The 105867-nt window shown below is 48.5% G+C and overlaps 8 protein-coding genes, 2 long non-coding RNA genes and 1 other non-coding gene across 13 annotated transcripts; 9 read left to right on the top strand and 2 right to left on the bottom strand.

The window, feature by feature from the left end:
* Positions 1–432: 432 nt before the first annotated feature.
* IMMT (inner membrane mitochondrial protein) lies at positions 433–14794 on the top strand. Of its 3 annotated transcripts, none has more exons than XM_064653486.1 (12): positions 433–573; positions 3205–3282; positions 4333–4434; positions 4981–5117; positions 6092–6195; positions 8057–8192; positions 8765–8894; positions 10495–10509; positions 11527–11750; positions 13048–13179; positions 13379–13508; positions 13837–14794. In XM_064653486.1, the coding sequence occupies exons 1-12, from the start codon at positions 495–497 to the stop codon at positions 14460–14462; spliced, it is 1893 nt and encodes a 630-aa protein (XP_064509556.1). In that variant the 5' UTR covers positions 433–494; the 3' UTR covers positions 14463–14794. The 3 variants fall into 3 exon arrangements, with proteins under 3 accessions (XP_064509556.1, XP_064509555.1, XP_064509557.1); XM_064653485.1 differs by having other exon boundaries at positions 3202–3282; XM_064653487.1 differs by lacking the exon at positions 3205–3282.
* A 10026-nt stretch (positions 14795–24820) lies between these two features.
* On the bottom strand, positions 24821–24962 carry LOC135413908 (small nucleolar RNA SNORD94). The gene has a single exon (XR_010430477.1). It is a non-coding gene; the product is annotated as a small nucleolar RNA SNORD94 (small nucleolar RNA).
* Positions 24963–29758: 4796 nt separating this feature from the next.
* Positions 29759–31836, bottom strand: LOC135413585 (uncharacterized). The gene is made up of 3 exons (XR_010430304.1): positions 31655–31836; positions 30463–30512; positions 29759–29795 (listed from the first exon to the last, which is right to left on the bottom strand). It is a non-coding gene; the product is annotated as an uncharacterized LOC135413585 (long non-coding RNA).
* A 147-nt stretch (positions 31837–31983) lies between these two features.
* Positions 31984–64364, top strand: POLR1A (RNA polymerase I subunit A). The gene is made up of 34 exons (XM_064653484.1): positions 31984–32282; positions 32941–33145; positions 34786–34935; positions 35026–35133; positions 36072–36157; positions 36267–36376; positions 37949–38035; positions 38676–38778; positions 39219–39378; positions 40575–40748; positions 40943–41065; positions 41658–41885; positions 43821–44075; positions 44419–44610; positions 45337–45480; positions 45940–46123; positions 47314–47396; positions 47499–47657; positions 47973–48071; positions 48958–49110; positions 49301–49383; positions 50030–50195; positions 50707–50928; positions 52161–52375; positions 53015–53182; positions 53856–53991; positions 54965–55122; positions 56085–56199; positions 56807–56923; positions 57626–57907; positions 58509–58709; positions 59455–59572; positions 60751–60915; positions 63358–64364. Exons 1-34 carry the CDS (start codon positions 31999–32001, stop codon positions 63456–63458), a joined length of 5334 nt encoding a protein of 1777 aa, XP_064509554.1. The 5' UTR covers positions 31984–31998; the 3' UTR covers positions 63459–64364.
* A 10810-nt stretch (positions 64365–75174) lies between these two features.
* On the top strand, positions 75175–76830 carry LOC135413891 (inositol 1,4,5-trisphosphate receptor-interacting protein-like 1). The gene is made up of 2 exons (XM_064654012.1): positions 75175–76559; positions 76616–76830. Exon 1 carries the CDS (start codon positions 75180–75182, stop codon positions 76515–76517), a length of 1338 nt encoding a protein of 445 aa, XP_064510082.1. The 5' UTR covers positions 75175–75179; the 3' UTR covers positions 76518–76559; positions 76616–76830.
* Positions 76831–77573: 743 nt separating this feature from the next.
* On the top strand, positions 77574–79215 carry LOC135413890 (inositol 1,4,5-trisphosphate receptor-interacting protein-like 1). Its single transcript, XM_064654011.1, has 2 exons — positions 77574–78944; positions 79001–79215. Exon 1 carries the CDS (start codon positions 77736–77738, stop codon positions 78900–78902), a length of 1167 nt encoding a protein of 388 aa, XP_064510081.1. The 5' UTR covers positions 77574–77735; the 3' UTR covers positions 78903–78944; positions 79001–79215.
* Positions 79216–82283: 3068 nt separating this feature from the next.
* On the top strand, positions 82284–83939 carry LOC135413889 (inositol 1,4,5-trisphosphate receptor-interacting protein-like 1). Its single transcript, XM_064654010.1, has 2 exons — positions 82284–83668; positions 83725–83939. The coding sequence occupies exon 1, from the start codon at positions 82289–82291 to the stop codon at positions 83624–83626; it is 1338 nt and encodes a 445-aa protein (XP_064510080.1). The 5' UTR covers positions 82284–82288; the 3' UTR covers positions 83627–83668; positions 83725–83939.
* Positions 83940–84668: 729 nt separating this feature from the next.
* Positions 84669–86324, top strand: LOC135413888 (inositol 1,4,5-trisphosphate receptor-interacting protein-like 1). Its single transcript, XM_064654009.1, has 2 exons — positions 84669–86053; positions 86110–86324. Exon 1 carries the CDS (start codon positions 84674–84676, stop codon positions 86009–86011), a length of 1338 nt encoding a protein of 445 aa, XP_064510079.1. The 5' UTR covers positions 84669–84673; the 3' UTR covers positions 86012–86053; positions 86110–86324.
* Positions 86325–87067: 743 nt separating this feature from the next.
* Positions 87068–88690, top strand: LOC135413887 (inositol 1,4,5-trisphosphate receptor-interacting protein-like 1). Its single transcript, XM_064654008.1, has 2 exons — positions 87068–88438; positions 88495–88690. The coding sequence occupies exon 1, from the start codon at positions 87230–87232 to the stop codon at positions 88394–88396; it is 1167 nt and encodes a 388-aa protein (XP_064510078.1). The 5' UTR covers positions 87068–87229; the 3' UTR covers positions 88397–88438; positions 88495–88690.
* Positions 88691–89716: 1026 nt separating this feature from the next.
* Positions 89717–91075, top strand: LOC135413886 (inositol 1,4,5-trisphosphate receptor-interacting protein-like 1). The gene is made up of 2 exons (XM_064654007.1): positions 89717–90823; positions 90880–91075. Exon 1 carries the CDS (start codon positions 89846–89848, stop codon positions 90779–90781), a length of 936 nt encoding a protein of 311 aa, XP_064510077.1. The 5' UTR covers positions 89717–89845; the 3' UTR covers positions 90782–90823; positions 90880–91075.
* A 4225-nt stretch (positions 91076–95300) lies between these two features.
* Positions 95301–95868, top strand: LOC135413885 (uncharacterized). Its single transcript, XR_010430465.1, has 2 exons — positions 95301–95597; positions 95654–95868. It is a non-coding gene; the product is annotated as an uncharacterized LOC135413885 (long non-coding RNA).
* The last annotated feature ends 9999 nt before the right edge of the window (positions 95869–105867 follow it).

Here is a 105867-nt window from a genome sequence, read left to right as displayed (position 1 = left end):
AAAATTCACCCCCACCTGTTCATTTTTCTGGTTTTTAGAGAGAGTGTCAGCTCTTAGGTTTCAAATTCTGATTAATTTTGGTGTGTGCTAAGAATTTAAAAAATTTAAGAATCTTTCAGATTTCTGAAATTAAGAAGGTTTAAGAATTCCGAACTGAGGTGCTACTTTGTGCTGCATAAGTGGTGCTTGTGCGTTTTCCCAAATCATCTCGTGATTGTGGTCTGTGAGTTGTGAAACTGTTATTTTTATTTACAGTAAAATAACGTAGTAAAATCCCAACTGAATAGCTGCTCTGCTTACACCCAGAAATAAACTGAGGAGAGACAGAGCCAGGTGATGGGGTGGAATTTAACTATTTTACTAGAGGTTTAATGTAGTTAGTGATGTTGCTAGATTAGAAAGCTCTTATTAGTTTGGAAAATTGATGATATTTCTCTTTTTTATTTTTCAAGATACAGCAAGGTCCACTGAAGATCTCATCTGTAGCAGAAGTAATGAAAGAGTCTAAACAGCCTGCTCCCAAATCCCCAGTAAGCAAACCAGAAGCTGCTGCTCCTTCAGAGGAAAAAGAAGGTAAATTTACAGAATGTCATGTACAGAGAAGCAAATGACCTAATGATCTCCTGTATCATACATGCTAGAGTAGATTAAAATAGTCCTTTGAATGGTCGAAGATAAACATTATTATTTCTTAGAATTAATGTTATTTTCTCTTCCAGCCATAAAATTTGTCTAAAATAGCTTTAGCTCTTTTTTTCCTTATTTTTTTTAGGAAATGTATTTACTATATAGAATATTTGAAATCTAAGATAAACACTGATTAACCTGCATAGTTTAGATATGAGACTCAGCAGGAGGAGAACTTTGGCTGCTGGACTCTGAGGCTATTTGCCCTCTCTTCTTGCAAGCACAAGAAACTTAATTTTGGATAACTGCTGAGCTGCTGTAGAGCCAGATCAGGTGGAAGTGGTTTAGAGAGGAGCAGTTGCCATGTCTTTTTACGTTTACCTCTCATGGCTGTGTGTTTTTGTAACTAATATCTTGTTGCTGTTTGTCCAGGAAATCCTCTTTTTCTGGAAATAACAACATCAGTGTCCAATTAATATGTTTCTACAGAGGAAAAAAATTAAGTCTTACAACCCTGATTCTATGTTACAGAACATATGGTAGAATCACAGAATGGTGTGGGTTGGAAGGGAACCTTAGAGATCATCCAGTTCCATGGGCAGGGACACCTTCTACTAGACCAGGTTGCTCAAAGCTCCATCCGGCCTGGCCTTGAACACTTCCAGGGCAGAATCCTCTCCCTGCTGGGAGTGCAGCCAAGCACATGGGGGGTGTCTGGGCTGCAAATGCACATTGCTGGGTCATGTTGAGCTTCTTGTCCACCAACACCCCCAAGTCCTTCTCCCCAGGGCTGCTCTCAATCCATTCTCCACCCAGCCTGGATTTGTGCTCGGGATTGCCCTGATCCAGGTGCAGGACCTTGCACTTGGCCTTGTGGAACTTCCATGAGGTTCACACGTGCCCACCCCTCAAGCTGGGTCCCTGTGGATGCCATTCCTTTTCTCCAGCATATTGACCACATCACACAGCACAGTGTCATCCCCAGAGTTGCTGAGGGTGCATCAATCCCACTGTCCATGTCACTGACACGGATGCCAAACAGCACCAGTCCCAACACCGACCCCTGAGGGACACCACCCTTCATTGGTGTCCACTTGGACATTGAGCCACTGACCACAACTCTGAGAGCAGCCATCCAGGCAATTCCTTATCCACCAAGTGATCCATCCATCAAGTCTGTCTCTCTCCAGTTTGGAGACAAGGATGTTGTTCAGGCCAGTGTCACAAGCTTTGCACCAGTCCAGGTAGATGGTGGCAGTTGCTCTTCCTCATCCACCAGCACTGCAACCCTGTCTTAGAAGGTCACCAGATTTGTCAGGCACAGTTTGCCCCTGGTGAAGCCATCAGTCTGTCATCAGTCACTTCCTTATTTTCCATCTACCATAGCATGGTTTCCAAGAGGATCTGCCCTATGATCTTGCCAGGCACAGAGATGGGACTGATGGACCTGTAGTTCCCTGGGTCTTCCTTACTTATGTTTTTAAAAATGGGAGCCAGTGGGAACTTCACTAGGCTGCCATGACTTCTCAAATGATGGGTAGTGGCTTAGCCAGTTCCCTCAGGACCCACAGAGGAATCTTATCAGGAGCCATGGACTTGTGCACCTTCAGGTTCCTTAAGTGGTCTCAGGTGGTGTGACTGGAGCACTTGACAGTGAACACTGAGGCAAAAAAGTTATTGAGTACTCAGCCTTCTCCATATCTCAGATAATTAAATCTCCTGTTTCCTTCTGGAGAGGGCTTACATCTTCCCTGAGTTTGGAGGAGGTGATCCTTGAATATCAGCCAGCTTCCTTGGCCTCCTCTTCCATCTGGGGCTTTATCCTCTGGTACTCTACCAAGCAGATCCCTGAAGAACCCAGGGTCTGCTCTCCTGAAGTCCAGGGCACTGAGCTTACTGTGCACCCTCCTCACTGTCCCGAGGATCTGGAACTCCACCATTTCATGGTCCCTGCAGCCAAGGCTGCTCTTGAGCTTCACATTCCCCACCAGCCCCTCCCAGCTGGTGAGAGCAAGGTCCAGCATAGCACCTCTCCTCATTGGCTCCCCTATGACTTGGAGAAGGAAGTTGTCACCAATGCATTCCAGGAACCTGGATTGTTTATATCCTGCTGTGTTGCCCCTCCAGTAGATATCAGTGGTTGAAATTCCTCATGAGGACCAGAGCTTGTGAACATGGAGCTGCTTCTGTTTATCTATGGAGAGCCCCTTCCACAGGGCCTTCCTGCTCGGGTGGCCTGTGGCAGACCCCCACTGTAGTGTCCTCTGTAATCCTGACCCTTAAGCGCTCAGCCAGCTCCTCATCCATCCCCAGGCAGAGCTCCACAAACTCCCGTCTGGTCACTGACATAGAGGGTGATCCCCCTCCTCATCTTCCCTGCCTGTCCTTCCTAAAGAGCCTCATCCTTCCATTCCATCACTGGAGTCATGGGAGCCATCCCATCATGTCCCGTGGCAGCTTTGGTGTAAAGCCCTCTTCACCAGCATGGCAGGCCCTGGACCTCTCCCTGTGTGACAGATGGACCCATGAGCCCCTCCTGTACTAACTGGTTTGTTCTGTAACTGTATTTGACAGCAGGCAAGGCTGCAGCACAGATCATCTCTGCAACAGGTGTGGCCATGTCGGTGCCAGCTCCGGGGATACAGACTGAAGAAGGTGAAAAAGATCACATGAATGCAATGAAGGAAACCCACATCCAAATTTCAAGTGCACAAATTCTTGCTTCTGTGTTGGTATTTGTCAGTGTTTAAAGGTGTGAGTCTCTGTGGCTTTTGCAGAAGAAAACTTCCTTCATCACAGATTTTTAATGTAGTAAGAAGCTAAGATTGATGCCTGGGGCAGGTGTAGGTGTGAGCACCAGAGGGAATGCTGCCTTTATGCTGAACTGAACTTGTCCAGTCCAGTTTGCCTCTGCTCTTGGGGGCTCTCTGATTGCTGTTCAGAAAAGTGTCTCTGCCCGGGGCCAGGTGAAGAAACAGCATTTATTGTTAAACTCAGCAAGAGACACTGGCTTCCAGATGATGGTCTCTTTCAGATGAGATTACATGATACCGATTTCTTCCTGTATGAACACATTTCATAAAAAGTAGGCCAAGGGTAAGTAAGTACATGCTGCAGAGTAGCATCAGTGTTGCTCAGAGGTGACCTGGTGGGTTTTGCAATGTGGGCTCCCTCCTCAGTTTAGATGCAACTTGCTGTTGGTCTTGAGAGCATTAGTTAAGCCAGTGCCTCGCTCTTAGAGGCATTTTAAGGAGCCATAGGCAAAGGAATAGAGGATAGGTGTGATTCACCATTGTGAGTCATCACAGCCCTCTTATTAATCCTTTGTTGTTTTGGTTGGGCTCTCTAAGCGTGCCAAAGGGGAACTGAAAAAAAAAAAGAATGGAGATTGACTTAAAATTTAAACTTGGCTCCATAAGTGTTTCTCACTTCTTGCTTTGCCTTTTGCTTCTGAATCTTGTGTAATTTTGTGACTAGACAACATAAAATCTCCAGGTGCATGTGAGGTGTCCATCTTTGATTTTCAGATGTGAGGCTGATCTTTTTAATTAAAGATTCTTGAGGTAGTTTCAGAAGTCAGATCTACGAAGCAACACTGACTATAAAAATCAGTTTTGATAAGAAAGTTATTTCCCTGCAAGTAATCTGTATAATAATTTGGACTAAACAGTTTAAACAGTTTAACTCCTTTTTACTTCTGACTAGGCAAAGAACATGAAGGTTCCCACGCTATAAAGGAACGGTCACCAGAAGAAGTTGCGGCCCGTCTTGCCCAGCAAGACAAAGAGGAGCAAGAGAAGATAAAAGGTGAGTCCTTACTGTCAGTGTCCCTGTCTGTATTCTGTGTGACAGAAGAACTGTGGGACTGCATTGGCTTTAGAGTTCCAAGCTGCTTCCACACCCCTTCATTGTTGTCCCCTGTTGAGGGGGCAGAGTGAGTGGTGTTGGAAGCTTCTTCCACCCACTCAGGAGTAACTGAGAGTTGAAGAATAATAGAAAATCTGAGGTTGGAATGGACCAACCAGTTGAATGGTTCAAGGAAGATAGGAAAATTTACTTGTTTTCTCTTAAGAACCATTATAAGAAGTGAACATGGGATATACCTGCAGCCCCCTGCAAAATCATGGGAAAGGTCTCCCACTGAGTAGAGTATTGCTTTTAGTGCAGACTTGCACCTTAATGCTCCTGCTCTAAATGAGGAGCATGTTTTGTGACCTGCACTGCTGTGCAGTTCCAAACTGACCAGCTCTTCTGGGTCATAGAGAACAATGTAAAGAGATGCAGTAACATGTCATTCTACTAATTATAAAGTTATTTTCTTTATTGTCTAATTGACTTTATTATTTTTTCCAGCCCTTGCAGCAACTCTAGAAGGAGCCCTAAACACAACTGCCCGTGTAACCCTTCAGGCTATCACTGCCCAGGAGTCAGCTGTGCAAGCAGTGAATGCTCATTCCCAGATCCTGAAGGAGGCCATGGATAATTCTGAGGTAAACGGGACAAATGGGGACAATTTTTTCTTTTTTATTGTCTTCAGCAAACTTTAATCTCACAATTAAACTTGGAAGCTTTTCTTGTAAGGTCCTTCCATTTATCACAGTTTTAACTAATCTTTCCTCTTGTGAAATGTGGTGTAGTCAAATAATACAGTGGTTTTGACTGTTATTGATTTTTTTCGTGAACTCCTTTATTTCGTTTTTGTAGGAAGAAAAGTTCAAGTTAATACATTAATAGTTTTCACCTTATATTTTAATTTATTGTATTTTAATTCCCAAGACCATTTTTTTTACCTAGTTAAGGGTATCACACTGTCCACCCCAGTAATTCCATTGAACTTATTCCCTTTGCCGAAATCTTCCTGCTTGATTGTTCATTGATTGTCTGGAAATGGGATGGGGATGTACAAGTGATACCTTTTGTGGTCCTGGTGTGCTCACACTGGGGTTTGTCTGGAACTACTGCTGCTCATTCAGTTCTGGAGCAGAGGATATAATTCAGTTGTTAATCAATTAGGGACATGTGGGCAACTAACCAAGCACCCAAGACTTAATCTAGTAGTTAGTAAAATAACTGTCTTAAGAGTTTGCTTTTAATTATTAATTATTAAGCTTGCTTGAAAAATAAAGCGACTTCAACGTATTATGGTACTTTAATACATGTGGAGATTTCCCCCTAGAATTGTTGTGCACCATATAGTGATCCTCATGTGAGCTCTTCTGCATGGACAAAGGTTCTGTGGCTTGGGAAAAAAACCCATTAAGAATCAAACAAGACCAAAACAAAACATGGGAAGAGAAGCATGATTTGTAAAGCTTCCAGCTGTGCTGTTGAAAAACACGAGAACGTTGCTCAGTTTGAGTGAATTGTTCAGCAACACATGAATCTCTGCAGGCTATCATTTTTTCGGTATCTCTGACTTAGTGGTTGTAACGACTCTAATGAGGAATCTGTGCTTCCTTCTTAGGAGGCTGGGGAGAAAAAATCCTCCCAGTGGCGCACGCTGGAGGACGCGCTGAAGGACCGGAGGAGAGCGGTGGATGAAGCTGCTGACGCCCTGCTGAAAGCCAAGTGAGTTGCTTAGTTTAAGTCTTGGAGTAATAAGTCAGTATTGCTCATGTGAGGGCTGGCAGACACCAGAGGAGTTTCTACAAAGCAGGGAGTCACCTATGTTCGTACTGAACTGACGGGTTTGTGCCAAACCAAAAAATAGTTTTATATGCTAGTGAGTATTTTAATTTGATGTGTGTAAATCTTGGGTGCCTGTGCATGTGGTCCTCACTGTACCAAAGAGTCTGAAACAGTCCTGCTCTTCTTTTAAAGAACTTGTTTATCTTCTTAGTACTTCCACATAGTTTTGGTAAGTTCAAGTTAGATTAAAAAAAACAATCCGCAGTCCTTTTAGTATTATATTGGATCATTTTGTCAATATGAAACCTATTGTAAGAGAAGGCTCTGGGGAGACCTTCGAGCACCTTCCAGCACCAAACAGGGCTACAAGAGAGCTGGAGAGGGACTTTGGACAAGCACATGGAGTGATAGGACAAGGGGAACAGCTTCAAACTGACAGAGGGCAGGGTTAGCTGGGATATTGGGAAGAAATTCTTTACTGTGAGGGTGATGAGAGAAGGTTGCCCAGAGAAGCTGTGGCAGCCCCATCCCTGGAAGTGTTGAAGGCCAGGTTGGATGGTGCTTGCAGCAACCTGGGATAGTGGAAGATGTCCCTGCCCCTGGCAGGGATTTGGAACTGGGTGATCTTTAAGGTCTCTTCCAACCCAAACCCTTCTGTAATGACTCCACAACTGCACTCCCTGTGTATTGAGTCAGTAACATCACCAGCTTCTTTGGGTTGTAACGAAAAATTAAACCTTCCAGCATCCCTTGGCAGTTCCATTTGCCCACAGAATTGCTTTTAAGGTTAGATTTTTACTAAATACCTGTCAAAGAAAAACTTAAATTCTGAGAGGGAGCTCATCCTGTGCCCAGTCTCTGTATGAACCACGCTGATGTACATTGAGGGTGCAGGGTCATTGCAGCAGAAAAAAGTTGACAGACAGTATCTCCAAGATGCCCTTGTAATGAGGTTAGAAATAAATCTGGAAACCCTTTGATGCTTCTGAGGCTGAGAGGGTAACATCATCCTTGAAGTTGCATGGTTGCTATTACATTATAAACTTCTCTTATCTTTGAAGTTGCTGTGCTGACTAAAATTAGTGGGAGGTGTAACTGAGGTTCCCCTTTGTAAAACAAAGCTAATGCAAACCCCACATGCACTTTTCATTCTCTATTGCTCTACTAGATACCTTTGCTTTTATTTATTTTCTTAATTTATTTATTTTCTTAATGTATTTATTTTAAAGCCTGTTCCTTATTCCAGTGAGATTACTGGAAACCTCCATTGGTTTTAATGGATTTGGAAAAGGAGCGCTTTTTCCTTTATATCCAGTTGTGCTGGAGAAAAGCAGTTCTTTCCTAATTACAAAAACCCATAATATGTCTTTGCAGAGCCCTATAAATTTTCTCCCATCCTCATTAATCTCCACCAGTCACCATGTCCAAAACACTTCTGCAAGCGTAAGCCATCTATATTAAAAATGTTTCTTTGCTGGAAATGTCTGCTGTCTGATTCTAACTTAGTTTTACTAATCCTAACTCCTTTCAGTGAACTTTCATCTTCTCTCCAGATAAATCTTAAATACTAATTGCAGTATAAATAATTCTCATTTTACATGGAATAGCCACAGTGGCATCTTTAGGTTTCGGGACGTGGAAAAAAAAAATCTTTAATCACAGCATCTTAGAGCTGATAGATGGGAAGCAGCAGTAGAGTTACCCAGTAGTTCTTCCTATAAATACCAACAGCATAAAGTAAATTTTCTTTGGGGTGATAAGCCCTGCATGTGTTACATTCAGCAGCTGCTTCTCTTTCCAGAGAGGAGTTAGAGACAATGAAAGGTGTCATCGAGAAGGCCAAGAAGTCTCAGCTCGCAGGAGCCAAACCTCACATTGTTGCTGCAGAAGAAAATCTCCATCATATGATCGTTGACTTGGACAATGTGGTGAAAAAGGTAAAATTTCCTCACAGTGTTTGTAATTGCCATTAGTGTAGGGAATCCTTGGCAGCTTGCAACAGAGCCCCCATTCCCAAATCCTCTGTAGGAGGTGAAATATTTATAAAGTGTAAAGCAGTCCTTTTGTAGCTGCACTCAGTCTCTGAGCTGGTTGTATTGCCAGTGATCAGACACCTCTCTTTGTGAGAACTTGAACTCTGTCCTAAAAAAGCCTCCAGGTGGCTTGATTGGTGTCAGTCCTTTCTGGTGGAGACTTATAATTCTTTCAATTTGATTCCAAGAGGAATTTAACATGAGGTTAGGGAGGAGTTGGAAAAATGTATGCTAATGACTTGGGGGGGTAAATCACTTTGCAGTTCAAAAGACTGGGGAAGAAACATAAAGGTGGAATTTATCTCCCTTTGCAGGACGGCACAGGGTGGGTTTTTGTGCTCCCCCAAGTGAGTTTGCTTCTGTTGGGCTGGAGGGTAACAATATCTACCACTAACCCAGGGCCTGTTTTTAAATTATGTGTGTCTTCAATTTCAGTACTTGCCTTGAAAAATAAACTGGTGTCATTTTTGTTACAGGTTCAGGCAGCACAATCTGAGGCCAAGATAGTAGCTCAGTACCATGAGCTGGTGGCTAAAGCCAGAGAGGAGTTCCAGAGGGAGCTTGACAGCATCACCCCCGACGTGAAGCCAGGCTGGAAGGGCATGAGTAAGTCTCCCACTGTGGGGTTACATCCTGCTTGTCGCACTTTGTTTGTAGTGCTTCTGTAACTACGGCCACCCAATGTCCAGCATGCCAATTTCCACATTGGTTGGTTGGTTTGAAGTGGAAATTAGTTCAGAATTGAAGTCACAAAGAGGATTAGTTCTGGGAATTGCCTGTGCTGTATTGAAAGTGTCATAAACTGTAGCTCTTGTATGATAAATACCATATGGTTTTATGAACATCTCTTCCCTCCCCTGGTACTCCAGGAAGGGAGCCAGGTCACTGCAGATTTGAGTCAAATCTGTTACTGATCAAGTCTGGCTGACTCTGTGATTATTTTCTGAATTAAACTGACACTGTGACTTACCTGTAACAACAGCCAGTGCTGCATAAAGCAGTGAACAGGCATCTTCACAGTCAGCTCACCCACAGGAATCCCTCTGCCCACAGGTTCCCTTACTCACCTTAACTGCTTTGATTTTAAAGACAGAGTTGCAGAAGGTGGAGTGTGTGTGTTCACCATTACTGTGGATGAGCTACTGCAAGAACTCATGTGTGGTATATCCTTGAAGAAATTACTGCCTGTGGTATTTAAAAACTAATTCCCTGAAAAAAACCAAAAGAAAACAAACCCCTTCTCAGATACTTCCAATCAGGGTTTAACCTAAATGCACTAAGTAATCTCAGACTTTTCTGACCTCAGGGTTGAGAGGCAGCTGTCATGGCTTTATTTATGAGTTACAGGGATTTTAATAGAAGTGATAATTGCCATTTGAAAAAAAAATGTGGTGTTAATATTGCCTAAATGTTTTTTTCTTGAAGTATGCAATGAAGAATTAAACACTCTTTCTTAATGCTACTTTATGCCTTAGAAAAGTGGACCTTAGTCCCCAGTTCATTTTCCTGGCTAAATGAACACACCAGGTCTCTGGAATGGTCAGTTTTCTTTTAAAAAACAGCCAACCACACACCCAGTATATGTGGGGAAAACATTTTAAATTAACAAATCTTTTGTGGAGTTTGCTTTTGGGATGTTAGTTTTGAAGAAAACAACTTATTTAGACACCCTGGAGGTGGAGCTGCCTTTCCTTGCAAAGGATAAAAGGAGAACATCTTGGGTTCTGTGATCACTGCCCTTCTGTGGGAGGAAAGGGAAGCTCCTGGTGGCTTCCATGTGCTCCATTTCTTACTGGTGTGACCTACTGATGCACATGGGACTGACTCGTTGGGGTCCCTGGCTCTCACTGCCACTTGGGAATTTGTTTCTGTACGATCTGCTTCTGTTTGTAAGAACCTAGAAACATCAGACTGAAGTTTCCAGTGTCCTGTAGTACTTTCCTACTTCAGACTTGTGTCCTTGCTTTGGCTGAACTTAAAACATCCATCTGTGGGTTTCTGAGGGTGATTTTAGTGGTTGGGTTATCTTGGGCTACATCAGAGACTTTTATAGTTGACATCCTGTTCTTCCTGAATTCCTGAAGTCTTGGGCTCATGTTTAAGTCACTGTAGATAAGCTCTTAGTTTTCTGTTTTACTTTTGCATGACTGCCTTGCTGTAGTGAACGTGCATTAACTTTTCCAACCTCTCTCCTTTTCTGTTGCAGAGATAACTGACTTAGGTGAGTTACTGTCACTTGTTCTCTGAATGCCATCTCTTTGTCCTGTTCATGTTTGTGTGGTGCATGACTCTAAATTACAGGCAGTATCAACAAAGGGCTGAAACGTGGCATTCCTAGAACATTTCTGCACATTTGGCACAATTAAACCACAAACTCTGTTCTGTTTTAAGTGTTAAGTCCAACAGCTGAGCTTAGTGCTGCTGGTCACTTGCCCACTGGACACAAGCACTGCTGCTCCCAGTCCTCCCTGTGCCAGTCCTTTTCCCAGCACCCAGCACCAGGATAACTGAAGCGCTGTGGAATTTCACTTGCTTTAGACCCTGCAGGAATGCTTTTCCAAGTAGTCCTGGTTTTCCATACAGGCAATTTAGCTGGCAGCCAGTGCAAAATGAGCCTCAGCATTTCAGGTCACCAAATGCTGCAAGCATATCTTGAGTCCTCCTGTCCGAGCAGGAAAAGAGTAAATACCTAGCAGATACAATGTGGCTCTGATTCCTCCTGCTCCTTGAGCAGCCAAACCTGAAAGGTACAAACTCAGGGGTAAGAAATCTGAGGAGATAATTGAGCCTGTCTCACACTGCCTGCAGTGTTTTCAGGCACCCATTTCTATGAGCTTGTACCCGCTGGAGGTGTCAGTGCTCGGGGTTTTACATCCCCTGCTGCTCTCTCTGCTGGCACAGGGGAAAATACATGGTGGTGTAAAGACCAAGAAATGAACAGAGTTGTCGTCAGTCCCCTCTAATCGAGTTTGACACATATATGGGAGTGTAAATAGCTGGGAATAATTTGGAAGAAAGTGAAGTAATTCCTCTCCCAGAATGAAAGCACTCGCCTGTAGGTGTGGTTCAGAAAGTGGTCTCGGGTGGGCATTGGCACCGGGCAAGGGCTTGAAGTGCTCAGAAAGTTTTCCTAGAACAAGCTCACTGGTCACAACCCCAGGGAGCCTCAGAGCACTCGGGTGGGAGGCGGGTGAGCCCCGTGGCAGCAGATTCCCTGACTCCCTGTGTTTCCCTTCAGCTGGGCAGTTGTCCCCGGACGACCTGAACTCCCTCATCGCACACGCCCACCGGCGCATCGACCAGCTGAACAGGGAGCTGGCGGAGCAGCGCGTGAGGGAGCAGCAGCACATCGAGACAGCCCTGGAGAAGCAGAAACTTGAAGACAAAAAAGCATTTGAGGCAGCTGTGGCCAAAGCGCTGGAGCGTCACAAAAGCGAGATCGAGCTAGAACAGGAGAAGAAGGTAAAGTGGCCTGACACACCTGGTTGAATCTCTGGCTCAGAAAGGAGGTAGAAAAGGGAGGGGAAGCGCACAGAGGAGCAGCTGGGGTGTTCTGAGTGGTGGGAGACTTCAGTTGGGTGACCCCCAGGTCATGGAGAGGAGGCGTTGAGCAAGGAAACTTCTGCAAAGTTAGAATGGTAAAATCACACAGTGAAACAGGGAATGACTGTCGTGTTACTTTGCTGTTGGAGACAGGATCACTGGGTCAGAATAAATCACAGAATGGTTTGGGTTGGGAGGGACCTTAAGAATCATCTTGTTCCAACCCCCTGCCATGGGCAGGGGCACCTTCCACTAGACCAGGTTGCTCAAAGTGCCATCCAGACCTGGTCTTTAACACTCCCAGGGATGGGGCATCCACAGCTTCTCTGGGCAGGCTGTGCCAGGGCCTCACCACCCTCACAGTAAAGAACTTCAGTGTTACATCTGACCCAGTATGGCCACCATGGGGCTGTCAGTCCCTCCATCCTGCCTCCAGGAGGTATCTCCGTGTTCTTCCACTCTTTATTTGATTTCTTTCCAAAGGACCATGGAACCTCAGAATTTTAATACTGCTTTGAATGTGAGACAATTGCAACTTAAAAATGTAGGAATTTGGGCATTGGAGGTTTTATCTTTTGAGATCCCATGCTGCAGGCTGACACTTTTGCCAAATACTCCTGTTTTTGAAAATGGGGTTAAACGCTGGCCCTTACTTGAAAAATTTGCACTCACATGAGGGAAACTAAGGATTTCACCTGTAGCCTGTCATTGTAAAGACTGCAATACTTTACAGATTAGAGAAAAGAGCTCTACTGATTTAGAGCTCTTTTAGAAGTTGCTTGAACTGTCATCTCTGTATTTAATGGAAGGTTGGAAATGAAACAATCCTTAAAAAAAAGCCAAAAACCAACAGAAAAAACTATTCAACTGCTCCTAGACCACCTCTCTTCTGCAGTCTCAAGTGGCTGTGTAGGGAAAAGGTAATGTGTTTTGTTTGAAAGCTTGTTTATAAACACCCAAGTGTTTCATTGGACAAGTTACTGTATTTTTTACATACTGTTGTGATAGCTGCACTAAGGGCCTCCTGTGAAGCTATTCCTTAACAGCTTTACAGAAAAGCTCAGCTATAAAACTGGACCTCAACAGCTTTTTAGGATGAAACATGGGCTTTGTCAATGCCACTGCTGTAAATGTACCCTCAGCAATCCCTGGTGTGTGGTGCAGTCACAGTGTGGGACAAGCAGGGCTGTCCTAACAACATGTCATGTGTGTCCAGATCGAGGAGGTGCGGGAGGTGATGGAGAGCGAGATGCGGACCCAGCTCCGGCGCCAGGCTGCTGCCCACACCGACCACCTCCGGGACGTGCTGAAGATCCAGGAGCAGGATCTGAAGGTGGAATTTGAGCAGGTAAGGGAGAAGAGTCCACAGAGGAATTAAAGGGATAAGTGCAGTAACTGTTAAATTCAGGTTTCTCACTGGTATATTGTATCTTCTACGTGTTGTCCCTAGCAAGAACAACAGATTTAAAGAAACATGTCTTAAAAGTAAGGTAAATATAATTAACCATCTGTTTCTGGTCTGATACATGTATCTCCCTCTGTTTCAGAACCTAACGGAGAAGCTCAGTGAGCAGGAGATGCAGTTCAGACGCCTTACTCAGGAACAGCTCGACAACTTCACCTTGGACATAAACACTGCCTATGCCAGGCTGAAGGGAATTGAGCAAGCAGTTGAGAGTGAGCACTGAAATCCCATTTGTTTAAGGACTTGATCCCCAAAGGCCCATTACCCAAACCTGGGTGTCTAAACCCAGGCATGTAGCTCAGGGGCCCAGGTTTGCCACACTGCTGAGCACCCAGCAAAAACCAGATGAGTGAATCTAAAGGGGTTCTCCCAAAACCTGTTGTTTTGTTCTGGTTCTGAATTGTGGGGCAGACTTGCTTTAGAGGAGGTGCTGAGGGGGTGGTTGCTTTGGAAAGCAGAGTGTGGAGAGGAATAGCTTTTGCTGCTTGTGCTCAAAACCACGTGCCCCAACTGAGAGTCCCTTCTTGGCTCACCTTGCAGGTCACGCAGTAGCAGAGGAGGCGGCCAGGAAGGCCCACCAGCTGTGGCTCTCCGTGGAAGCGCTCAAATACTGCATGAGAACAGCCACGGGGGACAGTCCCACGGAGCCCCTGGGCAGTGCAGTGAAGGCCATCCAAGCCAGCTGCTCCGACAACGCCTTCACAGAAGCCTTAACAGCGGCGCTCCCCAAGGAGTCCCTGACGCGGGGGGTGTACAGCGAGGAGGCCCTCAGAGCACGGTTCCACACAGTCCAAAAACTGGCAAAGCGAGTGGCCATGATCGATGAGACGAGGAACAGCCTCTATCAGTACTTCCTGTCCTACCTGCAGTCGCTGCTGCTGTTCCACCCCCAGCAGCAGAAGCCGCCGGCCGAGCTCAGCCCCGACGACCTCGACACGTTTAAGTTACTGTCTTACGCCTCCTATTGCATCGAACACGGAGACCTGGAGCTGGCAGCCAAGTTTGTCAACCAGCTGAGAGGGGAGTCCAGGAGGGTGGCAACCGACTGGCTGAACGAGGCACGGATGACCCTGGAAACCAAACAGATTGTGGATATCTTGACAGCTTATGCCAGTGCTGTGGGGTTGGGAACAACTCAAGTGCAGAGTCAAGAGCCAGGATTGTAGCTTTGGAGGCAGCTCAGCAATTCTGTGCAGGAAAGAAATCCCATGAGCTCCCGAGGGTTCAGGCCGAGCTGTTGGCAGGGGCTGGAAGTGTTAAATCAAAGCACGGGTACCGTCTTGTTTCCTTGCACTGTATTTAACTTCACCATCTGTTGTATTTTTATTGGGTTTGAGTTGTCATGACAACCAACTTCAGGAAGCTTCCCTACAATTTGTGTAAGAATTAATGTTTCCCCATCTTACCAAGTGGGCTTGTGATCCAACCAAAATAATGTTTGTAACCTGCCATTAATCATTTGCCACTCTGTCAGCTGAATAAAACAAGACTTCAACCACTTGCTTCTGCTGTTTAGTCTCCTGTTTAAACATAAACTACAGCTGGAGCAGTACAAGCTCAGCCTTTTTCCATGACCAGAAGAGTTAAAACTTCGGTTTACTCCTTTCAAGGAGCAAGAATTCACTGATGTGATTCATCAATTTGTACAGCTTTAACAAAAAAAAAAATTTAAAAAAAAAATCCATGTTTGAGGACAGGATCCATAGACAGAAGCTGGAGTCAGAGCACATACTGTGGTGAATTTCTACCCTGGAATGTTTCCTGTCAGACCTGCTGTGATGTAGTTTTAGAACACCAGCTATTTCTACCAGGAAGCCAGACTTGGTTCAACCATGAGAGCTCAGATAAAAGCCAAGCTCCTTCCTTCCTTCCTTCTCTTACTTTTCTCCTAATTCTTACCATCATTGAAGAGAGATTGATCAACTCAGAACTTGCTGAAATGAGGAACTGGGGCTTTGTCTACTTGTTCCCAGTTTTAAATTGTTGGTAGGATAAAGCACAAAGCATTATCACCACCCTTGGAAGCCCTTTCTCTTGACTCTACACCTGCAGCATCATCCCCATCAAGGTTTTATATTTCACAAACAGAATCAAATGTTAAATACTTTTCACCAGAATATGGTGTAATTCTCTGAGGAGCTTTATTCACAATAATTACCTTAAAGAAACCCTTCAAGCTGAGCAGCACAATGCTGTGAGGGCCAGTTAATGGCACAGCACTGCCATATTTCTTCCCAGTCACCTTCGTGGCTTTAGTTCTCTGTTCTGCATGACTTCACTTTCTCACAGAGCAGCAGCAACATTTTGTAATCACCAGTTTTGCTCAAGGGATTATCAGAACACGGCCAGCTTTAATGTCAGCCATTTATTAGACAGAGGCTCCAGCTGTACAAACTGTAGTTTAACATTACAGTCCAAAGCCTGTCCCAAAACACCGAAATGATGAGGAATAACACCACACGTGATGAGTATTGCATTAACTGCAGTGTTCACATACAGAGTAAACTCAGTATTTAAGTAGTTCATTTAAGTTAGATGGAAATGCATTAAATCTGGTGCAGGGTCAAGTCATAAGAGGCCCAGAGGAAGTCTTGCAAATGCTGAGCAGCCTCCAGGATGCACAGCACCCCTGCTCCTGCAGCCCCTGGTACCTCAGTGATGCTGTTCACACAGGCAGGAGCCAGCCCATGCAGGTGTGCTGTGGAGGAAACTCTGGGTGCAGCCCACGCTGTGTCCCAAGTGACCACAAAGATTAAACAGGACAGTTCCTCGCTTGCTCCAACAAGGACAATGTGTCTTTCCAAGCAGGTCCCATATCAGAACACTCCCAGTGCTCAGCAGTGCTGCAGCACCTTCCAGAAGCCATTCCTTCAGGAATTCCACTCTTCACAGAAGCCTCCTGGCGTCACAGCAGTGGTTGCTCCCAGTTTTCCCAAGGAAGGCAAGAGGGACAGCTACTCACGGTCACTGTCACTGTCGCTGCTGTCACTGTCACTGCTGTCACTGTCCCACTTGATGCTCTCCAAAGTCTTCCTGTGATGTAAAACATTCAGTAAACAGTTGTAAACAGTTGTGACTTTTGCTTGAAAAGAGAAATCCAAAACACAGGGCAAACACCCTCCAAGGAGAACATGATGGGCTGTCTGATGCCTATTGTCCTAGAAGGACAGGTCCACCCAGCGTTTGGTGGAAGCACATCCACATCCTTTTGGAAGAGCAGACTACTTCAGTTACCTCCAAAGTTCTGGGCCAGCTGCTGGGCTTCTCTTTATTTATTCCCTTGGACCAGAACAGGCTCCAAACTGTGGTCCCTCAAGGCTCAGCCCATCATCTGAGCTTGGCTGCAGCAGCTCAGCACTGAGCAGTGGTGCCTGGCCAGAGGTGACCATGACCCTCAGAACCTGGGGGCCAGTGCAGGGCCTCCCTGTACCAACCCCCTGCCTTTACTAGGCTGCAGCAGGGTCTCTGACGTGGATAGACCCAGCTAGGAAAAGATTCTGGGAAAGAAAGGTAATAGCAAGTCTGAGCAGTGGACAAGGCTAACTCCCCATGATGGAAAGTTCCCTTCCCTCCTAAATGGGTGGATACAGCATGGAATCAAAAACTGAGGAGCCGTTTCAGTCCCCTCAACACACCAGCACATCATCCTGAAGGCAGTTCTCTGCTCCCTTGTCACAGAAATCTTTCCACAGGAATCACCCCCCAGCACGCTGTCTCTACTGTACCCCTTCAGCAGTAACATGAAGTGCTCCAACTTACTTCTGTGCTTCAGAGAGTTCAAACTCCTCCTCTGTTCTGCTTTTGAGCCTTTGGGACAAAGGCAGGCCGAGGGAAGCCGCCAGCTTTACCAGCTTAATGGCCTCATCTGGGCAATTGGTTTGTTTAGCACAGCTCAGGAACTCATCCATCACCTTGTCACTGCAAAAGCAAAGGCACAGGTGACTGTTCATGTGAGGTGGCCATTAATTTACAGCCTGTGCTTTAGACAGGAGAGGAGGTGACATTTTCAGATCACTCAACCAGCCCAATACTGCTCCTGCCTGGAATTTCACCTCAGCCTTCACCCTGTACCAATGTGATGAGTTTGGGAACTCCTGTCTTAGCAGAACAGGGCAGGCACTGAGTGACACCAGGTGTTTGGCCCTTGGTACCACACACGCTTGTGGTGTTTACTTGGGCAAGCTCCAATTTTATACTTTTATGTTAAAAAACCCTCCCATGGACCACTATGGTCAGTTATTACTGGGGGTTGGACTACCTGACCTTTAAAGGTCCCTTCCAACCCAAACTGTTCCATGATTCTCCAACAGAAATGCAGGATCTCAGCCAAATGGGACACTCAGTACCTGAAGAACCCAAAGGTACATACGTGGGAATCCTATTGGCTTGCTGGAAATGCTCCATCATGTTCCTATTCAAAAGAAAATTAAATAATAATTAAAAAAACCCACATAACACAGGAACAGACAGGTATTAAATCTCTTGGATGAGCCTCCATTTAAACACAAGTATTCCCCACAGATCTGAAAGGAGCCCATGCCATATTCTTGCAGGTGCAATCTGTATCAGCTAACTTCATTGATTATTTTAACACAGAATATCTAAAACTAGTGCAGAATACATAGAAAATGTAGCTTTTAAAGGAAACTTTAAAATATTACATATTTTTAGAAGGGTACTTGCCACTTCTTTGTTTTAAATGAATCAGTGTGAAGGGAACATCTGTATTTAACAAAAATAGCTCAAACCTTAAATTGGAGGCTGGGTATTTTTACCTCCATTCCAAGTTCAGAGCATGTAGGACAGTAAATTCTAGGTACTGGAGAGCTCTAAAAAACAGTCTCTTTAGAGTTTAATTAGGGTTAATTCTAATTAAACTAATTAATCACTTTAGCAGTTTGAAATCCAGACAGTTCTAAAAAATCAGAGAATGGGAAGCTGTGGGCAATCAGCAGCACTCAGGGAGGTGATAATCAAACCCCACCTTTCCATAAGCAGCTGTATGAAGCTCTACACCAGCTACTACATTAACTTCTAAACCATTTCTGAGAGAGACAACTGAACCTGGTGCCAAGAATGAACAACACCATTAAAAAAACCCCCATCACATTCCCAGCAGGATTTATGCCCTCCCTTTGCCTGCACTAGTATTCCAAGGCAGACTTTAGCTTTTCATTTTTGTGATCAAGCCTTGAGTCACAGTGTCAGCAGGCCAAGAGATCACACAGCCCACACCTACCAAGCATCCTGGGTCCTCCCAGCCCTGGAGAACAGCACCACCACATTGCCCAGAGCGCTGCCTGTCCATTCCAACGGGAGCTGCTCCCTCCCAGCAGGCTCATGGGCAGCTTTGATGTCTTCAGCACACTTGGCAAACACCAGTTGAATCTGGGGAAATATTGTGCTGTTAATCCCAAAACCTCTAGAATTAATGTAACCATTTCAGTGCAATTTCTCCTACAGGTTTGCTCTGTATGTGATTTAAATTTGGGAATTAGCAGAAGTGAGAACAATCTTCCACTTCTGTCAGGGCAACTGTCCATACTAGGCAAGATCCAAGGTGGCTTTACAGGGACAGCTGGTACTTAGAGGATCCTGCAGTACACATCTGCCTACCTTTAACACTCTGAAGCTTGAGAAGCCAGTTACTGCAATGAAATCCTTGGCAAAAATCCCTGAATTCTGCCAAGTGCTTCCCCGAAGATTTGGCTGGCTGGGATGGATTACTTTCCAAACCTTGTTAAGGAAGTGATCCTCCTCTGTGTTAATTTGAGGTTTATAGGTAGAGTTAAATTTCTTCACAGTAGCTTCTATGGGGCTGTGTTTTGGATTTAGGATGAAAAGTATGTTGGTAACACAGGGTTATTACACTTGAGCTTTGCAGGAGCCTGGCTTTTCTGAGGATGGTTGAACACCTCCCTGCAGGGGGAAGTGGGGAATGAGCTCCTTGAGTTTTTGTACTTTTACAGTCCCAGTTCCTTCTACCATCCATCCCACTGGAGGAGGAGTGAGCTGTGTGGTGCTCAGCTGTTCACAGGGGTTAAACCACATCAGCTTCCTTACCTCATCTGGGTGCTGGTCCCTGCTCATCAAAGACAAGAACTCTTCCAACAGCTCTTGTTTCCTGGTAAACCCCAACTGTTTCACATCTGTTTACAGAAAGGCAGTAGTTGGTAGGATTAAGATTTGACCTGATCTGCAGAGGGTCCAGGTGATTAGATACCCCAGGCCAAGGGTTGCTATATAATTTTGTCCTTTACTACTTGTAAAATTTCACTGCATTGATTTTGCTTATAGAAATCCTGTGCTGTTCTGATTACAGATTCTGTGCTATGTTAATCAAAAAATCTTGTTAAGAAAATAAGGCTTTAATTGTAACTACAAATTAGTGCTGTCATCATTCCACCAAGGATCCCTAAAAGAACCATCTGTCCCCTCAGTGTTGGTGACAGTTGGATATTTTCTGTGTGCTAAACCTGTATCTGCTTTACTGTCTCCTCTTTTTAAGGGGCAAAAACCAGGAAAATAATTTTAGACAAGATAAACCTGGGCTGCTGGTTGAAGTACTACTCTCTGTAAGCACTCAGTTTCCCAGGACACTGACACTGCACTGACACAGCCATGATTTCTAGGATAGTCTGTGGTATTGGTTCTGCCTTTAATACAACAGCCTCACCACTGCACTCAGGAATAACATCCCTCATTCCAGTGCACCTTATCATGGCTACTCTGAGCAATGGGAAGTTCCCAAACCCACTCCCACTTTGCACTGCTCCTGACATTTGTCAAACAAACTGTCCATGTGGCCATCACTAACCTTCCCAGACCGAAGGGATCAATTCCAGCTGGTTGGCTGCATCCAGTGCTTGAAGGAGGTCCAATATATTTTTAGGAGTTGGATAGAAGAGCTGATGAAGGAAGAGAATAATTTCAGTCACCTGTAACTGCTCCATTTCTCCAGACTAAAGCTCTGAAGCTCATTCAGCCCAGCACGCACTTACCGAAGGCGACATTTCCTTGTACCACTTCAACACAACCTCAATTTGTTCCATCATGCACAACAAAGAAAAGAACTTTGACCTAGAGGAGAGACAGAATGTCCTAATTCAGTAATGGTTAGACAAACACCAACAAATGATGGTGTGCTGATCAGACTTGTATTGCAGACCAGGGAAGTTTCACTGTGTGATTTCAACACTCCATACAATCAGAAAAGCAGCAGCGATTTTAATGAGAGGACTTAATGCTGACACTACATAACTGGCAGAACTAATCAGAAGTTAGACCATTGCATTTTAAGATCTTAAAAAAAAAAAGCCATCTCCCTGCCTGATGCCAGGTTTGAGTTATGTGAGTCTGTCTCAAATACAACCTCTGGTTAAGAAGCACTTTAAGAACTGAACTAAATTAACCTTGTTACTTGTCAAGTTCACAACACAAGCCTGGGTCCTTGATCCACTGCATTGACTAGGAAAATGTCCCCACACTAAGAAATTATGTTATTTTGGTGTTACCTCCTAAGCTGCCATCCTAACTGCACAAAAGGACTGTAGAAAATACAACTGGTTGGTCTAACTGCTGGATGGGTATTGAGATAAACTGATGCTCCAAGACAAGTTTGAAAAACGAAAATAAATCCTAAGGAATCACTGTTCTTAAGAGGGACCCAATTCCCAAGCTGCACATGCAATAACCACCTGGTGTTCCATGTTCAAATCCTAGTTTGTACTCAAGCTGGCAATACAAGATGCTGAACATAAGCTGCACTTCACTCACCAGTAGCCATTTAACCGGTCCACATCCAAGAATTTCCAGTTGTCTCCCTTTGCCATTGTCTCATTTAACTGATAGGCAAGCTTGATATCCTTAAGATCACAGCACTGCAACAAACCAGTTGGATTTTAAAGATAAAAATATACCACGCCATACATCCCTCTGAGACTCACTTTCACTAAGGTACACACATTCATCACAGGCATGCAAGTTACCAATTTGGAAGGGATCAGGTCGAGAACTGCAGAATTGTGGGGGAAAGTTACAAGAAATGATGAAAACAGATGAAAATGGGAGATACTGAGAGCTCAGCCTTGTATGACAGGGTGGAAAAACTCACAGGCAATTCTTAAACAGCTGGAGAGCTCTAAGGAATTCTGCAGGGAAGAGGCACTTACCACTTGCATGGCAGTGGAAAAAAAGTTGGCTGAAAAGGAGAAAACAGTCTGTTAGCTTTAAACTTCCAAGGAGACATAGAGCAACTCATTAACCCATCCCCCCCAGAGGACAGACATGTTCAATTAGAAAGCTCAATTTGTAACTCAGTTTGGCATTGTAGCAGAAACTTTCTAGGCAGAAACTTTGGTGGGGCAGGAGTTGGGTGGCTTTTATATCCTTCTGGCAACAGTTTAGAGCAGAGAAAGAAACAGTGTAACACACATAGCAGAGAGAAGCAAACAAAGGTGTACAACATTCTGCCTATTTCCATGATTCTTTCATAAGACCAAAAAAAAAAAAAGCTGGTAGAATTACCTAATACCCCTTCTACAGACCCATGCTTCAGTTTTCCATGAAGTTTTATTTCCTGACATTTTCTGAAAAGGATTAGGAAGAACTAGAATAGGAAAACTCACACCACACTACAACAAAAACCTGCCATTCACCAGATGTGTATCATGAAGCTGCTACCTGATGTTCCTCCTTAAACTAATCTTGTAGATAGCCTTGGGGTTTTTTTAATTCTATGGAGCTCAAATGCTCATTCACATGGCTTACACTCCTACTTCCCCACAGAAGCTAGTGCACCAATGCACAGCACGATGTCTGGCACTGGAATTTGTCCTTCTTTGTCTCTAAAGGATATCAGAAGGGACTGAGAAGCAAGGTGCATGCATTTTTCCTAACTGAGTAAAGCTACCTGAAATTCATAGGTATCTTTTCACCCAAGCTTACCCAGTGCAGATTGTCAGATATATGGAAGACCTTACCATCATCAGGGTCCTGGGGAGTGAAGCTTCTCTTTTCAACCTCATCTAACACCTCAGAGATGATGCCTGATTGGGGAAGATCAACTGTGGGACAAAGAGACAAAGCAACACATCTCAGTTGTGCCAATCACTTCCTTAGTGAAGAGCATCAGCCTGCAAATACAACATGGAAATGGAAACAAGTAACATGATTGAAAACAAGTGTCATGATTCCCTTGGTGTTCCACACCAGCTGCAGCTTTGTGTGCTCTCAGATTTGCCCTACTATTGCCAGATTTCCAGAGCTGAATAGGGCAGATTCAGAAAGAGAAAAGTGCTTTCTAGCAAGGAATTAAATAGGCCTGGAAGTTTGTCTGTTAGAAGGCTGCACTGGGAAAAGCAAAGCATTTAATGAACAAACAAAACAATTTAAAAGAGGAAAAAACAAAAAACCCCACAACCAAACCCAGAGAGACTCCAGAGCAGTTCCTTCACGTTTCTTAAAACACAAGGACTGCAGTTACACTACTGTGCCTATTCTCTTCCTATAGCCAAAATTCTGTGGGCATGGAGTCTTGAACAGTTGGGCTCCTGCTTTTCTAACACAGCGATTTTTCACTACAGCTCCAGTGCACAGAACTGTTGCAGAAAGAGAATCCCGGTGCAATTTCATCCCTGTGCGTGGCACAGTCCATGAAATCACACACACTGGGGTCAGATCCAGCCCCCACCAAGACTGGGTAGCATTTGCTCCCTGTATGAGCTCATCATCCTCTGTAGCTTTTTTTTTTCCATCCAAGCAGAATCAGGCTGCACAGGTAACACTAAGACCACACACGTAGGAGCTTGTCTTTTAATCCATAAATCAATCACCCATGACATTTGGAAAGCATTTAAAGCAGATGCTGAGCAAGACACATCCATGGACAAGCCGATATCGCACGTACCGCCTCTGTAAAATATCGAGAGGAGATGATCATACGTCGCGAGGCTGGGCTCTGAAAAGCAAAAACACTGAAGTTATTTCATCATTCCTGGCTGAGCTTTGTGCCTGACTCTTAATTCAGTCTCTTCCCTCACAGTCAGGTGTGCATAAATTTACTCAAGTATCTCTCCCCGTCCACCCTAATGCTGGAGCAGACCTCATGTACACCCAACTGGGAGAGATGGTATCTAAGTGGATCACCAGCTAGAACATCCCATTTCTATGGGGGGAGCAGCCAGGCTTCCCTGCTCTAAATTAAAACAAAAAGTACTTCTTTAGCTACTTCCCCTTCTGCTCATGAATGTGTCTTTAGCCTACCAAGAAGCACATTACTGGGGCCCAGTACACTCCACAGGACATCAAATCAGTTGTGCAGATATTTCCTTGGTTTTTGCAGCATTTATTTGAAATCAAAAAACATTATTTAGATCAGAAGTTTTTTCTGTATAGATGCAGATATATAGACCTGAACTGGCTTGGGTGGCTTGTGAAGTACATCTTCCCTCCAACCAGGAATCCCTGTGTTGTGTGCTACTTAACTATTCTATCCTGCAGTTGGCACTGGAATATAATAACCATTGAATATAATAAATATTCTAGTTCTCTTACCTATATCAAGTGCTTCCATTTCTTTCAATACCATTAAACACATATTTCTGCCCACACCACCACATCTTCTCAGAGTCTTCAGTAAAGCATTAAAAGTTAGCAGATTTGGTTGCACTTCCTGTTGGGCCATGTGAGTCAGGAATTCCTTAAAAAAAAATACCCAAATCCTTAGTGCTTCACATGTTACAGGCTGCAGTTCAGCTTTCAGACAGGTTATACATATTTCCTCAACCTAGTCCTTCTCATCCCCTTCAGGTGACCAACTTTGCTTTAACTGATCATTTATTGAGGGAGTACTGTCTGATTTTTAGTTACTTTGACCAAAATCCAAGGCTACAACATTACAGAGGATCAGATCTTGGAGAATTGTGTCTAGAACATCAAGAAAATTTTTATAGTTACATACTACTTCTCCTTACTGATCTTATGTCATTAAAACTGGAGCCCCATATGTTATCCCTCAAAATTCCATTTCCATCACAACACCATGAATTACAATCCAAAGAGCTTTCATCTGAAATTGTTGATTTTATCTCCCAGTATAATTTCCTCAGTTACTTTCTGTCCAAGCAGTTCTTGGATCAGGTATGTTCTCAGAAGGCAAACCACTCTGCAAGGGCAAGGCTGGATTTCGTACATTTGCCACTCCTCCATAGTTGGCTTTTATATTTAAACTAGAGAACTTCCTTTGCAGAAGAAATTAGTATTTTGGGACAAAGCTCTTGCTTTTCTAGCAACTGCAAAATTTTAATGGTAAAGCAGACCCAGATCCTACACTCTTGCCCCTTCCCCACCTCTTTGCTCTACCCTCCTTACCTTGGCTAATTCCCATCTTTCTATGAACCTCTCCTTTAGATATGGGACTGCCTTGATCAGTGCATTGAAGGTGTGCACATCAGCTGGAAAAATGTAAGATAATCCACTTTAACTGACAATTTATTAAGTCTACAAGAAAACAGCTTGTTCCAACATGGCTCAGCTTTTGGCAAAGTCTCATGCAGACCTGTTTGCAGTGAGCCAGCCACACGCCAGCTGCACTGAAACCACCAGTCTGCACTCAGCTCCCATGATCCAGCTGAGGTCCGTACCCCTGCGCCAATCATCACTGCCATGGGACAAACACTCATGGACCCAACACGGGGTTCTGGTACTTAGGAGATCACAAAGAACCAGGAGACACTCACCCTTGTGCCTTTCATTCAGCATGTCTATGTACATGTCATAAGCTTTAGAAGCAGCCCCATGCTGAAAAAGACAATAAAAATAAAGAACCTCTATGACTGAGATTTCACAAGCTGAAAAAAATCCCTCAGCACTGAAGAATAACTTTACCTTCACCATCCCACGGATCATTGTGCAATAGGAGTGTGCATTCCTCTCTGGCATTATCTTAAATATCCTCTCAGCATGGTTGTTCTCCCTAGAATCAAGGAATAAGCCGAATGTTGAAGAATGAAATAAAGGATAACTTTATGAAAAGGATTCAACATGTAGAGCAAAACAAGGGGCTGTACCCCCAGTGGCTGACAGTCAAATACCAAATTACTTGTGATACTTTGAGCTGTTCTACAATCACCAGATTTCCGTCAACACTTTAACACAGATGTATTTAACAAGTAACACCTGTGAGTATGGCCTGCTGAAGACCTGACTTCTGTTTTAGTAACAACGATGCATGTGCACAACCCACTGAATATGGGAATATTGGCAACATTTTCTATACCTCCATCTAGGGCCAGATGACTGTGAACCTCTTTGGAATTGTCTCTTTGGAGCCTTCTGCTCTGAAGCATTCACCTGGAGAGATTTTTGTAGAAATAAGTTTCTCAGAGCTCAAAATTGTGATTAAACATCAAATGACTAGATTTGGCAACAACACAGAAGTTCACCAGCAATTTATATTACCAAAGGTGTTTTTTAATAGGTTACATAAAAATAACTTCTATTATATTTTCTATTAGAATGTTCAGGAAACAGTAACTAGATTAAGAACATTTTTGTTATTAAACGTACTAACACGATAAATTACATGTATTTGTGGAGTTGGTGGGAATCATTAGACTATAGCAAATACTCTGTAGAATCCTTTCTTCCCAGGGACAGCACATCTACTACTGTCCCCTGCAACCTAATACTCTGATGTCACACAAGGAGCCCTCAACTTCATTAAAATCCAGTCAACATGGTTCAGACTGGAAGAAAATTACCTAGGTGATCTACACTAGAGTTACTAGAGGTCTTCTTTGCAGGCAACTGTAAAAACAAGGCTGTCAGGGAGAAGCCGTTATTTAAACACAGCTCAGCAGAACTAAGCCAAGACAGGGTTTCATCTACTTAGTTCAGCTTTACATCAACCACTGTTGTTACTAGGTCAGACACTGGCTTTTTATAACACTTATCTTCTGGGAATGCTGACTGCATCTGACCCCCCTCAAACCATCTATCAGGCAAGTTGTCAAAGTACAAAAAACTTGACATCATCTTGATACGCTCCCACTGCGTATGAAACAAATTATTAGAGATCAACAGGTTTTTCATACCTCTGGTTCTTCCAAATCCTCTTTTGCTTCTTCCTCCTTTTCAGAAGTAGATTCTGCATCTCCATAGAAGGATAACAAATCTAAAAGGCTGTTTGTGGTCTCCAGAGATACAGGGGTACCTTTAGAAAACAAGGATTTACAACAGTCACAGAGAAAGTAAAAAGCACATTCTGCAGCCATATCACAAAAATGTGGGCACCCAGTTACACCACTTTGCTCTCTTTCAACACAAGGACATTCTCTAGCAAGTCCGTAAACACTGGGTGTGACAACAGTATTGTCATGAACCCACTCATCACAGGAGACAATTTTAACACTGACTTAAGAGTATTTGTTTTTCTGCTGAGGCCACTGAAAGGGTAGAGTTTTCCTGATCAGGTGGGAGGGGGAAGTGGCAGCTGGTAGCCAGAACTGTGAGGCAGCACAAGACCAAAACAACATCTGAAATTTCTAGTGCTTTACATAACTTCTCCTGGGATACACTCTGCATTTCACTTTCTATGAAACAGATTTAAAACCAACACAGGAAAAGGATTTCATCTGCTTCCTGTTCAAGAAATCAGTTGTTCTCCCTATCACCAAAGTGACACACAAGAGAAGCAGTGGCTAAGATTGGATTATTCTCCAATAACTCTAGAGAACCATTTTACCAGACCAGAGTCGGTTGTGAAAGACAGAAACACAGTCACAAAACTGTCCCCACAGCCTGTGACAGCTACTAAAATATTTTTGGCACAATTTAAGCAGAGCTCTACTGCAGAATCCGGCAGGTGACCACATACCTGCTTGTACAAGCTGATCGAACATGTCCACAGACTCTTTCACTCTTCTGAGGCGGATACGCTCCTTCAGAGCTTCCTCACTCACTCCTTCAATCTGAGGTGTAAGAGTCTCAGGCATCAAGCACTGAAAGCAAAGAGTGAAAGTTAGTCATGAGCTCAAACCTTGCCTGAACTATCACCTAAACACTAACCAAATATCCTTAGTCTTCACCCAATACACTGTTTGCAGCCTAACAACAGCAGTCCTTTTGCTGATGAAGGATCACACACATCCTCATCCCTCACTTTTGTGCCATCTAAACAACTTTGCTCTTCTTACTTTTGTCTCAAGAACCTGATATGATATTGAACTCCCAAGGAAAAATGTTCACTTCATAATAGAAACACGGTGCTGCTTTCATAGCAGTCTGCAAACCAGTTTACAAAATCATCCTTTTATGTTAGCTTTGGACCAGTCTGACACCTGAATTCACTGACAAAGCACAAATACAATGAAAATTAAAAGCAAAAAGCTTACTGGTACATTGGGCTCTGCAAAAGTCTTGTCAAAATACTGAGGGAAGTTCTTAATGATGTATTTTGCAGCATTTCTCCCGGACTCCTTTGACAACGAATACAGACGCTGCAGAGAAATTAGAGAGAATGACATTAATAAATACAAATTACAAGGCCAAGAGTGAGGAGAAACATTTTATGTAACTCTGAACATTCTGATGGGATCAAATTAAACTCATGCTTTGTTTTCAACTTATTAAAATCACAGGCACGAGACAGCATTCAAGGTAAACATTCTGGTATTTATGTCAGTATGTCTGTTCCTTAAATGTCACTGTACTTCTTTGTTGCTTAGTCAAGAGACACAGTTCTATATCACACATCTCAAATCCTGTACTACTACCTCAAGCTCAAAAGCATCTCTCATTTTAGAGAGAATATTCTAAAGAAAAAATCTGACACTTCCATTTTCTTTTGTAATCAAACCCAGGCTCCAATTAGATAAGAGTCTTCATAGCATAGACAAAGGTGAGGGGGAAAGTTATCAACGATCTGAAAGGAAATACTTACAGAATTGGCTGCATTTCTTGGTATAAGGAAAGGGTCATCTTGGAATATATAATGAGCAGCAGTGGGGTCCTGTAGGAAGAAGAACCCAGGACTGAAAGACTTCCAGTTATGTTCACAGGCCTCATGGAATTTAGGGCACAATAAATACTTCCACCATAACCACCACCTGATGCACATCTTACAGAAGTTCCCTGTATTCAAAAAGGCCTAATCTGTTTGGAAATAGTTTTAAAGCATTTCCATTTTACACACGCATGCAGGCTAACACGGTGACAGCAAAACTATAACATGGCAAGCATCAAGTGCTCTGCAAATCAAGTAGGACCCCAACTGTAACAGCCTTGGGAAGCTGAGAAGACCTGCAGGTTTTGATTGAATTCCCAGAAGTCAAGATAGACAAGATTAAAGAATGGCATCACAGCATTTCCAGCTGTTGCCCAGCAAGAGCAGACACTCACTGCACTTTGCAAGGCTTGCTTTCTGGACTGAGATTGGGAAGAGACATTCTGGATTGGGAGGCTGAACTAGTAAAGGAACTTGCTCCTGATGTTAACAAAAGTCTTATTAAAGTACTGCAGCCTGGTAACTTTCACTGGTAACTGCAGCCCTCAGCATGAGAATGAGGCTTTAAGGACACAGGAAAACATGTGGAGCAAAAGTGAAAATCCCATAAAAACCAGATGTAAAAGTCCCTTCTATCATTTATGGCCAGAGTAGAAATTAAGAGCCTCCTCAGCACAAGGCTATTGCATGATATGGACAATCTGAACCTACTTCCATGACCAACAGTACTACTCACCCTGTTCACAGTGGAAGCCAAGGTCTGGAGCACCGCCAGCTTATCCCTAAACACAGAGGAGCTTTGGTTAATACTCAGCTGCAGACTTTGAATGCTATGGGTTACACTGTATGGAGAACGAGCACAGGACTGTCCTGACCCATAACAATTTTCAGTTCTAGGAAATAATGCTTTTGCTGCCCTTAGAAAATAACACTTTTTGCAAAGGGAGGAAAAATTCAACTGCAAAAATGGTCTCAGTTCTGGAACCACCCCAGGAAAAAGAAAAGATTTTGAGGAAAATCAGAAGAGCATCTGTGTTTCCTGCTACGACTCCTGCCCTTGTAATACATTATCAAAAAAAAACATAGGGAAGAGACACACAAAGAATTCCCAGAATGCTCCTCTCAAGAGCCCTCTCCAAGATACGTCTTTGCAAGAAAAATAAAACAACACAAAACTGTAGATCCTTAAGACTTTGGTTCTTTTAAGCAAACAAGGAAAGGCCAATGGAAGTGTTTAGGTGAGGAAGGGAGCACACACAGGCTGCACAGAGAGTAAGAGTCAAGAATATTCCTAGAGTTCCCAGTCAGTCAGCAGGAAAACCACTGGTGGGTCTTGGCATCGAGGAACACAGGAACCTGAGTTTTTGTTTTTTAAATTTGGTGGACAGACTACACTTAGCTGTCTAACAATGATTTGCTTCCAAGTCAAGAGATATTCCAAAAGTAAAGACTCACCATGTTTTCCTTCGGGGAAGCACAATTTCTTCTTGAGTTACTATGAGAAACAATATTAAAATGCTCATTAGAAACAAACAGATGCCCAAGGGAAATCCTGACCTCATTGCTGTGGGTGTCAATCTCTTCTCCCAAGTAACAAGTGATAGGACAAGAGGAAATGGCCTCAAGTTGGACATGGGGAAGTTTACGTTGGATATCAGAAAAAATTTCTTCACTGAAAGGCTTGCCAGGCACTGGAACAGGCTGCCCAGGGCAGTGGTGGAGTCAGCAACCCCAGAGGGATTTAAAAGATGTGTACATGTGGCACCTGAGGACATGGTTTAGTGGTGGCCTCGGCAGTGCTGGGTTAAACATTGGGCTCAACGATCTTTTAGGTCTTTTCCAACCTAAATAATTCTATGAGAATCAATGTTTTGAGCTGATCCACCTGGAAACCTCAGTCTCGTATAGGCCACAATTTATTGCAATGGTAGTAGCAAAGGCTGGCAGGCAGCTTAAGGGTCTTGTGTTCATGCTCTTGGAGCAGAGAGCTGCCTGGTGATGAGGTGAGGAACCAAAGTACTCAAATCACAGTGAAGACAGGGAGAAAGGAAATCCAAGCAGAGGAAGGAGGGCATTCCCATCCTCTTTATTTGCTGACACACTGTGTTGTTTTGGAGATTAAAAAAAACATATGCAAGGAACTAGCAACGAAGACATCTCACCTTCTGAATTGTCCACAGCCTTCTCAAGAGCTGTGCTGCTCGAAGAGCACCTACAAAATAATCAGAGTTTTGAATTTATGGCAACCACAATAATAGGACAAAAGCAGATTAATCGAATTCTGTACAATGAGTGCACCTCAGAAAGAAAATCCTGAACGTCAATCAGGAAAGACACTTTGTGTTTCAGAGGTAGGATCTAACTGAAAGCTGATTCAAAGTATTTTTTAAAAAATACTTTAGACCTGGGTACTACTTACACAAGCAGAAGGCCCTGAGTTGTGATACATAGTAATCAGCCCTGTTTAGCTCTACAGAGCTGCGTAACCACACAAACCCCAACTGCATGAGGCACATTAATATAAACTCAGTTCTGTCTATCACAAAGCACTGCTCTGAGTCTTTCTTACAACTGTTCACATTTGAGTGCTTTTAACATAAACTAAGGCTTTTATTAAAATACTTTTACTCTTTTTCCTCATGAAGCAACCCAACACCAAAGCCTTGGTGCAACTCTGGCACTCAGTGCCTGCACTCTGACCTTGGCTCAGAGAGGTGCTGTTAAAGTGCATTCACAGTTCTGTGCTGCACAGTGGCATAATTCCAGCTGCTCCTGGAAGTCCCATAAACTGACTAAGTGTGATTTTGCACCCCAGATGTGAGTTATATTTCGCCTACAGAACACCCAGTGGAGTGAGGCCTTTTCATTTAAGGCACGCCCTAAAAAAACCTCCCAATTTCACAGAATCATAGGATGTTAAGGGTTGGAATGGATCTTAAAGCTCATCCAGTTCCAACCTCTATGCCATGGGCAGGGACACCTTCCACAGACCAGGCTGCTTTCTGCCCTTGGACACTTTCAGGGATGGGGCATCCACAGCTTCTCTGTGGAACCTGTTCCAGTGCCTCACCGCTCTCACAGCAAAGAATTTCTTCCCAATATCTAATCTCAATTTCCCCTCTTTAAATTTATACCCATTACTCCTTGTCCTATCACTACAGTCCCCGACAAAGAGTGCCCTCTACAGCTTCTCCAGGTACTGGAAGGTTGCTACGAGGTCTCCAGTCAACATTCTTTTCTCCAGGCTGAACAGTCCAAATTTCCTCAGCCTGTCTCCGTAGGGGACCTGTTCACCTGCTTTTTCGCAAGACTCAGCTCTAGGAAACGCTTAACAGCTAAAACTCTCTGCCAGACCGGCTCTGAGCCGTCTAAAGGTAGGGAAGAGTCCCAGGAAAGGCGACTGAAGGCAGGGAAGAGCCCCAGGGAAGGCGCTCCCCTCACGCCGCCCCAGCCATGCCGGCCCCAGGCGCCACAGCGCATGCGGACTGCGAACGCCGGCAGTGCGCCTGCGCAGCCTTTCCCGCCTCACTCCCCACACCCCCATCACCCCCCGCCTCTCGATTCCTCCCCGATGCCGATGCCGTCGCCGCCGCCCGGCGGACCCTCACCGATAGCTCTCCCGCCCGCCCGGGAGGCGGCCCCGCCGGCTCAGCCACAGGGCCCGCTGCCAGCAGCCCGCCCCGACCCGCCGCGCCGCCATGCTGCCCTCCGCGCGCTGCCCTCTGGGAGCGGGGCGGCACCACCCCCGCGCCGGGGGGTGTGGGCGGTACCGCCACTGCACGGCAGTGGTGCCGCCCGGCCCCGCCTCCCCCGCGGCTCGGAGCGCGTGGTGCTGCCAGTGGCGCGGCACCCCCGGCGGGAGAGCGGGACGAGGTGTCGGCCGGGGAAAGAGTCGCTGGTTCGCCATGAAGCCGCCCAAAGTGGTGCCGTGGCGGCGGCTGGTTGGGATGTCCTTCGAGATGTACACGGCCGAGGAGATCAGGTGAGGCGCCATGTGTGAGCGTCCCCCGCCGTGCGGATTTGCTGAGGACTAGAAGTCCCAGCGTGCCCCGCGGCGGGGCGCCGTTGAGCCGCTGCGGGCTTTGGCGCGGGGCTTGCTGGGACATGTGGTCCGACTGAGCCGTGGCCCACACCGGCCCCCGGGGTGGAGGCAGCTGAGTTTTGTACAAACTCTCCCGCAGCTCGAGGGGACACACACAGACAAAATTACGTGACTCTTTAATAGAATGGCTAAAGATGTGAAAGAAATATTTGTTGCAGTGTGAATGATTGTACTCAGACGATGGAATCAGTGATACAGAAATTCCCCTTGCATGCACACCTCAAAAAGATGTTTTCATCAACGAAAAAAATCATACAGCTGCTAAGTGCGGGACTTCTTGATATTACGCGACTTCTTAATAGAACGGCTAAAGATTTAAAAGAAATATTTGCTGCGGTATGAGTTAAGTGTGCCCAGACGATGGAATCAGTGATGCAGAAGCTCCCCGTGTACAAAGTGCCCTCAAAAAGATGTTTTCATGAATTAAAAAAAAAAAAAATCACGCAGATACTAAATGCTCATGCTAGCTGTACCATTAAAGGACACATCATGTGGCCGTTTGCTGCTGATGATTTTTACTCTTTGCTTTCAACTTCAGGAAACTGAGTGTCAAACCCATAACGAACCCTCAGTACCTGGATAACTTGGGGAATCCGGCTGCCAATGGACTGTACGACTTGGCTCTGGGACCTCCGGACTCCAAGGAAGTGTGTGCAACTTGCATGCAGAACTTCAGCAACTGCCCTGGTCATTTTGGCCACATAGAGCTGCCTCTGACTGTCTACAACCCCCTGTTCTTCGATGTACGTACGATTAATTGTTGTCTTGCTGCTGCCCAAGCTGTCACAGAGTTGTAGTCCTTGGGAATAGCAAAGGTGCCAAGATCTGTTTTCTCTCCCAAGTGTAAGAACAGCAAATGTAGTAGAAAAGGTTTGTTTTGTCATAGTAGTTAAATACAAATAGACTTTTTGGAAAATACACACTTTGGTGTAACTATTATTTTACTCAGTATTGAGTGAGGGGGAATGTTAATCACTCACTGCAGGGTCTCATGCCTTAATTAAATGGATGACACAGTAAAAATTACCATTTACTTAAAACTATTACACATGAGCTTCTTTTAGCTTAGGTTCTCCAAGTGCTTCCTGGGCATTCAGGGCTCGTTTTTGCTCCAGATAGCTGTGCTGTACATTCTGCCCAGTAGGTCCTCTTAATTCAGATGACTTATTGTAGAAAACTGGATCAATGTGGATAGTACTCAACAACCTATCCAGTAATAATCTGTGACACAATGGTGTGCCAAGTAAAGGAAAGAAAACAGCGTTGTAAGTTTGGTGGCAGCAGATAGTTGAAAAATACTGAGCTGTGTAGAAATCCATCAGTATTTTTAATTTAAAATAAAGGCTGTCAAGAAGATATTTCTTATAGTTTTACAGGTGTTGGATTTGCATGGTGTGTGGGATGCCTGTTGTAGAGCAGAGGTTTGACTTGGTGTGCATCTGTGGGGACAGGTGTTAGAAGCTTGTTTTGAAAGCTACAGGGAATGATCAAGCTGCACTTTCTCACGAGTGCTTCATGTAGGTGCTTTTCCGAAAGGTCATCTCTTAAATATAAAAGGAATCCTGGGTTGTAAGGGTTGCCTTATTTTGGTCTTCTGAAAGTTAGATGCCTAATCTGATTGTGCTTTTTAGCTCCTTCTGGAGTCTGAGGAGTGGGGCTATTTGCAGAGGGATATTCATCCAGTCTGTAACAAACCTGAGCTGGGATGAATTTCCTGAGGTTCTGATCTCACCATTTACTGCCTTCTGCACAGGGCATTAACTGAGAGTTAAAAACCACACTTTGAAGTTAGATTAGGTGCATCCCACTTCTAGTCTTGTTCCAGCTTGTGAGTAAAATACTTGTATTTGACCAAGGATTTGACCCGCAGCAGTAATTCCAAGCCTTGAGGCCACTGGGGCTCTGTGCAGAGCTATGTTAAATAATAAAAACCACGGATAATTCCCCAGATCTTGAGGAGAATGTGATTGTGTGAAGAATCTTGAAGGACACTGATGGTACTTGTGACCAGAATGTTTCATTTTACTCGTGTGGGGTTTCGGGCACCACGTCGTCCTTTTTGGGATGAGCTGTGAGGAGCTGTAGTCTCTGTGCTGTGTAAGAGCAGCCTTGGTCCCAGACCTGCTGTAGAAATGACAAGTGTTTCATGTATCTGTTATGTAGATGGCCTAAAAGTAGTTTATCTACAGATCATGCTTTGCATATCAGTTTATGTGGTTGAAAGATTTTTTTTTTCCTCAGTCCAATTCTTTATGATTAACAATTAGTCTAATTTCTCAATTATAGTAGCACTATCTTTAATTCCAAACAAATCTATCAGTTTGCTTACTGTGCTAGTTGGTAAATCTACCATGATAACCTTTTGTTCCCCTTTTCTTTCCAGAAATTATACCTTCTGATCCGAGGTTCTTGTTTGAACTGTCACATGCTGACATGTACTCGAGCCGTGGTTCACTTACTGCTGAGTCAGCTGAAGGTGCTGGAGAAGGGGTTTCTTCATGCTGTCTATGATCTTGAAGTCGTTCTGAACAGGGCAAGTACTGTGTATTGCTCCATCCCTCTTGGAGTTCTTAGTCCCATAACTATAAAGCTGTGCCCATTTCTGTTATTCTGTTCCTTTTAGTTTTTAGAGCAATGTGCAGATGCAACAGGTTCAGAAATCGAAGAGGAGCTTAATCGCCACGTTCAGGAAATATTACAGAGCTCTCAAACAAGAGATCAGTGTTCAAATGTAAGTACAATCAGTGCTTCTTCTGAGCTCTCGGGGTTTGTGCTCTTAAAATAGTAATGTGCAGAAGAGAGCCTGTCTTTGACTGTGTAGGTGCTGGATATTGTCCTGGAGTTCTGAACAGTGTTACATTTAGATGGCTTTTTGAGTGAAATGTCTGGAATTAAACATTAAAAAAAAGATTTTATTTCCTGTTAGCATAACTGCTAGGTTTGTGGAAAACAGTATTTTTTTTTTTGTAGGGAAATATGTTGATGGTGTAAATACCACATAAAAGTCTGATACTGCTGTCAGTACATTACTTACACTTTTGATACTTCTCTGTATGATGCTCCAGCTATTTTGAGCTGCAGAACATATTTTGAGAACTCATGCATCCAGCAAACTTGCAGAATTGCTTACAGTGAAATTTTTAGAAAGACTTTAGAATTTAGAAAGAATCTAGAATTCTAATTTCCATTTAAATGTAGTTTAATGTACGTTGTTAGTAAAGGCAAATATGAATGAAGAATATATTTAAAGTTTTAAGATCTTTGAGCAGATTTGTTTATAAGCCAAGTTTAATTCCTAATCACTTGTTCCAAATCTAAGCTTAAGCACTTGGTAGATCACACATTCATGAACAGTCAAAAGAAGTGATTTTTATTGTTCTTCTACCTTCTTAAGTCATCATTAGAGAAAAGCTTTGAATTATAGCTATGAAATAAATTTAAAAAGGAGGGTGGTGAGCACTGAGGGGTGTATATTTCCAGCAAATATGAGATGATGATGAACGTAAGGCATGAATTAAATCAGTACAAGGGTGTGTGTGCATTGATACTAATAACATCCCTGTTGATAGTAAATGTTAACAGTACAATTTTTAATGAATACTTTTATTACTTTTATTTAATTTTACTATTTTCATTATTTTATGTTGGTTTTTTTTTTTTCTTTATCAGGTCAAAAATGTATGTGGCTGTCGAAATAATCTGATAGCACAGTTCTGGAAAGCACATATGGGTTCAAAGAAATGCCCAAACTGCAAGTAAGTTTAACTACATGAGGAAGTAAATAGCTAGTGTGAAGTTAAATATTGTACTTCTATTAACTTTTGTCTGCCTTTCCTGTTTGATTTTTTTTTTTTTACCTTTAAGATCCAGGAGATCACTGGTGAGAAAGGAGCATAACAGCAAGCTGACAGTAACCTATCCTTCTACAGTGTACCATAAGTCAGGAGAGGGAGGCATTCTGGATGAACCAGCAGGTAAAATATTTGTCTCCTACTTAAACGTGTTTGCACTTTTTTTCCTGCATTAAAGGGGAACAGGTTCCTAGCAGTGACTATGCACTTGTGACTCATTTATAAAAAACGTAAATAAAGGAGTAAGCTCAGAGTTTGGGGAGTACCTTATTCCATTAAATTTCTCTTGACAAGTCTTCTGTGCTTTGCACCTGCAAGTGTCTGTGTGTCAGGAAAAGAAGTACAAAAGCATAAGCTGTGTCAGCTTTAGGGTGGTTTTGGGGCACCTCATTTTTGGAAGGTAGATGATTTTCTGCTAGATTTTTGAAACAGAGAAACTAGATAAAAAATCACCTAGGAGGAAGATGACCAATCTTACTTCAGAAAGAAAATCAGACAATACTAACCCTTATGAAAGAATATCCTCTTAAAGAGGAAAAGACAGAAAAGAAAGTAGGTGACACTTTTTGGGTTTAATTATTTAGTGTTGAATCAATTTAAACTTACTTTTTTCCTCTTGTATCCTTGATCGTTTACACAATGAGATAGAATTGAAGCAGATTTTTGTGCGTTATTCAGCCCTCAGAAAAGGTCTACATAGAGAGTTTATTTTGTTTGCTACTCTGTGATTTAAATACTAGATTAAATCTCTGGAGTTGTGGCTGAAGAAGCACAATCTGAAGTGTCTTATCTTCTGAAATGGGATGGATCACACAGTTATGTGCATTCTCCATAGCCTGTGTCACAGTTTAATCTCAGAGGGAGTGCTTTTAACCTTGACATTGATGCATTTCTGTCTAAGGGATGGAAAATTTTTCTAGGTGAATGGGGAATTGAAGTTTCAGTGTGGAAAAATCTGGTTTTCTGGACCGTAGCCAAAAGAAGAATAGGAAACCTTTGTCTGAGGTCATGAGAGAATTGCCTTTCATCAAGTTGTGTACTCTGACTTCCCTGAGACACAAGGGGCTGGCCTGCAAGAGAAGTGGAAGTTGAGATCTCTGGCTGTGTTTTTGAAAAAATGACCTTTTTGCTTTTCAGTGGCAAAACCATGTGCTTTCTTTCCTTTCTGAAGTACAGCCAGCCAGACTCTCACTTACAGTATGGATGGGTTGCTGACTGGTGCTATTGTCTGCTGCAGCTATTTCATGGGAACCTTGATCTCACTGGTAGTACCTGAAGCCCACTTAAATGTTCCCCAGCTGCAGGCTGACTCCTGGTTTGTGTTTTGGGCAGTGGATGAGATCATCATGAGAAAGGGTGCAGCTCACCATTAGTCAAATAAAACACACACTTTAGATGTTAAGGATGAGTCTTGTTTCAGTTGCTTATATAGATATGCATTCATCACAGACATGGCTCCTTTTTTTTTCCATTCTGAGAAGGCTCTTTCTTTGGTTAATTTCATGTTCCCAAAGCAAACATTTAAATGATAATTTTGATGTAAATGTCAGCCAGTATACTTTGTATGTATTTCCATTCCTTCTCTTAACTAGAAGCACTTACCATTGTAAGCAAAAAAACCCTTTCAGAGTAACCTCTTGAGATTTTTTTTTTTTAAATAAATATTTTATTTTTATTTCATTTTTTATTTTTCAGTTATTGATGAAAGCCAGTTAGGGAAGAGAGGATACCTGACACCAATGACTGCCAAAGAGTACATCCTGGCTCTGTGGAAGAATGAAGGTAATAATTGTTAATAGCAATGTTACTTTGTTTTCTGTACCATTTGGTGGACAATGTCTGCAAATGTTCCAGTATTAATTCCTTGTCAAATCTTTGCCTTTTGCCTTAAGGGCTCGTGGCTGCAAGATAGGTTTTGTGATAGGAGGACTGGTAGCTGGTCAATGCAGGGACCTGGATTTAAGGAATAGTTTGATCCACTGTTCTCAAGTTGTGGCTCCCCACGAATCATGACTGTTGTTTACAGAGAGTGTGGTTTTTGTATGGTGCTGCAATTCCTCACAGATAAAGACCAGGAATGTGTTTATCAGTCTCTTGAGTTGCCTGTACTCTTCATCTGTCTGCAGTTGCCAGGAAAAAACAGCAGTTTCATGAATCACTGGCAGTTAGTTGCTGGAAGCTTTCCTCCTGCCGTTTTCCTTTTGCTATAATCTGTATTTCTGTTTAGAGTTGTTTCTAAAATACCATGTATGTAACCAAAAAGAGAGTGGCAATTCTTTCTAAAGCCTGAAAGTTTTTATTTTAAACAAGCTCAGTAGTGTTTAACTTAGCAGATTCTTTTGACTTGATTGACCAAGTGCATCTGGGAATTTGGATTCCCAAACAATGAGAATGAGTTTATATTTCTGTTGTGTCTTCTTAGGTTTCTTTTTGCGTTATCTCTTCCCTGGGATGGATTCCCATGAGAGTTCAGGATTCAGTCCAGACATGTTTTTTTTAGATCTGCTTGTGGTTCCGCCTTCGAGGTAAAATTTTCCCCAAAAAGCTTTTGTAGAAATCACAGGGTTTAGCACATATGCTTTTTGCAGGAGTTAGCAAACAATTACAGTACAGACACTGATCTGCTGAAGTGTCAGTGGAGTGTTAAAAAAAAAAAAAGTTGGATCAGTAACTGATCAGAACTTTTATGAGTTTGCTAGAAGATTGAAATACTAATTATGGGAAAAAAACAGTATTAGTATTTTAAATTATTTTAGAATATTATAACTAGTACTGGTAGAATTTCTTGTTAAGGATCACTCCTCTTTTATGACTGTCGCAGTAGAATGTGTGAATTTTTAAATGCTCACCGTTAGTTTACAGGGATTATTTTTCATGCGCTGAAGACTTAGCTTAGAATGTTAGAGGTTTATTATGCTGCTGTTCAGTGGCTTTAATCTTCTAAAGTGATTTTGACCTGCTGTAGGTACCGTCCCGTAAATCGCCTTGGAGATCGACTGTTCACGAACGGCCAGACTGTGAACCTGCAGGCTGTGATGAAGGATGCCCAAACGATACGGAAACTCTTGGTTTTCATGGCAAAAGAACAATGTCAGCCAATAAAATTTGCAGAAGAAATTCAAACAGTAAGAGCTGCTGGCTATCTTATTCTTTGCTTTTTGGATGTGTGCGTCGCGTTCAGGTTGGATCCCGTTTAAACTGTCCCACTAGCAGTTTTTGCCTGAGCTGTTGGAGCATGTGCTGGTGGAGATGTTCTCCATAGCTGTTTTATTTTTTTCCCCTCCCCTCTTTCCTCTCATCTACCTGGTGCAAAGGAAACAAACATTTTGCTCGTATTCTTTTAGTTGTGGGTTTTGGTGTTGGGTTACTGTATGTGAGGCATAACGGGCTCCTGTTTCTGGAGAAGGAAATATGTACAGCACAAACAGCTCACGATAAAACTTTGCCAGTATCTCATCACATGAAAAACGAATGGGGGGGGGAAAAAGCCCCTTTAGCTTCTGAACCTAGTAGAGCCAATTGTGATTGTGGTTATTTTTGACCATTGATGTCTAAATAGAACCAGATAACATTAGTTAGTAACAATGCTTGTCTGCTGCTGACCAGTTCACGTGGTTGTATAATGGCAAATCATAATGTAGGTCCGTTTGCCTTATTTGTTCATCCGTTGTATCACCGAGAGTTCTTTGATACTGGACTTCATTTCAGCTGAATTTGATTTATATTTTAAGTGTAAAACATTTTGAAAACATTCTTAGTTACTCAGAATGTAGCCACTAGGTGGAGATCCATTCTTAAGTGTGTGACTGACAGGAGGTTAATGCGTTTCCATGTGACTGCTATACAGACATTTAGACTGAAAACAAAGTGTAGGTGATAAAAGCACTTGGATTTACATTATTTTTATCTAAGAACAGAATTTTCTAGTTACAGTGATTCATAGCACAGATTGACTAACCAGTTACATCTAATTTGGAAACAGGACTGTCACCTAACAGCAGATGAGCAATTAGCAATCATCTTTTAAAGTCCCACTGGTATATGTAGCTGTGGTTTTTGGAAATCTCCCATCCAAGTCAGTTTTTAAAGCTTGACAGCAGACCTGTCTGGGGCTCTTGGTTGCAATAACTTGAAAGTTAAGTTTACACTGTTAATTCTTTGTTATGTTTTTTTTTTTTAAACTAGTTTCTTTAAGGAGGTGCAAAATAATGGTGAATGTTTTATTTGCTATATATAACACTCTAATTAATACTGTAATTTCAGCCTAGTAAATAGAAGATATTTTCTGTTAAGTCCAAGTTTCTAATTTCTGTTTCTGCAGGAGATAGGAGGGGATAATGAACCTCTGGACCGTTCTGTGCTGACAGCGATTCCAGGACAGAGCATTGCAGATAAGCTGTACAACAGTTGGATACGTCTTCAGAGCCATGTCAACATTGTATTTGACAGTGACATGGACAAACTGATAAAAGAAAAATACCCTGGTATTCGTCAGGTGGGTAGCAGGCAGAACCTTAAAATCTCTGGGGTTTTGTGTGTCACAGACAGTTAAATTAAGAGAACCTGATGGAGTAAGAAAAAAGTGAATTACTTGTGGGCATTTTCATGATATTCATCACTGTAGTGTCTGGAGAATCTGTCTGATGTTGCATACTTTCACATTTTAATCGTTACCTCCTGTTTTCAAAGCTGTTGGAGAAGAAGGAGGGGCTGTTCCGGAAGCACATGATGGGCAAGCGCGTGGATTTTGCTGCTCGATCAGTCATTTGCCCCGATATGTACATTGGTACCAATGAGATTGGCATTCCCATGGTGAGAATAGATAAAAGAGTGTTTCCTTCTGGTGCAGCTGGGGACTGAATTACTGTATGTTGCTACTGTGTGTTAATAAAGAGCAGTTACACTGAACACCACATCTGAGAAAGAGCATTTAAAAAAAAAAAGGAAAAAGCTTCCTGGGATTAAGAATTTGCTTCATGGGGTTAAGAATTGGTGCAAACTTTATAAGTAGATTCTGTTTCTCCTGTGGTCTTTGTGCAGTGTATTTTGCACAGCTGTGACCTTTAAGAAAGGCCATAATAACAACACTAGCTTCATCCATCCTTAATGATTTTTAACCACACAGAGCCCGAATTTGATCTTTTCATTTTATCATCTCTTCTGGTTGCCTATTGGAAATTGTAAAAACAACATCCTTTCTATTCTAACACTAGAGGTTTTTAAAACAGAAATGTATTTATCTGACAGTAGAGTAGACTGAGGAGGAGATGCCTCCAGGAGCTTAAAGTAATTCATGTTTGCATTGTGTGAGTTAACATTTGACACTGTTTTATCAATGGCTTTTTCGGTTTCAAGCTGAAGTTGAACAACATGTTATTTCTCATCTCTTTTCCCTGCTGTCCAGGTATTTGCTACCAAACTGACTTACCCTCAGCCAGTCACTCCCTGGAATGTCAAAGAGCTGAGGCAGGCTGTCATAAATGGCCCAAAGGTTCACCCTGGGGCCTCCATGGTCATTAACGAGGATGGATCTCGCACGGTGCTGAGCGCGACCAGCCTGACCCAGAGGGAGGCCATCGCCAAGCAGCTCCTCACTCCTTCTTCTGGAGCCCCCCAGTCAGGACTGAAGATTGTGAGTGTGACAGAGGGATTGTCAGAGCCCACCTGCACCTGTGGTGCTATTTTTTTTACATAGTAATACTTACTGTCCTGCTCACCAAGACTGCCAGGGCAGGGTTGTCTCGTCTTGTTGAGACAACTTGTTCTCATGGTTGAGAAAAAGTTGTGGGGTGGGAAGAAAAACATTATATTTTTTCAAATTCTAACCCCCATTTTTCCGTTTTGAATTTTAGTCTTTCTTTAAATATGGACCTTGCTAAGATACAGAGTAGTCTTTTGCAGCTAACTGTTCTTGAGAAGTTTAGCAGCACAGAAGATAAAATATTGCTTTCATTTCATGCTTTTACATCCTCCTTCCTCCCTGTCCTTCTCAGCAAATTCTCAGCAACTGGAAGTGCACCCTCAGTCAGTTTTTGCAGGGGGATCTGGACAGGCTGGAGAGATGGGCTGAGACCAGTGGGATGAGGTTCAACAAGGCCAAGTGCTGGGTCCTGCACTTGGGTCACAACAATCCCATGCAGAGCTCCAGGCTGGAGGCAGAAAGCTGCCCAGAGGGAAAGGACCTGGGGATGCTGGTTGACAGGGGCTGAACATGAGCCAGGAGTGTGCCCAGGTGGCCAAGAATGCCAGTGGCATCCTGACCTGTATTAGAAATAGTGTTGACAGTGAGACCAGGGCAATGATCTCCCCTGTGTGGGGCACTGGTGAAGCCACACTTTGAATCCTGTGTTCAGTTTTGGGCCCCTTACTACAGGAAAGACACTGAGGTGCTGGAGCGTGTCCAGAGAAGGGCAGCGGAGCTGTGGAAGGCTCTGGAGCACAAGTCTGATGAGGAGCAGGTGAGGGAGCTGGGGGTGTTTAGCCTGGAGAAAAGGAGGCTCAGGGCAGAGCCTGAACTACCTGAGGAGGTTGTAGCGAGGTGCGGGTTGGTCTCTTTTCCCAAGTAATAAGCGACAGAACAAGAGTTGGGCCAGGGGAGATTTGGATTGGATTTAGGAACAACTTCTTCATCAAAAGGGTGGTGAAGCATTGGAATAGGCTGCCCATGGCAGTGGTGGAATCATCATCCCTGGAGATTTGTACAAGACGTGTAGATGTGACATTTAGGGACATGGTTTAGTGGTGGCCTTGACAGGGCTGGGTTAAGAGTTGGACTAGATGATCTTAGAGGTTTTTTCCAACCTAATTGATGCTATATCCATCATTTCTTCTCTTTGCTTCAGCTTAATCAACCTTTGAAACTTCTTAACTCTATCTCCCTCCATTTCAAGAATTAGGAACTTACTATTTAGCTGCTAGGGCAGAGGTTTTGGTGTTGAATAATCTTTTCACATTGTCTGTTATGTATTACCCTGTCTGTAAGAGAGGTACAGTAGATTTGATATTTAAGACTTGAGTATTGCTGTGATGTCAGTCCTCTCAGAACCTGTCACAGAGGTAAACATGACAATATTTAGATTGTACAAACAACTTGTCATACTCCTGTTGATTATCACTTTAGTGGATATATGGGTGTTACTGACAGAAAAATTAAAATGAGACTGTTTTGATAGACCCTGTTCTAAATAAGAATATATTGTGTTGTACTCAAACTTGAAATTAGAACTCAGAAATCCTCTGCTCCACCTACTCAGTGGTATGATTACCTTATTCTAGGATGTCCAGGGTTGGGTGTATTGTGGCAGGTATCAATTTACCCAGTGGGCTTTGGATAAATAGCTTATTGATTCGATCACTGTGGTTTGGAAGAGTTAATGTGTGATTTGGTGGAGAGCAGAGGGTGTTCAGTGGCAAGCAGTCTCGATTCTCTCTGAGTTTTGTGCAGAACTGCACAGTTTTGTGCATACTAGAAATAAAATGGTTTGGGTGTGTGTATCTTTAAAGGTGCAGTCCTTTTTGAGCCATGCATGGAAATGCCATGTAGGCAGCAACCAAATTTCCCTTGCAGGTGTGTCGACATATTAAAAATGGAGATGTCCTGTTACTGAACCGCCAGCCCACCCTTCACAGACCTTCCATCCAAGCTCACCGGGCCCGAATCCTGCCTGGAGAAAAAGTGCTGAGGCTTCACTATGCCAACTGCAAGGCTTACAATGCTGATTTTGATGGAGATGAGATGAATGCCCATTTTCCACAGAGCGAGCTGGGTAGGGCAGAAGCCTACACCTTAGCCTGTACTGATGAACAGTATCTTGTGCCAAAGGCAAGTGAAACTGTCAGATAAATGTACTCCTACCTGAAAGCACTTTGGTTTGTTTGTTTTTTCTAATGATAAATAAGAGAATATTGAAACAAATCTATTTATTTACTTCTGAGATTTGTTCCTGGTTTCTGTTCTTTCTCCACCTGTGGTTTGTTCATCTGAAGAAAGCCCAGCATGTCCAGTCTTGTTCCTTTGAATGTCAGTGTCCAGAAGAGCTCTAGTGGAGTTGTGCTGTAATGATGAGTTCTTTACAAATTACTTTAGTGCTTTTATCCAGGGGGAATAGTTTTGGGAGCTGGAGGCTTATTAACATCCCCAACCCTTTTTCTTGTTATCTCTTTAGGATGGGAAGCCACTTCCTGGCTTGATCCAGGATCACATGGTTTCTGGAGTCAGCATGACAATCCGGGGCTGCTTTTTCACCAGAGAGCAATATATGGAGCTTGTTTACCGAGGACTGACAGACAAGAAAGGAAGAATTAAAACCTTTCCTCCTGCCATTATGAAACCACAGCGATTATGGACAGGAAAGCAGGTGGTTTATAATTTACTGGGTTGAAGAATGCTAGTGGTTCCATAGTAAGCAGAATGCTGATGCTAAAATCAAGGCTGCTCTAAAAAGCCAGATCCCATCATCTGATCCACACCACATAGATCCTGGTGTATGTTCTTGAGCTGGGAGAGTCATCTTTCATTTAAAATGGCAGAGTTAGAAGAGGTGTTGCAGATAAAAGTGTAGTGGTGCAGGTGACAGGCATGGGAGCAAGGAAGGTCATAGTAAACTAGGTTATGCCTGAACTTAAAGGCTGTAGGTAAATATTCTGGTATTTTTTGAGATCATCATTAGATTGATGTAATATCTGGGAAACCCAAGTGAGTGCTCCATTTGGTGCTATTTAAGAGAGCTTAACATTCAGCCCAAGTATCATGTTTTATAGCAGAGTAGAGGAAGTTCTCTGCCAGTTTTTCATGTAAAACCCAACAGACAGCTTTTTGTTGTTGTTGTTAATTTTAATCTATCTAGTTATTGGAAAAGTCTTTGCTTCCATATGTTTCTAAATAATTATGTGTCTCAGCTCATTGATCTTTCAAAGGCTAGAGTAGCATGATGATATTTCTGTCTTGTCAGATTTTCAGACTTTTAAAACTTTGCTGTCAGTGGAGAAAATATACACAGGATGTTGCTTGTCTCCTCCATGCCAAATTCTTTACGTTGAGAAGGAAATAAATAGTTCCTGCCACTCTTGCTGCTTCTTTATAGGTTGTTTCTACGTTGCTAATAAACGTCATCCCAGAGAACCACATTCCACTGAATTTGACTGGGAAAGCCAAGATTGGTGGGAGAGCCTGGGTGAAGGGACCTGCAAGCGGATGTCTAAATCTTGATTCAATGTGTGAATCTCAGGTATGCAGCAAGTCTGGGACAGCAGAGAAGGGGGCAGCTCTGGAGCTTGGGATGGGCTGTGTTGTACTAAAATTGTGTATACAGTAGAGGAATGGTGGACAGATGACAAAGTTAAAAGCAGATATTTAGCAAAAGTTACTGCCAGAAGCGGGTGATTAAAAGATAGGCCTGGGGGTCAGGAAAAACTCTCATCTGGTCCTGACTGATGCAGATTCCATCTGTTTTTGTTAGGCCATGTGTCTTCATTTTTGGACTTTATAGGTGGAAAAATACAGATGGTGTTAGAAGTTTTATTTCTGCTATAAATTCTGGAAGTACAGATAATCTGACCATATTTAACTGTTATGTGAACTTTTTAAACTTAAATCTATTTTCACATGGATTACACAGAAAAACCTGTAGAGGTCATAGTAAGATCAAAATTTCCATTTTCTTGAATGGCTGTGTTTTATTTTTCAGGTTATTATTAGAAACGGGGAGTTACTGTGTGGAGTCTTGGACAAAGCTCACTTTGGCAGCTCTGCCTATGGCCTGGTCCATTGTTGCTATGAAATCTATGGGGGTGAAACCAGTGGGAAAGTGCTGACGTGCCTGGGACGCCTCTTCACTGCTTACCTGCAGTTGTACAGGGGGTTTACAATGGGTGAGTAACTGCAGCACCTCCTGAGATATAAAACAGACATTTTTGGGCATAATACATGCTAATTCTGTAAAGAAAATTTAGCAAGACTGCCCTAGAGTGGTATAGCTGCTTGCCAGCCTTTTTTTGAACTTTTTCTTTCCTCTTCCTGGTTGGTGCATAAGCATTAAGTACAATGTTGAGTATGTCCAACAAGTTCTCTCTTCTGTCCATCCTAGTCAAAGTGTACACAGTCTAAATGCCCTGTGTTGAAATTTTGTTTAGATAAAAACCTCCTATGAATCTCTGTTATCTTTTTTGAAAAAGAATTGTTGCACAGAAAGCAGAACAACTGATGAAGCAAGATGGAAAACTTTGAGGGGTTGTTAATCAGGTCTTGCACCACTCTACTGTAAAACTTTTGGTAAATGTCTGACTTTGATTATAGCTTTGCAAACTCATGTAAGAGTTGTGGAGGCACAGTCAACTATTAGACAGCAATAGTGAGGAACCAAGAGAGTGCTGTGAGCCAAGGAAAAGGGAAGGATATCTTTTGGAGTGAGGAAGGTGATTTGTTGACTGTAAGATACAGAAGACGTGTCAGGAGAGCCAGGGTGCAAAAACTAGTTAGGAAAAGGTAACAAGCCTGGGATCACTAGGTAGTTAAAACAATAGAAAATGAGAAGTGGGACTGGAGCAGGAGTGACCATTTTAGTGACTCCTTACAAATAGCTTAGAGCAGTTAGGATTCCAGTCTTTAATTTGTCCTGTTGTTCTCCTCGTCCTGTCATCACAAGAGTCTGCGTTTTTTATTTACCTTTTTTTAAAAAAGCTAAGAAATGCCAGATTGAACAACGTTCAGCTAACAGGAATTTTGGTGTGGATGGAAGAGGAAAACCAGATTGATGTGGCCCATAAAACATTTGTTTGTGCAAGTGCACCAATTAAAAATTTTTAGAGACTGTTGAATTAAGACTTCTGAAGTTGATTTTGCACCTTTAATGCTTAGTTGATGTTGCATGTTTTTTTTTGATGGCCTGCACCTCCAACAAAAAGCCACTCAATTTTTTTTCTTGTCAAGCTGCAGAATTATAACTTTAATTGTGACTTTCTTTTCCAGCTCTTTGCTCTCAAAATCCCTGACAGCAAATGTGGTTCCTTCCTCAATTCTCTTTCAGTTTAGATCATTGTGTTCTGGGTCTCTTCTTTAACAGGGATTGAAGATATTTTGGTTAAACCCGACGCAGACCACAAAAGAAAAAAAATCATTGAAAAGTCAAAGCAGAGTGGTATTGAAGTAAGTCTGTTTTGCAGGGGTTTCTTTTCCCATAATTAAAAGTTTTTGAAATCATGCCCTGTTTAATCATGACACCTATAAACCCCCATATTTTACTTTCAGGCTGTTAGAGCTGCTCTTAATTTGCCAGAAACAGCATCATGTGAAGAGGTCCAAGGGAAATGGCAGGATGCCCATCTCTGCAAAGACCAGAGGGATTTTAACATGGTTGATATGAAATTCAAGGAGGAAGTAAACAATTACAACAATGAAGTTAACAAGGTTGGCATCGAGGCATCTGTGCATACTAATCTTGTTTGGAGACTTTCTTATTAAGTTGGTGAGGGGTTCCTGACTCTTCTGAAGGCTGAAGCTTTCCATCTGTCCCAGCATAAGGCTTCACACACTGCCTCTCCACCTCAGCCTTGTCCTCCCTGAGTGAGATGGCCTAATGTTCAAGATGCTTTTAAAATTATAAATAGAAATATTTGTGATTGTTTTTTCACTTTGTTAAAGCCTTCAACGGGAATTGCTTTGGTTCATTATTTTATTATTAATGTTTGGTTTTCTTCCCTTCCCTCCACCACAACTCTTTAGGTCTGTATGCCCCTTGGTCTCCACAGGAGCTTTCCAGAGAACAATTTGCAGTTGATGGTACAGTCAGGAGCCAAAGGATCCACTGTAAACACAATGCAGGTAATCACAGCCAGGATACTCAGCAGCTACATGTGTTGATGTGATTTGAACTAGAATGTGAGCTCTTGGGAAGCTCTTGTGGGGATATCTAATACCAAAGCAAGATTTTTATTCTGGACTGTGGCATGGAAAAATTTTAGAAGAATGTAATAAAGACCTCAGTGGGTGATGGAGGAGAGTCAGTGTTTATTATAATCTATTTTTGAATCACTTCTCAGTACATGAGGATTTATTGCAGCAGCAGACCTGCTTTTCAGAAGGAATGCTGCAGTTCATACAAACAAATCTACTGTAGGAGAAAGGATTTTTCCTGGCCTCTGTTGGAGAGTGACCCTTTTATCCTTCTTCCACTACTGAATAGGAACAACTAAATCTTTGATTTTGGTGGAAATGGCAAGGATGCTTCTTCATTTTGCTTTCTGCAACACAGACACCAAGCAAAAAACACTATAAAAATGCCATCTAGAATTCTGCCTCTGATGAGAGAGAATGACCAAAGCTCAAGAGAAGAAGTGTTTTGGTTTGAGATTTTTGTTCTGTTTCTGAGAGGTGATGAGGATCATGTAGGGACCCTCAAAAAAACTATTTACGATATTTTTAGTTTCACATCTCTTTGTATTAAAATAAACATACACAATGAGAATGAAAATGTTGAGGATAAGTCAGAGGGCTGGAATAACTAATAAGACCAGATGAAATCTTCATGCCTTTTCTGCCTCTCAGTAGCATGAACATTTCATGAAAAAGTTAACATTTAGACACTGAGCATGTAGTGAACATTTTACTTTTTTTTTTTACTGTATTTTCAAGAACATTTATTAAACTTATGTGAGCAAAAAAGTTGGATGGAAAAGTTATGTTTCCTTTTTTCCTTGTCCACGTTTAGATTTCGTGTTTGCTGGGCCAGATCGAGTTGGAAGGTCGGAGACCCCCACTGATGGCATCTGGCAAATCACTGCCCTGTTTTCAGCCTTATGATTTTTCCCCCAGCTCAGGAGGATTTGTGACAGGCAGATTTCTCACTGGGATCAAACCTTCTGTAAGTTTAATACTGCTTGTATTGATACTGAAGATCATTTAATCTTGGTATTTTAATACCGAGTATCTGCAATTATAGATAAATTAACTTGTTCACCCTACTTTTATATGTAGCTTTTGAGGAATAGCTTAAATTTCCAGTCTTGGTGTACTGCTCAGCAGAATGATGATGGTATTGTGCTTGTATTTAGGAATTCTTCTTTCACTGCATGGCTGGCAGGGAAGGTCTTGTGGATACAGCTGTCAAAACCAGCCGTTCTGGGTACCTGCAAAGGTAAGAGGCTTGGTTTAGAACTGGAGCCTTTAAAAGGTCCTTTTGTTTAGTTGGTTGATTTTTCTCTTTTTGGTTTTTTTGGGGGGTTATGTTTACTGTCTGAATGTTGAATGTGTGCAGTTTTCTACAGGACTAGATTAAGTGGAACTTTATTATCTCTAGCTTATCTCTGGCACATAGCAGCAGCAGCTTCTCCTTTTGCTGGTACAAGTACAGATGTAGAAACTCCAGGCAACTCTAGTTTTTCTTGGCCACGTTGTGTGACCCTCATCTTTAGTCAAGCAACACCTCCAGTATATGGAAGAAGATGGAAGCTTGTAATTGTTTCAGAGGGATGTCCCCTTCTTTCAGACAACTGTTAAAGAGTGACAGCAGAAATAGTAATTTACTGTTTCATTTTAAGGAAACTGGAGGGAGCAACAAGCTGAAAGCTTCGCCAATATCGTTATGCATTTCACTTGGTTGTTGTGTCTGTAGGATTTTTGGCTTCCAGAATTCCCATTCAGCCCTTAAGAACACTTAAGAGGTTAATGAAAACAGTATTTTTTGTGTTAGAGTTATATCATCAGTGTTGCTTTGTAGCCTCTTAATAGCATTTTTCTTTTCTTGTTTTTTTTTTTTTAATTTCTTTTTTCCTCTGCAATAGGTGTATCATAAAACACTTGGAAGGACTGGTGGTTCAGTATGACCTGACTGTACGGGACAGCGATGGCAGCGTGGTGCAGTTTCTGTATGGAGAAGATGGGCTTGATATCCCTAAAACTCAGTTCTTACAGCCAGAGCAGTTTCCTTTCATTGCAGAAAACTACGAGGTAGAACACCTAAATCTTGTGTTTATCTAGGGTAAAGGGGAGACTGAAATGCATGGTTAACATCTGGCCTATCTGTCAGGGATCCAGTGGCAACAGTTGTTTCTCTCAGTCATTCTCAGACTAATTACATTTTCTTTTTTGCCACTGTATCATTGTATTCAAAAGATGGAAGCAGATCTAAAGTCTTCAGCATGATTAAAGTCTCAATTTCAGCAAACCACCAAGCACTGTGTTTCAACTCTGCACTTGAATTCAGCAAAAATTACTTTACAGTCTGTCACATTTGATTAACTTCCTTTTATCAGTGTCATCACTGCTTATTACAGAATGGTGATAATAACATAAAGTTATAAGGAGTTTTGTCTCAGTTGAGTTGAAAACCAGTTTTGTAAGTTGTTTTACAGCAGCTGAGCATTTTGGGTAGCAGCAGATGACCATTTCAGTTTGCTTTGCCTTTTCTGCCACAGTGAGCATAGAGAGAAGAATAATCACACACACAACTTGCTTATAGGTAATCCAGAAGACAAACCATCTGGATGAAGCTTTAGCAAGGATGGAGTCTCACCAAGCTAACCGGCAGTTCAAAGCCATCAAAAAGTGGCGAGCCAGGCACCAAAGCTCTGTGCAAAGAGAAGGAGGTTTTCTGTTGTTTTCCCAAAAGAAAAGGGCAAGTGTGAAAGCACAGATTCCAGCAGGTGAAATAAAAAATGGAAGAGATCCTGCTACTTTACAGGTAACACAGAAGCAGCTGAAATGACCAAACCATTCAAAAAAAGTTTCAGAACTCAGTATTTTTTTTTTAATTGCTTTGTATGTCCTGAAGTGTTTCACAGTCTACTTAAACAAGTTACCTTTTGAAGGAATCATATGTCAGCTGTGGGTGATGAAGCTGAGAATTATTTATTAAAGTCTGTGGGCCCTAGTACTGGGTCAGGAGCTAAAAACTCTGAGGTAAATCTAGTTTTAGAAAACAGCTCATGTTCATGGATGGTTTGGGGGGATTGTTCTTGTTTGGTTGGTTTTTTTTGCTGGTGGGTTATATAGGGTTTTTTTCATATACAAAGAGTAAGTCTCCCTTGCATGGACAGATATCTGCTAGCTGGATGAGAGCCTGTTTAAATACCAAAGATCAGAGGGCTGAGCCAGCCCTGCCTAGCGTTTCCAAAAAATACTCTGGCTTAAGCCTCTTGTACATCATGGCACTGATCTATATGGTGTGGCTTCTAATGATGATTGTATGTATGGACACAAAATGCAAACAGGTCCTGCTTTTTGCTTTCAGTAGATAGGTAGATGCAGATACTTGTTTGTCTCAGTATATTAGAAAGCTCGGTGGACAGATCTCCATGTCACAAGCCAATTCCTCCTTCATGAAACAGCAAGGCTTGTAAAAGATCAGTTTAGCTCATTTTCTGAATTGTTTTTTTTTTTTAAGCTGGTATTAGCTTTTTCTTTTATCAAATGTGACAGTTGAAATGTTACTTTAAAAGCTAACAGACTGAAGAAGAGAAATAAAACCTATCAACATGCGTAATATAAGAGCTCTGCTGGACTATTGGACTTGAATGTTGAGAACTGAAAATCAGAGAAGCTCCTTTTTCATGCCAGCTTTGGATAGGCGAGGTGATAGTCAGCTAGAAGTAAAGATTTAAGTATGTCAAGGGGGTTCACTCCCAAGTTAAAATCATTCCTAGAGGCTGCATTTCACTGGTTTCTGGAGTAGTTACTGTCGTTATATGTCGGACTATTTCAGGCTTGAGAAGAATCTTGAAGTCATTTGGCTTCAAAAGAGTTAAGCATCAGATAAAGGAGAACACCGTTATTTGTAGCTGAGCTGTTTGCTGTATTACATTCACCCTTACATTTTACACAGATTATCTTTTTCTCCTTCACTGCTGCTCCTGGAAGCAGTGTTAGGTGGTTGTGGAGAAACCAGTCTGCTTAAAAATCTCCTCTCCTTTTCAGTTATTGAAGATGTGGTATGAGCTAGATGAGAAGAAACGAAGAAAGTATCTGAAGAAGACAAATAAGTGTCCTGACCCAAGCCTTGGTGTTTGGCGTCCAGATACTCATTTTGCATCTGTTTCAGAAACATTTGAAAATGGAGTCGAAGGTTATATCAATAAATGGGAATCTGAGAACAGCCAAAGTTATATGCACCCAGCACTTTCTTCTGATAGGTAAAAACTTCTGTCTCTACTTCTCTGAACTGAGCCAAAAATTGAAATACATTTTTCAACTGAGTTTGCTAAAACTGAAAAGCCTTTACCACATGTTGTTTTTGTTGTGGCCTTTGTGAAATAAAGCAGTGGGTTTCAGAATGGTTCCTGAAAGCCAAGTGTGCTTAGTGTGCAGTGGGAGGCCCTGGTTATCTGTTTCTTCCAAACCTGAATTTTCCATGCTGCTGAGGGCTTTGGCAAAGGCCTTCTGGAACAACAGCAGTGTATTACTGTCCCTGTACACATAAAATAATACTTTACAGTAACCTTAAAACCCAAAATATGCTCTTGACACACCTTGGAGTTATCAAGGCAGTTAAGAAGAGCAAGTGGGAGTAAATGGACTCTCTTCTGACAATCTGGGAATTGGCAGCAGAAATAAAATATGGTTTGGCCAAGGCCCCAGTTCTGGGTTAATGGTCTGTGTTTGTCAGATCCAATTGGGATAGAGAATTTTACAGTTTCTGGAACATATTTATGCATAAGTTACCAGGAGAAATTGGCTGAAAGATGTAACTTTATCGAACTGAGCAATGTTTCGGTCTTGTCTGAGTTCTTAATTTTGTACATTGAGCTAAACCTCTTATTTCGTGTCTTCAGATTAAAGGATTTGTTGTATTTAAAGTGGCAGCGATCTCTTTGTGACCCGGGAGAAGCTGTGGGTCTTCTTGCAGCTCAGAGTATTGGGGAACCTTCCACACAGATGACTCTGAACACCTTTCACTTTGCTGGCAGAGGTGAAATGAATGTCACATTGGGTATTCCAAGGTAAGAAAACTGTGTCCTCAATGGGTCCTTTATTTCAGGCACTTGGATATACAATTGTACTTAATCTCACTGGCAGGTATATGTGTAATCTTGAGGGTGAATGACCCTTCAGTTTAATAGAAAATTGTGCCTGTTAAGAACTAGTTTAATGTTTTCAAGTTTTACAGTTACTTTTTATCTGGAAAAGGAACCAAAATATCTGTGAAGGCTCCTTACTTTTATCTGATATACAGCAAATCATCAGTTTGTTCTGAATAACGTGGGTGCTGACCTGGCCTCGTGTGGGTGTGTGATGCCTTAGGTGGGAGGTCATTGTGTTACTTCAGAGAAGCAGGGAAGGGGGAGAACATGAGGAAGCATCCATTATGCATCTGTAGGAAACAGACTTCATTAGTTCTTCTGTTCTTGGAACCATTTATTATAATTTCTATTCTTTTCCCACAACTGGGGGGGAATAATCTCATTGAGGCAGTGGAGCTGCTGTTGTGCTGTGCCTGGTGGGGAACCAGAGCAATGAAAAGGAGCAGTGCAGTGGTAACCACACAGCTCTTCGTGCACACAGCTTTGGCAGAACTGCCAGCTGCTGCATGCTGCCTAATGGAATGAACTAGGCATTCATCTGATTGCAAAGTGCTTTTTTGGCTTAATTTGAAAGATCATTCTTTGTTTAAAGGTTGCGGGAAATACTGATGGTGGCCAGTGAAAATATTAAAACGCCAATGATGAGTGTTCCTGTGTTCAATACCAAGAAAGCCCTCAAGAAGGTGAAACATCTTAAGAAACAGCTCACAAGAGTCTGCTTAGCTGAGGTGAGCCTCCTGTCCAGTGCATCCCTTGAAAATTGGCAAAACAAAATCTCCTGTTTGAACTCATCAGTAGGTCTGGCTTAGTAGGAGTTTCCACATTTGAAGGTTTAACTGTGAAAGCAAGATGAGAGGGTCCTTTCTCTTTACCTACTGAACCTGTAATACCTGCTAGGAAGTGGAGTGTTGGAAGGAATTGCAGTGACTGTGGCTGTGTAAAACTTAAATTCAATTTAACCTGTAGAACCCTGTCCTAGGCTGCAAACTCTGAAATGTAAAGGAAGGGAAATAGTTCAGAGAAAGCAGTAGTATAACGGCAGAGAGGATTTATGTTTGCTGCCATAGTCTTGCCTGGCTTTTTGTCAAGCTCATTTTTGACAGTCTCTAGAATTGGAGGGGTTCTGTTTTGTCTTTGAAACAAGCTAACCTGGCTGTGACTGGCATAATAGAGACTTTTCTGTTTGCCCCCCACCCCTTCCCAGTCTCAAACAAGTGGCTGTGCTCAAAATGTGTGGCTCCCTGGAGACTCCATATACTGAAGTGTGATGTGTTCTGTGTTCCCTCTCTTCCTGGGAGTGCAGTCCTGTGCTCTCCTACATGCTGCACCCAATTCTGTCTTACTCTTGCAAGTTGAAAGCAGCAAGGATAAAGTTAAGACTCAGCTGTGTGCTGAAATACTGTCCTGTTCAATGAGCTGAGGTCATAAAATGCATACCCACTAAGAAGGGTAGTGTCTTGTGAAGAAGTCAGGTGGGAGGTGAGGCTGTTCTCCCACTGTTGTCTTAAGCTAATTTTTGAGAAGAGTTTAAGCCAAAAACAATGCAATAGGGTAGAGTCCTGTTCCTCGGGAGCTGCCACAAAACCTCCAGAAAAGTTTGCCTTGTATAATTCTGGTCTCCAGTGGAAAATAGTGGAATTGCAGGGAGTGAATGAAGTGTCTTCATCAAAGAAGTAACATTTTCACTTGGGGCTTTTGTAGGTCCTGCAGAAAGTGGACATAGAGGAATCCCTGCATGTGAAGCACAAGCAGAACAAGCATCGCCTCTACAAAATCAAATTCCATTTCTTGCCCCATGAATATTACCGAGAGGAGAAGTGTGTGAGGCCTAGGCAGATCTTGTACTTCATGGAAACAAGGTGGGTTTGCTTTCAGGTATTTCAATATTTGCTCTTCTTTTGTCTTTTTATGAGCTCTGTATGTTGTTTATTACAGCTGATATGACTTTCAGAGCACCAGCTTCCTGTGGATGTGCTACCAGGGGCATTTACACAGTTGTGCTTATGTCTTGAATAAACTGTGGATCTGTGGCATAGTTACAGTGTAGAATTGTATCAGGGCAGACCTTTCACATGTCTCTGATATAGTCAGAAAAGAGCTGAATAAGCAACATTTCATTCCTTATCTTTGGATGCTTAAGCACTTATTACCAGCAGAAATGTTTGAATACTTTAGGTATCCCTTGGTGCTTTCATTGAACAGAACTAAACATTTTAATTTTTTTTTTTTTTTTTTTTTTTTTTTTTTTTTTTTTTTTTAGTATTTTAAAAAATAAATCAATCAGAAAATGCTGGCTTATTTTTCCCCCTTTGTTTTTCAGCCCCTGTTTCTATTCCCATGTCTGACCAAATTTGTCTAGTTAAAAGTAGAATATTTAATAAGGGTCTATGGAAAGCTATTTTTGTTTTGGAGAAAGCCTTCATTGATTTCTTCCTCCTTGAGTTCAAGCAGGGTTACTTTATTTTGTATGTGCCTGTTGGTCTAAAAAAGAAAAAAAGTCCAGTAATGAACCATGTCTTCTGAAGGTCAATTTAATGTGCAGATTTTATATCCAGATGAGCATATCATTTTAAGCTTTGGACTCATGGCTACATCTGTGATAGTAAGAGAGCTGATACCAACCTTTGATTCCTAAAGGAATGGAAAAGGGATGAGAAGAAAAATTATTTGCCCTATCCTAGAAGTACTTTTGCATCCATCAGGGAATATTTCCTCTTTTGAGTTGACTGGCTTTTTAACCAAAATAAATTATTTTTCTGACAACTTCAGATTGACTGTGGTGCTGCTGAGCTTTGATATTCTGGGTTGCTTCTTCTGTCAGGTTCTTCAGAATTTTTCTGGAAGCAATTAGAAGGAAGACTGCAAAGATGGCAGCTGTTATTGAAGTCAGCACTCGGAAGACAACTCGGAAGGATTTAGATGATGACCAGGACAGGGTACAGAAAAACACTTCCTGAAAAAAAACCTCCCTTCCTTTACCTGTTTTTCAGAACCAGCGTTTGGAAAAGTGTAGCATGTTTCAGTGTACACAAAGTGTGTCAAGTCTAAATTGCTACTTAAATATTTTCTTCATGCATAAACTGTCTTTGCATTCTCATAAAATTAACAAGGAAATTAAAGTTTTTGTGTATTAAATCCTAATTCACTGTACTCTGAAAATGCCAGTTTATTTTAGCTTCACTGAGACAAAAGCATATTACTCTGTTTGCTCCCAGATCAATGTCCTGTTGTAGCAGTGCTTGTCAAAACTTCTGTAAAGGTCCTTTGTTTGTTCTTTTGCATGTTCCTTCTGCCACTGGTATTCCGTCAAGGACTGTCATTAGCAGTCTGATAGCTTATCCATCTTGTAGATACTCATCTTTTTTAGTGCTGAAGTTATTGTAAGTTCATTTCTGTATAGTAGTGGACTTATAGAAATTAATTTGTCCTTAAAGATAGAACACTGAACGAGGGATTGTTAAATTCCAGATAATGATATAAAGCCTTTTGATGCTCTTGATGCTTCCTAACAGCCTCATTATCTGATCTGTCATGGGTTTCTAGAGACAGAATGATCAGGAAGCTGTAGCAGAGGAAGAAGAGAACATTGTTGATGCAGAAGCTGATGAAGGGGATGGTGATGCTACAGAAAGTAAACGGAGGAAGAACCAGGAAGAAGAGGTAATGACTTTATAGGTGCTCAGCACTGTTCTTTAATTGTCTCTTTCTTCTGCCTGGGATTGAGTTGGGAAGAAAAACTTCCATTGAAGCAAAATGCTGAAAAAGCTCAAACCCCTCTTGAGAGGAGATAGGAAAATCTCTGCTTTGTGCTGATCAGTTTTCATTTGGACCTCCTTGGAAGCCTTGTTCTTCAGGCATTGGGTAGATGTGTCTTAACTTCACCTCTTGCTAATTTCATGCCATTAATTGTTTTTAAAACTTTACTGTTCTTAATAAATATTCTCCCTGGCTCTGCATGTTTCTCTGGGTTCAGTACTTCATACTTACTGCTTAAAAGATGGGTTGCTTTAACTTCAGCAAGAGGGTGGAGTAATTGAAAATCCTGAGGGAATCCCATCTTCAGAGTTGGATTATGGGAAGAGATGAGACTTTTGCAGGGGGAGAAAACTAAATTCTGTTACAGTTCCAATAGCTTGTAGCATCCCAGACTGTGCTGAGGAATAATGGCGAGATTATAAAGAAATAGAGACTGAACTGAATCTGTTGTTTATTTTCTTTACAACAGAATTGCGTTTTCCTTGTGCCATAGGCGAGGTACTTGCAAATCAGCAGTGAAGAGTATTCCTGAATTAAACTGTTCATGGTCTGCTTTGTTTCTGTCCAGGTTCTGGCTCAAATAAATACAACTTTGTTTCTTTGCAGGTCGACTATGAGAGCGAAGAAGAGAATGGGGAAGAAAATGTTGATGAGACTCCAGAAGATGAAGAGGCTGAATCAGAAAAAGAAGAAAATGCTCCTGGTGCTGAAGAAGATCAGAATAGAGCAGAGGGTGAAGAATCTCAACCTCTTTCATTCATGTCTCAGACTAAAAAAGGGAAAGATCAATTACTTCAGGCAGTAGAGGTGCGAGTAAATGCTGTTCTGGCCACCCACCCATCCATACAGGATTACACATTTGACACCGAAAATGAACTTTGGTGTGAGGTAAGGTGCCTGGATCATCTGTGGGTGGTTGCATGCAGCTCCCATAACAAATGGATCTTTTCAGTGCAGTGCTGCTGTTTTATCTCAGCAATCCCATATGAATGCAGAAAGTGGCACTACAAATGTGCTTCTCGACACAATTTTCAGTAATTTCTAATTTTCAGAATGCCTGATGAAACTTCTTTTTAAAAGCAAGTTTTTGACAGGTTTATCATGTTTTTAATCTTTAAGTATGCAATGGACTGCTGTGCAGCTCTTGATGAACAAAAGTGATGGCTGGACTGTTGAAAAAAATCTCAGCACCTTAAAAAACCAAATAAAACCCCTAACAAACAGATACCCATCCTCTCTCCCCAAAGAAAGCCACCCCAAATAAACAGTGAATGTAAGTTCAGAGATCTTGAAAGCAATGTGCATGACTGATCTTGGCATGGGGAGTTCGTACTGGCATCGTTCAGCTCGGATTCCAGTCAGATGTTTATGTTCCTAAACACACAACTCAGGTGATTCCAGTTGTCTGCTTTTTGCCTCAAAAGAAGTAGGTTGTTTATTGAGCCTGGTATTCAAACTTCCTCACACTGTGTTGGTTTTTTCCTGCCAGGTTTCTCTGGCGCTGCCGCTGACGAAGGTGTACTTCGATCTCTCCTCCTTGCTCACCTCCCTGGCACGCAGCACAGTGATCCATGAGGTGAAGGGGATCACAAGGTGCCTGTTGAATGAAAGCACCAATAAGGAAGGAGAGAAGGAATTTGTTCTGCACACTGAAGGGATAAACATGGTGGAGCTGTTCAGATACTCTGACGTGTGTAATCTATTTATAATCCCAGACTTGAATGATCTTTTGTGTTCTAGGGGATGATGGATGCCATTTCAATTTATCAGGGGTGATCTGTAGCCTTTTCAGCTCTTAAACTCTCTTCCTCCTCCTTTTTACCCCCAGATCTGTTCAGAGCTCAGTAGAGCCTTTTCTCAAGGGCATCTTGCAAATCAGTGTTTGTGCAGCAGCCAGTGCCTAATGACAGATGATTTCACACCATGCTGCTTACTGTGTCTCTAAATGTTACCCGAGGGAGTTCTTCCATCTAAATGAATTGCAGTGCTTGGAAATGAATAGTTCTGTTACCCCATCTGGCCCATAACACAACAAATACAGGATTGGTTTAAGATATATCTTCTCTTTTGCTAAAAGTTCTGGCTGTCTGAGACACTGGGTGTTGCATTGTGTTGTTTGGAAGACTTTACACATTCCTCTGCTGCTTGGGATGGTTTGTTAGTTTGCTTTTTGTAATTTCAGTTAATTTTCTCCTGTGGTGAGTTTTGATTCCAGTACTCCTATTCATGTGTATAATGCTGCTTAAACATAAATCCCTGGAATCATTTTTGTCTGTGTTTGACTCTGAGCTGCTTCATAGTTGTTCTGTAACTGTTGATGCTGCTTAAGCTCATGAAAAATGGAGAAAAAAAGCTATCTTAGCTTAGCTTAAGTTATTTGGAAATACAGAGCAACTGCTGTCCTAATTTCCATCTCTATTTTTTTCCGCCTTTAGATTTTGGACCTGAACAGACTTTATTCCAATGATATTCATGCCATGGCTAAGAATTATGGAATTGAATCAGCCCTGAGGGTGATTATAAAGGAAATAAAAGATGTATTTGCTGTATATGGTAAGATTTCTTTGTATTTTTAAAGGTAGTCTTTAATACCATTAGATTGGAAAATGCAGCCACAGCGCTTACAGTTGTGGTTTTGCATGATCATTCCATTTATGTGCATATTTTTAAATTGCAGGTTTTCATCATTTTAATCATTCCAGTGTCTTCTGCACAGACCTTGTTAGTTAATTATTAGGTTTCTTTTAATCAATAGAAAATACACTAGATGAGTTTGAATTTATCCCTCTTTCACAGAGTTTTTCTATTCTGGTATATTTTTTGCAAGCTGTAAGGTCCAAACAAATTAATTATTGATGTCTGAGGAAGCTAACTGTTAGACTTGTATAGTGGCCCTGAGAACAGGATCAATCTTGCCTCATTCTGGCTTTTTAATGATGGGAATCTAGGCACCAGAGATTTTATATCTTCCCTAAAGTAGCTGCACTGCATTGTCTGAATGTTCTTCTCTCTGCGTAGATTATTCAGAGAGTTCAGCCTGGGGAGGCTGCCTGACTTAGGCTGCTCAAGTTAGGCATGTTGAATTGCCCTTCAGTGAGCTGTGTCTTGCTGTGAATTAAACTATTGAAAAGAGGGAAGATTAATACAGTGGGAATTTTAGCAAGCAGTTATATCAAACGGATTTGCCAGCTGGCACCCCAGAACGGTCTCACCTTCAAGTTGTTCAAGAACTGCTTGGTAAATGTTGACAGAGCTGTTAATGATCCCCCATTACACAGTTATTTAGAAATCAGTGCTATTTCTTTTTAGCCTAAACAGGATTTTTTTCTGTGGATGCACAGAGAACATCAGAACCTTTCTGACTCCAGAGCCCAGGCCATCGAGTGAGGGGATAGAGCTCTGTCCATTCCAGATGGACGGATGTGTGATCCCCCTCTGCATAAACAGAGATGGTCCAGGCCCTACTGATTTTATATAGAGAAACTCCGCTGCCTTACAGCATTCTTGACATTTCAGTTTCCCTGGAGAGATATTGTTTTGTATGATAGGTCTGCCTCTCTTGGATATTTGAGGGGAGCAGTTAAGGCAAACACACACTGCCAGAAGAATGTTAATGGAGATGTTCTCTGTGTTGATTGGTTCAAGGGGTTTAATTTAGATCTGATTTATTTAAAAAACCCACACACTTAGCCCTTGAATGCTCTGATGATTGCTCTTTGTTGTGTTCTAAGGGATTGTGGTAGACCCTCGGCACCTTTCACTTGTGGCAGATTACATGTGTTTTGAAGGAATTTATAAACCGCTGAATCGTTTTGGAATTCAGTCCAACTCCTCCCCTCTGCAGCAGATGACGTTTGAAACCAGCTACAAGTTCTTGAAGGAAGCAACAATGATGGGTAGGTGGTTTAGTTCGAGATCTCTTGCTGCAGCGTTTCACATGTGCTTGGTTTTCGTCCTAACTTTCCACTATTTTGAGTAAGGCACAATTGCATTAGAAAAAAATGCCAGAGGCTAAAATTTTAATTAAGCCCTTGCCCAGGAAAATGTTCCAGGTGTTTTTAATAAAATTCTGTCAGTTTAAATGAAGTCAGCTCCCACATGTAATTTGTGGGGTCTGCGACTCCTTTCTTTAATAATTCGATAGGCATTTTTATAACAAACCTTTAGGTTGTTAAGTTTTGTTATAGCAAAGCTTTATAACAAGCTACTAAATCTGTCTTTTTCTGTCTCTGCTATTATCTTCTCTGCTCTGTTTCTGTGCCTCTCTTAAAACTTCCATATCTTCTCTAGACTTGCTATTCAGCATTTTATTGTGAGAACAGACCTCTTGGTTGTTACTTTGATTTACCACTTTACCATCTTTGCATTTTTCCTCAAAGACAGACAAAGGGTCAGGCTCCTTTGTCTAATGGTAGGTTTCTGTGTGCCATTTGAGATTCCCAAGAGTATCCTTCTGCCCTCTAGTTGCCTCTCTGGAACGTGCAGATATCACATGGCTGTGTGGATCATTTAGGACATTTGGAACACCACTAGCCATCCACATTTAAGGCCTTCTATCAAAATAAAACTTATGCTTTAAGTCTGTCATTAGATTATGTGATCTCATGCTTTGGATGCTAATTACATCTCCCTTTTGCAAATAGACTTGGTGTCTGTCACTTGCCAGTCAGATGCTCCCCTTGGATGCTATTGCACTGCCTCCTTTCCTCCCAGTTACAGATGGGGAAAGCCCTCATCTCCTCAGCTTGTGCCTTAAACTGCCTTGCCCAGGTGCCAGAGATGCTTTTATCACTGAATTCCTTGTGGTTAATGCTGCTTTATACCTTTTCTGGGAAGGTAATTTGGGTTTTAATGAACAGTGTTGGTTACAATTGACTTAATTCATCTGAAAATCATAAAAGGAAAGTGTAAATCCAGGGTGAAATTGAGGAGAAGAGGATGTTCTTGTGCAGTTGCACTCCCTGGATTTATGTCATATCACACACTGACTTGGAAATGAAATCCCATGAGCTTTTTTGCCAAGTGAAATGTAGTTTATGGATAATATTACAAATAAAGACATGCAGTGCATACTGACAGCAGGGCATGGTGACTTGGCAGGAATGCTGCACTGATTACAAAGCAGAGGGAGTTAATGATTTCACCACGCTGGAAATCAAAGTCCTAATGGGGTTTGCAGCAGCCTGGATCTAATCTGCTGTAATGTAACTAATAACTTGACTGTACAGTTAAAGAGACACTGCAAGGGAGCCTCGGGGCAGATGGCCCTGAGCAGTAAGAAGGAAAGAGGAAGGTTTGTGGCTGCCGTGCACAGGTTGCTGATCAGGGCTTGGTGTGCAGGGAGCACACGGCAGCACAAGTGAGATCCCTTGGGCTGTTTGCTTGGAGAACAACTCTTTGTTAGCATCAAGTGAGCAAACAGGGCAGTTACGACTGTCCTGTTTAACGACCTTACAAAGGAGCTGTTTTTCCTTCAGCTGACACACATTTAGGAGCAGCCATTTGGTTATCCAGCTGTGGCTGAGATCATAGCAGCAAGCACACTGTGCTGTGGTGCAGCTCCTCCCCACATCCTCTGCGTGATAGAAAGTTCAGCACAGTTTGCTCAGTAGAATAAAAAGAACCAAACTTATTAAAAGTTTAGCAGTTTTATTTCCAATATTCTAACTGCTCTAACAATAAAATTCCAGCTTGCTGTAGTCAGGATGAATGAAAAACAGCCTGGTTGCTTAGAAAAACAGTGGAAGCAAAACAATCCCAGCCAGACATGTCATCTGGAGTGCTTCCAAATTTCTGTGACATTATTTCGCTACAGTGAGCAACCACAAAATCAAAGGAATTCATGGAATGTCTCTCCAGTGAAAAGTTCTCTTCCTATCTAGCCAGAAGGATTTAAAATCCACATCAAAACGATTCACTTTAACAAAGGGAAAAGGCAGCAATGACAAGAGAATCTTTTTGGTTTTGCCTCACACGTATTTTTTTTTAGTGATCTATTTAATCAGCAAAATGTGTTCACTGGAAAGTCAAATCTGTGCTCTCTTAGAACTCAGAACGTGTTGTCTTTCCATGCTGAATAGGGAGAATTTAGTAATGTGTGGCCTAATTCTTTGCTTGGACAAAAAAGATCGGGATGAGATAATAGTTGTTGTAGGAGGAGTAGGAAGAGTTTTGGACTCTTGCTCCCAGAAATCCCAAGTCAGTGTGAACAGCAGGTGGCAGAGCCTCTCTGGACCAGATGGCTTCTTGCATGTAAATCGAAATGCTTTCTTTCCAGCGCTGATCTTTGAGAAACCTTTGGGCACCTCCTAACAGATTTTGTCTGAATTCCATTGCAGGTACCCACGATGAGCTGCGCTCCCCTTCGGCCTGCCTGGTGGTTGGAAAAGTTGTCAAAGGAGGGACTGGCTTGTTTGACCTCAAGCAGCCCCTGACATAGTGTTTTGGTGATAACTTAAGGATTCTGACTGAAATGTTCATAAGAGCTATGTGTGCTCTACAGCTACACAGTGAGGGCACGTGGCTGTGTCCCCAGTCATCTTCCCTGTGCCAGAAGGCTTCTCAATCCGGATACCCAGTGAGCCTTATCTATTGAATGAGTATAGGAGCTACCCTTTGATCCAAAGAAACATTTATTTACTGTTCATCAATGTAAAAAACGAGATTATTGGTTTACATAGAAAAGAATAAAATGCAGGAGTCTGTCTGGATCTCAGAGAGGCTGTGCAGCAGCTGTGGCAGGCAGAAGTCAAAGCAGAATCTGTTTATGCTGTCTTAATTTTTGTGGGGCAGAATCCCATCAGGGTGGGTGGTGCCAGTTGCCTCATGGTCATTAACATGACAAATTTCCAGCACTGGAAATAGCATTCCAAACTGGCAGGTGTAGCTGGGCAGTGCTGTGCTTCACCTGCTACACTGTATTGGAGCATCTGTGCTTGAATGTTGATTTCCTCATCTTTTGCTGCACTGGGGTGCACTGCCATGACTTGTATAAGCTTTGGAGGATGCATTTTCCTATTCTTCTACTTCATTTAGTAAGAATAATGTGACTGTGACACAGTTGTTAAATTTCTGTATTACCTGAACACTGGAATTCAGAGTTTTCATGGTTTCTATAGGCATTTTCCAGTGCCTACTCTTATAACTTCTTTGTATGGAACAGATCTCACACAGTGAGAGACCTGACTTTTGCTAAGGATTAATTCCTTAAATGCCAACATGAGCTGCTGTGGCAGTGACTACACAGAAGGCTCCTGTAAGAATTACCAAAACAGAGATTGTAAACTATTTTTGCTTACATTTTCTGTATCAAAGAGAATATTTAATAAAGGACATTGCAAAGAAATATCCTGAATGCCCTGTTATGTGGCTGTGTTACCAAGGGGAGTTCCCTGTGTGGCCAACAGCCACCACTTGGACTCTGGTTGCTGTTAAAATCGTGTAGCCCAGAGCTGTTAGCCACTCCTTGGAAATCAGACTTGTTTATGCATTCAACTTTAATCAGAATGCACTGTGCACAAGTAGATAAATTCTTGAGAGTTTGATCACTACCATCTAGGCAAGTTCTCTTAAGAGTTTTCAATGCCTGATCATTCCCACTGGTACCTCAGTGGGAAAGCACCAGAGCTCCCTTAGCCAGCTGAGAAGGGCCACTTCCAGAGGGGCTGCACCAGAGGGGATCAGAACAGAGTGGGAGACGTTGGCTTGGGACTGTGAAAGAGCCTCTGTGGAGACTCTTGATGAACTGTTCTGCCTCAGCCCCTTAAAACTGTGTCACATGTTCTGCCAGTTGCACTGAAGCTAAACAAAAGTGTTGGCTCAGCAGAGGTCCGGTTTCACTTTGCAAATCTTCATAAAAGATTTCCTTGTGTCTTTCTCCAGTCTTAGCACCTGCTACGTATTTCTCAAAAACATGTCGTTCTGCAGACGATTGTAAGAGAATTAGTTGGATACAGTTTGGCAAAGGGTTAGATGGGGATGAACAAACATTGTACAGAAAGACTTCTGCTTTCAGGCTGCTGGTCTGTACTGGTGAGTCCAGTACAGACCTTCTGGTTGAGAAAAATCCCCAAGAGGTGTTCACCATCCCCCAGTGAAGAGCATCAGTGCTAAACTTCCTATCTGGAGATGTGGCATCCTTCAGTTCTCAGAAGAGTTTGGCCTAAATAACTCATTCATCTGAGTAGGTGGTTGTCACTCTTGCTCCCAGGTTCTCTAATACTGATGATTCTTTAAGTAGAGCTGTTTGGAAAATGTGCTCAGGCTGTGGCAGGATGAGCCAACCTACCCTTTCTGTGTTGTGTTGCCTTTAAAATTTTGGCACAGGTCAGGATCCAAAACCCAATTCTGATTGTACTGAAAGAACTGGCATGGTAGGAAAGTCCTGAACACAATTCAGATCTTAGCCAGGAAAAAGAAGTAGGTGGCTTCTCCTGTTCATGGACAGAAGTGATAGGGGAGAGACATGACCTCAGATGAAAGTCCATGCCTTTCAGGCTGGAGAAAGGCAGGTGTTTTGGCATATAAATGGGTTTAGTTTATACTGTGAAGGAGAAGCAGCTGAGGTAGCAATTGCTCTTAATCCCTAGTGTGAGCAGGTTGGCTTGGGAATCTAGATCTAAACTGCCCTTTCTGAGGCAGGAGAAGTTTTGATTTGCTTAAAGTTCACTTGTGTGCAGAAAATTGAAGTAGAAAAAAGTTCTGCTCCCTGTGTCTAGAAGACTTCTCTTTCTTTTCATGTGCCATGAACCTCTGTGCATCTAGATCTTCTATTTTAAAGTGAATTTCTTCTTGCACTGATTTCTGTCACTGTACAGTGTTTTGTGAGGAAGTGTGAGCTACATACCCTCAAGCAGGGTCTGGGAGAAGTCTGCAGTAATGGATGGGGCTCTTGCTGCTTTGTCATTATGTAAAAAAGACAAATGGGAGTCAGTTTTGGCATAAAGGACCCCAAAGAGCTGGCAGTAATGTGATTTTGTAGAGAGGAGGAGATAATAATTGAAAGGCCAGAAGAATGGGCTAGAAAGCCCCTTTGGATGGTGAGAATGGAGCTCTGCAAATATTTTAAGGTGGAAATTAATAACTAGGACTTCCTTTTTTTTTTTTCTAGTAAGTATCTTACTGCTCTGAATAAAGATTTTAGTGTGGTTTTTTCCTGCTGAGGAAACCTCCTGGTTCTCTCTGGTGGCAGACCAAGCTCAACTAGTCAGAAGTGAAGAAACACATCAGATGGCCCTGAAAACTCTTCATGCTCTTTTTGGCTGCTTTCTGCAGGTTCATTTCGATTCCACACTATTTACAAGTCTTTCTTCAAATACTTTTGATGCTATTTTGAAAACTGTCAGAAATAATGCAAAACTAACACTGAACAGTCAAATCTTGAGGTGGTTTCCTCTAGTTGGTGTATGTCTGCAGCATTTCCATTTGCAGGTGGTTTAGAAGTCAGGTGCTGTTCTGGCACTGGCCACGCTCTTAATGCTTCTTCTCTGGTAACCATCCCTTCTCTTAAATGCTGCACTTTCTTTATCTCCATTAATAACAACAATCTGTCTGTTACTTAAAGGGGACTTATAAAAGAGGGACAGTGACTTTTTACACAAGGCAAATAGTGATAGGACAAGGGGAAAAAGTTTTGAATTAAAAGAGAAGAGATTTAGATTAGGTGTTAGGAATTCTTTACTGTGAGGGTGATGAGACACTGGACCAAGTTACTCAGAGAGGCTGCCCCATCCCTGGAAGTATTCAAGGCCAGGTTGGATGGGGCTTTGAGCAACCTGATCTAGTGGAAGTTGTCCCTGCCCATGGCAATGGGTTGAAACTAGATAATTTTTAAGGTTCCTTCCAACCCAAACCATTCTATGATTCTACAGTACAAAACACTCACTTCTGACCCAGATTTGTTATCTGTAAGACAGGGATAGCAAATATTTTCAGTGTGTTGGTAATGGTGAATCACATTTTATTCGCACAGCAGTTGGAATGTGAGCTATGTTCAAGCTTAATAAATCATAAGGGAAGAGTTGTTTTTGTCAGTAAATGATAAAAAAAATCTGAAATTGGGCAATGAGAATGGATACAAGTAGGAATTAGTTCTTCTTTCGCCTCCAAAGCAAAGCTAAATATTAGAAGACAGGGAGCAGAAATGTTTGTTTTCCCAGATTGCTGGTTCCCATGTTGCTATGCTTGTGTAGGTCAGTAACCAGGCAGTGGCCACAACACAGGTCCAAGAGACCTTTAATCATTTGGAGCCTTTCTGGACAAACCACTTGAAGTTTGCCAGTAAGTACTGAAATCTGGAAGCGACCTCATCTGCTGAGGAATTTGGCAAGTAGGAGGGCATGTGAGACCTCAGTGACACTTCCCACAAAGTCAGATTGTGGTGACCAGATCATGCTCCTGGATCTGTCTGGCAGCAGGCGGATCAAGCCAAAACAAAAACCTTTCTCTGGGATTAGGTCAGATGGGAGAACTTGTGAGCATCACCCATGAGGGCTGAGACATCTGGAAGTTTCGGTGCTGAACGTGGCAGTCTTCATCTTTGGGGTGCACATGAAGGCTGGGGTCTAGGGGTGTGTAGATGACTGGTATGAGGTGGGGGAGAATGAGATCTGCATCCCACAGCTTCCTCCATGGCAACCAGCTACCTCAGCCTGAAGGGAACAGCGGGAATTTTGTACATCCTCAGACCCTGATTTACCTTGCTGTTTATGTTGCATGGATGATGCTTCACCCTGGAGACCCCTGAGTTTTGTTTTGTTTTGTAGATAATGTGACTAAAAGAGAGCAAATGTGACTTCTTTGACAATGCACCCAGGGAAGAGGCAGTGACCCATGGCCAGTCAAGCCCATGAGCCCAGTGCTGAGGGCAGTCACTGAGGGCACAGGAGACCTGCTTTGGGCTCTCTGCAGTGCCGTGAGGGGCTTCAAACACAACTCCTGAGTGCACTAACCGCCAGCCCAGGAGAGGAAAACTTCAGTTTTCCTGCTCTGAAACTCCTTGCTGCTGCTGGAAGTAACATGCTGTTCACAGAGACAAGGGCAGGAGGAGGTCAGCTCTGATCCCAGGGGAAGGGAGGGGAAACTAGGGCTTACTTGGAAGACCAGAGAAACCTTTCTCCTAGTGTTTGTGCAGCCTCATCCAGCAGGGCGGAGAGAAATCCTGCCTCAAAACAGTATTTCATCCAGCTCTTTTTCAGAATTTAAGGCATTTTCCTGTGATGGGAAAGACAAGTGTTCTAAGTCCTCAGGGAAAAGAGGGTTATGAAGCTCTGTGAGCACTGTGACCCCCTAGTAAAGCAACCATTCAGCTCCTTCAGCCCTGCCTTTCTATGTCCATTCTGATTTACAGTGCAGTACAGGTTTGGTGAGGCCTGAGGATGCTCCCAGTGGGAAGTGGACACCAGTACTGCAACGTCCAAGCCTGGATGCTGAGCTGGAGGCATACAGGGGTATAATGGGGTGCTCAGAGGGCTGTAGGGTGGGAAATGAAGGTACTTCTAGAGCTCTGCTGGCTGCAGGTCAAGGGGCAGCTCAGCAGCTGTTTTCAGAATGCGAAGTTGATCAGGGAGTGCAGAGTTGATCAGGGAGGCATCCTTAGCACATCCTCCATGGAGGCCTGAGCTGAGTTGTCAGCCAGGGCCAGCCCAACAGCCTGTTCCTGCTTCTGTTACAGAGGGTGCCACAGAGCCAGGATTAAGCAAGCTACTCATTAATGATGTTTTACAGTTTTCTGGCGTAGATCCCTCAAAAGAGCTGACTGTCCAAATTGCCCTGGAAAAGTTTTAGGTCTGATTTATTGATGGAGAGGATGTAGAGCTGTTCCCGTTTTCCTAGGTGCAGTGTGCCCTGCCAGCTCTGGGAAGATAAATGATCCCCCTCAGTGGAGCTGCCTTGAGTCTGGTGGGACTGTGGCTTGGTCTGTAGTAACACTGCTGCCTGTGTTTGGGTTTTGGAGCCTTGCCTGGTACTACAGAGAGAATAACGAGTGGTCAAGAAGTGACAGTGAAACAGTAACACAAACTGCAGTAAATACAAGGTGTATTATTAATGGGACATTAAAACCAAAAGGGCAAGTAGAGCAAATCATATGCTGGCAGTACAACAGCTCTGCAGAAAAATCTGAGGGCCGTCGCTTGGAAAAAAGTAAATCAATGCTCTGTAAAACAGTTCATTAGAGGGTTCTTCTGCTTTTTGTTATACCATGTTTTCTCTGCCTGGGAACCTGGGTTACTTGTGAAAGATGCAGAATTTGAGATGTCTTTTAGCCCCAGTAGCCTCCTGAATGTAAATAATGCTACAAACCAGGGGAGTGTCCTCAGCCTGCCATGGGAATCAACTGCAACTTAATGGATCTTCATTAATTTTGGGTAAAGCTATAGAATTGAATTTTTACAGGAGTAGAAAGACAGCAGAATCTGAATTTCTGCTTTTGCAAAGCACAGGCAGGAGTTTGAGGCTGGACCCAGACTGGTGCCCAGTGAGGGGCAGCATCAGGGAGGGCCCATTTCATCCCCTCTGCATAAACATCAGCACTAGGGACAAAGTTGTGTAATTCTGCAGTAACTGAAGCTCAGGCAGCAGCTTCTGTGCTTTGCCTCAGGTTTGGGGGCTGGTCCAGGGCTCTGGACAGGAAAGAGTTGCTGAAACAGGTCTTTTAAGATGCATACACTCCTCCACCTACTGGGCTGTGGGTTTGCTCAGTTATCTCTGGTACAGCCAGATCACTACAAGCTCATCTTCCTCAATCAACATAATGGCCACACATGGTCCAGCTGAGCAGGCCAGCAGCAACTGGGTGACAGAAAGCATGTGGTGGAAGCATGGACAGGATCTACCCCTTTACCTCGACCCAATGGGCTCTCATTGACCCAACTCTTAGCCACTGAGTGGCTTCAAGTCTCGGTGTTGGCCCTTGAAGCCAAGTCCTTCCCAGGAAGTGCTTTTACAGGCTCTCAGCTTTACCTTTCACTTGCAAAGGTTTCGTAGGTGTTGCACTAACAGCTCTTGCACAAACAGCTCTTGCAGCTGAAGCTCTGGCCAACTCAAGCCTAACTGTGTCCAGCTTAACTGTGTTCCCCCGCTGTGTCCTCATTCCCAGCACCCCAAGAGCCTCCCCCTTGCTTAGTAATGATCATCCTCTCCAGAAGCCCACGATGGAGCTGCCACTCCTCTTCTCTGTGGTTCATGTTGGATTGCCCAGGTTGCTGGTGGGGCTGGTGCTCTGGGGAGGGGGCACCAGAAAGGCAGGGGATGGGCCTGGGTTGCTGCTGCCTCCCCCCTGTGCAGTGGCAGAGTGTGACCCCTCTGCCCAACAGCCTCCCCCTCTCTGTCTGTGCTGAAACCAGCTTCTCCCTTCCTGTGCTTCAAATTCAAGGAACTGAAATTAATTTGGTTTTTTCGGGGCTTTTTTTTTCTCTTTCTTGCCAACATCTGTCATACCAAACTGTTTCCACACTAAGCTATTTAAGGGAAATGAGTCTCTGCTGGTTCGTGAATGGGATGGGATGGAATGGGAGACCTCCATGGAGGGTGTATGACTGACGGCACATCCACCTGGTCAGGCCACAGCACGTGAAGCCACGCTGGGATTCATCGCAGCTAATCCCAACATTACAGCCTAGGAGTTGTGCTGCAGGGATCTGCATTTCCCAGAGCCTCTCTGACTGTGAATATAAGTTGGCAGCTGGGCTTTTGTTCTGTGCAGTCTTACAAAGCCATGTGAGGCAAATGTTTTATCCTCCTGGGATTCACGGATATCTTTTTAAAGGAAATGTTTAAAATGAGATTGAGATTTCTTCCTGGAAATGCTGAGTTGTTCCAGGGAAGCAAAGCATTCTTAATTGCAATGAAAGGATTATGCAATAGGACTTGGACTCCTGAGTACTGCACTGTCTGTGCCAGAAGAATCGATCCGTTAAAATAAGGTTTTGTGGATGAGAAAGCAGAAATGTCGATACGAGGAACACAGGTGTCCTGAAGAGTTGGTTTCAGTTCAGCTTTGCACCTTGCTGGGTCACCAGAAAGACCCCAAAAAAACCCCAGAGCATGATACATCAAACCAAAAGACAGTAGTTTTCCTGGTATAACAAAACCCAGCATTTCAGTTGGCCTCAGATTTCATCTGAGCTTCTGCTTCGTGGAGGTATTTCAGACGTCCACAAGTTTTGAAGTGATTTTAGATGTGAAAAAGTTTGTGCCAGTATAAAATAAACCAGCCAGGTTTCAACATATGCAGTTCTCTATGATTTTTTTGGTCCTAATCTTGCTTGAATTAGTGGGGAGGGGTCTTATGGATAAGAGAGGGTTTATTTACTACCTGACAAACCACTTGAAAAATGCCCATCTACATTTCAATAAATAAGGAAAACTCATGACGGGTGTATGCTCTTAAGTTGCTTTCAAAAATTAACTTGCCTTTCTCAACACTGCCAGTTCCTCCTGGCAAATTGATAAAAAACATCTTTGTCAGGATCAGTCAGAAATCCTGTGCTAGGGCCAAACACCTGAGAGTTGGAAGCACTGTCTGAGAGTCACCAAGGTAGCCGACAAACACAAAGCATTCACTCTGTGATATGTCTTCGCTGTTTCCTAGGAAAACCTCCCACAGCTTAAAAATAGAGTTGTCAGACCTGGTATGCTTGAAACAGCTATGAGTTTAGATGGATGTCTGTCAAAGAGTGTATTTACAGTGGCTGTTTGGGACAAGAGACTGAGAAATCCTGGATAAACACACCGAGTTAGCAGTAGGAAAACAGAGAAGGGGAAAGGACCAGTGAAGTCCTGCCATTCCCATTTGAGCCAATTTTGCTGGATTTAATATCTTTAAGGCAGGGTGAAGGTTACTGTGTCACTGACAAGCTATTTACACCATGCCACAAAAATACCTCGGCAGTTAACCCTAATGTGTACTGGGGAAAAAAGTAACCCCTTAATGTGTACTGGGGAAAAAAGTAACCCCTTAATGTGCACTGGGGAAGACAATTACTCCTGAACTATGCATTTTTGCAATGATACATCTACCTGCAAGCCCACTAATAATTAATTACCTTGGTACAGCCCAAAAATGGAACACAGCCTGCAGCATTCAGCTGTGTTAGACTGCACAGGGGGGCAGTGCAGTGGCAAGCTTTAAGCCCTGATGGCCATTCTCATGCTACGGTTTGTGTTGTCTTTTTTTCTGGCTCAGTAGCAGAAACGTGCCTATCTTCCTTGCTGCCTTATCTCATGTCTGTTTCTCGTTTTCTGAACACCTGACATCACCTCAACAGTGCCACAGCATCAGGTCAGGGCAGAGCATCTCAACCTTCACTTCCATGGAATGATTTGGGTTGGAAGGAACCTTTAAAGGTCATCTAGTCCAGCCCCCCGCAATGAGCAGGGGCATTTTCAGCTAGATCAGGTTGCTCAGTGACCCTTCCAACCTGCCCTTGAATGTGTCCAGGGATGGGAAATCTACCACCTCTGCAACCTGTTTCTTCTCTGGTCTTGTGGCAGATTGATTTAATGCAATAATGCTGGAGCAACTCAAAGCTTCCACTAAGTGAAAGGGAAGAGCTACAGGGTTAAAGCAAATGTTTTTAATGCTCACAAGACCTGGGCTCTGTTCCCAGCTCAAATGCAGATGTCTCATGATGTCAGACAAATCACATCACTCCTCCATGCACAGAGGAGGCCTCACTGGCGTTGAGACTTCAACAGACACAGCTGAGACTTCTTTACTACAGGCTCTTGACAGCACCCTATGACATTTTCCAGCAGAAGCCATTGCTACTAAATAAAGGCTTATAAACCTGTTTACTGACTGCATTTGCTGACAATTTCTGCTCCAAATCTGATCACCCCAAAGACATGTGATGCTATTTTCATTAGCTCTGAAAGCCCCATGCAGGGCTTGCTGGCACTTAGGAGTCAGTCCTTGTTTTAGCACCCTGCAAACTACAGGCATCCTTTTTATTTTTTTGCTCAGCATGGCAAGAAAAGAATTTTGGTTAGGAATCAGGCTGTCCAAACTGTACTTACTATATTGTCCTATTAAAGACAGAATAGAGGATGAGTGTGTTCATCATGCACAAGTCCTCTGCTGTGCTGGTCCAAGGAAGAGAGAACATCTAGCACAGAAGCTCTTTATCCAGCTGTAAGCACGGCCTGTGCTTTTAGCATGAGGATTCCCAGTCCAATTTCCTACCACCTGTCCACAAGGAAGTGTCAAAAACCATCCAGACCCCAAGATGATGGATCCTCCTGCTTGTGGGTCCTCCTGCCTTTTTGCTGCTTGCATTTGCCATCCAATTTTGGGTCAGCTCAGAAAGCCTCCAGGATGTGTGATGCTATTTCTGCAAATCTTGGGAGCATGGCATTTTTTTGGCACTACATATATCAGTATCCTGCAGACATCCTGCAACCCTCTTCTGCTCTGCTCTGCTGAGAAAAACAGTGTGTTTGGGAAGCAAGCAGCCCATCCAACTGCAGTTTCCATCTGCCAGATAATCCCCTTCCAGGAGAGAGAGGTGCAATGATGCACTGAAGAGGTTTGACTCAATTCCCAGGCATCAATTACACTTGGTCTCATTAGTGTTTTACAGGCAATTACTCCTCACATTTAATCTTTCAAAAGGTAAAATACCTGGGAAGCAACCAGGCCCTGGAAGGAGAGGAACAAGGGAATATTTTTAGCTTTCATCAGTCACCTGCTCTATCTAAATCCACCACTGCATCACTGAAAGCTTGACAGCATTGCCTTGTAAGATGTGGGCTTAGATCATAGAATCATAGAATAATTATGTTGGAAAAGATCTCCAAGATAGCTGACTCCAATCTTTGACCTTCTCTATTTCTCAGCTTTAGCTGCCCCTCCTCTTCCCCTCAGGAGGAAGCTGGGACTGCAAGGAGGTGTCCCCTGAGTCTCCTCTTCTCCAGGCTGAACAGACCAAGTGCCCTGGGCCTCTTCTTCTATGGCTTCCCCTCAAGGCCCTTCACCACCCTCATTGCCCTCCTTGGGACACTCTCCAAGAGCTTGATATCTTTCTTCCCCTGCCGCGCCCAAAGCTGCCCACAATATTCCAGGGCAGACCGCAGCAGTGCAGAGCAGAGCGGGACAATCCCCTCCTGCGGTGGAAACCCTTGGAGTGACCTTCAAAGGCTCCTTTCACAACACATCTCTCGCCCCTGCTGGCCATGCTTTGCCTGAGGCCCCTCAGGCCATGCTTGGGCCTCTGCTGACCCCTATTCAGCTTGCCGTGGAGCAGGACACCCAGCTTTCCAAGATCTCAATCCCCAGCAGGTCCCTCCCTGCAGGTTTGCCCCGTGCCAGCTGCAGAATCCGGCACTTTCCCTTGTTGAACTTCCTCGGCTTGCTGATTGCTCAGCCCTCCAATATTAGAGTCGAGGTCTCGCAGCAGGGCCTGCCTGCCTCTGAGGGAGACAAGAGCTCCTGCCGCTTTTGTGTCACCTGAAAACTTCTACCGTGTCCCTTGCAGTCCTGCCCCCAAGTCTTTGTTGAAGGTGTGGAAGAGCACAGGGCCTAAGAAGGAGCCCTGTGCAAGCCGACTAGTGCCAGGTGGCCAGTGTGAAGTTCCCCCAGTGCCCAGTGCCTTCTGTGCCCGAGCCGTGAGCCGAGCGCTCAGCCACGGCAAGCTGTGTTTCTCCAGCTGTGTGCTGGACACTTGGTTGCGAAGCATCACGTGAGAAACAGTATCCAAAGCTTTATTGAAATGCCCAAGGATTTGACAGGAAGCCAAGTGGCCGGAGCTGTGCTGGTGCTGCGGTGCCACTCGTCAGAGTCAGGTGGAGGCCCAGCCGGCGGGGCAACGTCCCGTGCAGAGGTTCTGCAGCTCTGCACCTGTGTCCTCATGGTCACAGGCTTGTCCTGCCAAGGCTGACCGTGGGAGTGGCTGGGGCTGCCCACTTTGGCAAGAGACCCCCAGGGAGCTCCTGCCCGCTGGCTTTGGAATTGGGGTGCTGATGGCCGGAAGCAAGTGCTGCTGAGGGGAGGGGTGTGAAGGCGGGGGCTCGTTGGCTGCGTGGCTCGGGTGTCTCTGGCGGCTGTGACATCACGGAGGACAGGTCACAATGGGAGCTGTCCCTAAGGACAACAGCGGGCAGCCCCAGGGCAGTTGGACTTGGGCGATCAGTGAGTGCAGATGCAGGGGGAAGGCTGGGATGGATGGGGGGTGGGGATGATGCCCGGGGGGGGGGTTGTAGCCCCGAGCGAAAGCTGAGCCCCTCCCAGCAGGGCCCAGTTGCGCCCCTGGGGCCTGGTACACAGCTGCTCAGGGCTCTCTGTGGTGGCCGGTGCCAAAGAGGCTTTGGGGATGGGCCGGCCGCCCCTGGCTCCATGGGATGCTGTGATGTGGCAGGGCTGGGGTCTCGGGAGGCTCTGCTGGGGTGTCTCTTGCCTTTTGCCGGGGCACAGCCCAGCCAGGGACTGACAAGGAGGCTCCGGGCTGGGGCAGGATGGGCCCTGTGCTGTCTGCAGCCAGGCGCTGCCTTCCCTTCAAGCCTCGATGCCTGTGCTCCCTCCCACCCCAAGCCACTGAGGAAACTTGTCTCCCATCTCCTGCAGGCCATGGACTCAGCACTTGTGCTCCTCCTGGCTGTGCTGGCCGTCCTGCCCAAGCCGACCCACGATCGCCCGAGCGATGCAGTCGCTCTGGAGCGGATGAAGAGACGGCAGATGTTTCTCGAGGAGAAGATGAGCGAGCTGTGGGAGGAAATGGAGTGGAGGAGGGCCCTGGAAAAAGTTCCACTCCTGTGGATCTTGCAGCACTGGCTCTTCTGGGTGGCTGCAGCGGCTGTGCTCTGCTGGCTGGCCTGGCGCCGTCAGCGGGACAGCTGGCGAGGAGAGGAGGAAGAAGAGCTGGGCGCAGCAGCCGGGGCCGTCAGGCCTTTCCCAGAGCTCAGCCGGTCACCGCTGCAGGAACTGCCCTACATGGGCCGCACCCTGAAGAAGCTGGTGCGGGACCTGCTGGAGGTGTGCCAGGTGCTCTCCCAGAACACCTTCATGCCAGAGCTGCACCCGGCCACCCAGAAGCAGGGCACCATGGAGTCCTGGAGTGACCTGGGGCACCAGGTCATCTACCAGCTGGTCGTCTTCCTGAGGCCACCCCCCAGGCACTCTTTCCAGCTGCAGCCGCCCGCCGGCAAGAATGTGCCAGAGAGGTGCTCCAACATCCGGGTGGTGCTGGAGTGCTCGTGCTCCAGCACGACGGGGGAGACGTCGTGCTTTGTCCACCCCACGCACGACGCTCAGCCCTCGCGCCTGCTCCGCACCCTCTGCACAGACTCCCACTTGGAGGTGGAGAAAGTCGCCGGCTGGGTGCAGGACTTGGTGGAAGCAGCCTGGGAGCGTTTGCCCCAGTGGCATGACTGGAAGCTCCAGCTGCTGCCCTCCTCCCGCTCCTGCAGGCTCCTGCTGACCGGCCCCTGCCAGGTGCAGCTCTGCGCTGAGCTGCTCTTGGCGCTGCGGCAGGGCCGGCCAGGCAACTTCCTGGTGCTGGAATAGGCACCTGCAGCTCTCCCACCTGCTGCTTTAGTCTGGGCTAGAGTTAGAGTAGGATAGGGTAGGATAGAGTAGGATAGAGTAGGATAAGAGTAGAGTAGGATAGGGTAGGATAGAGTAGGATAGAGTAGGATAAGAGTAGAGTAGGATAGATTAAGAATGGGGTTAGATTTTCCAAGGGCGGGTTTAGGCTGGGGTAGAGTTAGGCTAAGATAGGTAGGATAGGCCTCCCTCTTCTGCATCTACTCCACATGGGGTTGTATTTTGCTCCCTTTCTGCTTCCAACTTGAAAATAAAGAGAAAGGTTGAGCAGAGATTGCCCAGTGTCAAGGCCTCTTCTGTTTCTCGTACTGCCGGGCTGGGGCTGGGGCTGGCGCTGGGGCTGCCTGGGGAGTTGTCTCTCTTCTTTCTCTCTTTCTCTCCCTCGCCTCGTGAATTCGTCCCTTGCCTTCTCTCTTCCCTTGCACCCTTTTTCCCCCATCTGTGCCGGAGCCGTGAGCCGAGCGCTCAGCCACGGCAAGCTGTGTTTCTCCAGCTGTGTGCTGGACACTTGGTTGCGAAGCATCACGTGAGAAACAGTATCCAAAGCTTTATTGAAATGCCCAAGGATTTGACAGGAAGCCAAGTGGCCGGAGCTGTGCTGGTGCTGCGGTGCCACTCGTCAGAGTCAGGTGGAGGCCCAGCCGGCGGGGCAACGTCCCGTGCAGAGGTTCTGCAGCTCTGCACCTGTGTCCTCATGGTCACAGGCTTGTCCTGCCAAGGCTGACCGTGGGAGTGGCTGGGGCTGCCCACTTTGGCAAGAGACCCCCAGGGAGCTCCTGCCCGCTGGCTTTGGAATTGGGGTGCTGATGGCCGGAAGCAAGTGCTGCTGAGGGGAGGGGTGTGAAGGCGGGGGCTCGTTGGCTGCGTGGCTCGGGTGTCTCTGGCGGCTGTGACATCACGGAGGACAGGTCACAATGGGAGCTGTCCCTAAGGACAACAGCGGGCAGCCCCAGGGCAGTTGGACTTGGGCGATCAGTGAGTGCAGATGCAGGGGGAAGGCTGGGATGGATGGGGGGTGGGGATGATGCCCGGGGGGGGGGTTGTAGCCCCGAGCGAAAGCTGAGCCCCTCCCAGCAGGGCCCAGTTGCGCCCCTGGGGCCTGGTACACAGCTGCTCAGGGCTCTCTGTGGTGGCCGGTGCCAAAGAGGCTTTGGGGATGGGCCGGCCGCCCCTGGCTCCATGGGATGCTGTGATGTGGCAGGGCTGGGGTCTCGGGAGGCTCTGCTGGGGTGTCTCTTGCCTTTTGCCGGGGCACAGCCCAGCCAGGGACTGACAAGGAGGCTCCGGGCTGGGGCAGGATGGGCCCTGTGCTGTCTGCAGCCAGGCGCTGCCTTCCCTTCAAGCCTCGATGCCTGTGCTCCCTCCCACCCCAAGCCACTGAGGAAACTTGTCTCCCATCTCCTGCAGGCCATGGACTCAGCACTTGTGCTCCTCCTGGCTGTGCTGGCCGTCCTGCCCAAGCCGACCCACGATCGCCCGAGCGATGCAGTCGCTCTGGAGCGGATGAAGAGACGGCAGATGTTTCTCGAGGAGAAGATGAGCGAGCTGTGGGAGGAAATGGAGTGGAGGAGGGCCCTGGAAAAAGTTCCACTCCTGTGGATCTTGCAGCACTGGCTCTTCTGGGTGGCTGCAGCGGCTGTGCTCTGCTGGCTGGCCTGGCGCCGTCAGCGGGACAGCTGGCGAGGAGAGGAGGAAGAAGAGCTCGGCGCAGCAGCCGGGGCCGTCAGGCCTTTCCCAGAGCTCAGCCGGTCACCGCTGCAGGAACTGCCCTACATGGGCCGCACCCTGAAGAAGCTGGTGCGGGACCTGCTGGAGGTGTGCCAGGTGCTCTCCCAGAACACCTTCATGCCAGAGCTGCACCCGGCCACCCAGAAGCAGGGCACCATGGAGTCCTGGAGTGACCTGGGGCACCAGGTCATCTACCAGCTGGTCGTCTTCCTGAGGCCACCCCCCAGGCACTCTTTCCAGCTGCAGCCGCCCGCCGGCAAGAATGTGCCAGAGAGGTGCTCCAACATCCGGGTGGTGCTGGAGTGCTCGTGCTCCAGCACGACGGGGGAGACGTCGTGCTTTGTCCACCCCACGCACGACGCTCAGCCCTCGCGCCTGCTCCGCACCCTCTGCACAGACTCCCACTTGGAGGTGGAGAAAGTCGCCGGCTGGGTGCAGGACTTGGTGGAAGCAGCCTGGGAGCGTTTGCCCCAGTGGCATGACTGGAAGCTCCAGCTGCTGCCCTCCTCCCGCTCCTGCAGGCTCCTGCTGACCGGCCCCTGCCAGGTGCAGCTCTGCGCTGAGCTGCTCTTGGCGCTGCGGCAGGGCCGGCCAGGCAACTTCCTGGTGCTGGAATAGGCACCTGCAGCTCTCCCACCTGCTGCTTTAGTCTGGGCTAGAGTTAGAGTAGGATAGGGTAGGATAGAGTAGGATAGAGTAGGATAAGAGTAGAGTAGGATAGGGTAGGATAGAGTAGGATAGAGTAGGATAAGAGTAGAGTAGGATAGATTAAGAATGGGGTTAGATTTTCCAAGGGCGGGTTTAGGCTGGGGTAGAGTTAGGCTAAGATAGGTAGGATAGGCCTCCCTCTTCTGCATCTACTCCACATGGGGTTGTATTTTGCTCCCTTTCTGCTTCCAACTTGAAAATAAAGAGAAAGGTTGAGCAGAGATTGCCCAGTGTCAAGGCCTCTTCTGTTTCTCGTACTGCCGGGCTGGGGCTGGGGCTGGCGCTGGGGCTGCCTGGGGAGTTGTCTCTCTTCTTTCTCTCTTTCTCTCCCTCGCCTCGTGAATTCGTCCCTTGCCTTCTCTCTTCCCTTGCACCCTTTTTCCCCCATCTGTGCCGGAGCCGTGAGCCGAGCGCTCAGCCACGGCAAGCTGTGTTTCTCCAGCTGTGTGCTGGACACTTGGTTGCGAAGCATCACGTGAGAAACAGTATCCAAAGCTTTATTGAAATGCCCAAGGATTTGACAGGAAGCCAAGTGGCCGGAGCTGTGCTGGTGCTGCGGTGCCACTCGTCAGAGTCAGGTGGAGGCCCAGCCGGCGGGGCAACGTCCCGTGCAGAGGTTCTGCAGCTCTGCACCTGTGTCCTCATGGTCACAGGCTTGTCCTGCCAAGGCTGACCGTGGGAGTGGCTGGGGCTGCCCACTTTGGCAAGAGACCCCCAGGGAGCTCCTGCCCGCTGGCTTTGGAATTGGGGTGCTGATGGCCGGAAGCAAGTGCTGCTGAGGGGAGGGGTGTGAAGGCGGGGGCTCGTTGGCTGCGTGGCTCGGGTGTCTCTGGCGGCTGTGACATCACGGAGGACAGGTCACAATGGGAGCTGTCCCTAAGGACAACAGCGGGCAGCCCCAGGGCAGTTGGACTTGGGCGATCAGTGAGTGCAGATGCAGGGGGAAGGCTGGGATGGATGGGGGGTGGGGATGATGCCCGGGGGGGGGGTTGTAGCCCCGAGCGAAAGCTGAGCCCCTCCCAGCAGGGCCCAGTTGCGCCCCTGGGGCCTGGTACACAGCTGCTCAGGGCTCTCTGTGGTGGCCGGTGCCAAAGAGGCTTTGGGGATGGGCCGGCCGCCCCTGGCTCCATGGGATGCTGTGATGTGGCAGGGCTGGGGTCTCGGGAGGCTCTGCTGGGGTGTCTCTTGCCTTTTGCCGGGGCACAGCCCAGCCAGGGACTGACAAGGAGGCTCCGGGCTGGGGCAGGATGGGCCCTGTGCTGTCTGCAGCCAGGCGCTGCCTTCCCTTCAAGCCTCGATGCCTGTGCTCCCTCCCACCCCAAGCCACTGAGGAAACTTGTCTCCCATCTCCTGCAGGCCATGGACTCAGCACTTGTGCTCCTCCTGGCTGTGCTGGCCGTCCTGCCCAAGCCGACCCACGATCGCCCGAGCGATGCAGTCGCTCTGGAGCGGATGAAGAGACGGCAGATGTTTCTCGAGGAGAAGATGAGCGAGCTGTGGGAGGAAATGGAGTGGAGGAGGGCCCTGGAAAAAGTTCCACTCCTGTGGATCTTGCAGCACTGGCTCTTCTGGGTGGCTGCAGCGGCTGTGCTCTGCTGGCTGGCCTGGCGCCGTCAGCGGGACAGCTGGCGAGGAGAGGAGGAAGAAGAGCTCGGCGCAGCAGCCGGGGCCGTCAGGCCTTTCCCAGAGCTCAGCCGGTCACCGCTGCAGGAACTGCCCTACATGGGCCGCACCCTGAAGAAGCTGGTGCGGGACCTGCTGGAGGTGTGCCAGGTGCTCTCCCAGAACACCTTCATGCCAGAGCTGCACCCGGCCACCCAGAAGCAGGGCACCATGGAGTCCTGGAGTGACCTGGGGCACCAGGTCATCTACCAGCTGGTCGTCTTCCTGAGGCCACCCCCCAGGCACTCTTTCCAGCTGCAGCCGCCCGCCGGCAAGAATGTGCCAGAGAGGTGCTCCAACATCCGGGTGGTGCTGGAGTGCTCGTGCTCCAGCACGACGGGGGAGACGTCGTGCTTTGTCCACCCCACGCACGACGCTCAGCCCTCGCGCCTGCTCCGCACCCTCTGCACAGACTCCCACTTGGAGGTGGAGAAAGTCGCCGGCTGGGTGCAGGACTTGGTGGAAGCAGCCTGGGAGCGTTTGCCCCAGTGGCATGACTGGAAGCTCCAGCTGCTGCCCTCCTCCCGCTCCTGCAGGCTCCTGCTGACCGGCCCCTGCCAGGTGCAGCTCTGCGCTGAGCTGCTCTTGGCGCTGCGGCAGGGCCGGCCAGGCAACTTCCTGGTGCTGGAATAGGCACCTGCAGCTCTCCCACCTGCTGCTTTAGTCTGGGCTAGAGTTAGAGTAGGATAGGGTAGGATAGAGTAGGATAGAGTAGGATAAGAGTAGAGTAGGATAGATTAAGAATGGGGTTAGATTTTCCAAGGGCGGGTTTAGGCTGGGGTAGAGTTAGGCTAAGATAGGTAGGATAGGCCTCCCTCTTCTGCATCTACTCCACATGGGGTTGTATTTTGCTCCCTTTCTGCTTCCAACTTGAAAATAAAGAGAAAGGCTGAGCAGAGATTGCCCAGTGTCAAGGCCTCTTCTGTTTCTCGTACTGCCGGGCTGGGGCTGGGGCTGGCGCTGGGGCTGCCTGGGGAGTTGTCTCTCTTCTTTCTCTCTTTCTCTCCCTCGCCTCGTGAATTCGTCCCTTGCCTTCTCTCTTCCCTTGCACCCTTTTTCCCCCATCTGTGCCGGAGCCGTGAGCCGAGCGCTCAGCCACGGCAAGCTGTGTTTCTCCAGCTGTGTGCTGGACACTTGGTTGCGAAGCATCACGTGAGAAACAGTATCCAAAGCTTTATTGAAATGCCCAAGGATTTGACAGGAAGCCAAGTGGCCGGAGCTGTGCTGGTGCTGCGGTGCCACTCGTCAGAGTCAGGTGGAGGCCCAGCCGGCGGGGCAACGTCCCGTGCAGAGGTTCTGCAGCTCTGCACCTGTGTCCTCATGGTCACAGGCTTGTCCTGCCAAGGCTGACCGTGGGAGTGGCTGGGGCTGCCCACTTTGGCAAGAGACCCCCAGGGAGCTCCTGCCCGCTGGCTTTGGAATTGGGGTGCTGATGGCCGGAAGCAAGTGCTGCTGAGGGGAGGGGTGTGAAGGCGGGGGCTCGTTGGCTGCGTGGCTCGGGTGTCTCTGGCGGCTGTGACATCACGGAGGACAGGTCACAATGGGAGCTGTCCCTAAGGACAACAGCGGGCAGCCCCAGGGCAGTTGGACTTGGGCGATCAGTGAGTGCAGATGCAGGGGGAAGGCTGGGATGGATGGGGGGTGGGGATGATGCCCGGGGGGGGGGTTGTAGCCCCGAGCGAAAGCTGAGCCCCTCCCAGCAGGGCCCAGTTGCGCCCCTGGGGCCTGGTACACAGCTGCTCAGGGCTCTCTGTGGTGGCCGGTGCCAAAGAGGCTTTGGGGATGGGCCGGCCGCCCCTGGCTCCATGGGATGCTGTGATGTGGCAGGGCTGGGGTCTCGGGAGGCTCTGCTGGGGTGTCTCTTGCCTTTTGCCGGGGCACAGCCCAGCCAGGGACTGACAAGGAGGCTCCGGGCTGGGGCAGGATGGGCCCTGTGCTGTCTGCAGCCAGGCGCTGCCTTCCCTTCAAGCCTCGATGCCTGTGCTCCCTCCCACCCCAAGCCACTGAGGAAACTTGTCTCCCATCTCCTGCAGGCCATGGACTCAGCACTTGTGCTCCTCCTGGCTGTGCTGGCCGTCCTGCCCAAGCCGACCCACGATCGCCCGAGCGATGCAGTCGCTCTGGAGCGGATGAAGAGACGGCAGATGTTTCTCGAGGAGAAGATGAGCGAGCTGTGGGAGGAAATGGAGTGGAGGAGGGCCCTGGAAAAAGTTCCACTCCTGTGGATCTTGCAGCACTGGCTCTTCTGGGTGGCTGCAGCGGCTGTGCTCTGCTGGCTGGCCTGGCGCCGTCAGCGGGACAGCTGGCGAGGAGAGGAGGAAGAAGAGCTGGGCGCAGCAGCCGGGGCCGTCAGGCCTTTCCCAGAGCTCAGCCGGTCACCGCTGCAGGAACTGCCCTACATGGGCCGCACCCTGAAGAAGCTGGTGCGGGACCTGCTGGAGGTGTGCCAGGTGCTCTCCCAGAACACCTTCATGCCAGAGCTGCACCCGGCCACCCAGAAGCAGGGCACCATGGAGTCCTGGAGTGACCTGGGGCACCAGGTCATCTACCAGCTGGTCGTCTTCCTGAGGCCACCCCCCAGGCACTCTTTCCAGCTGCAGCCGCCCGCCGGCAAGAATGTGCCAGAGAGGTGCTCCAACATCCGGGTGGTGCTGGAGTGCTCGTGCTCCAGCACGACGGGGGAGACGTCGTGCTTTGTCCACCCCACGCACGACGCTCAGCCCTCGCGCCTGCTCCGCACCCTCTGCACAGACTCCCACTTGGAGGTGGAGAAAGTCGCCGGCTGGGTGCAGGACTTGGTGGAAGCAGCCTGGGAGCGTTTGCCCCAGTGGCATGACTGGAAGCTCCAGCTGCTGCCCTCCTCCCGCTCCTGCAGGCTCCTGCTGACCGGCCCCTGCCAGGTGCAGCTCTGCGCTGAGCTGCTCTTGGCGCTGCGGCAGGGCCGGCCAGGCAACTTCCTGGTGCTGGAATAGGCACCTGCAGCTCTCCCACCTGCTGCTTTAGTCTGGGCTAGAGTTAGAGTAGGATAGGGTAGGATAGAGTAGGATAGAGTAGGATAAGAGTAGAGTAGGATAGGGTAGGATAGAGTAGGATAGAGTAGGATAAGAGTAGAGTAGGATAGATTAAGAATGGGGTTAGATTTTCCAAGGGCGGGTTTAGGCTGGGGTAGAGTTAGGCTAAGATAGGTAGGATAGGCCTCCCTCTTCTGCATCTACTCCACATGGGGTTGTATTTTGCTCCCTTTCTGCTTCCAACTTGAAAATAAAGAGAAAGGTTGAGCAGAGATTGCCCAGTGTCAAGGCCTCTTCTGTTTCTCGTACTGCCGGGCTGGGGCTGGGGCTGGCGCTGGGGCTGCCTGGGGAGTTGTCTCTCTTCTTTCTCTCTTTCTCTCCCTCGCCTCGTGAATTCGTCCCTTGCCTTCTCTCTTCCCTTGCACCCTTTTTCCCCCATCTGTGCTGGAGCCGTGAGCCGAGCGCTCAGCCACGGCAAGCTGTGTTTCTCCAGCTGTGTGCTGGACACTTGGTTGCGAAGCATCACGTGAGAAACAGTATCCAAAGCTTTATTGAAATGCCCAAGGATTTGACAGGAAGCCAAGTGGCCGGAGCTGTGCTGGTGCTGCGGTGCCACTCGTCAGAGTCAGGTGGAGGCCCAGCCGGCGGGGCAACGTCCCGTGCAGAGGTTCTGCAGCTCTGCACCTGTGTCCTCATGGTCACAGGCTTGTCCTGCCAAGGCTGACCGTGGGAGTGGCTGGGGCTGCCCACTTTGGCAAGAGACCCCCAGGGAGCTCCTGCCCGCTGGCTTTGGAATTGGGGTGCTGATGGCCGGAAGCAAGTGCTGCTGAGGGGAGGGGTGTGAAGGCGGGGGCTCGTTGGCTGCGTGGCTCGGGTGTCTCTGGCGGCTGTGACATCACGGAGGACAGGTCACAATGGGAGCTGTCCCTAAGGACAACAGCGGGCAGCCCCAGGGCAGTTGGACTTGGGCGATCAGTGAGTGCAGATGCAGGGGGAAGGCTGGGATGGATGGGGGGTGGGGATGATGCCCGGGGGGGGGGTTGTAGCCCCGAGCGAAAGCTGAGCCCCTCCCAGCAGGGCCCAGTTGCGCCCCTGGGGCCTGGTACACAGCTGCTCAGGGCTCTCTGTGGTGGCCGGTGCCAAAGAGGCTTTGGGGATGGGCCGGCCGCCCCTGGCTCCATGGGATGCTGTGATGTGGCAGGGCTGGGGTCTCGGGAGGCTCTGCTGGGGTGTCTCTTGCCTTTTGCCGGGGCACAGCCCAGCCAGGGACTGACAAGGAGGCTCCGGGCTGGGGCAGGATGGGCCCTGTGCTGTCTGCAGCCAGGCGCTGCCTTCCCTTCAAGCCTCGATGCCTGTGCTCCCTCCCACCCCAAGCCACTGAGGAAACTTGTCTCCCATCTCCTGCAGGCCATGGACTCAGCACTTGTGCTCCTCCTGGCTGTGCTGGCCGTCCTGCCCAAGCCGACCCACGATCGCCCGAGCGATGCAGTCGCTCTGGAGCGGATGAAGAGACGGCAGATGTTTCTCGAGGAGAAGATGAGCGAGCTGTGGGAGGAAATGGAGTGGAGGAGGGCCCTGGAAAAAGTTCCACTCCTGTGGATCTTGCAGCACTGGCTCTTCTGGGTGGCTGCAGCGGCTGTGCTCTGCTGGCTGGCCTGGCGCCGTCAGCGGGACAGCTGGCGAGGAGAGGAGGAAGAAGAGCTGGGCGCAGCAGCCGGGGCCGTCAGGCCTTTCCCAGAGCTCAGCCGGTCACCGCTGCAGGAACTGCCCTACATGGGCCGCACCCTGAAGAAGCTGGTGCGGGACCTGCTGGAGGTGTGCCAGGTGCTCTCCCAGAACACCTTCATGCCAGAGCTGCACCCGGCCACCCAGAAGCAGGGCACCATGGAGTCCTGGAGTGACCTGGGGCACCAGGTCATCTACCAGCTGGTCGTCTTCCTGAGGCCACCCCCCAGGCACTCTTTCCAGCTGCAGCCGCCCGCCGGCAAGAATGTGCCAGAGAGGTGCTCCAACATCCGGGTGGTGCTGGAGTGCTCGTGCTCCAGCACGACGGGGGAGACGTCGTGCTTTGTCCACCCCACGCACGACGCTCAGCCCTCGCGCCTGCTCCGCACCCTCTGCACAGACTCCCACTTGGAGGTGGAGAAAGTCGCCGGCTGGGTGCAGGACTTGGTGGAAGCAGCCTGGGAGCGTTTGCCCCAGTGGCATGACTGGAAGCTCCAGCTGCTGCCCTCCTCCCGCTCCTGCAGGCTCCTGCTGACCGGCCCCTGCCAGGTGCAGCTCTGCGCTGAGCTGCTCTTGGCGCTGCGGCAGGGCCGGCCAGGCAACTTCCTGGTGCTGGAATAGGCACCTGCAGCTCTCCCACCTGCTGCTTTAGTCTGGGCTAGAGTTAGAGTAGGATAGGGTAGGATAGAGTAGGATAGAGTAGGATAAGAGTAGAGTAGGATAGGGTAGGATAGAGTAGGATAGAGTAGGATAAGAGTAGAGTAGGATAGATTAAGAATGGGGTTAGATTTTCCAAGGGCGGGTTTAGGCTGGGGTAGAGTTAGGCTAAGATAGGTAGGATAGGCCTCCCTCTTCTGCATCTACTCCACATGGGGTTGTATTTTGCTCCCTTTCTGCTTCCAACTTGAAAATAAAGAGAAAGGTTGAGCAGAGATTGCCCAGTGTCAAGGCCTCTTCTGTTTCTCGTACTGCCGGGCTGGGGCTGGGGCTGGCGCTGGGGCTGCCTGGGGAGTTGTCTCTCTTCTTTCTCTCTTTCTCTCCCTCGCCTCGTGAATTCGTCCCTTGCCTTCTCTCTTCCCTTGCACCCTTTTTCCCCCATCTGTGCCGGAGCCGTGAGCCGAGCGCTCAGCCACGGCAAGCTGTGTTTCTCCAGCTGTGTGCTGGACACTTGGTTGCGAAGCATCACGTGAGAAACAGTATCCAAAGCTTTATTGAAATGCCCAAGGATTTGACAGGAAGCCAAGTGGCCGGAGCTGTGCTGGTGCTGCGGTGCCACTCGTCAGAGTCAGGTGGAGGCCCAGCCGGCGGGGCAACGTCCCGTGCAGAGGTTCTGCAGCTCTGCACCTGTGTCCTCATGGTCACAGGCTTGTCCTGCCAAGGCTGACCGTGGGAGTGGCTGGGGCTGCCCACTTTGGCAAGAGACCCCCAGGGAGCTCCTGCCCGCTGGCTTTGGAATTGGGGTGCTGATGGCCGGAAGCAAGTGCTGCTGAGGGGAGGGGTGTGAAGGCGGGGGCTCGTTGGCTGCGTGGCTCGGGTGTCTCTGGCGGCTGTGACATCACGGAGGACAGGTCACAATGGGAGCTGTCCCTAAGGACAACAGCGGGCAGCCCCAGGGCAGTTGGACTTGGGCGATCAGTGAGTGCAGATGCAGGGGGAAGGCTGGGATGGATGGGGGGTGGGGATGATGCCCGGGGGGGGGGTTGTAGCCCCGAGCGAAAGCTGAGCCCCTCCCAGCAGGGCCCAGTTGCGCCCCTGGGGCCTGGTACACAGCTGCTCAGGGCTCTCTGTGGTGGCCGGTGCCAAAGAGGCTTTGGGGATGGGCCGGCCGCCCCTGGCTCCATGGGATGCTGTGATGTGGCAGGGCTGGGGTCTCGGGAGGCTCTGCTGGGGTGTCTCTTGCCTTTTGCCGGGGCACAGCCCAGCCAGGGACTGACAAGGAGGCTCCGGGCTGGGGCAGGATGGGCCCTGTGCTGTCTGCAGCCAGGCGCTGCCTTCCCTTCAAGCCTCGATGCCTGTGCTCCCTCCCACCCCAAGCCACTGAGGAAACTTGTCTCCCATCTCCTGCAGGCCATGGACTCAGCACTTGTGCTCCTCCTGGCTGTGCTGGCCGTCCTGCCCAAGCCGACCCACGATCGCCCGAGCGATGCAGTCGCTCTGGAGCGGATGAAGAGACGGCAGATGTTTCTCGAGGAGAAGATGAGCGAGCTGTGGGAGGAAATGGAGTGGAGGAGGGCCCTGGAAAAAGTTCCACTCCTGTGGATCTTGCAGCACTGGCTCTTCTGGGTGGCTGCAGCGGCTGTGCTCTGCTGGCTGGCCTGGCGCCGTCAGCGGGACAGCTGGCGAGGAGAGGAGGAAGAAGAGCTCGGCGCAGCAGCCGGGGCCGTCAGGCCTTTCCCAGAGCTCAGCCGGTCACCGCTGCAGGAACTGCCCTACATGGGCCGCACCCTGAAGAAGCTGGTGCGGGACCTGCTGGAGGTGTGCCAGGTGCTCTCCCAGAACACCTTCATGCCAGAGCTGCACCCGGCCACCCAGAAGCAGGGCACCATGGAGTCCTGGAGTGACCTGGGGCACCAGGTCATCTACCAGCTGGTCGTCTTCCTGAGGCCACCCCCCAGGCACTCTTTCCAGCTGCAGCCGCCCGCCGGCAAGAATGTGCCAGAGAGGTGCTCCAACATCCGGGTGGTGCTGGAGTGCTCGTGCTCCAGCACGACGGGGGAGACGTCGTGCTTTGTCCACCCCACGCACGACGCTCAGCCCTCGCGCCTGCTCCGCACCCTCTGCACAGACTCCCACTTGGAGGTGGAGAAAGTCGCCGGCTGGGTGCAGGACTTGGTGGAAGCAGCCTGGGAGCGTTTGCCCCAGTGGCATGACTGGAAGCTCCAGCTGCTGCCCTCCTCCCGCTCCTGCAGGCTCCTGCTGACCGGCCCCTGCCAGGTGCAGCTCTGCGCTGAGCTGCTCTTGGCGCTGCGGCAGGGCCGGCCAGGCAACTTCCTGGTGCTGGAATAGGCACCTGCAGCTCTCCCACCTGCTGCTTTAGTCTGGGCTAGAGTTAGAGTAGGATAGGGTAGGATAGAGTAGGATAGAGTAGGATAAGAGTAGAGTAGGATAGGGTAGGATAGAGTAGGATAGAGTAGGATAAGAGTAGAGTAGGATAGATTAAGAATGGGGTTAGATTTTCCAAGGGCGGGTTTAGGCTGGGGTAGAGTTAGGCTAAGATAGGTAGGATAGGCCTCCCTCTTCTGCATCTACTCCACATGGGGTTGTATTTTGCTCCCTTTCTGCTTCCAACTTGAAAATAAAGAGAAAGGCTGAGCAGAGATTGCCCAGTGTCAAGGCCTCTTCTGTTTCTCGTACTGCCGGGCTGGGGCTGGGGCTGGCGCTGGGGCTGCCTGGGGAGTTGTCTCTCTTCTTTCTCTCTTTCTCTCCCTCGCCTCGTGAATTCGTCCCTTGCCTTCTCTCTTCCCTTGCACCCTTTTTCCCCCATCTGTGCCGGAGCCGTGAGCCGAGCGCTCAGCCACGGCAAGCTGTGTTTCTCCAGCTGTGTGCTGGACACTTGGTTGCGAAGCATCACGTGAGAAACAGTATCCAAAGCTTTATTGAAATGCCCAAGGATTTGACAGGAAGCCAAGTGGCCGGAGCTGTGCTGGTGCTGCGGTGCCACTCGTCAGAGTCAGGTGGAGGCCCAGCCGGCGGGGCAACGTCCCGTGCAGAGGTTCTGCAGCTCTGCACCTGTGTCCTCATGGTCACAGGCTTGTCCTGCCAAGGCTGACCGTGGGAGTGGCTGGGGCTGCCCACTTTGGCAAGAGACCCCCAGGGAGCTCCTGCCCGCTGGCTTTGGAATTGGGGTGCTGATGGCCGGAAGCAAGTGCTGCTGAGGGGAGGGGTGTGAAGGCGGGGGCTCGTTGGCTGCGTGGCTCGGGTGTCTCTGGCGGCTGTGACATCACGGAGGACAGGTCACAATGGGAGCTGTCCCTAAGGACAACAGCGGGCAGCCCCAGGGCAGTTGGACTTGGGCGATCAGTGAGTGCAGATGCAGGGGGAAGGCTGGGATGGATGGGGGGTGGGGATGATGCCCGGGGGGGGGGTTGTAGCCCCGAGCGAAAGCTGAGCCCCTCCCAGCAGGGCCCAGTTGCGCCCCTGGGGCCTGGTACACAGCTGCTCAGGGCTCTCTGTGGTGGCCGGTGCCAAAGAGGCTTTGGGGATGGGCCGGCCGCCCCTGGCTCCATGGGATGCTGTGATGTGGCAGGGCTGGGGTCTCGGGAGGCTCTGCTGGGGTGTCTCTTGCCTTTTGCCGGGGCACAGCCCAGTCAGGGACTGACAAGGAGGCTCCGGGCTGGGGCAGGATGGGCCCTGTGCTGTCTGCAGCCAGGCGCTGCCTTCCCTTCAAGCCTCGATGCCTGTGCTCCCTCCCACCCCAAGCCACTGAGGAAACTTGTCTCCCATCTCCTGCAGGCCATGGACTCAGCACTTGTGCTCCTCCTGGCTGTGCTGGCCGTCCTGCCCAAGCCGACCCACGATCGCCCGAGCGATGCAGTCGCTCTGGAGCGGATGAAGAGACGGCAGATGTTTCTCGAGGAGAAGATGAGCGAGCTGTGGGAGGAAATGGAGTGGAGGAGGGCCCTGGAAAAAGTTCCACTCCTGTGGATCTTGCAGCACTGGCTCTTCTGGGTGGCTGCAGCGGCTGTGCTCTGCTGGCTGGCCTGGCGCCGTCAGCGGGACAGCTGGCGAGGAGAGGAGGAAGAAGAGCTGGGCGCAGCAGCCGGGGCCGTCAGGCCTTTCCCAGAGCTCAGCCGGTCACCGCTGCAGGAACTGCCCTACATGGGCCGCACCCTGAAGAAGCTGGTGCGGGACCTGCTGGAGGTGTGCCAGGTGCTCTCCCAGAACACCTTCATGCCAGAGCTGCACCCGGCCACCCAGAAGCAGGGCACCATGGAGTCCTGGAGTGACCTGGGGCACCAGGTCATCTACCAGCTGGTCGTCTTCCTGAGGCCACCCCCCAGGCACTCTTTCCAGCTGCAGCCGCCCGCCGGCAAGAATGTGCCAGAGAGGTGCTCCAACATCCGGGTGGTGCTGGAGTGCTCGTGCTCCAGCACGACGGGGGAGACGTCGTGCTTTGTCCACCCCACGCACGACGCTCAGCCCTCGCGCCTGCTCCGCACCCTCTGCACAGACTCCCACTTGGAGGTGGAGAAAGTCGCCGGCTGGGTGCAGGACTTGGTGGAAGCAGCCTGGGAGCGTTTGCCCCAGTGGCATGACTGGAAGCTCCAGCTGCTGCCCTCCTCCCGCTCCTGCAGGCTCCTGCTGACCGGCCCCTGCCAGGTGCAGCTCTGCGCTGAGCTGCTCTTGGCGCTGCGGCAGGGCCGGCCAGGCAACTTCCTGGTGCTGGAATAGGCACCTGCAGCTCTCCCACCTGCTGCTTTAGTCTGGGCTAGAGTTAGAGTAGGATAGGGTAGGATAGAGTAGGATAGAGTAGGATAAGAGTAGAGTAGGATAGGGTAGGATAGAGTAGGATAGAGTAGGATAAGAGTAGAGTAGGATAGATTAAGAATGGGGTTAGATTTTCCAAGGGCGGGTTTAGGCTGGGGTAGAGTTAGGCTAAGATAGGTAGGATAGGCCTCCCTCTTCTGCATCTACTCCACATGGGGTTGTATTTTGCTCCCTTTCTGCTTCCAACTTGAAAATAAAGAGAAAGGCTGAGCAGAGATTGCCCAGTGTCAAGGCCTCTTCTGTTTCTCGTACTGCCGGGCTGGGGCTGGGGCTGGCGCTGGGGCTGCCTGGGGAGTTGTCTCTCTTCTTTCTCTCTTTCTCTCCCTCGCCTCGTGAATTCGTCCCTTGCCTTCTCTCTTCCCTTGCACCCTTTTTCCCCCATCTGTGCCGGAGCCGTGAGCCGAGCGCTCAGCCACGGCAAGCTGTGTTTCTCCAGCTGTGTGCTGGACACTTGGTTGCGAAGCATCACGTGAGAAACAGTATCCAAAGCTTTATTGAAATGCCCAAGGATTTGACAGGAAGCCAAGTGGCCGGAGCTGTGCTGGTGCTGCGGTGCCACTCGTCAGAGTCAGGTGGAGGCCCAGCCGGCGGGGCAACGTCCCGTGCAGAGGTTCTGCAGCTCTGCACCTGTGTCCTCATGGTCACAGGCTTGTCCTGCCAAGGCTGACCGTGGGAGTGGCTGGGGCTGCCCACTTTGGCAAGAGACCCCCAGGGAGCTCCTGCCCGCTGGCTTTGGAATTGGGGTGCTGATGGCCGGAAGCAAGTGCTGCTGAGGGGAGGGGTGTGAAGGCGGGGGCTCGTTGGCTGCGTGGCTCGGGTGTCTCTGGCGGCTGTGACATCACGGAGGACAGGTCACAATGGGAGCTGTCCCTAAGGACAACAGCGGGCAGCCCCAGGGCAGTTGGACTTGGGCGATCAGTGAGTGCAGATGCAGGGGGAAGGCTGGGATGGATGGGGGGTGGGGATGATGCCCGGGGGGGGGGTTGTAGCCCCGAGCGAAAGCTGAGCCCCTCCCAGCAGGGCCCAGTTGCGCCCCTGGGGCCTGGTACACAGCTGCTCAGGGCTCTCTGTGGTGGCCGGTGCCAAAGAGGCTTTGGGGATGGGCCGGCCGCCCCTGGCTCCATGGGATGCTGTGATGTGGCAGGGCTGGGGTCTCGGGAGGCTCTGCTGGGGTGTCTCTTGCCTTTTGCCGGGGCACAGCCCAGCCAGGGACTGACAAGGAGGCTCCGGGCTGGGGCAGGATGGGCCCTGTGCTGTCTGCAGCCAGGCGCTGCCTTCCCTTCAAGCCTCGATGCCTGTGCTCCCTCCCACCCCAAGCCACTGAGGAAACTTGTCTCCCATCTCCTGCAGGCCATGGACTCAGCACTTGTGCTCCTCCTGGCTGTGCTGGCCGTCCTGCCCAAGCCGACCCACGATCGCCCGAGCGATGCAGTCGCTCTGGAGCGGATGAAGAGACGGCAGATGTTTCTCGAGGAGAAGATGAGCGAGCTGTGGGAGGAAATGGAGTGGAGGAGGGCCCTGGAAAAAGTTCCACTCCTGTGGATCTTGCAGCACTGGCTCTTCTGGGTGGCTGCAGCGGCTGTGCTCTGCTGGCTGGCCTGGCGCCGTCAGCGGGACAGCTGGCGAGGAGAGGAGGAAGAAGAGCTCGGCGCAGCAGCCGGGGCCGTCAGGCCTTTCCCAGAGCTCAGCCGGTCACCGCTGCAGGAACTGCCCTACATGGGCCGCACCCTGAAGAAGCTGGTGCGGGACCTGCTGGAGGTGTGCCAGGTGCTCTCCCAGAACACCTTCATGCCAGAGCTGCACCCGGCCACCCAGAAGCAGGGCACCATGGAGTCCTGGAGTGACCTGGGGCACCAGGTCATCTACCAGCTGGTCGTCTTCCTGAGGCCACCCCCCAGGCACTCTTTCCAGCTGCAGCCGCCCGCCGGCAAGAATGTGCCAGAGAGGTGCTCCAACATCCGGGTGGTGCTGGAGTGCTCGTGCTCCATCACGACGGGGGAGACGTCGTGCTTTGTCCACCCCACGCACGACGCTCAGCCCTCGCGCCTGCTCCGCACCCTCTGCACAGACTCCCACTTGGAGGTGGAGAAAGTTGCCGGCTGGGTGCAGGACTTGGTGGAAGCAGCCTGGGAGCGTTTGCCCAGTGGCATGACTGGAAGCTCCAGCTGCTGCCCTCCTCCCGCTCCTGCAGGCTCCTGCTGACCGGGCCCCTGCCAGGTGCAGCTCTGCGCTGAGCTGCTCTTGGCGCTGCGGCAGGGCCGGCCAGGCAACTTCCTGGTGCTGGAATAGGCACCTGCAGCTCTCCCACCTGCTGCTTTAGTCTGGGCTAGAGTTAGAGTAGGATAGGGTAGGATAGAGTAGGATAGAGTAGGATAAGAGTAGAGTAGGATTAGGGTAGGATAGAGTAGGATAGAGTAGGATAAGAGTAGAGTAGGATAGATTAAGAATGGGGTTAGATTTTCCAAGGGCGGGTTTAGGCTGGGGTAGAGGTTAGGCTAAGATAGGTAGGATAGGCCTCCCTCTTCTGCATCTACTCCACATGGGTTGTATTTTGCTCCCTTTCTGCTTCCAACTTGAAAATAAAGAGAAAGGTTGAGCAGAGATTGCCCAGTGTCAAGGCCTCTTCTGTTTCTCGTACTGCCGGGCTGGGGCTGGGGCTGGCGCTGGGGCTGCCTGGGGAGTTGTCTCTCTTCTTCTCTCTTTCTCTCCCTCGCCTCGTGAATTCGTCCCTTGCCTTCTCTCTTCCCTTGCACCCTTTTTCCCCCATCTGTGCCGGAGCCGTGAGCCGAGCGCTCAGCCACGGCAAGCTGTGTTTCTCCAGCTGTGTGCTGGACACTTGGTTGCGAAGCATCACGTGAGAAACAGTATCCAAAGCATTATTGAAATGCCCAAGGATTTGACAGGAAGCCAAGTGGCCGGAGCTGTGCTGGTGCTGCGGTGCCACTCGTCAGAGTCAGGTGGAGGCCCAGCCGGCGGGGCAACGTCCCGTGCAGAGGTTCTGCAGCTCTGCACCTGTGTCCTCATGGTCACAGGCTTGTCCTGCCAAGGCTGACCGTGGGGAGTGGCTGGGGCTGCCCACTTTGGCAAGAGACCCCCAGGGAGCTCCTGCCCGCTGGCTTTGGAATTGGGGTGCTGATGGCCGGAAGCAAGTGCTGCTGAGGGGAGGGGTGTGAAGGCGGGGGCTCGTTGGCTGCGTGGCTCGGGTGTCTCTGGCGGCTGTGACATCACGGAGGGACAGGTCACAATGGGAGCTGTCCCTAAGGACAACAGCGGGCAGCCCCAGGGCAGTTGGACTTGGGCGATCAGTGAGTGCAGATGCAGGGGGAAGGCTGGGATGGATGGGGGGTGGGGATGATGCCCGGGGGGGGGGTTGTAGCCCGAGCGAAAGCTGAGCCCCTCCCAGCAGGGCCCAGTTGCGCCCCTGGGGCCTGGTACACAGCTGCTCAGGGCTCTCTGTGGTGGCCGGTGCCAAAGAGGCTTTGGGGATGGGCCGGCCGCCCCTGGCTCCATGGGATGCTGTGATGTGGCAGGGCTGGGGTCTCGGGAGGCTCTGCTGGGGTGTCTCTTGCCTTTTGCCGGGGCACAGCCCAGCCAGGGACTGACAAGGAGGCTCCGGGCTGGGGCAGGATGGGCCCTGTGCTGTCTGCAGCCAGGCGCTGCCTTCCCTTCAAGCCTCGATGCCTGTGCTCCCTCCCACCCCAAGCCACTGAGGAAACTTGCCTCCCATCTCCTGCAGGCCATGGACTCAGCACTTGTGCTCCTCCTGGCTGTGCTGGCCGTCCTGCCCAAGCCGACCCACGATCGCCCGAGCGATGCAGTCGCTCTGGAGCGGATGAAGAGACGGCAGATGTTTCTCGAGGAGAAGATGAGCGAGCTGTGGGAGGAAATGGAGTGGAGGAGGGCCCTGGAAAAAGTTCCACTCCTGTGGATCTTGCAGCATCTGGCTCTTCTGGGTGGCTGCAGCGGCTGTGCTCTGCTGGCTGGCCTGGCGCCGTCAGCGGGACAGCTGGCGAGGAGAGGAGGAAGAAGAGCTGGGCGCAGCAGCCGGGGCCGTCAGGCCTTTCCCAGAGCTCAGCCGGTCACCGCTGCAGGAACTGCCCTACATGGGCCGCACCCTGAAGAAGCTGGTGCGGGACCTGCTGGAGGTGTGCCAGGTGCTCTCCCAGAACACCTTCATGCCAGAGCTGCACCCGGCCACCCAGAAGCAGGGCACCATGGAGTCCTGGAGTGACCTGGGGCACCAGGTCATCTACCAGCTGGTCGTCTTCCTGAGGCCACCCCCCAGGCACTCTTTCCAGCTGCAGCCGCCCGCCGGCAAGAATGTGCCAGAGAGGTGCTCCAACATCCGGGTTGGTGCTGGAGTGCTCGTGCTCCAGCACGACGGGGGAGACGTCGTGCTTTGTCCACCCCCACGCACGACGCTCAGCCCTCGCGCCTGCTCCGCACCCTCTGCACAGACTCCCACTTGGAGGTGGAGAAAGTCGCCGGCTGGGTGCAGGACTTGGTGGAAGCAGCCTGGGAGCGTTTGCCCCAGTGGCATGACTGGAAGCTCCAGCTGCTGCCCTCCTCCCGCTCCTGCAGGCTCCTGCTGACCGGCCCCTGCCAGGTGCAGCTCTGCGCTGAGCTGCTCTTGGCGCTGCGGCAGGGCCGGCCAGGCAACTTCCTGGTGCTGGAATAGGCACCTGCAGCTCTCCCACCTGCTGCTTTAGTCTGGGCTAGAGTTAGAGTAGGATAGGGTAGGATAGAGTAGGATAGAGTAGGATAAGAGTAGAGTAGGATAGGGTAGGATAGAGTAGGATAGAGTAGGATAAGAGTAGAGTAGGATAGATTAAGAATGGGGTTAGATTTTCCAAGGGCGGGTTTAGGCTGGGGTAGAGTTAGGCTAAGATAGGTAGGATAGGCCTCCCTCTTCTGCATCTACTCCACATGGGGTTGTATTTTGCTCCCTTTCTGCTTCCAACTTGAAAATAAAGAGAAAGGTTGAGCAGAGATTGCCCAGTGTCAAGGCCTCTTCTGTTTCTTGTACTGCCGGGCTGGGGCTGGGGCTGGCGCTGGGGCTGCCTGGGGAGTTGTCTCTCTTCTTTCTCTCTTTCTCTCCTCGCCTCGTGAATTCGTCCCTTGCCTTCTCTCTTCCCTTGCACCCTTTTTCCCCCATCTGTGCCGGAGCCGTGAGCCGAGCGCTCAGCCACGGGCAAGCTGTGTTTCTCCAGCTGTGTGCTGGACACTTGGTTGCGAAGCATCACGTGAGAAACAGTATCCAAAGCTTTATTGAAATGCCCAAGGATTTGACAGGAGCCAAGTGGCCGGAGCGTGCTGGTGCTGCGGTGCCACTCGTCAGAGTCAGGTGGAGGCCCAGCCGGCGGGGCAACGTCCCGTGCAGAGGTTCTGCAGCTCTGCACCTGTGTCCTCATGGTCACAGGCTTGTCCTGCCAAGGCTGACCGTGGGAGTGGCTGGGGCTGCCCACTTTGGCAAGAGACCCCCAGGGAGCTCCTGCCCGCTGGCTTTGGAATTGGGGTGCTGATGGCCGGAAGCAAGTGCTGCTGAGGGGAGGGGTGTGAAGGCGGGGGCTCGTTGCTGCGTGGCTCGGGTGTCTCTGGCGGCTGTGACATCACGGAGGACAGGTCACAATGGGAGCTGTCCCTAAGGACAACAGCGGGCAGCCCCAGGGCAGTTGGACTTGGGCGATCAGTGAGTGCAGATGCAGGGGGAAGGCTGGGATGGATGGGGGGTGGGGATGATGCCCGGGGGGGGGGTTGTAGCCCCGAGCGAAAGCTGAGCCCCTCCCAGCAGGCCCAGTTGCGCCCCTGGGGCCTGGTACACAGCTGCTCAGGGCTCTCTGTGGTGGCCGGTGCCAAAGAGGCTTTGGGGATGGGCCGGCCGCCCCTGGCTCCATGGGATGCTGTGATGTGGCAGGGCTGGGGTCTCGGGAGGCTCTGCTGGGGTGTCTCTTGCCTTTTGCCGGGGCACAGCCCAGCCAGGGACTGACAAGGAGGCTCCGGGCTGGGGCAGGATGGGCCCTGTGCTGTCTGCAGCCAGGCGCTGCCTTCCCTTCAAGCCTCGATGCCTGTGCTCCCTCCCACCCCAAGCCACTGAGGAAACTTGTCTCCCATCTCCTGCAGGCCATGGACTCAGCACTTGTGCTCCTCCTGGCTGTGCTGGCCGTCCTGCCCAAGCCGACCCACGATCGCCCGAGCGATGCAGTCGCTCTGGAGCGGATGAAGAGACGGCAGATGTTTCTCGAGGAGAAGATGAGCGAGCTGTGGGAGGAAATGGAGTGGAGGAGGGCCCTGGAAAAAGTTCCACTCCTGTGGATCTTGCAGCACTGGCTCTTCTGGGTGGCTGCAGCGGCTGTGCTCTGCTGGCTGGCCTGGCGCCGTCAGCGGGACAGCTGGCGAGGAGAGGAGGAAGAAGAGCTCGGCGCAGCAGCCGGGGCCGTCAGGCCTTTCCCAGAGCTTAGCCGGTCACCGCTGCAGGAACTGCCCTACATGGGCCGCACCCTGAAGAAGCTGGTGCGGGACCTGCTGGAGGTGTGCCAGGTGCTCTCCCAGAACACCTTCATGCCAGAGCTGCACCCGGCCACCCAGAAGCAGGGCACCATGGAGTCCTGGAGTGACCTGGGGCACCAGGTCATCTACCAGCTGGTCGTCTTCCTGAGGCCACCCCCCAGGCACTCTTTCCAGCTGCAGCCGCCCGCCGGCAAGAATGTGCCAGAGAGGTGCTCCAACATCCGGGTGGTGCTGGAGTGCTCGTGCTCCAGCACGACGGGGGAGACGTCGTGCTTTGTCCACCCCACGCACGACGCTCAGCCCTCGCGCCTGCTCCGCACCCTCTGCACAGACTCCCACTTGGAGGTGGAGAAAGTTGCCGGCTGGGTGCAGGACTTGGTGGAAGCAGCCTGGGAGCGTTTGCCCCAGTGGCATGACTGGAAGCTCCAGCTGCTGCCCTCCTCCCGCTCCTGCAGGCTCCTGCTGACCGGCCCCTGCAGGTGCAGCTCTGCGCTGAGCTGCTCTTGGCGCTGCGGCAGGGCCGGCCAGGCAACTTCCTGGTGCTGGAATAGGCACCTGCAGCTCTCCCACCTGCTGCTTTAGTCTGGGCTAGAGTTAGAGTAGGATAGGGTAGGATAGAGTAGGATAGAGTAGGATAAGAGTAGAGTAGGATAGGGTAGGATAGAGTAGGATAGAGTAGGATAAGAGTAGAGTAGGATAGATTAAGAATGGGGTTAGATTTTCCAAGGGCGGGTTAGGCTGGGGTAGAGTTAGGCTAAGATAGGTAGGATAGGCCTCCCTCTTCTGCATCTACTCCACATGGGGTTGTATTTTGCTCCCTTTCTGCTTCCAACTTGAAAATAAAGAGAAAGGTTGAGCAGAGATTGCCCAGTGTCAAGGCCTCTTCTGTTTCTCGTACTGCCGGGCTGGGGCTGGGGCTGGCGCTGGGGCTGCCTGGGGAGTTGTCTCTCTTCTTTCTCTCTTTCTCTCCCTCGCCTCGTGAATTCGTCCCTTGCCTTCTCTCTTCCCTTGCACCCTTTTTCCCCCATCTGTGCCGGAGCCGTGAGCCGAGCGCTCAGCCACGGCAAGCTGTGTTTCTCCAGCTGTGTGCTGGACACTTGGTTGCGAAGCATCACGTGAGAAACAGTATCCAAAGCTTTATTGAAATGCCCAAGGATTTGACAGGAAGCCAAGTGGCCGGAGCTGTGCTGGTGCTGCGGTGCCACTCGTCAGAGTCAGGTGGAGCCCAGCCGGCGGGCAATGTCCCGTGCAGAGGTTCTGCAGCTCTGCACCTGTGTCCTCATGGTCACAGGCTTGTCCTGCCAAGGCTGACCGTGGGAGTGGCTGGGGCTGCCCACTTTGGCAAGAGACCCCCAGGGAGCTCCTGCCCGCTGGCTTTGGAATTGGGGTGCTGATGGCCGGAAGCAAGTGCTGCTGAGGGAGGGGTGTGAAGGCGGGGGCTCGTTGGCTGCGTGGCTCGGGTGTCTCTGGCGGCTGTGACATCACGGAGGACAGGTCACAATGGGAGCTGTCCCTAAGGACAACAGCGGGCAGCCCAGGGCAGTTGGACTTGGGCGATCAGTGAGTGCAGATGCAGGGGGAAGGCTGGGATGGATGGGGGGTGGGGATGATGCCCGGGGGGGGGGTTGTAGCCCCGAGCGAAAGCTGAGCCCCTCCCAGCAGGGCCCAGTTGCGCCCCTGGGGCCTGGTACACAGCTGCTCAGGGCTCTCTGTGGTGGCCGGTGCCAAAGAGGCTTTGGGGATGGGCCGGCCGCCCCTGGCTCCATGGGATGCTGTGATGTGGCAGGGCTGGGGTCTCGGGAGGCTCTGCTGGGGTGTCTCTTGCCTTTTGCCGGGGCACAGCCCAGCCAGGGACTGACAAGGAGGCTCCGGGCTGGGGCAGGATGGGCCCTGTGCTGTCTGCAGCCAGGCGCTGCCTTCCCTTCAAGCCTCGATGCCTGTGCTCCCTCCCACCCCAAGCCACTGAGGAAACTTGTCTCCCATCTCCTGCAGGCCATGGACTCAGCACTTGTGCTCCTCCTGGCTGTGCTGGCCGTCCTGCCCAAGCCGACCCACGATCGCCCGAGCGATGCAGTCGCTCTGGAGCGGATGAAGAGACGGCAGATGTTTCTCGAGGAGAAGATGAGCGAGCTGTGGGAGGAAATGGAGTGGAGGAGGGCCCTGGAAAAAGTTCCACTCCTGTGGATCTTGCAGCACTGCTCTTCTGGGTGGCTGCAGCGGCTGTGCTCTGCTGGCTGGCCTGGCGCCGTCAGCGGGACAGCTGGCGAGGAGAGGAGGAAGAAGAGCTGGGCGCAGCAGCCGGGGCCGTCAGGCCTTTCCCAGAGCTCAGCCGGTCACCGCTGCAGGAACTGCCCTACATGGGCCGCACCCTGAAGAAGCTGGTGCGGGACCTGCTGGAGGTGTGCCAGGTGCTCTCCCAGAACACCTTCATGCCAGAGCTGCACCCGGCCACCCAGAAGCAGGGCACCATGGAGTCCTGGAGTGACCTGGGGCACCAGGTCATCTACCAGCTGGTCGTCTTCCTGAGGCCACCCCCAGGCACTCTTTCCAGCTGCAGCCGCCCGCCGGCAAGAATGTGCCAGAGAGGTGCTCCAACATCCGGGGTGGTGCTGAGTGCTCGTGCTCCAGCACGACGGGGAGACGTCGTGCTTTGTCCCACCCCACGCACGACGCTCAGCCTCGCGCCTGCTCCGCACCCTCTGCACGGACTCCCACTTGGAGGTGGAGAAAGTTGCCGGCTGGGTGCAGGACTTGGTGGAAGCAACCTGGGAGCGTTTGCCCCAGTGGCATGACTGGAAGCTCCAGCTGCTGCCCTCCTCCGCTCCTGCAGGCTCCTGCTGACCGGCCCCTGCCAGGTGCAGCTCTGGCGCTGAGCTGCTCTTGGCGCTGCGGCAGGCCGGCCAGGCAACTTCCTGGTGCTGGAATACGGCACCTGCAGCTCTCCCACCTGCTGCTTTAGTCTGGGCTAGAGTTAGAGTAGGATAGGGTAGGATAGAGTAGGATAGAGTAGGATAAGAGTAGAGTAGGATAGGGTAGGATAGAGTAGGATAGAGTAGGATAAGAGTAGAGTAGGATAGATTAAGAATGGGGTTAGATTTTCCAAGGGCGGGTTTAGGCTGGGGTAGAGTTAGGCTAAGATAGGTAGGATAGGCCTCCCTCTTCTGCATCTACTCCACATGGGGTTGTGTTTTGCTCCCTTTCTGCTTCCAACTTGAAAATAAAGAGAAAGGTTGAGCAGAGATTGCCCAGTGTCAAGGCCTCTTCTGTTTCTCGTACTGCCGGGCTGGGGCTGGGGCTGGCGCTGGGCTGCCTGGGGAGTTGTCTCTCTTCTTTCTCTCTTTCTCTCCCTCGCCTCGTGAATTCGTCCTTGCCTTCTCTCTTCCCTTGCACCCTTTTTCCCCCATCTGTGCCGGAGCCGTGAGCCGAGCGCTCAGCCACGGCAAGCTGTGTTTCTCCAGCTGTGTGCTGGACACTTGGTTGCGAAGCATCACGTGAGAAACAGTATCCAAAGCTTTATTGAAATGCCCAAGGATTTGACAGGAAGCCAAGTGGCCGGAGCTGTGCTGGTGCTGCGGTGCCACTCGTCAGAGTCAGGTGGAGGCCCAGCCGGCGGGGCAACGTCCCGTGCAGAGGTTCTGCAGCTCTGCACCTGTGTCCTCATGGTCTCAGGCTTGTCCTGCCAAGGCTGACCGTGGGAGTGGCTGGGGCTGCCCACTTTGGCAAGAGACCCCCCAGGGAGCTCCTGCCCGCTGGCTTTGGAATTGGGGTGCTGATGGCCGGAAGCAAGTGCTGCTGAGGGGAGGGGTGTGAAGGCGGGGGCTCGTTGGCTGCGTGGCTCGGTGTCTCTGGCGGCTGTGACATCACGGAGGACAGGTCACAATGGAGCTGTCCCTAAGGACAACAGCGGGCAGCCCCAGGGCAGTTGGACTTGGGCGATCAGTGAGTGCAGATGCAGGGGGAAGGCTGGGATGGATGGGGGGTGGGGATGATGCCCGGGGGGGGGGTTGTAGCCCCGAGCGAAAGCTGAGCCCCTCCCAGCAGGGCCCAGTTGCGCCCCTGGGGCCTGGTACACAGCTGCTCAGGGCTCTCTGTGGTGGCCGGTGCCAAAGAGGCTTTGGGGATGGGCCGGCCGCCCCTGGCTCCATGGGATGCTGTGATGTGGCAGGGCTGGGGTCTCGGGAGGCTCTGCTGGGGTGTCTCTTGCCTTTTGCCGGGGCACAGCCCAGCCAGGGACTGACAAGGAGGCTCCGGGCTGGGGCAGGATGGGCCCTGTGCTGTCTGCAGCCAGGCGCTGCCTTCCCTTCAAGCCTCGATGCCTGTGCTCCCTCCCACCCCAAGCCACTGAGGAAACTTGTCTCCCATCTCCTGCAGGCCATGGACTCAGCACTTGTGCTCCTCCTGGCTGTGCTGGCCGTCCTGCCCAAGCCGACCCACGATCGCCCGAGCGATGCAGTCGCTCTGGAGCGGATGAAGAGACGGCAGATGTTTCTCGAGGAGAAGATGAGCAAGCTGTGGGAGGAAATGGAGTGGAGGAGGGCCCTGGAAAAAGTTCCACTCCTGTGGATCTTGCAGCACTGGCTCTTCTGGGTGGCTGCAGCGGCTGTGCTCTGCTGGCTGGCCTGGCGCCGTCAGCGGACAGCTGGCGAGGAGAGGAGGAAGAAGAGCTGGGCGCAGCAGCCGGGGGCCGTCAGCCTTTCCCAGAGCTCAGCCGGTCACCGCTGCAGGAACTGCCCTACATGGGCCGCACCCTGAAGAAGCTGGTGCGGGACCTGCTGGAGGTGTGCCAGGTGCTCTCCCCAGAACACCTTCATGCCAGAGCTGCACCCCGGCCACCCAGAAGCAGGGCACCATGGAGTCCTGGAGTGACCTGGGGCACCAGGTCATCTACCAGCTGGTCGTCTTCCTGAGGCCACCCCCCAGGCACTCTTTCCAGCTGCAGCCGCCCGCCGGCAAGAATGTGCCAGAGAGGTGCTCCAACATCCGGGTGGTGCTGGAGTGCTCGTGCTCCAGCACGACGGGGGGAGACGTCGTGCTTTGTCCACCCCACGCACGACGCTCAGCCCTCGCGCCTGCTCCGCACCCTCTGCACGGACTCCCACTTGGAGGTGGAGAAAGTCGCCGGCTGGGTGCAGGACTTGGTGGAAGCAGCCTGGGAGCGTTTGCCCCATGGCATGACTGGAAGCTCCAGCTGCTGCCCTCCTCCCGCTCCTGCAGGCTCCTGCTGACCGGCCCCTGCCAGGTGCAGCTCTGCGCTGAGCTGCTCTTGGCGCTGCGGCAGGGCCGGCCAGCAACTTCCTGGTGCTGGAATAGGCACCTGCAGCTCTCCCACCTGCTGCTTTAGTCTGGGCTAGAGTTAGAGTAGGATAGGGTAGGATAGAGTAGGATAGAGTAGGATAAGAGTAGAGTAGGATAGGGTAGGATAGAGTAGGATAGAGTAGGATAAGAGTAGAGTAGGATAGATTAAGAATGGGGTTAGATTTTCCAAGGGCGGGTTTAGGCTGGGGTAGAGTTAGGCTAAGATAGGTAGGATAGGCCTCCCTCTTCTGCATCTACTCCACATGGGGTTGTGTTTTGCTCCCTTTCTGCTTCCAACTTGAAAATAAAGAGAAAGGTTGAGCAGAGATTGCCCAGTGTCACGGCCTTCTTTCTAGTTTCTCGTACTGCCGGGCTGGGGCTGGGGCTGGCGCTGGGGCTGCCTGGGGAGTTGTCTCTCTTCTTTCTCTCTTTCTCTCCCTCGCCTCGTGAATTTCGTCCCTTGCCTTCTCTCTTCCCTTGCACCCTTTTTCCCCCATCTGTGCCGGAGCCGTGAGCCGAGCGCTCAGCACGGCAAGCTGTGTTTCTCCAGCTGTGTGCTGGACACTTGTTGCGAAGCATCACGTGAGAAACAGTATCCAAAGCTTTATTGAAATGCCCAAGGATTTGACAGGAAGCCAAGTGGCCGGAGCTGTGCTGGTGCTGCGGTGCCACTCGTCAGAGTCAGGTGGAGGCCCAGCCGGCGGGGCAACGTCCCGTGCAGAGGTTCTGCAGCTCTGCACCTGTGTCCTCATGGTCACAGGCTTGTCCTGCCAAGGCTGACCGTGGGAGTGGCTGGGGCTGCCCCACTTTGGCAAGAGACCCCCCAGGGAGCTCCTGCCCGCTGGCTTTGGAATTGGGGTGCTGATGGCCGGAAGCAAGTGCTGCTGAGGGGAGGGGTGTGAAGGCGGGGGCTCGTTGGCTGCGTGGCTCGGGTGTCTCTGGCGGCTGTGACATCACGGAGGACAGGTCACAATGGGAGCTGTCCCTAAGGACAACAGCGGGCAGCCCCAGGGCAGTTGGACTTGGGCGATCAGTGAGTGCAGATGCAGGGGGAAGGCTGGGATGGATGGGGGGGTGGGGATGATGCCCGGGGGGGGGGTTGTAGCCCCGAGCGAAAGCTGAGCCCCTCCCAGCAGGGCCCAGTTGCGCCCCTGGGGCCTGGTACAACAGCTGCTCAGGGCTCTCTGTGGTGGCCGGTGCCAAAGAGCTTTGGGGATGGGCCGGCCGCCCCTGGCTCCATGGGATGCTGTGATGTGGCAGGGCTGGGGTCTCGGGAGGCTCTGCTGGGGTGTCTCTTGCTTTTGCCGGGGCACAGCCCAGCCAGGGACTGACAAGGAGGCTCCGGGCTGGGGCAGGATGGGCCCTGTGCTGTCTGCAGCCAGGCGCTGCCTTCCCTTCAAGCCTCGATGCCTGTGCTCCCTCCCACCCCAAGCCACTGAGGAAACTTGTCTCCCATCTCCTGCAGGCCATGGACTCAGCACTTGTGCTCCTCCTGGCTGTGCTGGCCGTCCTGCCCAAGCCGACCCACGATCGCCCGAGCGATGCAGTCGCTCTGGAGCGGATGAAGAGACGGCAGATGTTTCTCGAGGAGAAGATGAGCAAGCTGTGGGAGGAAATGGAGTGGAGGAGGGCCCTGGAAAAAGTTCCACTCCTGTGGATCTTGCAGCACTGGCTCTTCTGGGTGGCTGCAGCGGCTGTGCTCTGCTGGCTGCCTGGCGCCGTCAGCGGGACAGCTGGCGAGGAGAGGAGGAAGGAAGAGCTGGGCGCAGCAGCCGGGGCCGTCAGGCCTTTCCCCAGAGCTCAGCCGGTCACCGCTGCAGGAACTGCCCTACATGGGCCGCACCCTGAAGAAGCTGGTGCGGGACCTGCTGGAGGTGTGCCAGGTGCTCTCCCAGAACACCTTCATGCCAGAGCTGCACCCGGCCACCCAGAAGCAGGGCACCATGGAGTCCTGGAGTGACCTGGGGCACCAGGTCATCTACCAGCTGGTCGTCTTCCTGAGGCCACCCCCCAGGCACTCTTTCCAGCTGCAGCCGCCCGCCGGCAAGAATGTGCCAGAGAGGTGCTCCAACATCCGGGTGGTGCTGGAGTGCTCGTGCTCCAGCACGACGGGGGAGACGTCGTGCTTTGTCCACCCCACGCACGACGCTCAGGCCCTCGCGCCTGCTCCGCACCCTCTGCACGGACTCCCACTTGGAGGTGGAGAAAGTCGCCGGCTGGGTGCAGTGACTTGGTGGAAGCAGCCTGGGAGCGTTTGCCCCAGTGGCATGACTGGAAGCTTCCAGCTGTGCTTCTCCCAGCTCTCCTCCCGCTCCTGCAGGCTCCTGCTGACCGGCCCCTGCCAGGTGCAGCTCTGCGCTGAGCTGCTCTTGGCGCTGCGGCAGGGCCGGCCAGGCAACTTCCTGGTGCTGGAATAGGCACCTGCAGCTCTCCCACCTGCTGCTTTAGTCTGGGGCTAGAGTTAGAGTAGGATAGGGTAGGATAGAGTAGGATAGAGTAGGATAAGAGTAGAGTAGGATAGGGTAGGATAGAGTAGGATAGAGTAGGATAAGAGTAGAGTAGGATAGATTAAGAATGGGGTTAGATTTTCCAAGGGCGGGTTTAGGCTGGGGTAGAGTTAGGCTAAGATAGGTAGGATAGGCCTCCCTCTTCTGCATCTACTCCACATGGGGTTGTGTTTTGCTCCCTTTCTGCTTCCAACTTGAAAATAAAGAGAAAGGTTGAGCAGAGATTGCCCAGTGTCAAGGCCTCTTCTGTTTCTCGTACTGCCGGGCTGGGGCTGGGGCTGGCGCTGGGGCTGCCTGGGGAGTTGTCTCTCTTCTTTCTCTCTTTCTCTCCCTCGCCTCGTGAATTCGTCCCTTGCCTTCTCTCTTCCCTTGCACCCTTTTTCCCCCATCTGTGCCGGAGCCGTGAGCCGAGCGCTCAGCCACGGCAAGCTGGGTTTCTCCAGCTGTGTGCTGGACACTTGGTTGCGAAGCATCACGTGAGAAACAGTATCCAAAGCTTTATTGAAATGCCCAAGGATTTGACAGGGAAGCCAAGTGGCCGGAGCTGTGCTGGTGCTGCGGTGCCACTCGTCAGAGTCAGGTGAGGCCCAGCCGGCGGGGCAACGTCCCGTGCAGAGGTTCTGCAGCTCTGCACCTGTGTCCTCATGGTCACAGGCTTGTCCTGCCAAGGCTGACCGTGGA

Source organism: Pseudopipra pipra, chromosome 4 (assembly GCF_036250125.1).
Source record: "Pseudopipra pipra isolate bDixPip1 chromosome 4, bDixPip1.hap1, whole genome shotgun sequence".
NCBI classification, from domain to species: Eukaryota; Metazoa; Chordata; class Aves; order Passeriformes; family Pipridae; genus Pseudopipra; species Pseudopipra pipra.
This window is presented reverse-complemented; position numbering and strand designations above follow the sequence as displayed.

Excerpts from the sequence above, each read along its gene's own strand:
- IMMT (XM_064653485.1), top strand. The coding sequence starts at position 495 with ATGAAAGAGTCTAAACAGCCTGCTCCCAAATCCCCAGTAAGCAAACCA. Across the intron at positions 6,196-8,056 it reads GACGCCCTGCTGAAAGCCAA|AGAGGAGTTAGAGACAATGA; the intron begins GTGAGTTGCTTA and ends TTCTCTTTCCAG. Across the intron at positions 13,509-13,836 it reads AATTGAGCAAGCAGTTGAGA|GTCACGCAGTAGCAGAGGAG; the intron begins GTGAGCACTGAA and ends CTCACCTTGCAG.
- POLR1A (XM_064653484.1), top strand. The coding sequence starts at position 31,999 with ATGCTGCCCTCCGCGCGCTGCCCTCTGGGAGCGGGGCGGCACCACCCC. Across the intron at positions 38,036-38,675 it reads GGCTCTGTGGAAGAATGAAG|GTTTCTTTTTGCGTTATCTC; the intron begins GTAATAATTGTT and ends GTGTCTTCTTAG. Across the intron at positions 45,481-45,939 it reads ATTCAATGTGTGAATCTCAG|GTTATTATTAGAAACGGGGA; the intron begins GTATGCAGCAAG and ends TTTATTTTTCAG.
- LOC135413891 (XM_064654012.1), top strand. The coding sequence starts at position 75,180 with ATGGGGGGTGGGGATGATGCCCGGGGGGGGGGTTGTAGCCCCGAGCGA.
- LOC135413890 (XM_064654011.1), top strand. The coding sequence starts at position 77,736 with ATGGGATGCTGTGATGTGGCAGGGCTGGGGTCTCGGGAGGCTCTGCTG.
- LOC135413889 (XM_064654010.1), top strand. The coding sequence starts at position 82,289 with ATGGGGGGTGGGGATGATGCCCGGGGGGGGGGTTGTAGCCCCGAGCGA.
- LOC135413888 (XM_064654009.1), top strand. The coding sequence starts at position 84,674 with ATGGGGGGTGGGGATGATGCCCGGGGGGGGGGTTGTAGCCCCGAGCGA.
- LOC135413887 (XM_064654008.1), top strand. The coding sequence starts at position 87,230 with ATGGGATGCTGTGATGTGGCAGGGCTGGGGTCTCGGGAGGCTCTGCTG.
- LOC135413886 (XM_064654007.1), top strand. The coding sequence starts at position 89,846 with ATGGACTCAGCACTTGTGCTCCTCCTGGCTGTGCTGGCCGTCCTGCCC.